At 41.2% G+C, this 144179-nt stretch overlaps 3 protein-coding genes across 4 annotated transcripts in view; 1 reads left to right on the forward strand and 2 right to left on the reverse strand.

The window, feature by feature from the left end:
• Window positions 1-4256: 4256 nt before the first annotated feature.
• SLX4IP (SLX4 interacting protein) lies at window positions 4257-68540 on the reverse strand. Its single transcript, XM_050315011.1, has 10 exons — window positions 68397-68540; window positions 67001-67157; window positions 64198-64246; window positions 45391-45435; window positions 36746-36835; window positions 34124-34247; window positions 20401-20478; window positions 18784-18872; window positions 7193-7302; window positions 4257-6045 (listed from the first exon to the last, which is right to left on the reverse strand). Exons 3-10 carry the CDS (start codon window positions 64222-64224, stop codon window positions 5232-5234), a joined length of 1377 nt encoding a protein of 458 aa, XP_050170968.1. The 5' UTR covers window positions 64225-64246; window positions 67001-67157; window positions 68397-68540; the 3' UTR covers window positions 4257-5231.
• Window positions 68541-71622: 3082 nt separating this feature from the next.
• On the forward strand, window positions 71623-79766 carry LOC126639799 (molecular chaperone MKKS-like). Its single transcript, XM_050315010.1, has 4 exons — window positions 71623-72852; window positions 73331-73506; window positions 77202-77312; window positions 77782-79766. Exons 1-4 carry the CDS (start codon window positions 71862-71864, stop codon window positions 78220-78222), a joined length of 1719 nt encoding a protein of 572 aa, XP_050170967.1. The 5' UTR covers window positions 71623-71861; the 3' UTR covers window positions 78223-79766.
• A 28298-nt stretch (window positions 79767-108064) lies between these two features.
• The window catches only part of SNAP25 (synaptosome associated protein 25), a 58693-nt gene continuing 22578 nt past the window's right edge, over window positions 108065-144179 (reverse strand). Inside the window, exons 2-8 of one of the 2 annotated variants that reach the window (XM_050315016.1) lie at window positions 135130-135264; window positions 134432-134473; window positions 126774-126822; window positions 119679-119796; window positions 115496-115621; window positions 113273-113417; window positions 108065-109411 (exon numbers count right to left, since the gene is read on the reverse strand). In XM_050315016.1, the coding sequence (XP_050170973.1) occupies window positions 109343-109411; window positions 113273-113417; window positions 115496-115621; window positions 119679-119796; window positions 126774-126822; window positions 134432-134473; window positions 135130-135201 (621 nt within the window). In that variant the 5' untranslated portion in view covers window positions 135202-135264 and the 3' untranslated portion in view covers window positions 108065-109342. Of the gene's footprint in view, window positions 109412-113272; window positions 113418-115495; window positions 115622-119422; window positions 119541-119678; window positions 119797-126773; window positions 126823-134431; window positions 134474-135129; window positions 135265-144179 lie in introns of both variants that reach the window. The other variant, XM_050315015.1, reaches the window with a different exon arrangement.

Genomic DNA, 144179 nt, shown 5'->3' on the forward strand with positions numbered 1-144179 from the left:
AGCCTCAAATGTGAACCAGTTTGGGCCCCAAACCCAAGCCCTGCACCTTGAAGCTGTATCGCTGATGGAACCGTTTTCCCTTCCACAGACACACCACCTGATTATGTTATTAATCAGCTCCCTGCCAAGCTAGAAAAGGTACAAGGTTATGTTCTTGGTGGCTCCTTCAAGATTCCTGATTCTGCTCCTTATCCCCAGCCCTCAGGCTGAATCCAGCCCTGCCTCCCCCGCTCTCCAGGCACTGCCCCTGCCATCTGTGGAGTCACAAGGCAGAGACTTCATGGTTTTGGGAGTGCATGCAAAGATGAGAAGTTCTGACAAGGGAAGTACCAAACTCAGCCTTTTCCGCCCCAAAAGATGGAAGTGATTGCGTAACCTCCCCCTCTCCTCCTAAAGGAAGCAAGAATATTTAAGTATATTTAAGATTTTTTTGGCTTCCTCTTTTTTTCAGTGGCCATCGTGATTAGCGTTTGCCAGTGCACACAGAGTTTGCTTTGAAAGGTCAGTGATTTCTCCCAAAAGAGGGGAAAACAGTAAAATAACCATGCAATGATTAATTCCAACTTGTGGGGGAGAGCAGGAGGAAAGGGGTGCAGGATCTGAATGGTTCAGCAGCTGCTTCTCCAGCACTGGGGCAGCAGCGGAGCTGTGTGGGATCAGACAGGGCGTCAGACCGGAGCTCCAGCCCAGATCTGCCAGTGAGCACCTTCCCTGTGATGTGCAAATTGTTTCAACCAGTTTCTCTGCAGGGTGGAGAAATAAATCTCTATTCTTTTTATTCTAGAGCTGTGAGATCATATTAATGTTAAAAAGAGGCATGCCCAGCTCTAGAATGAGAGCTTAAGACACTTTTCTTTAAAGACCTGATGCATAAATAAAAAAGATAATTATGGTGACAACAAGCAAAGCAGTTATGGAGCTCTAGAGCACCAATTCCTACCACTGTACTGAAGGATTTAACTTGGACAGAATGGGAAGAAATCACTGAAATCCTCATTCACACAAGATGCACTGTCAGCTCTCACAGGAACAGATCCCCAGCTCTGGCATGATTTATGTAGATAGTAAAGGAGGTAGGACAGTTGTGGTTAATTCCTTGGACAATTTCCAGGTTACAGCTGAAATGCCCTACAAGATTATGTCATTTCCACAACTCTTTTAGGATTTCTCAGCTTAAGCCAACACCAAACAAAGAGCCCCCATCTAAAAATGCCACCTTCTTGCCAGTGTGGAAAGGACAAGGCCACGCACTACCAGGTTCCATTTTAATTGTCCGGGGAAAAAAAGGTGGACAGAAACACTTGAATGAGTTGACTCAAGAATCTGCAATACAAGTTCCTTAACCAGCTGCCTTTACCTTGGAAAACTCCCCTCAGTGCTGCCCCAGCTGTCAGGGTAAGCACAAAGCAGGTTCAGCTGTTTTGATATCCCTCTGATGAAAGGCTCCTGGGCTGCTGCTCCCCCAGCCCACACCTTCTCCTTCACACAGAAGAGGGGAAGCCAGTTAGTGCTCATTAGAGAAGAAAAAAGCACAAAGCTGAGAAGTGAGGAGTGCCTTTTATTAAAGCTAATTTCTGAGGCCAACCCACACTTCCCACCGCTGGCAAAGAGACTCGGCTTTACAGCCTCTGTTTGCTGCAGCCTGTTTTAATACAGAACAAAACCTCTCACTGGGTACTGATACAGCCAGGAGATAGCTGCTCATAACATGCAATCTGGGAAAGTCTGTATTTTACATCTTTCTTATTCCCACTGCAAACAGAAAAATATTTCCTCCTCCATTTTTTTTTCTTTAGAAAGAATCCATTTTCCAGTCAAAAGCCAATGGGTGATATCAAAATGTCAATTAAATCTCAGCTCAGGCGAGAGAGAAGGAACTCGCTGACCAAATAAATGGCTCCTTAACACCTCTTGGTCAAAACCTTCTGCAGCAAGGAAAGTTTGGGTTCTCACCTGGCAGGTAACACCAGAACTAATACAAAGCTTAGTGGTCACAATAACTTTTGGGATGCTTTAAACCTTCCTACAGATCAACACTGGGCAAGGGAGATTTTACATCAGCTGCTTCCTCTTCATAAATGATTACGTAAAAGGCTGGTCTAGCTTTTGATGTGTGTTTAAACACAAAAGTTCACTAAACAAATATTTTTTAACTCCTTTGATGTAAAGAATAATGGAAACGATCATCTGCACACATAGAAAGTGTTTCGCTAGGAAAGGGCTGTTTCACTATCAGCAAAGAGCACAGACCAAATGAACCAGATGATTCATTGAAAATAAAAACCCACCGAAGCTGGCTGGTTTGAGATAAAAAACTGAACCAAAGATACTGTTTCTGTGCTTCAGTGGCAGTTTCAGAACAGGAACAGAGCCTTAAACATTCCTTACTTTTACCAGAAAGGTGTGCTCATGCTGCTCAGAAGCAAAACTGGTAACAGAAAGCCACAGCCAAGATTTGGAAGCAGCTCAGTTTCCAGCTTCTTTTCTTCCCCCTAAACCTGATTTAGGAAATCAGGTTTGTGGTTCAAGAGCGTGTCAGCCCACACCTCTGCCAGTCCTCTGGGTGCAGGTGATAAAGAAAAAGCAAAGCCTGAGAAGAGACCCTGGGCTTAAAATAGAGATACCAGACATGACAGGGACGCAGCCTGAGTGTCCCAGTAGCACCCAAGGCACACACCAGGTTTGCAAAAGGGAAGCTGTTACAAAAGCCCTGCTGCACAGGCAACAGAGACAACAGCTTTGAGCAGCAACACCACCTAAAATCCAGAAATGACCATGAATTCAAAGCTTTTCCTCTGAATAACTGCATTTCTGCACGACTTTTTAAGCTCTAAACACACAGCTCCCAAGAAACTCAAACCCAATGAGTCTGTAAGGGCAGCAGCAATGATGCAACTTGGCACTTGTGAGAAAATTTAATGTATCCAAGCCCCCTATAAATGTATGGCATTCCTTTGTAAGGGTGCAGGCAGCTATCTTACCCAGTTAAGATTATAAATAAACTGTAATTATAAGGTTAAACCACACTTAATAACATTATGGGATGATAAAAAAGCTATATGTGGTTGCCCTCTGGTTTCTGACACTTGAGTTATCTATGCTAAAACTTTAATATAAACTATCAAACTATTTTAAATTACTCTTATTTTTCTGATAAATACTTCATTAAATGTCCTTATGCCTCTCTCAAGTCCCTCAAAAAAGTGCTTTTTACTCCCTTCCTGGCCCAGTCCATAAAAAAGACAACAGTAAACATACCTCAAGCTCTTCTTCCTCCAAACCAGGTTTTTTGGCAGCCTTGGTTTTGCTGTTACTAGGAAAGACCTCTTAGCAGAGCCTGAAGCTGGGTAAGGGTTAGCAACCTGACTGCAAAGCACTGAGAAACATCACACAAACAGCTGAAAGAAAAAAGAGAACATGTCCTCTAGACAGATGCAGAATCTTTCTCTCTTTACAGCAAGAGCAGAAATTATTTCTTGCAGAAGGAAGCTGTACAATCAACAGCGCCTTGCTGTCAACTGCTGAGCTGCCAGCTCTCATCAGGACCAGTGTTACACCACCAGCCCTAATGCTCATGGATGTGAATCATCTTCTTAACCCCAATGAGGATATCCACAGTCCTAAGTAAATGTCAGTGAGATTTTTCTAAATTGCTTCAGATAAAATCACAGAATTGTAGAATATGCTGAGTGGGAAGGGATCCACAAGGATCATCAAAGACAGCCCCAAGAATCCCACTCTGTGCCTGAGAGCACTGTCCAAACACTTCTTGAACTCAGACAGGGCCCACGACCACTCCTCTGGGGAGCCTGTTCCAGCGCCCAACCACCCTCTGGGAGAAGAACCTTTTCTTAATACCCATCCTAAACCTCCCCTGATAAGAGTTCCATGCCATTCCCTCAGGTCCTGTCCCTCCCTGGTCCCCACAGAGCAGAGATCAGTGCCTGTCCCCCCACTTCCCCTCACGAGGAGGCTGTAACTGCACTGAGGTCTCCCCTCAGTGTCCTCCAGGTGAACACACCAAGGGCCCTCAGCCGCCCCTCACACGACTTCCCCTCGAGGCCCTTCACCGCCCTCCTTTGGGCACTCTCTAATAGCTTAATATCTTTTTATATTGTGGCACCTAAAACTGCCACAATATTCAAAGTGAGGCCACCCCAGTGCAGAGCAGAGAGGGACAATCCCCTTCCTCACCCAGTGATGCCCCCCAGGACACTGTTGCCCCTCCTGGCTGCCAGGGTACTGCTGACTCAGTGTCTGTTGTCACACTTGTTTGAAGAAAATTATGAAAGAAAATTGCTCATAAATTTATTTTACACATTTAAAAAAGACAGACATGAAGTAAAGTTACGTTCCCTTAGCTCATTAGCATATAAATTTGAAAAGCAGGATGAAAAAGTACCTCTGTCTTAAAGTAAGAACTAACACATAAAAACCTGCATGTTGTCCTTGCACACAAGCAGGGCCTGATTTTGGAAAAATAAATGCATGTCCGTGTGTTTGTGCCTGAACTTCACCCCAGAGTAATGTTTGCACATCCAGGTGTAAATATATAAATCTAAATATATAAACCCAACCTTCGTTTTTCCAAAGACTGAATGCATGATCACTTGTGCCCACAACGTGGGCCAGAAATAAATGTTCGTATCAAAACTGCACAAGCAGAAAACTGCAGTTATTTCGAAACCTCGTTGAAAAGGTGGGCCTCAAATTATCAGCTATTAATCCTGGTCAAACATTTATTTGAAATAAGCTCAATTTGCCTTATTGATGTAAAGATCATGTGAATAAACCATGAACTTTCTAGCACAGAGGATTAATTTTTAATAAAATAAACTATGTGTTCAGAAACAAGCAAAACACTGAGTAACTGCAGCTGCTAACAGATCAGGAAAGGGGTTTTACTTTGCTGTCATCAGCTGATATGACTTTTTAATAGCAGTGAAACATACCCAGATCTAAAATTTTGCTTTGTAAATATTGAGATTTTTCTTTCTATAAATATGACACTGGTTCATGCAATATTAATGTCTAATTCATAAAGACTTCAAAGGATTATCCTCATTACGGTTCCAAATGACTAACATACTTAGCTAACTCTAAAATTTCTTAAAATGTGTTCTCTAATTTTGCATTTTTATGATTTTTCCATAATTTTGAATCGCTTCCTACTTTTTGCTTACACACAGATTTGGGTGGCCACTCGTGCCATCGAGGTAATACTTCAGATTTTACGACTTCCTAAGCCTTCGAAGTTTTAACTTCCTGAGACCATTTTCAGGTTCTTTTTTTCTTTTTTGGGGAAGCTTCTCTGAAGACACAGCTTGCAGCTCTAGACTCGATGCTGGCACTGCAGGCAATCCTTCAGTGGCTGTGCTTGGCTCATTCTGGCTTGTCTGCACTCTACTGTTCCTCTCAGAAAGAGGCTGGGAGGGTTCTTTTGTCCAAGTTAATGATTGCTTGTCAGCCGCAGTCTTTGCCTTGTCTTGCTTAAAAAGAGTGGAATTAAAGGGGGTCTCCTCCTCCAGGAATGGACCCAAACAATCAGCATTGCACTTACTCATTTCTGTATCGACAGAAATTAAAGGAGTCCCTTCAGAGGACACTTTTTTGCACTGCTCTGACTTCTCCTCTGACCCACAGCTCTTCAGCTGAGCCTGTGTTTTGGTCACTCTTCGACTTTGCTTTGGGCCCAGCAGCGCTGACTCAGAGCCGCAAGGAGGGTTCTCACTTAGAAGACTCGACTCCAACCACTCCAGAGCGCGAGGTTTTTGCTGGCTGCTAACTTCATCTGCCTGTCTCTGATTAACATAATTTTCCAGCTCTAAAACAGGAAGCTCCAAGCTGCTCCCAGCTGTATTTGTGCAGTCCTTCAGCAGGCCTGGACTCCGACGTTTCACATCAGAGCGAGGACTGAGAGAAGTTTGACAGTCGTTCTTTCTGTTCTCTGTCTCTGAGTCCCCTGAGCCAAGATACACTTTCTTGGAGCCCTTGCTGATTTGAGGTTGGCTTGCACTACTCTTCCTTGTTTTCTTCCTTTTCACACTGCAATAAAAAGGAATTTTGTTTTTTAAATTAAAAAAAGAAGACTCTTTACTGCCTCGATTTGCCCTTCTTCCAAACCCTGGAACACCACTAGGGCCACCCTCTTTCTGAACATGGGAAAAATCCCTGTATGTCATCTTGACAAGCAGCAATGTTTGTCTAGTGTGCATAACATCAAGTGTTATCCATCTGATTTTCCACTGCACTAGGGGAGAACCCTATTTATTAATGACTAAGCCATGAAGGAGTGAGTTCACATTCTACTCCAAGAGGCAGAACTGGATTCATTACACATGTTAAAGGTCAACCCAGCAGAAGTATATTGAATTCCTTCCTGAACTGGCTTGATAAAATAGCATTTCATAAGTGCCTAAATGATTCCAAACCATTCCCATATATTCACATGCATAATGTATAGCTACAGCACAGAGGGGGCTGGCAGGGAGAGGCAGCAGAGAGTGTGTCTCTGTGTGAGAGCTTCTAATCTCTATTTTAGAATGTTCCTCTGGAATTTTTCCCAGGACATTTCAAAGCGTTGCTTTGGAGTTAACCACTACTCATCTCGTATCAAGCTCGCTCATCTGGGAAGGACTTAGTTAATGCAAGTAGATGATATTCTAAAACGAATTATACAGGAAAATGGGATCACAAGGGACCTGGTGGAGTGTCAGTACATAAGCACCCCTTGGCAGTGCGTTACCTACAAATCCACATTTCACATAGGCCATGAGATCAATTTTAAGCCCAAGTACTGAGGCTGCATTTTGAGTCTAAAAATGTCACTTGAACTGTGACCAAAGGTCCAGATCCTCAAAATGAACAAAACAATGTATTTGCAAAGTGTTTTTCACCAGATTCAAGCATCACATATTTATTTTGGCTCAGAGCTTCATTCAAGGAAAAAAACAGCCTGTTTTGATTCTGCCCAGTGCTATGTGAGATATCAAAGAGCTTTCTCCATGCTGTAAAAAACTGCAACAATCATTTTATGTGCTTATCCCCACTAGAGTAGCAGTCTCTTGGCAATTTAAAACAATCTTTTGTAGAACAATTTGTATTCTTTGAAATTTTGTTACATAGGCTAGATCCTACCAACCCAAATTCTACCCATTTTAAGTTCAAAAGCTTAGGAAGAATAGTGACATACATTCTTTTCAGGATGTCTTGCTTTATTTGTTCATTCAGACTGATCTTAAGCTTCTTGTTCTCAGCAGATTCAGTAAAATATTCAGATGTCCCACTGGAAAATTCTTCTTTCTGCTCCAAAAGAAAACACAGGTTTAAAACACGACACATCAAGCTATGATTATTCAACAGAAAACTCCACTTCTAAAACTGAGACTTACAGCTGTTCTTTATTATTTTGATCTGAGCAGTCTAAGAGAAACAATTATTTTTAATCTTTTAATATTTGGGAGTCTAGTCAGCTCCCTCCCCTTTCAGAGTCCCGACCAACATATTTCATATGCTAAAACACACCACAAACAAACAGGACTGCAATGTAAAGGATGGAGCTTTCCAAACCAGCCCGAGGAAACTGCTGGCAAATATTTGACATCTTTGTGGCTCAAACTGTGACAAATGCCAGGAATCTCTCTTGCAGACAGGAGCATGTTTGTCAGTCAGTTTTTTTTTCGGAAGAGACTGACTGGCGCAGTGGTCTCTACGCTTATTCTCAGAGGAATTCCCATAGCTTTCCATACTTAGGAAAAACATACAGAGTGGTATTTGCTCCCGGAAGAAGGCAAGGGTTAAAACTTTTAATTCTACCATTTAAACTCACAGATTGTAGTGGTTGGCTACTACAGGACAACAGGGGAATTCTTTCTGGTCTCAGCTAACAGCAACGCCATGGTTTTACATAATACGAGGTTGGGGCGAGCGGGAGGGAAGGAAAATGCTCTTTTTCTTCAAGCTGTGAGCATTTCCTTTCACAATGAAACAATCTCCATCAGAGAAGGGCCATTTGCTGACTTCACTATTAACTACCACATGCTCCAAAAAAGTATTCTCTCCGAGGCTATGGAGGAGAGGGGAAAAAAAGTGGTAAAGGCAAGAAGAGAAGAGGCTTTGTCCATCTCCTTGGCTTTGACAACAGTTTTCTCCATCAGCCTGAATGACGCAGCCTCTGACAGGGGCTCAACCAACACAGGGAGGGCTTATTTAGCCCATTCCTTGCTCTGTGCCATGAAGAGAACACCCTGGAACCAGGTGGTATGGGAGAACCTGTGGAAGCACAAAGCCAAAGCCTGTACACGACCCCTGACTGGAAAACCCCTCAGGAACCTGTCACTTAGGGAAGATTAAGCCCTGCCCATTTTTATCTCTCTTTTAAAGGAGATGGGGGGAAACCTCCATGCTCTTTCCCAAAGAAACAGCCAGTGAAAACAGCTTCCTGTTTTGTAAACAGGAGGGCAGTCAGGCAAAGAAGTAAAGCCATTTTGGCACCTAAAACTACAGCTGTTCCGAGCAAATCACGAAAATGTGTGTGTGTGTATTGAGAGATCCACCCAGTGCTGTCCACTAATGGTGCGAGGAGTGTGTTTACAGCAGGTAGAAAACACATGGGACTTACCTGCAATGTGATTTCAACCCCAGAAATCAAGCTTAACTAGTTTAATCGGAGGGATTAATTGCTGCTTCTATTCTTGTTACAGGTAGATTCCCCTAATTTGACTAAATACGTTTTTGTACTTTGTAAGCTATTAAAGACTGGAATATTATTAAGATACTCAAGAGTTTTGCTAATTTTAAGAGAAGACAGACTGCAAAGCCTGGAGAAAATATTCTGATTTCCAGTAACAGTCACACAACTTGGAGTGAAGGCTCTTGCACAATGCTCCTGCATCAAAGCAGCTGGAGAGCACTCACACTCGCCCAGGGAGTGGGAGCCCAAGCAGATGAAGAATTGGAGTTTCTGCTGTAAGGTGAATTCTCTTAAACCTTCTTCAGTGCTCAACACAGCCAACTGTACCAGGACCCCCAGCCCACTAAGGGAATTCTTGTACATGTGGAAAGCAGAACTTGCTACAAAATCCAGGGGAGAACTGGGGGCAGTTCCTGTCCACACTCACTCCTGCAGATGAGCACCAAACTTCAGTTCTAACTTGTACCTGATCCGAAGCAGGGTGTGAAGGGCAGACCCTGGAGACAGGCAAAGATGGCCAAGTCATGTCACTTGTGAGTTAAGTCAGGCTGGAGTTTAATACTCCAGAGGTGAAGGACTAACACATTCCCTCACCACGCTATCATCAACCTTTTGTTTTGCTTTCAAATAACTTATCGCACGAAGCGGTGACAGAAAAGGGTTAAGGCATCAAAAAAAAAAATTAAAAATCAAAATGATTTATATGTGAAACACTTCTGAACATGCCCTCTAAGTACAGTAGATTTTCCCCTCGGAACCACACCCTGTAAGTGCTGTATTTTGAGAGCTGAACAATTAACATAAGGCATATGAGTCAGTCTTTGAAAGACTCTGTGGGAACCAGAGAGCCTTTTGCTATTAGGAGTGATGTAAACTCCCTAAGGCTGGAATAAGTCCACAATAGAAGGCAGAGAGAGTCATAAATAACAACAATGGGCACTCCATATACTACTAAGACACTCAGCCATTATTGGTGATACTTCCTTTATTTTCTTTATTAGACTTAATAATTTTAGTTAATTAAAAAAAAAATAAAAATGGCTCTCTGTTTTGGGAATCCTATTTATTTCCTATGGGAACTTCAGGACTTGTTAAAGAAACAACAAAAAAAGCTAATCTGCTCTCATCCTGTCTAGTAATCCCAAATTCCTTTTAGGCAGTGAAATAATTAAAGAAAAATATTCCAGGCATAAAAGGGAGGACAGCAGAAGCAGACATCATATAAACAATGACACCACGACAGAGAAAAACGTCAAAGCACCGCCAGACTTGCGACTCGACTCTGAAAGAGCTGCAGGGAGTGGGATCGCTGCTAACAAATTAAAACCACATTTCTTGGCAAATCGTTCAAGACAGACATATTTACATTTGTATAGAGACTGGGTGGGCACAAAAGATTAAAATGCTTCTCTAGCCCTTGAACTGCCAAGTTCTATTAGAAATATGTGCTCTTAAAATCCCGGGGTAAGCTCACTCTCCTTTCTGTCACTGAAACTCGGCAGAGAAGGGCCTGCAGAAGTGAAGCTGCCCAAGCCTCACCAGCCAACCTGCTCATAATACTGCCCTCCCCAAACCTGAATTCTAAAATCCTTAGCACTTATCCAAAGAGAAGTCTGGGAGGAAAAGACCTGTATTAAGACCTAGAGAGAAACATGTCTGTTCAGCACACAAGATACTTCCTTTAGGGTTTATCAAATTGAAAATTCTTTTTTTTTTTTTTTTGGCTATCTCACTCAACTTACTGCTCAGAGTGAAAAAGAAATTCTCAGAAATGTAAAAGAGGTCACTGCCATCTCCAGCTCTCTCCAGGGCAGCTGAATTCAGCTGTAAATAGCTGTTAAAGAACTCCTCATGGATGGGCACTTGTGAGGAACCCTTACAACTCATTACCCTGAAGAAGAGTGAAGGGTTTTGGCCTTTTCAGCCTGACAATAAACTCATACAAATACTGATTTATTTTTTTTTTCCCAGTCTAACGCTGGGTTGAAAGAAAACCTTCTAAACTGAACAATGCTGCCCCCCTTTCTTGCCTTCTTTTTTGGTGTCATACTTTCTAGTTGTCTCTTACTCTTCTCAGTGGCACACATTTATGCACCAATAAAGTAACACTAAAGGAGAAATAAATTTAATGTCTGGTTAACCAAAAAAAAAAAAACAAACAAACTCCACGATAAAAATGATACTGTTTTAAAAATGCATTTATGAATGTGGTTCATCAAAAATACTTAGAAGAAAACATCAATGGGTTCGAGATATCAAATTTTGTATCACAGTGGCAAATGGGAGGGGACTATAAATATAATAACGTAGACAAAGCTATGAACTGAAGTATTATCCCAGGCACACACAACAGAAGTAAAATTAGTGAAATTATTAAGACAGAAACATTTATTTGGGGGAGCTTTATGTAAGCTGGCAATTGCATGATTGCTTTAATGTCACTCTCAGCCATATCAAGAGCTCACCCATCCGAGATAACCTTTAGGTTTCAGAGGTGTCCTAACAGATGACTGGCAGATCAGAGAGGTCAGACAGGACTCCTTCCAATCTGATAAGCAAAAAAGGGCTCCTAAAGCAAGTGAGGAGGCTTGTGAGTGAAGGATGAATCAGATACTCTAATCTAACTGATAAAAAAGTGACAGAGACAGGACTTTGGGTCTCGTCTCCTGCCCTCTCCCATCCCACACGAAGGAAAAGCTTCCCACAGTTTCACAATGCAAATTTTTTGCATTTCCAATGGAGTGATGCATCTGTCCTGGCAGATGAACTCCAACCACATCATAAAACATTCACAGAAGTTTTCCAAGCACAGAAATGGATCCCATTTTGAACCTGAAACACAGCTCTTTGATCGGACTTGCGGAATATTGCTCTACATTTTAAAGTTGACTGTCCTGCTCTAAATGTCAGTAAGCTCCAATAAAAAACATGAAGGATCATTCCAGGTTACACACTGGAGTACTGGTTTTTTCCTTTGAAATAGGTACTTTTAAGGAATGCTGGTGGTTTTCAAATATTCTCCAGTTTCCATCTGGAAAAGAATGTAAGACCCAGAGCAAACTGCATCTCTCTGGAGGAGCAGAACTATTCAACTTACCCATGGCCCAGCACAGAAGGCAAAAATCAAACCCCTGGATCAGTGCAGTCCTCATTATCTACCACCAAATTTCATTTTAATTAAGTTTTTGCCTGTCAAGAGGCCCTGTGGTCTGCAGTATTTAGTCCAAGAGTTGGCCCCATCCGTTACAAGCCCCTGTGATACACATTCCACTTTCTCAACCTACAAGGTGTGAACCCAAGTTTCTCACTCGATACACACAAGTCCTGGCGATTCCAAACATTCCAAAGGTCCCCAAAGCATCATCAGATTAGCTCAAAGCATATGACTTCCATGAGCAAAATGCCTCCTTCCCTTTGAAGTATTTGGTTCAGATTTTAATCAGGAATTCCACACTATCCTGAATGCAAGAAATTCAGAGTTCTCTAGATTTGCATTTGAACAGTTGCTAGAGAATAGAAAACAGAAAAATTCCTGCTGTAAATGGCATAGAACAAATAAAATGTGATACTCCACAAAACCTAAAGCTACAGGGGGGGCTTTTAAAAAATGCAGACCTATCTGTATCCCAGAGAGCAAATACACCCATCACACTTTCTAAAGGCACAGAAGGTGCTCCCGAAACAACCAATTTATTTACATACCAAGGAGCACGTGACACGTGCTGTGTGCATTTGCTTGAAGGCAAGAAGTGTTAAAATTAATGTTAAGTAATTGAGCTATTAATCATTCTGATTTTATAGACTGATGCTACAAGACTCAGATTCTATCTTCAGAGAAAGTGTCCACTGATAAGAAAGGGAGGAACAGACAACAGCTTTTCAACCAAAAGAACTTCTCCCAATGACACTGAAGAAAAATCAAAACCATATTAATGGAGAAATTTTACTTTTTTAAAAGAAAACCAATGTCTCATAAGCAGGCAACTTCAGTTTGCCTTTCCTATCAGTTTTTAAGGTTGTCTCCTGCAGTTATGAAAGAGGACATGCATGCAAGATACACAGGGTTTATGATTTAAAGAGTTTTTTATAAAATGAGAAGACAGGGGTTGAGCTCCACATAAAATTCCTTTCTCCGACTTACAATCCATGAGGGAAGGAATCTACTATTCCGTTGTCACATGAGGCACTGCTGTAATCCTGCACTACAGCTTTTCCCAGCCTGGCATGAGGATCCTTCATGTGCCTCCCAAATCTAAACGTGTATCAGAGTCAGCCAGTGCAGATGTCCAGCAGTGTCACCCATCAGCAACGCTGAACTAAACTTTGCATTTACCCTTCCAGGTATAGCAAGGATAAGAGAATACTGCTTAGGGTATATGATGTATACAGGAACATGACTCATATACTTCAAACTTCATTACTTACAGAAAAACAAATCTGGAAAAAAATATAAATTTTAAAAACAAATGTTCTTTTTATGCAGTGACAGTGTGCAGTAAAACAGGTCTTGGAATAAATAACGAAAGCTCTTGATCTTGCTGGTTATACAGAAGCAAAATCGAGAGAACAGGCAGAACTGCACAGCTCAGGAGACAATTACTGTTCAATAATTTCATGTTTTAATCGTTTCCAAAACTGACACCACTACCACTGCCACCCCCAAGACCGTGAAGATTTCTGAGCTCACACCGGAGATCTGTCCCTCCAAATAACTTCAACTCATTACAAATTGTTCAAAAATCCTGCCATAAACCTTTACCATCACATATTTCAGCTTCCTGGTCAGTCAAGTTATGACCTTCCTCTTACTTCTAAGTGATTCCTGCTGAAGGCTGTGGAACGGACTGCTCTTTAAAACATTTTTTAAAAAATTCTGTCAAATATTCTTTGTTCAGCAGGAATATAACGAATTATTCGCAAAGCCTGAAGTATTTTAAACCTTTTCAAGTCCTACAGCCACCAAAACCTTGCAGATGCACTAGAGCTAAATAAACCCCTTAGCTCCCTGCAGCTTTAAACCCCATCCCTGCCAGCCTTGCCCCTGCCCCTCTGTCCTCTCCAAGCGTGCAGGGGAAGGAGCATCACTCAGTGCAAAGCACAGAACCAGCTCAAATCCACGGGAACCCCCAGCTTAAGCTGTGACAGCAAGAGACTGAGAGGGGAGAGGAAAATGAGGGAGGTTGGAAGGATGATGACAGATGATAATATCTTCAATAACCGCAAGGCTTTGACAAATGAGGTCTTGTGAACACAGCTAAGTAGCTGCATTTAAATCAACTGGAGCGCTCATATAAGAAGCAACTACCAAAATCAGGCAAAGATTACTCAATTTGTCCCTGCTTTTTGAAGATTGCTTCATATGGAAATCATTTTATGTGCTTAACCTTTTATACTGCAGCTCCAGGACCATCTGTATTCCTGCTCTCCTTCACCTGGATTTTGCATAATGAGGTACATACATAATCTTTTATTGAAGATGTATTCCACTTACTTGTTGGCTTTAAGACAGTGGATATTACTTTTTATTTTGTTCCATATATACTCTAATATTCTGTCTGGTTTTCTAATAAATAATGCTACAGAACAAAGATTTTCAAATCAATTCCTTGCAGCAATATCTTGGCCTTTTTCCCCGTGATCACACAGTTAATTCACTCAGCAGTTGCATGAGCACTGCAATTGCTCTTCTCAGCAAAAATACTGTGCATTTATCAACAGATGATTTTCATTTACAGCCCTAATGCCCCTCTACCCAGCTCTGGGAGGTTTCTCTGAAATTCTCCACAGCCTTCTCCAGCCTTGACTAATTGAAATAATTGTGTCAGGTTTCATTTCATCATTTGTCCACTTCTCTGGATCGTTAGCACAGCAACCAGCAGAACAGCCCTTAGACTTCTGCCATGCAGAAAATAAATCCGTTTGGAAGCTCTAAGAAGAAACTCAGGCAAGTTCAGACAAATCTCACTGAGGCAACTCACGGCATCACCACTCTCAGGTCTCCTCCCTCCCCTTTTGCAGGAGGTTCCTGCCCCGCTGCACAGTTGGCAGAGAGAGCACACACATGCCCCAGCTGCTCCCACCTGAAGTCAGTGCACCAGCTTAAAATCCAGGGAAGTTTTGGTGTGCATGAATCCACAAGACTGTGATGCACAGCAGGACGAGATGCAGGCACACAGCCCTGTTGGCAAAGCCTGCTGTAGGTGCGGTGATCTCCAAGGAGAGGCAGCTGGGACAAAAGGGAATATTGTACAGCTGCTGGAGCGTCTTTATGAGCGAGTGGAAGAGTTCAGGATTATTGCTGTGAGATGCAGTTTCTCAGAGAGAGCAGCCTGGTGATTCCAGACAACTTAAGGCTACACTGCCAGGGAAAGGGAAGTGTCACCCTTCTCCAGCCCGTGGTCCTGCCGAGGAGCGAACCCTGTTTATAGTTACCAAACTACAGCTTAATATTGTTTTCCTCTTGTTATGTTTCCTATGACTGAAAAGAATTCAGCATATTATACGAAATCACAAGGAAACAAGATTTTATAAAAATTAAAAGGATAATGACATAAAAAAACCCCCAGCAACAAGACAAATATTACAACAAGTGTAACATTAATGTGCGTTGTGGGTGCTACTTCCAAACCAGGGTAACTATCAGCTGCTACCTAAAGGGATGGTCCTGCTCCCCTCATCCAAAAATCCTCCCTGTGTGCTCCTCCAACATTTTTTTGCATCACAATTGGCAGCTGTGTGGGTACAGGATGAGTTGGTTCAGTGAACTGACAAGATGGAAAACTAATCCTCCAATAAAAACCAGAGGAACTGCACAAATAAATAATTTACTGCTAGATCCAGTCAATGAACTAATTCATTCTCCAGTGAAGAATCACTTGGTCCATTGTAAGCAGAAAGAAGAGGAATATGTAGCTGGAAGTAGAGGGGATGTGGACTGACCTTTCCAGTGGTAGCCCACCATTACAGCAGCCTCACTGTGATATTTTAGAGACACACACACAGAGTTCCATGCCAACATTAGTACTTCCAGTGTGAATTGTGCAATTCTATTGCACAGCATTTCCTTCTTCCCCTACCCAATCTGGTATCACTTCACAATAAGTCTTTAAAGTATTTAGGATAACTAAATTCCACATGAAGTCTTGCACTGATCTTTAGAAATTGCTGCTGTCTGAAAAGAGCTTTCATTCCACCTTCCAACAGCCACACTATTCCAGCATTCTATACTCCAATATTACCAGTCTCCTGCTAATTATAGTTAAGAGTTCATGTTTTCATGAAAGAACCAGAAGCCTCTTCCCAGCAGAATCAAAACCCAAAAAAATCCTGTCACTTCTGCTCTTAAAAGTTTTAAGAAAGAGAATTTTCTAATGCTCCTGAAGTACATTACAATGACACAGTTTATAAAATCAGACATGTATGAAGAACATTTTCTCCTTTATTTTTCTTTTATTTCTCTGCTGGGGATTGAAAAAGCATTGTGCACATCTTTAGCAATTTTCTTTTCCTTGTGTACCAATGTGGGGTTTTTTGTTTGGTTTGGGTTTTTTAAGAGCAATATTCTGTTGGAAAAGAATCTTTATTTTTGTATAATATTCTCTGCCACTTCACAAGGCTCAGTGGAAACACGGAGATCTCTTTAATAAAGACAGGATCTCCTACTCTTGTTTCTTTTCTGATTTCCCATGAATGGTAATTTCAAATTTCCATTTAATCTCATCTTTAGCTTAACCTCCTTCATGCTTTCCCTTTAGTGCTTCCTCTCACAGACTCTGCTATAAAGCCAATGTGTTATCAATGAATACTCCATTGTTAGCACATTTTCAAATGCTCATAAGCCATTCCACCCATTTCCATTCCCACTGTTTCTCCAGATAACCCATTTCCAATTTTCCATTTCAGCTCTCTACATAATAATCCCCGAGAAAATGTTGTCATTGACAAAGATGACTAAACTCTCCAGAGCTCTTACATATTTCCCTGGGCTTCCTCTTTTGCCATGTTCCCAAAACTGTCTTCTCTCTCAAGATAAAACTTTTTAAGATTACAAGCCCAGGTAACAATGGGTTTATGTTTAAACCCAGCATTAAATCAGCCAGGCTATTCTTCCATCTTTTCCTTGAGACTTCCAATTTGCTTATGTAATTTCAATAACTTGCCATATTGTTTCTTCAACAGAGATTTCCCACCTTCCAAAGTGCTTATTACTGCCTACAGTCTGATTTTTTAAATATAACCACAGACACGCCCATTTATAAATAGATTCTGGGAAATTACATATCAATAGATTTTCTTCGACTTCATTTCAGCTCTGCTCCTTAGAAGTGCTCTCAAATATTTTATCAGTTTAGGCTTAAAGCTAATTTGACAGAGACTGTCTAATCTACCTTAACCTTAGTTCTTACAGGAGGCGTCACAGAAGGATTCAAATTGCTTCTCTCAGCAACTGGTGCTGAGGTTTGTGCTTGTGAATATCTCAAAAGCAATCTCATTATGATCTTTCCTATGGTGCAGGACATAAAAATTTCATTTCGCAGCTGGCTACATCCCCTGAAACTTATGGTTTAAGCACAGCCTGTTTCAGAGAATAGCCTAAAAAGCAGTGAAAAAGCAAAGACTAGAGGGCTGAAGACAAGTGAAGGAAGACAGTTGTGGTGAGTGTCTCAGGCTGACGTAAAACTGCTTTCAAGTATTGGGAAAGTGGAGCATTGAGCTCAACTTAACACAGCTCAGGAATGAAAGCTTGACCCACATCATAGAACAGCATAAAAGCAGTCTAAAAATATAAATAATTGTTAAGTCTTGAGTAAGTCACTTGCACTGACATTCAGCAACACAAAAAAAAGTGACCAAGTCCCCATTAATGTACAGTTAACTGCTTTTATAGAAAAGAATTAGCCTTCGAAACCGAGGGTGTGAGCTGGTTAAACATTTAAAAGAACTTGGAGTTTTTCATAGCTTGAGATTGAATTTTGAAATAGTAAAGCTAAAGCACATAATATTTTTCATTCTCCTTCCTATACAAAAATCACATGAAAGAAATTAAAGCAAACTCCTCGGCTTTTATGTTATGGAAAGATTAAAAATACCAAGTGGAGGATTGGATATCTCATAGGAGATACTTGAGCAAGGAAAAAAACCCCATAATTATTTCCCAGTCAAAATGCAGAGACTGAATTTTCTACTTCAAGCATTAAGTAGTTTTCAAGACAACACTGAAAAAGTAATACTTTTCAAAATAGCAAAGTACTTCTAAAGCAAGTAGATCTAAAGCAAGTAGATTATCTTCTGAGAGTGTGAAAAACACTTGATTCTTTGACATGGAAGGATCTGTACCAATCTAGGAATCAAGACAATAAAATCTGCATTTAGTGTTAGAAATACCAACACCCTGCTTGGTGTTAGAAAAAAAATGAAGTTGAATGAGTAGAATAAACCCCTTTTTTTTTATTTTTTCCAAGGGTCAACTATACCTTAATAGATGTCAGATAAAACTCCTACACCACACCCAGAGCTCAGGGTGTAATTGTGACCCTCAGTGTGAGCCACAAGAGCAGCACCTGGGTCCGTGTGAGCACTCTGACCCTGACAAAGCCTTCAGGATGAAATATTTAAGTAGAATTGTTTATGGTATTTAACCACACACCAGTGCCTTTTCCTCCATAAATGTTTGGGGATTTTTGCTCCCAGCAGGGCCAGCACTGATCCGCTTGAGTTGCTCTCCAGAACAAGTGCTAAGAAAACACACAAGAAACCCACGGACATGACAAACCCCTTCCTTATAATTCTGGAAAGTAAAGGTGTTAATATTATACCTAAATCATTTAGCTTTCTAAATACATGGGGGTTTTTTTCTTATAAAAAAAAAATAAATCTTTCTAAGCTAAAGCTTTCAAAAATTCCAATTTTTCTCTGCCTTAGGCTCACTTCAGATTGTCCTTTCGAATAATTTGGGCCAAGTGTTAATGTGGCTTTCTGGTTCCAAGATGACAGTCACAAATAGGGGAATAAATGCATACATATATACATATATAATCATCTTATCCCTATTTAAAAAACCCAGAAAATTTACAGACTGATTTTGTACGTACCAATACACCATTTTCACCTGTCCAAGCACTTGGATCAAAGTCAAGTTTACTGACACAAACTACAAATTTCTCTGGAAACACACGCAGCTCTACACAAAAAGAATGGAAAAGAAGATTACAGAAATGATAAACATGTTCAAAACCACACACAGTGACATCATATAGACATGTTCCTTCAGTAAAAAAAACTATATTTTTAAATTACACATTAACTCTTTGCATTCACCCCTTTAGCTTTTTAGCTGCTCTCTTCAACATGCCAACCCCCCTTTTATTTTGTTTTTGTTTTTTTTTAAAACAATTTAAAAAAAAATCAATAAGAAAAGCAAATTGAGTTCCCAAGAGGACAGTCATGGCTGCAAATTAGTCCACCTGCACCTCTGAACAGAAACAACGGGGAGAACCAACAGACAAACCACTTCATGATGATTTTCTTTCTGTTCTGGTGACAAGTGTTTTCATCACAGCATCTTCATCTTTTATATTTTCAGCTCTGCATTTCTTCGGTTGCTGGGTTTGGTTTTGATTTTATACAAAGAGAGTTAATAATTTTGAAAGTCTGTTATACTGCAAACCCAAGCCATACCACCCTATTTTGTGGGACGAGAAAGAGGCAAGGCTTGCATTAAAAACCCATGAGGCTGATCTCATAGATTTTTTTTTTGGTAGAATTGAAGAGTAGGGCAAGTTCATTCCAGTTGGACATTTTAGTTGTTGCATTTTATAACAATCTCACCTGCTGGCTAACAAAATGAAAGTATCTTTGGGTATGCACTGATGCTTTAAAACAGTTCAAATTTAATACACAGCAAACAATGTAGACACTCTGCTATTCTATTCCAACAAGAGAATGAGTTTGATGAATTATTTAAAGCCAACACTACAATCTTTTCAAACATTATGGACTTAGAAAACAACTAGTTGAAGACAGATTTAAACATTTATGAATATAATGAATTCCTATAAAAACCAAGAAATTCTTTACAAATATCCATTCGAGTACTCAATATTTTTAAGGAAACCTAATTTATTTTGCCTTTTTTTTTTAACACAAAAAGGTCAACACAAAGGTTATAGCTCCTCTGCTTTGCTGTTGGCAGGGCAGGACTGATATCATTTCCTTACAGAGCATCCTGGCTTGAGAAAACATGCAAACAAGATCTGGTCCAATGACATCACCTACGTCAAGATTTTATAGCTCTGAGGTGAACGAGAGCCTTTCTTGCATCCACTTGCACTGCACCACTGATGTCACAGGACACTGCAGTGATAATGAAGTGATTCATGCTGCAGCCTCTGCTTGATTCACCCTGCAGAGCCTCACTAAAATGCTGATTCTCATCATACCTACAGAATTTGGTGTGGTTGAGCTGACTACCCTGGGGCAAGGCATACACACATTCAAAATTAAATTAAAAAAAAAAATAATCCAACTTATCTTAAGAAACACTTCTCTTTTTTGTTGTTTTTGTTGTTTTTAGCAAACACTCTCTGGAAAAAAAAACCCTGAATTTTGATTAAGTAGCGCAAAATATCATAAAGTATTAGTTTATGTTCTCTTTCTTCCTCCCAGGAATCCAAAATTCTGAGTAACTCTGTAAGAAGCTGAGTTCTTACCACGATAACGTTTCCCCAGAGCACAGCGGAGATGAACCCATCTCTTCATGAAGTAGGCAGTGATGTGCAGGCTCTTGGCTGCAACATAAAGCAAAGGGATAATATTAAGTGTAAGGGTATCTTGGGGATTTTCTGGTCTCAAAGTGTGGCACATCTGCTAAGACAGGAATGGGAGAAAGCAGAAGCTCAAGAATATAAAGGAAAACATAACTTTAATGGAATAATTTTATAAAAACTGCTGAATTCTCATACTAGAGTCTCAAGAACATATAATACCTGATAAGGTAAAAATCGACAGAAATTACTAACTACCAAGTTCTGGAATCCAACCACATAAATAAATTTAAATCAACTAATTCATTAGAGTTTTGATCTGTTTAATAGGATGGTGTCATGGCCACTATCCTGTTTTCACACATATTCTATAAGAGTATTACAGATGCCCCTTTACTCAACTGCCTTCTGGAGGAAGGTGACAAAGTGAGGAACCCAAACATGGAAGGGCTTAATTATCTGCAGTTCCACTGAATTACGAGAGACTGTCAGACTGCGGCTGAGGAAATTCAGCTTTTACTTTTGCTCTACTTAAATTCCCAAATGACCCTGGGTAAATCAGTTTAGCACTTGATTCATCGAGGTATTTTGCAACCTGACTCCTGCTGAAAGTGCAAAAAACTGGCAACTGGGACTCGTCCTCCCCAGTCTCTGTGCACCTCACTGAAAGGAAAGTGCAAGAGAGGGTTAGTGGTGGTTCCCTTAACTTGGATGGGATTTGCAAGACTTAAATTATTGCTGCTTCTAAGGCAGGCAGCTGCCCTTGGTGCAAATACCCCAGAAAAGGTAGAATATTAAATGCTACTGCTGTTCTTCTAATCTAACCATTTACAAAGAAAGAAAGATTGTTCCAGCCTCATTCTCTACTGAGCAAGTGCCAAGCAGGTCTTAATTCTAAGTATAAGCCCCAAAATGCACATCCTGTCCTGCAGGGTCTGCACCATCCTCTGGAGCTCTCCATGGAACGCTGTTTGCAGCATCCCCTCTTGTTAAGAACCACAGTTATTGATCACAATCAACCCCTTTGAAATTTATCAGCCATCTTTTTTTTTTCCTTCCCCTCAGGAAGATACCCAAAATTTGACTTCCCTTTAGAGATCAAGTCAAGATGTGACAAGTTGAACCATCCCTCGAAAATGATGAGCACTAGAGAAAGATTTGGATGGAATCCACCAGCTTTATTAGCTGTATATTTATGAGAACAATTAAGGAAAATTACTTTTAGCTATTTCCAGTTTGGCATCTACAATTCTTTAACGCTGCTAAGCCAAATCAAAGAATTTGCCCTGTATATAAATAAGTTATTAGTGTGATAACAGCATCCTCCACTGTGGCCTTGGAATGCTGAAAAAGAAACAATCCTTAAAGTACAACTTGGAAAACAAATCTTCAAACAGAGGGTAAATATTAAAAGTTTTTCTTCCCACCTCCACTTGTCTGTGATATTCCAAATGTATTTTTCCTGAAAGGAAGCTGAAAAGATGTGAATCTTTGCTTTTCACAGGGAAAAGCAGGATACTTCATTCTTGCAATTCTTTTCTGAATCACTGACATGTATATCCGTTTATTTTTCTTGCTATCCTGGTATTCTCCAGAGGTTAAGGGTTTAATCATATCTGATGGACTGAGCAAAAGTTTCAAATTCCTCTTCAAGGCCCTTGATTGAGCCAGCCACTGTTCTGTGGAAGATCACCCACCTCAGATCTGACAAATAAATAATTACCTAAGAAATCAAGACACCCATACACACCCTTTTTGCAGCATCAGCTCAAGTCTGAAAGTCTTACAAAGCCTTCCCAGGCAGTTGCACCTGAGCTAATAAGCTCAGCCCAGAGGGACTAACACTAGAAAATCATTTTAGTTTGCATGAATATTTACTACTTGGCTGAAAAGGCCCGAACAGATGATTTGCTGTTACTTGTTGCTAACCATGAGAAAATATTAAGATGCATTTTATTCAAGATAACTCTATTTTGAAAGTATCACAGAGCTACGCTCATCAAATGTTTTGAAACCCTCTTGTATGGGACACCTGATCCAATCCATGGTCAGCTGGAGTTTACAAAACCTAGTTTTAAAGTTGTCAGAGTTACTGCAGAACGATAAGAATGGTGATATCCTCTTTCAGCTTCCTTTAGGAGAAATATATTATCCAATTAAGCACTCTGCTCCATGAAATAAGAAATAAAAAATAAACCCTGCAAGAACAACCCTGTGCCACCTGCAGCTTTTTAAAGCTTCTGCACAGTCACTCAGCATGAGTTTAAGTCTGTTCTCAGTTCCTGACTGGTCCACCATCACTCCTAACCTTGGCTTTGAGCAAGCAGTGGATTATGCTCCAGGGCCAGTGTGATCTCAGCAAGGACCAAAACCTGCTGTCCATGATATCATGGAAGGAGGGACCAACTGACACACACCAAATGATCCATCACTAACTCCTTTTAAGCACCACCACAGAAGTTTGAACCTCAAGCTGCAGACAGTTCTGCTTCCAGTAGCATAGAAAGTTCACACATCTTGGGCTCAGCAAACCCAGCTGGCTCAATCTTTAATTTCATCCTCACCATGCAACATAGACAAATCTCCGTTTGTGGATTACCAGAAAAGGAAATAAAATTGTATTTAGTGATGTGGAGGGTTGTTTTCTTTCTTACTTCAAAACTGTGCAACTAAATGATCAGACTCAGGTCCAAAAACAAAGGAAAACAAAAACAGCAACACAACAAAACAACCAAAAAACCCCAAACCCTACAAAATAAACAGACCCTGAAATCCAAAATACGACCAGATAGAAGAGGTTCTAGAGAAGCCCCAGCTGAGTTCCAGCTGCAGCAGGTGCTGGTGAGTGCTGCCCTGTAGGGGAACAAGAATTTGCCCTGTTTGTTGTGTTTTACAGTCCCACCACACCGAGAGGAAATCTCAGACACCGACTCTTTGTCCAGCAACACTTGTTTTCCAAAGGAGTCCCAGCCAAGTTGACTGGAGCTCCCAGGAGCTGCCCAGGGGCTGCAGTGGTGCAGGGAGGAGCGGTGGGAAGCCCTCTCCCACGGCTGGGACAGACCATTCCTCTGGGAGCCTGGGAAAACGCCTCCGAGCTGCTGAGTTATCTGGAGCGGCCTGGCAGGGGTTCCCTCCCCACCACGGTCTGGCACCTGCCTGGCTCTGGAGTAAGGCTGAGGAGGATGGCTGACCCCCCAAGCATTCCCGTAGCTGACAGACACCTATTTCTCATTGCACAGGATTTTTACACCCTCTTTAAAAATACAGTGATTTTCCCTCCCAGCCCAGACATTTCACATTTCTGACAGGTTGTGGTGGATTAGGACTGGCTCTCCATTTGGAAAGTAACAAGGGAGTCAACCATTGCAACCCACATATTAAAAATATAAAAGGATAACTTTCTTATGTTACCATGTGAAAGTAAATACACGGGTGTATTAGGCTTTCTGAAACACTATATTGTACATTTAAAAAAAAAAATCTACACTTAGCTCATGCTAGATTAATTTTTCCACACAGATTAGGCTACACTGGTAATGATGTTTACAGTATATAGAGCTTTTCATCTTCAAAGTGCTCCACAGACGTATTATTACACTGTTTTTTAGCACTCATATTTCTCCACTTAAAATTATTCACCACAAAATCAAAAGTCCTGATCGTTTGTAAACAAAACAAAACCCAAACATTTCACTCTAAACCTACTGTTGACCCTGCAGCTTTTCTTCCCCAGAACAAAACGTGCACGTGCTCCAGAGGAGGTTGCCATTTCTATTTTAGAAGAGATTCAAAAGCAAATGTTGGCCCATAAGTTTAAGGCCAAGTTTAGGATAGACCAAGGACAGCAGATACAAAAAGCAAATGAGACTTCCTGAGCCTTTTCTGGGATCCGCTTCATATTTAATAACAAGAAGCATCTTCACCCAGTTCATAGTTTTATACACCAAAGAGTGGGTTTCAAAACACCTGAAACATCTCAGGATGGCATCCATTCTTTCCATCCAGTCTGCCTTCAGTTCAAAGGAAGTGATCAGCACAAGTATACAGGGAAATGCCATAAAATAAAGCTCATAAACATTTTTATAAGAAGTTTAGTACCTAAGAAGAAACACTCAGCCCATCAAATTTATCTACATAAAGAATGGGCAAAAAGCAGTCCTTGGGTGTAGTACTCAGTGGGTATTGCTGCAGGGTCTGGCCTTGCAAACTCTTACACCTGCAAATAAATTCAGTGATGCAATTTGCCTCTTTTTCCAGGGTGCTTTCCAGTAGCTTAAACCAAGAGCAGACAAAAACAGAATACTGATTTTTTTTCACCTTACTCTTCCATAATTTTTTTAGTATCAGTGCTGCTGTTCTGTCTGTGAAATCTTCCCAACAAAGGCCAGTTGCCAACACAAATGGGTGAGAAATCCAGCCTACCAAGCACCTGGGGACAAGATTAAGTTCCTATCAGGGACCAGGGTCCCTGACAAGAAGACAAACCTTTCAAGGAGTCTGATCAGGAGAGGATGGGATGGGATAAGCCCAGCAGAGTCCTCTCTGCTGCTGGAGCCTTGGTAGCTGGACACAGCACACTGTCTAAACCACTGAGAATATGAGCCATTCAAAGTAAAACTGGACCGAGCCATTTCATGAAATCCAAGAGTAAGGTTGTAGGACTCTCCTCTAGCAGGAGAGGTGGGGAATTCACTGCAAAATCAGAACTGCACTGGCCAAACTGGATCCAGGCATTTCTTAGCCTGGCTGTCATCACTATTCTGGAGGAGAGAACGGAGAAGAAAAGCACGTCTGAGACCATCTGGCTGTAAGATGATAAATGCCCCTGATGGAGGTCCTGAGAACGCACCAGCTCTGGAGGAAAAACACCATCTTCATTAAGACTTGAGGATGGAGAGGCAGGCTGATCCAGCCCTGGAAAACACGGCCTGTCCACAGCCATTCAGAGTGTGTAGGCAGTAACAGCCAGCACCACCTGCTAGTGGTGCTGCAGCCAGGCAGACCAACGAGGAGCAGTAGATTTGATGGCCAGAGCACCTTTACCACAGACAACTGTTCTCTAACAGAGATCTGATTTCACCCTTTTGTTGATCTGAGACTCAATAACCACATTACTAATTGCACGTGACGGGTTTCAACACATGAACTCTGAAAGCTATTTGGAAATCCTCCCTGTTTTGAACATACAAACTGTATTCCAGAGAAAGAAAGCCACGTGCCTGGACTTCTTTAACCACCGGAATGAGCACAACAACCAAGAGAAAAGCCTGAGAAAGGCATCTGTTGTGTCCAGCCAAAAGGCAGAGAGAATGGGAAAACAAAGCCTGTGGTAAACACTGTCTGACAAGTCAGCAGCCCAGGAGAAGTCAAAGGCTCTTCAAAGTGTCTGTGCTGTGATGGAGCAGCTCGGCTAAACTGCCTGATGGCACAGTTGCACATCAAGCCAAGGATCTCCCAAAAACTGGCCAGACAAAGCTGTATCCAGTTGGACCAATCACTGAATTCCTCACAGTGATAAAAGGCAGATTCTACCTAAAATGAGGCACAGACACTGTGACAGTCCCAGAACATCCCCTTTCTCAGCATGAAATACCAAATTTAAGGTCTTTTATACAGAAGACCAAGCCCCACAATCCTGTCTCATGCCACAGAAGAGAATAGAGAGGCACTGCCCATACCCTATGACCCACATGTGTGTACATAAAAAACCCTTCAACAAACGAAATATCTCAATTAAAAGAATAAGAGAAAGATACTCAGTACACAAATACAAGATTGTCACCTTCTGTCCTCTCTAAAGCAAGTTTTCACATTTAGACATGGGTTTGTACAGTGAATATTTCCCAGGGGGAATGTTTGTACCTGAATACGTGTCATTTGCTCTGCATCAGAACACCTCTGATCTGTTTGAAGTTGATGGAAAACATCCATTTCTAAGCCCACAACACTCAGTCAAAACGGCATTGAACTCTTTTCCTCCTGTTTTCAAGGAAAAGTCTTTCTTATTTGCTACACTACTAATTTTTTTCATTTCATTATCTAATTTTTTAATAAATTAAGGCACGGCCCTGCAGAGCTTTGCTGTTTTAGTGTTGTTTGTGGTCTGCCACTCGGGCCTTTGTAGTCCATAGAAATTCCCAGTGTGTAACAACCACAACATACCCGGTGCCTTCAGTGGTGAATCAAACACCCAGAACTGCTCTCACTGAACTACTTACATGGAGAAAATATGCTTTTTATTTTTTTTTCAGGAGTTGGCCCTCTATCCCTATCTGGATAGATTTCTGTGAAGTCTTATACAAATTTCCCAAATATGAATAAACCCACAAAAATGTTTGCAATTTAAAAAGCTGTAATTTCTACCTTGGTCATATGATAATGAAAGGTGAGAACAAAAGAACAAAGGAGAGTATTATTGTGTACAATGGAAAGTTTAAAAGAAATTCCCATTCATATTTAACACTAAAATTACAGCCACAATTATTTCCAGTTAAAATGAAAATAGAAAGGACTTCAATGTTCAACACAGAGCTAAAACGATTTTTTTTTTGAAGTATCAGGATGATTTTTGTTTTCTTTTGCTGGTGATAGTTTGGGAAGTTTTACACTGAGACTTTTAAGGAATGCAAGGGTTAAAGATGTGTAAAACAGATTTTCTCACCGTTTAAGGAGAGCAAAACAACACATTTAGGAAGCCAGACAGCTACAAGGTCAAAACGTTACACTTCCAGGTCAAACTTCTGGTTGCAATTAAGTAAATTCTTCTAAGTATTTCTAGGGAAATCATATTTCTTTTAGGTTTTACTTCAAATCCCTATTCTTTTTTGCTTACATTTTAACCAAAACAATATTGTTCTCTTCAGAAACATTTAATAAAGAGCACTTTTTTTTTTCTTAAAGGAACTTGACATTTAAGTTTAAAACAAGAATCAATCCTTAGGCTTTTTTCCATCTATTTTGATGCATAGTTCAAGTAAAGGCAAAAGAATTTATTAAGCCTAGTTAATTTTAGAAAGTAGATACAGTTTTTCTTTTCTTTTCGATATCATATTTCCCTTTTCCCAAGGCTGCCACAGGTCAAGAAGTGTTTGGGATTTGGACTTGGACGATCCTTGTGTGTCCCTCTAAACTCAGAATATTCTGTGATAGACCTGGCACCCACCTAACAATGCAATCTGTTGTACTGATGTGTTATATGTGCAGTCCTTCTACCCAGGTTGAAAAAAACAAAACCCTAAAAGGTGAATTCAAACCCCAGTAAAATTGTAGCCAAACACAAAAGGTATGAGCAGATTGAGACATTATTCCCAAATGCTTTCCTTCAGCAGAATGCAGGTATGATGTTAAGCTGCCCTAACTGTTTATCTGTGGATGTTCCAGGCAGCAGAGTGTTCCAGACATCCCACACACGTATTTGTAAAGGTCAGGCAGCTGAGCAAAGTCAGGCAGTCAAACAAGGAATAGGAGGTGCTTAGGGACAGGTCTTCACATTCACTTCATATGCACTCCAAAGTTGCTGAATTCCCACCTGGGACAAGCATGCCAAGGGCTCTTTCAAGAGGTGTGTTCCCTGGCCTAGATGGGAATCACTTTGATATTCTCAGGTGAGTATCAAATCAGAAACTACAGGTGGGGTTCATCTTGCCTAACTTGCAGCACCTGAATCAAAGTAGTCCCCTAAACTTCATTTTTAACTGATAGAGATTAATTGCCTGTTAACTTTGAGCCAGCTTTGAGAAACTGAGGCATAATTCCCCTTTGTAAAGACACATGATTAATGGATGCTGATTTTTTTGCCTAACTATAGAAGGAAACCCCCAAAGATAAACTTTAAATTTGCATAAACATACGTGTCTTTGCATAAACTCTAGTACTGACAGCAAAATTCCTTTGCAGAAGTACTTGGATAACAAAGAAAGATCTGTATAGGTCATATAGATGTGTAAGATAGTAGCTGTTTGTGCATGTAAACAGAGGGTTTTTTGCACACACGTACTCAGGAGTAATTTTCATACTGTTTTTTCTTTTCATAAACTGAAAAAAACCACATGGAAGCAAGAGACAAAAGATGGCAACAAGATGGAAACAAGAAAAAGCAGCACAATGCATTAAGGCAGATAATAATTAAATGTTACAGGTCAAGGCTGTTTTCAAAACCAATATCAAATTGTTCCTTTTCACAGGAATACAACAAATTAAACAATTCTCCTGTTGTTTTCAATATAGTTCTTTTCAATACAGTAATAACTATATAAAAATACAGTACCTACTATCTAACACTCTTTATTAAGGGCATCTTTAAAACATACAATATTTCATTTCCTATCCAAGCCCATAAATAACTTCATGGGGGGAGCTGCCACCAGGGAAGAAGTAAAAGAAGGAGAAGACACTCGACCCACCTGGTGCTGCAGCTGCGAATGTCCCGTGTAAGACAGGGACAGATATTGCTAAAGCCTCTGCCACTATCCCTGGAATAACAGGAAGGGCCTTCCAAAGGTAGATCCTTCACTCTGGACAGGGCAGAACTTCCTCTGCCAGTGTTGGAGACACCAGAGCAAAGTTATTTCCCCAGTACTCCCCCAGGCTCCCTCTCCACTCGGGCCTTTAGTGACCCCAAGCAGGTTCGTGAATTCTGCATCCTCCCTGGAACAGCCTCCCGTGTCCCTGTGGACTCAGCACGAGCCTTTATCACACCCATTATTCTTTGGCAAAGAATTCCACAGTTCTGTAAACTACCCTGGCACTTCCAGCCCCCTGCTTTGATACTTTCTTGTTCTCCAGCTGGAAGAGAATGAGAGGAGAAATCATTCTGTGGATCTCTGTTGTGTTCCCCCTAATTTATATAATTTTCCAGGCTGAAGAGTCCCTGGACACTTAACTGTTCCCTGCATTGCATTTCCTCATCTTAGATCATCTCTGTTGTCCTTCTTGGAGTTTTCCCCAATTCTGTTGTATTACAATCTAAAGTAAGGAAAAAAAACACCTCATGAAAAACAAAACACCCAAACAGTGCATAAGTATGGGGGGATTTTTTTGGTCTTGCCAAATATCCTCTACTTTAAGAAGAGAACAAAAAAAAGTCATAATTCAGATATATAACCTTGATCTAGAAGAGGAAGGCTTTGGTGGAAGAAGATGCCCTTATTCCCCATTAATTGTCTATTAAAAAAATAATCTAAAGCAAATACAGGAAATATTAAGTACAAGATACTAATCAAAACATTTTTCCTAAGTTATTGCATAAGTTACTGCATACTTCAGGGAGCTGTGAGGCTCTGTTGTCACAGACAGATGAATGTAAGTTTAAAGTTCACACAGATCTGCAGGACTTGGCCACAAATACTAAATGAGTCCACTGCAGAGAGGCTGCAGTAGAATTCTTCGGAGAGACAGAGAGTACAATGTGCAACTGCAAATATCAAAGTTCATTTAAGAGACTCCTCCTCAGTGCCCTGTGCTTATCTCTTCCCTCTACTTGCACCCATCAAATTGTTGTAGAGCTGCTCTTTAAGCAAGGCAAGTGAAAAGATGCTGGTTAAAACCAAACAAATTGCTGTTCACCCCCAGAGGAGTGAGAGTTACCAGTGGGGAGGGGGGGAATAAATCAGTTTTGCTGCTACAGAACTGAAATGTGGAACAAACCCTACAAATAACTGACATAATTCGTGTCCTACAGTAACAGTGAACTCCTAAAGCAAACTGGGGCAGCCTGAAAAGGGTGTTTCCCTTAAAAACATCATAATGTTCAAATTAAAATGCAAGGCCAAAAGAGTTTGGAATATTTACCACCGTGATTTATTGTATATTTTTTGTGCGCTTGCAGGAGCCAAAAAAATCGTTTCATAAGCAAGAGAAATGTGTTTTCTTATGAAATTGCATCTTATGCATTTTTCTTTATACTAAATAAGACATGAACTTTGACTCCAGATCTTTGTAAGGCTGAGCTACTCACAATAGCTCTGTATTTCTGGCAGTTTTTCATTTCAGTAAGTTTGTCAGAAATTAATGTCTGAAAAATGAATGTCTGAAACTTCTACCTGTGAATAAAGTACAATCACTTTTGCAAAAAGCAACTTGGGGAAAAGATGGACAGAGAAAACTTGAACACAATAAGCTCCATTCCCTTGGAAATGAAAGTTAAAAATACAAATATCCAATATCCACAGTCCCAGGGAAAGCAGATAAAATCAAGCTGGGAGCTCCTTGTGCCCTCTGACAGCTCTCCAATTATTTTCACTGTAGAAGAGACTGTACAATAAAAAGATCTGAAATCAGAGCAAAAATGTTCCACCTCCAAGCCAAGAAAAACAACAGGGATGCTCGGGGAGGAATGAGAATAGATCTGAAAATTACTTGTATGATAAACACAGTTAACTTTTCCCTCCCTCAAGAGGAGGAGGAAGGTCAGTTTACAATATACCTTCTTCCTTCCTTCCTTCCATTTCTAACCTTAACATTTGCACCAGCCATATTTTCTTTCCACTTCTCCTTTCTGTTTCCTCTGTGCCCATGTAAACCTTGCTTTCTTCCTTGTTTTTCACAGCCCTCCCTTTGTCATTCTCCTTTATTTTAATATCTCCACTCAGGCCTCTTTCTGGTCTCCTCTAAATTCTCACTTCTTGCATGATTTTGGCCATGCAGGCAAAATCCAACCTGTGAAAATTCTCCCCATTTTAAATTTCTCTTAAAAAGAAAAAATAAACCGAAGTCAAACACGTTTGGACATTAATTAAACACAGGAAACAGAGAGTTTATACCAAAGTCTATGTCCAAAGACTAAATTAAAGCTTACTTTGGCAAATCGTTCATACTGGCCATTTGGGAGGGGTGGGGAAATTGTTCAGACAGAAGGAAGAATAGGAAGAACTTGCTTGTCTTGGCTACTTTCTCTCATTTTTCCATTCTTTCCTTCTTTCTTTCTTCTCTTGTGTGTAACACCCACAGATTTCCTAATGAGATGGTATGAGACCCACCACACACTGCAGTGTGGGTGTAACTTAAATGAAAAGGAAACCTAAATTAACAAGTAACTTGCATGGATATTTACATTAAGTGCCACAGAACCGAAAAGTGGGATTAAACAGCATTAATATTAAACATAATATGATAATACTACAGGCACTAATGGTAAAAATAAATTGTGATAGGTGAAAATTTTCTTTTCGAAACAGTTTACAAGCCTTCTCTGCTCAACAGATCTAGAAGGATAAGATCTGCTCATTGAAGTATGGTAGCTTGGCTTGTAGTTCTGAAATGAATCCTAATACATCATGCCTTGACATAAAAGGCAGTCTAAAATCTTATTAATACCGATCTAATAATTCTAATAAATTTTGAATACGTCCTGCAATGTGCACACTAAAATGGACCTGAAAGGATGTGACTTCAAATAGGAGTGGGATGCTGGCCTGGGATACTCAAAATAGTAAATAAGCAGTTAACAGGCATCCTAAGGTTCCTCCTCCAGCTACAAACTTCCTGACAATAGCAGGGGTTTTACAGCAGGGAAACTCGACACAGACTTGCATAACTCTGAGCAAAAAGAAACCACATTCAGCCTGAAGAGCTCCAAAAGTTTTAATACCCTCCAAATGCAGCAATAGCTGCAGCTTAAACATTTTCCCGGCAGCTCCGTCATCGTGTGCACCCAGCGAGCCACACGCCCGGCTCCGGCACTTCCCTGCATGCTGCAATACACCAGGAAAACGCTGGCCTGGTGTCTGGGACTTCACCTCTCTGTCAAAAACACAAATGCACCTCCTTGTCCTCTACAAACAGAACCTGTGAGCCCAGAGCGGAAGGCAGAACACCAGAGGTTTGGGGATGTTTGAGTGAAACAGTCCCTAGAGGGAGGTCCCGGTTGCTCCAGTGAACACCCACCTATTGTGTTATTTCCTTCTCAGGTAAGAACAGACTTGAGTGTAACTTGAATAAACTTGATTACTGGCCCTGAACAAAGCGCTCCTTTCTTACAAATTACAGCCCTGAGCAAAGCAGGCTGAGAGAAGAGGAAAGAGCTGGATTTGGAAATGAAGTTGAACACGACTGTTCGTTATCACAGCCTGTTTTCTTCCTTTGGTTCTTTATTGTTAATTAATGACGGGGAGATTAAGTGCAGAAAACTGATGGAACAGAAATCCTGCCTCATCCAAAGTAAATACCTTTGAATCTAAAACTGTCACTGATATTACTGATGGCTTCCTCAAATGCATATCCTTCAGTTTTTAATTTTCAGGAAACAAGGGGAAGAGTCAAGCAGAAGATCAGTTCACAACCCTGGGACAGCATACCAATATTTTTACTGAAAAGCTCATGGCATAAAAGAAAATATAAGACCCTAAATGTTCACAAACACCTACAAATTAGTATTGCATCTGTCTGCATATTTAAAAACAATTATTATGTCCGGTAGCTTTACCTTCCTATAAAACCACTGGTTTGGAAAACCTACTTTTTACCGAGGCAGGAAACTTTAAAAAACAAAGAATAAAAAACATCCCTCGATAAAAGGAAACACAGAAACACCTCAGCAAGTCTTAGAAATTCTGATCCCACCTTCTGTAACGTTCCTCTGCTTTCACTGCAAGAAAATTCTGTTTGTTCCCTCAAAACCAGAAGAGTACAGAGGTCTGAAAGTTCATGTGTTTTGACAAACATTAATAATATTTTAAAGGGATAAAATGTAGTTACAACTTGCAAGGAAAAAAGGGTTTAGAAATCCCTTAGGGATCAGAAACATCTTTTGCTTATGTAGTTTTGTGTGGGGTGGGAAAAAAGCCCTCCTGTGGTGCCACAACAATCTGGCTCCCATATATGCCTAAAATTTTGCAATACTAAGCCAACCATACAGTATGCAACCCACATTTTCTTCATTAAAACCACTCATTATTATTGACAATAGCATGTAAAGCTGCAACCACCAACTAGAATTCCATAGGAATATACCTTTTAAATAATGGAAAACATTTTGAGAAGCAAAGAATTTGTTCAGAATTAAAACTGTTACTGTAACATACATTGAATTCAAAATTTATGAGTATAGTGATCAGATATTGTAAGTTATACTTCAGTAGAGATCCATCTCAATATATTTAAGGAAATGTGACAAACCATGGCCAGCCCTTTTTTATGTGACAAGTTTATAACATGTTCCATGCTAGTAATAATAAAAAAGTCATTTTTTCCTAAGAACTATTTAAAAGTAAATTGCTTTTCTGATATAAGACCAACAGATAAGCCTATCAACTGTAAAATCTACCATTATGACGGCAATGAAATGATATTAAACAAAAATTGGCAAGTCATTTAGCCCCAAAGCTGATGTAACAGAGCACAAGCTCCAGTGATCATTATCTTTGGTGGATGTACTGAAATTGCACTTATTAAGTCTCACCACCCTCACACACACAAAAACATCAGTTGCATTTGGGTCAAAGTTCTTAACCCTGTTCTCTGCTGCACTCCCAAGGTCACTGGTACTGCAGTTCCACCGGTGAAGTGACAAAGGTCATTTACCACATCACAGCAACTCTTTAGGACTGGACAGGTGGCCAGCAGAGGGAGAAGCAAAGATATTATTTCTAAAATTAAAATCTTCCTGATGGCAAATTTCTCCTGGAAATTTCCAGTAATTTCCACTACACTTTATTTCACGCATTTCTTTTACCTGTGAGAAACAAAGGACCGGCTGATCCGTGTTGCATGGATTTCCACTGACCACGTTGTTTTCGTGCTTCCAAGTAGTGTTTGACTCTGGAAGCAACAACTTCTTCCAGCAGCCTGCAGACCTCCTGGAAGAGGAACCAGTGGCCTGCTTAGATCCAAATTTACAGAAAAGCCCACAGCAGAAATCAATACAAAATCACCCTCTTTCACATTAAAAGGAAAAACATCATCTGCAATTCAGTACTGAGGAGAGAAACACATAAATTAGGAAATAAATGGGAATGAGGAGGGAATGAAACCATTCTTCTACAAAACAAGAGAGGAAGTACATTATGAAATTCTCACTTGGCAGATGAAATGCATTATATTACAATACTATTATTTTTTTAATCAGAAATTAGTTTCATATGCAGCCAATGTAGGAAAAAATAGATGTTAAAGATGCATCACAACATTAGGTATTTAAACAAAATACTAGTAAAAATCCTCCCAGGAATTGTCAACACACTATTTCTCTACAAGAATCCTTACAATCAACAACAGATATTTTCCTTAAATTCAGTGTAATTTGGGGGGGGGGGAAGACTTGGAGCAAATTAGGTCACAGCAACTTAATTTCTCTAATTCATTTTGATTTTTCTGCTCCTAAACATAACTGTTCATATTTCTCATACTTTCTTCAAAAAAGCACAGTAAAACCACATACAACTCAGGGAGAACAAACTCTCCAGCCAGAATAACCGTAGGAAAAATAACTTGGAGTAAAAGCAAAAATTAATCTCTTGAATACCAGAATAAGTTTTCAGTTTGATGCTCAGTCGCATATTTGAGACTTTTCCCTCAGTATTCTCATTTTCCATTGTTCATAACTATGTGCTCGCAGAAATGATACTTTGTGGCACACAAAAATATAATTTTACCTTTTTTACTGTGTTTGGGTGCTGACAAAATTATATTAGTAGTATCTAAATTAAATACCTTAGCTTGACATTTCCTTTTGATTAATGTAGAAAGTATGCAGAGCAAGGAATTTTTAATGCATTGCTCTTAATGAAAGCAGGGCAATATATTGGACAACCACAGCCAGTATTTTCTCCTTACTGTAAGAAATACATTTTCCTTTCTGCTTGTGGAGTCTAATTATAAAGTACTGTATTTACTCATTCTTCTGTTTAAGTCATTAAAGTGCTCCCATTACACATTCCTGAACAGGACTCTGTGCTCAGGTCTGAGTGAAAAGGCCTAGAAAGCAGCAGAAACACGGCGTGTGTTTGGTTCCTTCTGCACCCATAAACGTCACCGTGCACTTCCTTCATTTACATGGAACATATTTGAGCTTTTATGCTCATGGAAATATTATTGAAATGGTTCTCCACAAAGAAGTACACAGACCTAAGAGTGCAAGGATGAAATTTGAATTTGCTATTCGAGGGGAGAAGAGATAGGACAGGCCAAAGAAATTTGAATTTCAGTTGCTGAAAATATGCAACCTTTGTGCGTCTCTCAAAACGTGAAATGCGATGAATGCTGCCCTGTCATGCCTCTTTATTAAATCAATCATGATCTAATTTCCTGAAATTCATATCTTTTGTCTTGGCAGCCTCACAAAATACGTTTTGAAAACGCTTAAAACTCAGAGAGTAAAACTGGTTATAAATAGAAGGCGTAATGAGCGTCCATTTAGTCAGGAAAGAAGTCTAAAAGATTTTCCCCTATTTCCTTGTTTCTTGTCTTAATAAAGCACAAATCTGATGAACCCACGTGCTGCTAAATATTCTGCTCCCTCAGGATATTAATGTATTGTTTCTTTTAATTTTATTTAAACTTAGAGAGGGCCAGGGACGCTCTGCAGTGACAGGTTAATTATGGCATTATTAGGAAAAGTATCTGCTGAAAATTACCGTAACGGAGACTTGCGGGAAAGTCCACAGGCATCCCAAACATGTCCTGCCCTCGCCTGCAATGGGGAACTTCTCAAGTTCCCACACAGGCTGACATGGGGGAAAACTCCTGCCAGTAACTCATCACAAGGCTGGAGCAGAAATCACACACAGTCTGATGAAAGTTACAGTCAGAATTGTGCCGGTCACTGATTTTCCACCCTTTCGTCAGGATATACAAATGATAGACTTAAAAAGTTTCTTGTCATGTGATGCAATGGTTCTACTATAGGTTATCATTCACACTTACTATGTTTTCTTGCACCCTCTACATGCAACACCATTCATACTTCTCAGAATGAGAAAAAGAAACAATTAATATACAGATATTTCACCAACAAAATGATACCCGTCACACTGTCACAATCTGCTTTATGTCACTCAGGATAATTTACCAACATTCATGAAAAATGTGGGTTTAAAACTAAAAGTCAGAAGAATCCAAACAGCACACACATGTATGTGTAGACCCACAGAATTTAAAAATTAAAAAGCAAATTAAAAGTGGTCACTAGTGACACAAAAAGCACATATGGCTGACTAAGGGGTCCCACAGCAATCGTTGATGGTAAGGTATAAGTAACAATATTCTCAAAGCCCTGGAAAATTCTGAACAGTTCAAGGCAATCCAAGTTTTTCCCTGCAGCCACATGCTTTTGAAGTAGAGCTGATATTTGTTGTACCTCTTTCTCATGATCTGAAAACCAGCTGGTGTCTTTACTGGAGCCTTGAGGCAAAATATGAACATCCACCAGGACAGCAAAGTTCCCACACTGAAAAAAAAAAAAAAAGGACAAAAAAAAAAGTTGAACTGGAGCTGCCAGGAAGCACATGTGGAGCAGACAAGGAGATAAACAAGCAGGTAAGCATATCCATCTGATTCTGAGATACAGCAGGCAGAACATTCAACTGGGCAAGTTTATGAGGAATTATGGAATTACAAATTTATCATTGTTTATGGACTTAATAAGAGACAAGAGCACCAGAGCTCACTGAAAAGTTTAAACAATAGCAATAAGCATAAGAACATGGAATTTTCTTCTGCTACCTAAAGGACATTTTTAAACATGAGTTCAAGCAAACTTTAATTTTTTAAATTTCTTTCACCAAACTCCCATCACTCTATTTTCTGAAAATTTGGTACCATATCAGTCATCTAGTTCGCATTTTAAATGTACTAATTCCTTAAAAATTCAGCCTCTTGGAGGTCTTCTCCTCTCTCCAAACTACCTGATGTAAAGAACAGCAACTCTGAAGGATTTATCAGTGACTATTAGGCAGTTACTACATCTGTCATAGTTTGAATGGTTACATAATAAGGCTCCCCCTCTATACACCACATGTAGTTGTTATATAGCTACATGTAGTTATATATGTAGTTGTTAGGATGATATAGGCAACAGCCCAAGGCACATCAGCTATTGCTGAAATTCCTTGATTAACTTTGATTGAGAGCAATGTGACACATGAGGTTTAATTATTTTCTTTCTTCAGTCCATCGGTCATTACAATGAACTAATCTAAGGAAGAGTGAATGGTATGAACACATCCCAGTTCCACTGGGCATTAACTCATCCCTGCCTCTTTCCCTGCACTGGGATATGGGGCATTTCAAACTAATGGATCCCTTTTTCCTATTGTAACTCAGCGCCAAATCTCACTCAGACACCCCCGAATTGAACAACAGGGAAGGGAAAAGCGAATTTCATCATTCTGGTTTGGCTGCTTGTGATGCAATAAACTCCCTCTTACAGAAGGCTGGACATGTGTGGTCATGGCAATTGCACATCCGGAATGTCTGATGGAACAGAAACAACATCCTGAGCCCAGACAAACCTCAGATGTGCCCGAACCATCCACAGGGAGATTGGGCTCCTTTCAAGTGGCCATTGCAGGGCTCCCTTCTTGTCCTCACTCAGTGTCTCCAGGTTTGCCCTTCACTGCCAAACATCTGCACACCCCAACCTCAGAATTCCAAGATTCAGCTCTAAAAATAGTGTGATGTATAGTTTTGGTTGTGTATCACCCACAGTCTGTAAGTCAGGTTTATGGTACAGCACAAGTACAGTTGTTGCTGTACAATTAGCACAAAGAACAAGATTTAGTGTCAATTTTATTAACCATGACAGCATATTTGGTAAATTAAAAACCTCTGGGTTTACAAAACACTTGGATCTGCAAAATATCCACAAACAAAACTATTAAAATAACGATTCAAATACAGTTAAAACCTAATTCATGACCAATATTGGATTGTAACTAGAATGCAAAAGTTTGGCAAATGAGACAGGAATTGGGAAATCATTCTGAGAAACTTCTAAGTTACTTATAGGTATCAGTCACTGAAAGAGCAGAATGCTTTGATCTATTGTATCAAAAGGCTTCTCTTTCCTCCAGAGAACCAAGAATTACCAGATGGCTGCAACAGCAAACCTTTCCAAGCTTTAAATGGATGACAAAATATCTCTCCAAAATCTCTGGTGAATCATTAGTCAGCTCCAGCAAACTTTAAGTTGACTACTGAACTTCAAAGTCAGCAGACGCTGCAGATTATAAAGTGAAAGCCAGTAAATTATTCATGGCTCAGCACTTAGAACAACCGACAAGTATTTGATACATCAAGAAAATTCAAATTATCAAATGCTACATGTTAACTGGCATCATTTTCTATTGACTGCAGAAACTTTATATAGATACAGATGCAAAGCACAGACCTGTTTTTCAAGAAGGGATAATGTTTGTAATTATTTTCCTCTGAATGGCAACGTTTGTCTCAGTTGCCAATCTTGAAACAAATGGAGAAAAGAAAATAATGAACCATATTTGAAATTACATAATGGAACAGTTAAAACTATCTTTAAAATATTACAAACACACCAAACACTTGTCATACTTCAAAGAACAGTACAGACTAAATGCCAGTACAAATAACTGACGGGAACAGAAGGAAGTGGAAGAAAAATGTACATTGTTTACATTAACAGATTTGATGATCTTATAGAAGTTTCTAAGCAATTTTTATTCTGATGACATCTCATTCCATGCAAATACAAGCTTTTATTTGAGAGGAAATGAAGTGTTTCTAGTCAGTGTAGCTGCAAGGAGCAACTGGTGATTCCTCAGTACCAATAACTGAAAGGCAAACAAAAAGAACAGCAACTTTTCACTTCATGCTTTCAAACATCCATCTCAAAATTTGCACTGAATATTGTTTTTCGAGGTGTGATTGTCAAAACCGAAACCTGAATGCCTGATTTGATGGGAAAAGACATTTGTGAAATATCAACAGGAAAACGTTTCACTGACAAATTAAAGACAGAGACAAATGCACCCATTTGATATCCCCCATAATTCTAGAATTCAAACCCTCTTCATTTTTACAAGCTCTTTTTAATGTCTGCATTCTTACTGAGACAGTCTGATGACATTCACTGTGTTACTAAACAAAGGGCTTGCAATGCTCTCAGAATGCTGTCAGTGTGTTGTTGTACAGTAATGGCATCTAATTCAGAACATGTTTTCAGAAATCACATTGTTTATACAAACACATCAAACACTTCATAGATTCTGCAAGTTGAAAAGATAACCAGCCATGTAACATAAACAGAATAAAAACCAACGCAGGGGTAAGTCATCTGCTCATAACCTGGTGAAACCTTGAAATAAGCACATATTAGATGGTGAACTATTATTGCAAATCACCCAAATAAGGACCTTTTCTTGCTATCCTGATTTTTACAATCAGTGGGCTCCTACATGATGCTCTCATTTCTTTAAGCTGCATCACTTCAAACAGCATAAAAACAGCCCTTTTAAACATAAAATACTTGGGATGCTGGGGAAAAACACGGTGAGTTTGTGTTCAGTGACACCACTCCCAACGTGCTGCATCACTAAAGCAGACTGGGCTGGAGAACCAGCCTCCCGTGACACAGATCCGTGTTTCCCACTTGTGGGATTCCTCTGCAGATGTGGGCTGTGGGGTCAGAATGAATTGTAGCTTAGCTGAAACAGAAACATCTGATGGTTTGGCTGGATTTTGGGATGGGCGGGAAGGAGCCGAGCTGGAACCGTCACCCCGCTTTTACTTCCCCTCGGGAAAGCTGCAAACACAGGTGACACCCCCAGGGGGACAGCAGGAGTTGGCTTCAAGTTTGCCACCTCTGCTTCATCTCAGAACGGTCTTTATAGTACCAAAAGCTGCGGGAGTTTGTTTATGAGCCTTGCTTTGTTTACAATCAGTTGGAATAAAGTCAATTTTGAACCACGTTTCCCAGTTCTAGTGGGAGAGAAGCGTGTCCTACACTGCACAACTTGAGTTCTCCAGGATAAACACGGGGGGACTGTTTATTTCTACTGTTTCCTCCTCCCCAAGAGGTCTGCTAGTGAATTAGTGGTAATTTTATTCCAGTCTCAGATGATGACAATAGTTTAAAAAAAAAAAAGATCCCAGTGACCACTCAAAAATGTCTTTGGAAGCCCTTTTTGGCATTGTGACATAACTGATAGGAGGCAGCATCAATCTATCCAGGTGGCAAAAGCACAGCCAAGAGATTTTTGGGAAAAAAAAAAAAAAACATATATAAGGACCTTATAAGAAATATCTTGTCTTAAAATAAAGAGAAAAATTTAAATATATTCCACCCTTTTAAAGTTCTTTCTGAAAATCAGTAAATGTCCTACACCGAATCAAGCAAGTTCAAACATCTACAGCATAAAGTATAATTATGTATTGTCAATGGCCTATACACTGTACCAACTATATTATGACAAAATTCACTTTTCCCAGGCTTTTTAGAATCAGAATTTTGTTCTCCTCCTTTATCTTTCTGACCCCAAAGACAATGATGTGTCTTCCTTCTGGCTGTATCTTTAGCACCAATGATTTTCGATATTCTGACTTCTCTTCTACAGCAATAATTGTTTCTTTTGTCATCACACAGTCAAGCTGCACAGAAATAGTGTTTCCCTGCTTACTGTTCAAAGCACGGTGTTGTTGCAACTCTCTGTTTCAAGGGTGTTTAGAAACCAACAGGTCACCAGTGAGTGGTTTTACCGTCACAAGATTAATAAGAAGGTCACCTAAGGAGAGGAATTGGTAATTGTAAAAGGGTTCCTCACTAGCTGATTCAGAAGTAGAGCACAACAGATCAGAGAGGAGGCTCCAGAAGGAGCCACAATTCCTCTAGGAATTTATGACACAAGTCCATTCTTCAGAACGCTCAAGAAATATGATGCAAATGTCAGGGAAAAAAAAGGTATATTCCACTTTTGACCTTTTCTCTCTTCTGGAGAAGAACTGCTTGGTTCTGGAAATTGTACAAGGCTTGTACTTTGTTAGAATTTAATTTATTAAAGTTGTAGAACAGTTTTGACAAATAAATCCTTCTTGTTAAAGGGTTTTAGCCATCAGCTACCATCACCTAGACCTTTTAAATTCCCTGCCTTCAAAGATCTATGGGGTCCCTCTGCAACAGTAAAGAAGGAGCAGCAAATCAAGGGCAATGGTATAATGGGGTCTAACTTGAAGATCTATCCTCAAAAATAACTGTGCTAAATTATACACAGATTCAGCAGGAATTGGACAACCTAAAATGCATTTAGACTTTTACAAAAGCAGGGAGGAAATTCCCCCTTTCATAACCTGTATACGGGTTATATCTAAATAATCTTTCACAAGTGGTTGGCTTGCCTTTTTTTTTAGGAGTATAGTTTATGAATGAGAAATTCCTAAAGGGAGGAGTGTTTAATTTTCTGGTGTCTTAGTGGAAGGTAAGCAGTAGTTATCTGGAAATTGAATCAATAAGCTATAGGCACATTAAGATCACACTGAAAGGTTCCCATGCCAAGCAAAGAGGTGTAAGCAGAGAACAAGCCTTTGGAGCAAAGCTTTGATAAATGTGCTCTGACAACACATGAAACTCGGATGCAACATCAAGGCAGCATTTTAGACTCTTAACAGATGCAGATGGACAGGATATTAAACTTAAGAAATGATGGGAAAAAGAAAACAAGAAATACTTGTGAGTGATTCAACCCTTAGGAAAACATAAAAAAAAAAATAAAAAAATCTAAGGAGTTTGAAATCTGATGGAGCTGTGTATGATACTGGAGACTTCCAAAGTAAGGACTAATATGCTGTTGTTAAAGCACATAATTGTGAGAGATCCACCCAAATCAACAGATTAAAATAAATTAATGAAGACAACTCCTTCAGAAAACCCTCAGTATGTGCCCAGGTAAAGGATCTGAATGTTTTTAGCAACGTCAGAATCCTGCGGTGCAAACAGAGCCCTTCAGTCAATCACCCACAGTCAGGCTAAGCAGTAATTACTTAATCTAAACATCTGAACTGGGCTTGGAGAACTGCTCTATCAGGTACAACGTTGAAAAAGAGGCCTAAATTGCAGGAGAGAATTAAGTTTAATTTGGGTTGTCAGCCTGTGCCGGTGTGATCCCAGATCCGTAGGAGGTTTTGTAGCCCACGTATTGAAAGGAGCCGTGGAGCTGCAGCTCAAACAATTGCAAAAAGCAAGTTTTTCCTTGGGGCAAAGTCTCCAAGTAACAGTGCAATCTCACCATTGTTTGGAAAGGATATACACCATGCCCCTGCCTGTGTCAGGACTGATCCAGAAAAATAGAAATAGCAGCCCAGTATTTGTTCAAGATAGTAAAAAAGATAATTTGAGATTCCAACAAGCTGCTTTCACCCTTTTGTTGTAAAATATTGTTGTAAAAAAGATGGTACTTTTTAAATCATAGCTAGGAAGCGATGATGAAACAGCCATCTCTGTAGCAACCTGCTTTTATGACACTTGGGGTTGGGAAGGGTGAGCAGCCATACTCAGTGGAGAGCTGAGCATATTTACAACCTACCTGAATGCAATTAATTTTTAATTGTAAATTCTAAGGACATTTCCTAGGGCTTAGACACAGGTTAACACATTATTGTGTATCACCAAGTTAAGATTATTACCTTTCCTAGCCCTTACCCTGAGCTATAAACAACAAAAGTTTGGGATTATGAGAGTGATTCATGAGGGGAAGAATTGCCTTGTCCTAAACTGGAACGTGGGACATTCTCTGTGGTTGCAGAAAGTCAGTGCTGGGATTTAATTTCTTGCCCTGGTGGAAAAACAAAGGAACTAGCACACAGCCAATGCAAAACACTCTGCATGTCTGGATTATTAATTTTGTAATTATCAAATGCTACTGTAATAGGTATCAAAACAATTAGAATGATTAGAGGTTCATAATACATCCAAGGGCTTGCTTGAGGCCTGCTAAGAAGGAGCAGTGATGACTAAAGCTTCCACAAATCTAAAGATCACCAACAGCAACATGGCCATATAATTTTCTGAAGAAATCACAGGTAATAACAAAAAAAAAGCTTGAGGGCTTTTTTCAGACCTGTAACTTGTTAAACGATTTTCACAGCTTTTCACATACATGCTGTACATGCTTCATTTTAATATGAATGAGCCAAACTTTAAAGTATCAACAAAAGGTCATCAAATACATGCCGGAAGCTAATGAGGGATATGTTCAGCATGAGAAGAACCACCACAAGAAGGGCTGAGGAGCTTAGCAATGCACCTCCTGATTTTATGTTTCTGCATATGCTAGGCATGACTGGAAAATTAAGTGAAATAAAAATCAAGGCAAAAAAGACACCACCCTCAACATCTCCTGATGAAGGGAGCAGCAGTTCTCCAGCACATGATGCACCAGGAAGATATTTCCCGAGTTCATTGTACAACAGCTGCAGGGATGGGCCCACTTCCCTCTCCCAAAAACAGAACGGGGAAGTGAGGGCAGGTCCCACACAGGAAACTGTTCCCTGTCCCCCAACTTTGCAATTATTTTGGATTCCTTTTAATTCTCAAAGACAAGGTCTCACCTTGCTCTGAAAGTCACTCCCTGCCCTCCCTCTCATGAAAACATTACCTACCACATGCAGCTACTGCAACTGAAAACCAAACCCAACATCTGCAGCCCATGTTTCAACATAAAATATTTGCAGATGCTAAATCTTTATGCCAAAATAATTGAAGAGATTGAAGATGCACTGATTACACATGCTCAGACTTTAAGACAAATACATAAAGCAAAAGTGGATTTTATTTGCAAAACCAAAAGTAGTATCAAGCCAAACTTCTTAATAGTGCTAAACTTGCTAAAGTGGTTGAAATGCTGCATTTTCCAAGTACATAAGAGAAGCACTTTTTAACTCTGAGTTTTAACTGATTTGTCTAAGCTAAGCCAGGAAAGTTTCAGGACTGCAAGAAAGCTTTTTTTCAGAAGTGACATGAGAAAAAAAGTGATTCACTGCTGAAAAAGGCATATTACAAAAGTGACACCCTTTGCACAAAACCCTTCTATTAAGTGGGAGTGTTTATGTCAACACAGGGCAGAGGGAGAGGAGAGTTCAACAAAATATTCAATGCTTTACCTACAAAAGTACAAGGGGAGAAATAGATGAGTCTTTCAAGTGAATAAGTAATGCTCTAAATCTTATTGCTGAAAGGGCAGAATCAGATGATGGAGAATACATCACATTTCGAAATGATCAGCACAAACCTCAAAGAATTAACAGCTGGCAAGCAAAGGAATATATTTATTTTTAATATCTATGGAAAAGAATTCTTTTCATCTGGTATTGAACAGAGTATATAATAAATAGACTTTGTGCATAAAGAAAAACGGATACAAAAGGAACAGGAGAAACAAGCCATTTATAAAACTAAGGAAAATATTAACACAGTTGAACACTGAAGAGAGGTGACAAGAAAGAACAAGTTGTGAAAAGTATCATTGATTCCTGGTGGTGTGTTTGTCACCAGAAAGGCTGCTTGGACTAAAACTTTACCTGCTAAGGAAGTTATTTTCCCATTTTCCTGTCCTTGCCCCAGTCTGCCTCCATCTTACTTCTTCCAGAACTGAACAGGTATAACTGTCCCCCACCCAAACCACTTTTGATTGAACATCTGTTTTAAAATGCATTCTAAAAACTACTGAGTCTGACAGAAACGAAGAGGAAGATCTATTCATGGATCTCTGCTGGCAAACACAAAGGGTAACTTCTGGGAGAACAGGGCAATGAAAAGCAGGTGGGGATGACAAGACCTTAACTGAAATCAGATGCAACTGGAAAAGTGCACCTGACTCTGTTCCAACAGCAGCCCTTCAGGAGGCACCAGGAACCCATCCCTGAGCTGCAGGGAAGGCAGGTGTGACATTAATCAGTATTTACATGCACCCAAAAAGCACATCCAAAACTTGGAACACAGTGATTTCTTCCGCAAATGTTCCTTTTCCCACAACTCACCTTCTCAGGTTGAGGGGGGAGGTTGAAGTGCCAACCATTTTGCTCCTAAAGATTTATCAAAAATAGATCACTGACTCCAGCCTCTTCCAACAGAGGAAAAGAGGATTCAAACTAATTGTGATTGTTTCTAACATGAAACAAATATTCAAAGAAACAAACTCGGTGTTTTACATAAGTACAGCTTAACCTACAACTGGTTTTGTGGGTTTCTCTAATTCTTTTTCACACTGATAGGTATCATATTCACATGTGGGCAATCACATAATGAAAACCCAAGGAAAAACACTTGTGAAAAACACAATGTAGAGACACTATTGCTCATTTTCATCTATAATGAAGAATAATAGAAACAACAGGCTCCCAAGTTTTCGGAGAAGTTTTACATTTCAAAGCCCTTTTTTTTTGGTTTCAAATTTCCAGTGGATTATGTTACTAATTGGGAATATGTGGGAAATATTTCCCACAATAATGTTTATAAAAATTCCACTGATAATTAGCTGCAATCCTAAGACACGTGGAAAACATTAAAATCACTGAAAATTATAAATAGTGTTGATGTTATGCAATAAAATGCAGACATTAAACATATAAAAAGGTACATTCGGTCAATCCAAAGATCCATAATGACCCTTATGCTCTGACAGTAACAGGTAGTACAAGTCTACTCACCTCCAGCTTTCTCTCCTCCAAGCCTAAAAGTGTTAAGTTGCTCCTTATACTGAAGAAGTTCCCCACTAATTCTCTGAATTCCACTATGGGGAACTATCAGCAAATGTGTTTGAAAAGAAGTTGTGCCCTCCATTTGTACCATGGCACAGTGATGGTTTTACTCGTGTTTGCTTCACTCAGTTCCTAATTCCCCAAATTGATTTTGACTTTTTTTTTTTAATGCTGCTGTGAATGGAGCTGACGCTTCCAGAAAATAGTAGGAACTTTAGGAAGTCGTTCCTGGGTGCTGGTCCTGTGCTCAGTGTCTGCCCCCGAGTTCCCTGGTCAACTGCAGCATTGCCTCCACCCTCGTCCACCCTTCAGCCAGGCAATCTGTGTGAGGACATTGCTTTCCAGCTCATTTAAAGAGCCTTTGGTGGAGCACCTTGTCAGTGCTTGTGGGGAATCCAAATGGGTTAGAGCAGTCAGAGCTGCCTGTTCCTCACACTCACTCATTCCTGTAAGGACATCAGAAGGCCATGGTGCATGACTTCTCCTTACAATGGGTATTTTGACTTTCCCCCCCTGTACTTATTACCCAAAGCCAGATATCCATTCACTGCACCCCAGTGGAGTTTGTGTTATTTGCCCAGTACAGATGTTAGACACGGATCTGACAATTTTCTTACTCCTACCACAGGAGGCACTCGCACGTGCACAGAACTAGGGCAGTTTAATAAGAGTAAAATCAGCCAAAGTTTATTAGTCTCACATATGTTAAAATCTGGCTGTGTTCTTCCTCCAGTGCAGAGTACAGACTAACCCAAACAAACAACTACATTAACACCTATTGTTTCTTTTGCAGTTAAGAACACTAGGAAACTGGGAAATTAGTTTCCAGAGTTAATGCATCTGTTTCAAAAATTTCAGCTTTTTAACACATTAGTAAATAGCAAAACTCTACAAGTGCATCTTGGCACCCTCTCCCATTGTGTACAATACAGAGAATCTTGTTCAAGCCAGTGCCTTCTCCCTTAGGTAACTTATTCTACTTCACTTGTCTCCCAAATTCCCCCCATACTCAACCAAACTCTTGGGGAAAAAACCCACCTTCTGTACATAAGCTGATAACTGTATAAAACAGTCCCTTAAAATTATTTTATTTTTAGAGTTTTCTATCCAAAATTACATATATTTCGGTATTTACCATTCATTTTCTCCTTGCTCTATCGGTAAATCTATCTGCAAAAAAAAAAAAAAAAAAGCCACAGGTCTCCTAATTCTTCATGGCATTTTTCCTGAATTTAAATTCATCATTCAAGACTTTCTCCACACCTGCCAAGGTCACAAATTCCTCCTTAATGCATCTTCTAAGCAGGCAAGTGCTGTCAGTTTTACTGACAGCAGAAAGCAGCTCAATAACTTAAGCTCTGCCATCTATTATAGGGCATCTAAGATGTCACCTGGCTGAATTCAATCTTGCTTAATTGCAATGTTTGTGTCTACCCAGCAAGATGTTAAAAAGGAAAATTAAAACTGAATTACTTAACATGTCTGCAGTAAAATCTAATTTTCCATAACCTGTATCCACCTGCTTAGCTCTGTAAGGGGGAAAGAAATGAAGTTTACAGACAACAACACCCCCACCTGCTGCACCGTGATTGAACACCCATAATCAATAAAAACAAGGGAACCTTCACTGCCAACTGCCTTCATATCTCACAAGGAGTAAATCATTTCCATCAGTTCCATCATTTTAATTTGATTCTCTGAAAAATGAAATGTTGAGACTGAGGCAGCATTTTGCATTAATCAAAACAGTATATTTTTCTCTTAAAAAAAAAAAAAAAAGGCCAAAAACCAGTTGCTAGAGATGTAAAAACTAGGCCCAGATTACGCTCCATGCCAACAAAAACAACTCTTCCTTAACTTGCTAGTCCTTTTAACTTCTGGCCATAACTCCTATTTGTAATCACCAAGAAAAATAATTATTGGTGCATCAGCCTAAGAGGAGACTTTTCCCCCTGCTAGTCCAAGTTCTGGTCTGTGTCACTCTCAGTTCCCAAGCCTCTTTCCACCTCTCCTTATCTCAGCCTTCATTTTCCCACTGTCAGAGCCTGTTTTTCCAGGAAGGAAAGTTATGGTAAAGATGAAGAATATTGCTCAGCACCTCTTTGCCCTTTGGCACCGCTATCAAACACTGGGATTTTATCTGCCACATTAGCAGAGATCTTACAAAGAACACATTCCTTTTTGTATAATGTACATGGTGGTCACTCAAACAATAACCAGTAACAGATGTCTGAAGTGAGGAGAATGGACTATTTAAGTAGAACTTTATAAATTCTGATGATACTTTCCCAGATTTGAAACCTTGACACTTCATTTATAACTATCAGGATGGCCCTATACTTTCTTTTGTGTGTTTATTTCTAGTTCCAACTCGGTGAGGATACTTTGTCCATCATGCTTTGGGTTTCTCTGTGACCTTGCAGATAATCTTACCCTCAACTTGCCTTCATTTAACAGTGTAAAGATAAAAATGAAAAAGCCTCTGCAAAGAAGCCAGTATCCAAATAAGGAATTCTGACAGGGCTATGAACTCACATGAAATTACTGGTCCCATTCAGTGCCCTGCCATGACCATCTGGGAAAGTTTTTCTTTCAAAGGAAACACAAAAGTACGAAAGAAATGTAACCTGCCAGAGCCCGTTGAAGTTTGAATGTTACAAGATTTGTATTTAGGTCTGCTTTCCAAGGGTTTTTAAAAAGCCCTCTCCCTCCATATGCATGGGAAATTAAATAATAACTGCTTTAAATATCCTTACAGTTCAATATTGCAAGAAAGTGTTGGAATTTTAGAAGAGAATTCTCCAGGAATCCAGAGCTGGAAACCATATGTGCCTATAGTACCTTTACTCACACAGAAAGTAGAACTAAAGATCAATTTGGCATGATACAGAAGCAGTTTTTTAAGACTGCAGTCTTTATAATAATGCATTATGTTTAATTACCTTGTCACAATCCCTTTTAAAAAAGAAAGATTCCTGGTTACAACTGCCTAAGAAGAAATTGTATTTTTAAAATGTCATTTAAAATGTCCATCTCAGTTGCAGAATTTAAGGATAACACCAGTAGGAGTAGCAATGGAAAAGAATATATTTTAAAAGACAAGGTCAAATTCTGAGCAGATAAACAGATCTATGAACCATCCTCCCAGCAGACAGATCATACTGCAGGGCAGAAAGTTTCTTTTCTCCCTGTTACAATACTCACCTGTGCCCAACCTGTTGGAAATCCGCAGAGTTCAAAAAGACAAGTTGACAAGATGGAAAGGGAAGAACATTTCTGATAGAACCTAAGCAATGCCTACAGAAGCCAGACATTTTATACGAAAATACATGACAACAGGTGCTACTGATTTAATGTGATCCCATTGATTAAAAACCCAGCACTGTCACACAATTAAGTGTGAAATCAGAGGAGCAGAAACAAAGGATGAACCCTCACATGCTGCAAGAATCACCTGCCAAAGACGGGACTGTGCCAGCTAAGGAACTTTGACAGTATCTGCAGAGCTAGAACAGCTAGGGCTGACTTTTCACTTCCTACAAGCCTGCATCTTTTTAAAGAGCCACACAGGAAGGACTACACTCTATAAATTAAGTTAAAAAGTACTTTTTCTTCCATGGATTTCAACAGCAAAAAAAACCCACTCCACATCTACTTTACAGATGGAGAGGGAATTACCCTTTTACAGACTGAGAGGGAATTACCCTTTGGAAAGCAACAGCTCATTTTTTAATTAAAAAATGGATAGCATGATAGCTGCCCAAGTGTCTGCTAAAAGGAACAGAGATGGCAGCACATGACAGATCACAGCCCCTGGACACCAGGAACCACAGAGACAGGAACAAGTGAAGTTCATTTAATCTGATTCACATTACTAAGAGCGAGAAAAAAAAAACAACTTGGCTTTAACATACCCAAGAACACTGTTAAGCGTCATTATACTTACCCATGGCTGTGTATTTGTATCTTTATATTATATTTTGCTTGAATTTAGTAATAAAAGTTTCACTCAGAGCTTTTTAAAAATACATAAAACCAGCATTTCCATATAAAAAATACAGCAAAAATACATATTATTCATCAACTACTAACACCTACTGTGTTGCTAAGGGACACAGGTAAATGAAGAGGAAATATTTCCTTACTTGTCTGATATGAAGAATGAACTTGTGATCTACTGAAAAGTAATTAACATCAAAGAGAGCACTGGAGATCAGGGTGTGTAAACATTTTAATTCATTAATATTAATTACTATAACATGATAAGAATACTTGATGCTCCAAATTTTGCTGGCTTTAGAGTCTTTCAATATGGCCTTCAACCTCCCTTCATTAGGTTTTCAAGGAAAAACCAAAAAATAAAAACCTGCCAAAAAATCTTTGATTTTTATCAACCAAATATTTCTGAAAATTTCAGGTGTTTGAAAGCCCTTACGAGAAACACACCTTTTTCATATAAAATATTTTATATAACAGTATAAAAATGCACAGAGTGAAGCAGTGATATCACAAAACACCACAAAAAGGCTTCAGAAAAGGCCATGGACTCCACACACGCTCCTTGAAACTGCAGGAACATTTGGGAAGTTGAGCAGTTTCTGAACACGACCTTGGTAAGGGCAGGTGGAAAACTGATTAAGGACAATCTCCCATATGGTGACACGTTGACTCCCACAGGGAAATCAGCTGGATGGGAAGCGCCACAGACATCTGCCCCCACTGAATCAATACAATTAACCTGCAGTAAACCATCATCCTTTCTTTGGATTAGCACCGGGGAAGGATAAAACATTTTGTGTCTCTGTGTCACCTCGGGGGCTGTGGGTTCTCCTCCCAGGGTGCAAAGGGGAACACGAAACATAAAGCAGATAATTGTCTTCAACATCCCCCAAAATTTATGCTTCCCAGCATCTGGATATTCCTAATCACTTCCCTATTTCAAGCTGCCAAAAACAGTTTATCTTGCCACTCAAGATTTCCCATCAGTTTGAATAGAATTTACTACTCCTAATCCTCATCTCATTATCAAGCCATTGGTAATTCCTGTTTACTCCTGCTGCTCCATACCTTGGGAAAAAAAAGGGCAAGCGGGAGACTATTGTCCTGTTCCCAACCCTCTCCACATCAACTTTCAGTTCAGCTCTGACACCCCCTGCACACCCCTGCTCCAGCACTGACATCCCTCAGGAATTCTCTCCTCATTCCTGCTCCACTGCTCTCCTACCAGTCTCCATTCCTTGCCCAAACTACTGAATCCCTGGAGCCCATTCTCACCCCAGCCACCCCCAGTGTCTGCCCCATAATTAACAGGGACCTTCAGCAGTTTCTGGTTGGTTTGGTGTCGTTGTTGGGGTTTTTTGTTAAATCATCCCATCCTTTCTTTCTTTACGTTCGAATGGACAGGCTCTCTCCTCCCCCTTCTCACCTCCAGTGCAGCAGGGCCCACTCAGTTCACTGGAGATTCCCTCTCAGTAGAGGGTTTTCCTAATTAAAAATTGAATCTACTGAATAAATGTAAACTGATTTTTCCAGATGTGTATAACTTAGTGGGGAGATCTCTAAGCCAAGGGCAAAGGGCTCAGCACAAAACTCAAATTACAATTGCTGTTGCTTCCTAAAGCCTGGGATTTGTTACTATTCAAAAGACTTGGACATGCAGCTGGTTGGTATGCCCAAAATAAAACCTTTGAAGGGGAAAAAAAAAAAAAAGTAAAAAAAATCTGTTTCAATTACTCTATTAAACCAATCCTTTGCACAAAATTCACAATGTAAGCTCAATGTTTAACATCTTGGAAAACTGGTATCAAGAATTTAGTTTTAACTAACTGATAAAGACCACTTGCTGCCTCACTTAAATTTATATTTATCACTATTCCATTAAAGGAAATGAGGCTGGGCCAGACAGCGGAGCAGGAATGATGAAATACATCCATTCTCTTTGTTCACATGGTTTTTGGGAGAACAGTGTGTTTGGGTTTTATTGGGCAAAAGATTCATTCAAATTTTAGCAAAACATCTGGTTTGAGTGGTCTTCAGTAACACCAACAGAATTTAGGCAGCAAAAAGCATTTAAGTCTTAAATATTAAAAGATAATGATCTCCAAATTGAAAGGTTTCCTAATCTCCCATACTAATAGGGACACATTTATTAAACACTTTATAATAAGACAGCAACTTCAGAGTTGTACAAAATTGTAAGAAAATCTCAGGTGAAATATTTTACCCAGTGCCCCTGAGATCATGGAATTAATTAATGGCAACCTTCTCAGGAGCAGTGGCAAGTTTTAGTGATTTTACAACCTGCTTCTAAATAAAGTCCTTAACAAAGTTCTGCAGATTTGTCTAATAAGTTTGGGAGTTTCAGGGGTTTTTTGTTACCTGTAAGATCTCAAAGATACCCTGAAACTAAATTCATAAATATATTATAAAGACTTTGAGAACAGAGATAAAAGAAACCCAAACAGTTATTAATTTGAACAGACTTGACGTCCATGAAAATGCTTCTGTGCCATCTTACTCTTATTAGCTATAACCAAATTACAACTTGAAATCCTCCCAGTTCTTTGTGCTGAAAATTCTATGGGGCTCAGATAATACTGCACATGACCACAAGCACCTGCAGCTCCTGATGTTAATAACAATGCTGAAAACATGCACTGATTACACCAAAATAAAGAAAACAAAGATTCCCAGCTATGTTGAGGCCGTGCCAGGTCTCAAGAGAACTCAAGAAAGGGATGCCTGTTCCTGTCTCTAGAGCTAAATTCGTGTGCAACAGTAGTTATAGAAGGTTATTTCATGTATTGTACCTGTGCCTAAGAATATCTAACAGGTATAAGAACAATATTTATCAAAATTTTTGCTCCATGGCCCTTTGAAGAGCCCAAAGCCAGCTGGGAAAAAAAAAACAACTTTGTTTTACTAAAATCTCAGTGATGATGCAAAATAACTCTTTGATCTATTATATATTTGAAAGCACTAAGCTAAATGCAGACAGTAATTGCTGACAAATCCCAGTAGTAAACAAACCAGTCTCACATTTTACATATTATCAAGAGGCTACAGAATTAATGGTTACAGCCAAAGAAATGTTGACACAGTTGCAGATTGAGCCTTAACATGCTGATCATGTTAAAATACTGCACAAGAAATATTTTTCCACTTTGTAAAAAGCCAGACTGTTTACATGTGTAAGTGGCTGGAGATCTTGTTGTCTGTGTGTGGTCTTAACATTTCAGTATCATAACCATGAATTTAAAGAGAAGCAGCATGAAACAACCCATTATACTTACAATCAATGCCAGACTGCAAATATTAGAAGCACTGAGATTTAAGTTTCTGAAAATGAGCATTACAACATACTTATACCTACGCCTTTGCTTCCTTTTCTAAAAGTAATTAATGAAGGAGTTGAAACAAAGCTTTTCCAAAACTAAACAGAGGACTTGTGTTGCAAAAAGTTAATTTTTCTTCCCTTTATATTGTTTAGAAAGGAGAAAAAAAAAAATTCCAGAAATTAAAAATAACAAACGTCATCGCTAAAAGCCAAGACATTCTGAAACTGGGATAATTTCACTTGTGTTCTTTAATCACATCAAGGTATTAAATTACTCTAATTTTGATGCAAGTGTAACTATTATATCACAGCTCTGGTACATAAATGTCTTAAATCTCTAACTTGCTGGCTCTTAGCTAATTTTTGCTGCAAATTGATGTTGCTGATCTACTTAGAAACCACTGGGAAAATCTCCTGTAACTACTTTTTTTTTTTCCTCTTCTTTTAACAAATAACAAAGGTTTCCTGCTCTCATGCTTTACTGAGGAGAGAGCACTGTGAAATCATTGGGGAAAAGAAGATGCAGCTATTTTAACAGAGAGAGATCAATTAGTAGCTTTACCACTGACATACTTACAGCTAAAGATTGCCATAGGTAAAGAAGATCAAGCTGTCCCATGTGGCTTCCCATTCCCTGTCTAGCAATAAAACACTTTTAAAAGGCAAGTGTGCAGCATAAAGAAAAGTATTTTTCAATTGCTTAATACAAGAACTCTCAATATTTTCACACTAATTGAGACTTCCTGCCACAGCCAGCAATAAAAGGCAGAGGCCACCACCCTTTCAGCATCTATCTGTGAATGCCACTACCCACGGCTGAAATTCCTAAGGTTTCAGTGAAAAAAAATACAAATTGGAAGTCCAAGGTTGTTGTCAAGGTGTAGAAAGGTTAGAGACAGATTCCTGGTCCTATTTGCCTTCTCCTTCCCCCAGTTATTAATTTGCACGTGTGAGAAGGCGAAGGGGGAAGGAGAAACTGCCTATTAAGTTTTTCATGTGTTTATATCCTGTTGATATTTTTAATGTGTGCACAGAAAACAAAGTCCTCAAAACAGTTTCTTCTCTAAAATTACAGGATTAAAATTAGAAGGGAAAAATTAAGGAACACAATGGAGGAACTGAATTAACACAGTGGGACCATTCTAATTCCACTTGGGAAACACTTGCCCTCCTGAGGCTGCATTTCTGTTCCATAGGCATTTAGGAAAAATAAACATGTCACCAAAAGCCTTTAAAAGTACCCTTCCCAAATTAGGGAAATGACCAAGGAGCCAACAGAAAAGAAATATGTATGAAGGGTAATTCACTACAAAAACAAACATTAAATGACCCTTGAAAGGGGTCCTTCTGAGTTTCCTGGAGGAAGCAGGAGGGCTCTGTAAGCAGGCAGAATTTCAGTGCACTAACAGCACTTTCCATCTCTTCCTTGGAAGAGGGAGCTCTTTAGATAAAGTGTCCCAGAGAGGCACGTCCCAAGCAGCATCACTGGATATCCATGGCTCTACCAGCCTGGCAGGCTGGCAATTGGAGCCTGGCTGCTGGAGCCTGTTTATTTTTTTTAGCCAAATAAAGCATTATGCTATACATTTCTTCAGCGGGGAATTATTTGTAAACATTCAGCTTTTGCTCTAGTCCAGAAACATTCAGGGATTGGTTGGAGATAGCTGCAAACAACAAAGAAAGCTGAGAATTTATTTTGTGCAGTGTCAGACTGTAAAACCTTCCTGTGGAAATCACAGAGGGGAACTCCAGAGTACACAAGTATTCAGTGGCAGGTTGCCTCTCTCTTTAGGTAGCAGCATAATCATTCCAATCCCATTACCTGTTCTTGTGCAATCTGTTCCTCAGATAATAAATGGTACATTTTTTGCATTTTCATCCTTGTAATCTGCATTTAGCTGCAATTTAAAAAGTTAAACATATTCCCCCTGCTATTCAATAACAGTCATACCAGTAAGAGCTTATGCCAAAGTTTGTATTTCCTCCTTCTATGCTAGTTTTGAATTTGTGGTCCACAATGAAGATCAAACTTTCTATTATGTTTTGAGAATCTGTGCTCACCAGTGCTATTCATAACCCTTTGTAACAAATGGCCTGGCCTACTTACAAATCTAAAATTGTATTTTGCCACCTGAATTTTCTCTGCCTGGAGTGTGAATGCTGCCTCATAATGGTCCATGAATAACCTACCTCACCTTCTGGCTACCAACAACAGAGCTATAAGTGATTTTCTAGGTGTTCAGCTTAAAATACTATGAGATTCCTTGATGCTTGCAAAAGATCCCAAAGAGGCAGGTTCTAAATATCTGAGTATCATTTCACTTCTGAACTACCAGTATTTTTACTGTATTCTTCTTCACCGGATTTTTCTTCCTAAAATCTGTATCATGGTTCAAATAGGAGTTTAGAAAACCAGGTTAAATCCCAACAGTTCCAGCATGCTCAATAATGTCGACCTCTCCAAAACAGCAACAACAAATGAACCATCTCTAATAGCCCTACAGAAAATGGCTTCAAATTAGCAAAGAGTTTTCTGAACTATGCAGAATATGCTGAGCATCTGTAATTAAATCTGTTTCCAGTTCATAATCAGCAAGTACCCCAGTTGTACCCTCCAAATATTCCACAAATCAAAATTCCTGCCAATTACCAGGGTGAAGGGATATAGACAAAGACACATTTTCCTTAATACTTTTTTGTCTTTTGAGGTCATCTCTAAACACCACTTTGTTTTCACCACACAAATTTAATATTCTACTCAATTTACTGAAACATGCATAAACTGACAAACATTTAAAACTAATGACAAGTTCTATCAATTTGCTGAAGAAATCTGTAAACCAGTGTTGGTCTTTTATTCCATCCATGGCAGCCAACAATGATTTAATCACCACTCACTGCTACTCAGCTATTTAATGTCATACTACAAGCACTCAGTACTCACTGGTAGAGATGAGACTACGTTGTAGTTTGATTGCCTTTTTAAATTATGGGTTTCATTTTCAACTTCTGATGTGTCAGGCTTACTCCAATCACGCAAGATGTTTGTGCATTCCCTGAGCACAATCCCATGGATTGTGACTGTGTCAGATTAACACCCAGCCAAATGAGAACCAGAGACTTGCAGACAATAGCACAAAGGAAGTAACTCTGAGTTTGTTTTCCACTGCTGAACTGGAAGACTTACCTTATTATGGAAGGACAACACGCTCTGTTAAAGCTACTTAAATTACTCTCCTTATTTTTTTTTTTGCTACAGGAATGTAAAAAGAAAGGAAGGAAAGTTATATTCTACATGACCCTACCAACTGTCAGATCCTAGGATCTTGGCATTGAACAGATCCTCTTTAATGGCTGAAGACTCAGCTCTTTCCCACCTCTTTAGTTCAGCAAATATTTTCTGTTCAGAGCTATATGTTGCTTTTCTATCAGTCTTTATCTGTATGATACAAAGCAGGATAAACCACAACCATGTATATTTGGTCCATTATGAGTGTTATTAAATCACTGGTATATTCAAGGAACAAAGGCAACCCTCTGAGTTTAAAACAGGAGAAGATTGCTTGAGCTTGAAAGGCTGTATTTAACTATATCTTACATAAAGTATTATTTCACCAGCTGAGTGGTGTCAGATATGCCAGGCACCTTACTTACTAATTCCTGGAAACTAAGCAGGACCTGGCAAAGACAGCCTTGTACATGAGACAGAGCTTAGTTTAGCCTAGTTATTGCACAACCTTTTAGAGTAAAATGAGGATAAAAGTCTTGAAGTAACTTTACAAACCTCAGTCACCAATGATACGAAAACGCTGAGAAAACGTTCCGTGGGTGTGACACATTTTCTTGTGTGGAAACCACTGTGTCATTCTTCCTTATCTCTGTTCTTTTCCTCCCTCTCCCTCGAGACTGACAACTGACTTCTGTCCAGCCAGCTTTTGATGCAACACTTTTACAGTGATTCTCCACCTGAATGCTATTTCATATGTACATGCAAGTTACACAGAGCAAGGAATAAAATCTGCTTTGCTGAAGCTTGGAGATTGAGGATCTGTCTGGGAAACACACCACCAGCAGCAATAGCAAAGAACCCTCAGTGAAGCTTCAAACCCAAGACAGATGACGCTTGCCCTTAAGGCTTCACAAATGGGCTGTACCTCCCCAGCAAAGCGTTTAACAGGCAACAGGAAAAGATCACCTTGAAACACTCAAATTAGTGACGTGAAGGCTTTGGTTCCACAACATCTGCACATGATCAAGACCACAAACTGTTCTTTTCCCACTTTCCCAAGTGAAACGCTCCTACAAAATAGTTTTGTAGCAAGAAGGAAGAGTTGTCTCCCTTGCAGGCCTCATTCAGAGTTCTCTTTTGTCAATTAAGATACAAGCCACAATAGGGATTGAAGAGGTATTTCAAAGCATTTTCAAACATTATTACTTCATTTCTTTATTAAATCTGCAACACTTTTGCCTTTTCATTACGACATTGCTTGTGGTAATAAAAATGGTGGAGAGGTATTCAGGGAAAAAAACATCACCCTACAAACAAGCCATGACTTTTCCATATGTAATTTGTTGACAAAGTTTGGATGACTGATATGACAACATTTAGGAACTCTATCTTGTTTCTACTTTTTTTTCTTAATATCTGAAGTTAATTTTCAATTCTGATGACACCATTATTTTTCAAACTAGACAAGTCCAAGTATTTGGCACAGAATAAATACATAATGTTTATCATTTAAGTTTAAAATGAGTCAGTTGGAAAATAAATGGGAAAAAAAACAAATAGAAGATGTAACTAAAAAATTGCATGCTAAATTTTAAAGCATGAATTTAGTCAACACCTGCTTAAAAAGAAAGTAGTATTTTTTATATTTCTCATTATATATTTCTCATTATCCATTCTAGAAAAAGTTCCAATCATTCACAATTTAAATACATTAATATGTTGACTTTCTTAAACATTGTGACTTAGAAACATTTCCACTGAAAAAAGGGAAACCGGTGCAAGACAAAAATCATGAGTCGAACTCCTGATCATTTAAGAGTGAATGGCCCATCCTGCACTACCTTGCATTCAATTATTTGCTGAGAACCTTTTTTTCCTTTATAACATAAAATCATGCACATCTGAAGTCTAGTGAAATGTTTTTTTCATAGTTCTATTTTCCATCTTTAATCCATCCTTTCACAGTCCCTGGACAATCACAAGTAAGCAACACGTGGGATTTAATTTTACTCTTTTCATACTGGAATTACAATTGATTCATATTTTATTATGTGGCTGTATCACTCTTCCATATTTTTCCAACCCAACTCCTTTAAACATTACAGACAAGCATTAAAAACACAGATAAACTGATCTAAGGATAAATTAGTATGTCCTTAGTTAAGCTACAGTGCTACCAATATACTCCTACAGGCTCTGATCCAAAGCCTGTTGACATCAGTGAGGTTTGGGTCAGATCCACTGTAAAAAGAACTTGAATTAGGAGCAGTAAATGAAATCTAAAATATATAATTTGATTAGAAACCACTCCAAGTAACACTGTGAAGAAAGTTAGTGACTCCTTCACAGCTCAGACAGATTTTAGTTCCTTAAACTATTATTTTAAAAAGTCTGGAATTCATAGTTTTTGCCAACCACACTGTCACAGCTTAATTGAGCAGCTGTCAACTGTTAGAAAATAACTGCATCATCATCATCTCTTTTAGAAGAACTGGTGTGGGAAGTGAAACACTTCCATGGGAGCTAAACTTTCTGGAGTCATGGTAATGAATGTGTTTTCATCAGGTGACCATGAGTCATCATTTTATCAGCAGTTTAGAGGGTTTTCACAATAGCTGAGCGTCATCAGGGCTCACGCTCAGCCCTGACTGCAGCACAAGAACGAAACATTATTTTCTGCCATGTCTTGTGGTGCCATTTATTGAAGGAAAAGTTTGGCCACTGACTCAAGAAAAATAGTGCAAAGTCATGGTTGAATAAGTGCTGCAGGGAGCACAAAGTGTCCTGAAAATGGAACACAAAATGTCCAGAAACGAAGCTTTTATTTGAGAATTGAAACTAAGTGATAATTTTGCTTTTAAAAATAGATGCCTTTTAAGGAAGTTGTGAACTATGTGGATGAAACATCAGGAAAGAATAAAAATGTGTTGTCTGTCATTCTCCCTTTCATAATCCTGTCAGAACACAGTTAGACATCAAATACTCAGATAACTTCCACATATGAGAATCCACCTACATGGCCCAAAGTGGAGAGAGGCCACATAAAAACAGTGCTAAAAAAAATTTATACTAAATTTTCACGATCATAACGTCGAAAGCAAAAACTGTGTCATTAAACTGCTTGTCCCAGGTAGTACACAAAATGTGGATCCCTTTACCTCCCCGCCTACTAACCTCCCTCTGAACCCACTGGAAAGAATTGAAGAATTTCACCTACAGCATCAGCTGAAGCCTCTCCCAGGACCTAAAGACACTTGGTGACCCCACACAGCATCTTTGCTAAGCCCTGATGTTTTGCTGGACTCAGAGAGATTCAAGTCTCCTTCTAAGTTTCCCATCCCTTCCTGCTGCAGGGCTGGACTCTGGGGTCAAGCAGGCTGTACCACCGAGATCTCCACGCAGCACAACAGCAGAGGTGTAAACTCTGCTAAGTGCTGGTCAGAAATGAGGCACATGGCAAATATCATGGAAGTAAGTACATTTAAATTTTGTATTACTTAGTATGGGGTGTATTTAGAATCCCATATCACTGCCACAGTGGTGTAGTGCTCAGAATTAGCAAAAACCTAATTTTCAGGCACAAGTGATCCTTTCAAAACTAATCAGATTTGAATTAGCAAAAGAAGTAATGCAAGTTGAACCATCCTTTTATTCCTTATTTGAAGTGATCCCCATGAAAGCAGCGTTTTCACTATTGATGTTTATCCCTCTGGCTTCCTACTTCTTTCTCCTTCAGCTAACACTTTAATCTCTCAACTCTTCATCCACTCATCATTACCCTAGGCTTGAAAATTAATCCTCTGAGGTCAGTGAGGAAACTTCCATCGACTCCAGGAGATTTAGAATTAGACTGTACACTTAACTTTCCTCCCCCCTCTACCTCCCAACTTCCTCTTTTGTTTCTTCTGGAACTTATTTACTCATCACTTGAGCCATTCCATATCTGGTCCCATGAAATTGGGAATTAAGTGGAGCATTAAGAAAGAGAACTAAATAGATGTCCCTCCATCCATTATTATTGTTTGTACTTCCTATTTTCAATCATATCCCCCCCCGCCTCTTTTTCATCATCTCCCTTAAGACTTTTAAGCCCTTTTAGACAAGTATTATACTTCATGCACTCACACAGAAACAAACCTGACAGCTGAGTGAAGTGTGTGATGCTCCTTGACAGTAACAATTCCAATCACCTGTATTTCCAGCTGTTCTGAGCAGTGCTGCTTTAGGAAAACTCCTCCAGAAAAATCACTATTTAACGGTTAATATAGCTATTTATTCGTTTTTAAAGACACACAGTACCTATAAAATTCAGCAATCTTTAATCAGTTTGGAGAACCTGTACCTTAGTTTTAAGATTTAAAATATTTCTACAAATTCTATCTAATCACAGAAACCTAATCTTAGCCTGTTTCCTTTGAAATCCTTGTCAGTACTCCAACCACAGGAATTTCACATACAAATGTCTTGGTTTTGAATGGGGACAAGAAATGAACATCAGAAAACACTGTATTTATTAGTTAATTTAAGTAAGCACTCTCAAAAAAACCCCAAACCCTAGCTCTCAAACCAGCAATCAGAAAGCCAGCAAGTTCACAGCTCTGTGTGTAAAACAAGCAGCTGTACTACCAGTCTAGTAACAGAGCAGTCACAACATACAACAAAATTATCTTAAATACAAACAGCATTCCTTATTCTGCACTTGAGAGCACTGCAGTCATCTGCCTATGGACTTAATATAAGCAGTAAACACATCTATTGTCCCTCATCACTAATTATATGGGATCAGAGATAAATTAAAAAATCAGGTAAGAAAACCTACTCATCTCCCTCGTTTCTTACTCTCCAAACGACTCCCAAGAAGAAGCAAACACATCACTTTCTGAAAAAATATTTGTTGTGGTTTAACCACAAATATTTACAGAAATATTGATCAGCTGAACCAATGGACACACTTCACAGAAATGAGAACTTTAATCTGTCAAGCCCACTTAGACACCACCTAAGAATCATCCAGACAGGCAGAGCTGATCATGCTGTCACAGTATTACATTTCAACCAGTAGCTAAAAAAAGAAAGCATTTGAAATATCAAAATAAACTTCAAAATAAACTGCTCATTTTCATACTCCAGACCCAAGACCATCTACAGGTCTGTGAGAAGGCCCTAAAATGACTTGGACAGCACTAAGCCCATCCTGAAGTGTTGCCTGACAGGACATTTCCTTCTCCCTAATGTTAGGGCCTATAATCAACATTCTTGCTACACATTTTCTTTTATGGAGCACTTCTAACATATCCAAAGACAGATATTAAGATGCCTTTGGTTATAAGTCAGTATCTTAACAATTACATTAAGATACATCAACATAAAATAAAGAACACGACACACACACACATAAGCAGAACAAAGGAGAAAACCGATGCCATTACAGTCCCACTGTCATTCTGCTGCCCAATCATTTCCATCTTTTGTTCCCAATATAAACCAGAAAACTGTGCTTGTGTTTCAAATCAACTTGCCATTTAAAGCAACCAAAAAGTTTGAAGGATCAAAAAAGTTACATATATATGTCCAGCATGCAATAATTAGATTGATAACAAGGAGCAACACTGCTGAAAAATCAACTGCAGAGTGAGCTGTATGACCAGAGGGAACACTGAAACTATAATTACCTTAATCTGTGTGCTTGCAAGAGCCTACAAATCTGAGAAAGAACAGAGCTCTACATTTCTCAAAGCAGGAAACAGTAGAATAAAAAAAGCTTCCCTTTGAGTTGAGTTATTAAAATGTAGTAACAACTTAAAGTCTTCTGTGTTTGGCATATGAACAAATTGCAGAAAACAGTAAATGACATTTTTCTATTGCAGCCATAAAAATTACTATATTTAGTTCTGCAGCTTGGCATGAATAAAGTCCATTTACACAATTCTGGAAGAGCAACTCTTTCTACTTTGTCCAAAGGTTTAAACAGGGCCCTAGTGATATTATTTTTGAAATCCATATAGAGTTCATGATTTTGCTTTAAGCCTAACCAATTAAAGTTAAGATTTATTTCCCAGAACAGCAGTAAAATATTTTAGCAACACACAGAGAAAGCTTAATTAAATTCATATGCTGGGGGTATTTTACCATGCAATGCTTTATGAAGTATCAATATTTCCTAAAATTGACAACTGCTGATCAAATTAATTTGCATAAAATATTACCTATTGCAAATCCCAACACTGCAGCATCCAGACACCTGGCAGGTGAAGATGAAGACACTGTGTTTAGGACTCAACTGTAGTTTTTGTACTAAGGTTTAAAGGTATTTTAGTGCATCAATTAGTTCATTTCAATCCCTCTTAATTGCCCATAAAGCCAAGCTTGGGATCGCCTCTCAAAAACAGGCCAACTGCTCCCTCTACTGGAAATAATGGACCATCACATCGCGGTACGGAGATTTCCCAGATAAAAATTGGTAGGAAAAGACCTTAAAGATCATCTCATTCCAACCCCTGTGCCATGGGCAAGGACACCTTCAAATAGGCCAGGTTGCTCAGAGCCCCATCAAAATCAAAGATATTTCTCCTAGCTCCTGTATCAGCTTGGCAGCACTAAATTAGACATGATACTGTCAACTAAAGGTTTACCATCCTGTTAAGCAGTAAAAAAATTAAAGCAAACATCATCCCACTAAATGCCAGCAGTTTTCATTGGAAAAGAACACACAGCACACAAAAATTAAGCGCTTGGTCTAAGTGTTGAACAGGTTGGTTACCCACAAAAGCAGGCTTCAACAGCTTCCACAGCTCAGCACTCAGAAAGGATTTTGTAGCTGCCCTCCAAAAAAACCCAAGCTTATCCACTAGGGAGAAAGCCTCCTCTGTTCAGAAAATTCCTTGACAAAACATTTCCAAGAGAATAATATATTGTGCTAATCCCAATTAGTGTTATTTATTGATAAACTGATATAGTTACAGGAGAGGAATTATGAAGTGCTATGTTTATAACAGAATGTTTTGAAAAGCATTAGGCTTCAGATACGTAATCAAGAGTCTGGGACTGTTTGCAAAATAAACTTCAATGGCATTTTACTGGATGTGAAACAACTAATCCCTGAAAATGGGAAAAGAGGAAAAAAAAAAGAGGCAAATAAAGTGTCAAGCGTGATAAACAGTTTCAGAACATGGCTACACCTTAAAATCAGGAACTTAAATTACCTGGGAAGGACACAAATAACAACACTACAGTGAGAAAAGAATTTTATTTCAGGTAGCAAGCACTGTTTTACTGAGAATTCATGCAGTTTCTAATTTTAACTACACAACTAATCACTTTTAGCTACATGATTTTAATCTTCAGCTGACCTCAGACACACTCTGCCGTGACACAGAAATGATTCAAAGTTTGCTTCCAGAGAGTATGTTACTATGACCAGAAGCCTGAAGGATGCACATCTTCATCATTAACTTTAAAAATCAGCATATACATTCTAAGGAATATTATAGATTTTTTTTTAAAGCTATGACATTCTACTTACCTTAATGACAAATTTGTTGGATGCCATGACAGGTCAGTGTAAGCTGGTCCTACAAAAATATCAATTAACACAATCAGCACCCGAGAAACAGATCTCTACACCAACCAAGAAGGATTTTTACATCTATTACTCATTTTTTTCAGCACTGCTGTTCTTCAAATCCTACACTCTGCTTTAAGAAATCCAAAGAAAATTTTTATTTAAAGGAGAATTACTTAGTACCTGTGTTGATTTCTTTTAGTGAACTTCATAACTGTTCGGGCACTTCACATCTAACATATGAAATACAAAGTTAGAACTCTCAAGTAACAAACTACAGCTTTTGGTGCACATAGGATGCATACATATATATATATATAATTATATAAACATATACACATGTATATTTAAAATTTTAGACTACAACACACTTAAAGTAACACAACCTGAGCCTTATTGTAATTGCACAAAAGTAAAGTGAACTTCAGACATGTTCTCTTGCTTATCCCAAATAGGATCTAGATGGTTTAATTTGGGATCCTGAGTGAAGTGCATTCAGCAGCACAGGCCCTGACCATTCCAAGGAACTCAGGAAGCATTAATTCATGCTGGAAATTAAACACACACTCCCTTGGGCTCAAGAAGAAACCTTCATTTAATTGCCAAGATTTTTTCTTCCAAACTGACAACAATCCATGTCAAAGCACTGAAGCTACTTGGGAAGCTCATCATCCTCCACATAAAGAGCAGCTAAACGTTCACTTGTCAAGAGTAGAAAATTAGGTTTAACTCATGGAAGTCTTTCCTGCCAACCCCTAGCGCTACAACTTAAATGTTCCAAAATGCAGTCATTATGCCTATTTAGCTTCAAATAAGTGCAAAACAAGACAAACACCCAATTTACAGCTACACAGCATAGCACAGGTAATCTTGATCTTAAGATTCAACAGTAATCCTGTTGAACTCAATAAACAACAGGGCTTCCATTCCAAATATTCAAATGCTGAGACCAAAGGTTTCAAAATAACTATGAGAAAATGTGAAAGTAGTGAGGGCACAATTCCATGTCCTGGCTGAAGGAAAACTCCCAATTACTTACATGATTTTTTTTCTAAATGTCATATCAATATTCAAGCAGTAAGATACAAAAACAGTAAAAGGACGGCAAACAGTGAGAAGTGAAATAGCTGTTACAGTAACCAAGTTAAAATGAGTTTGAACTGAGAAGCACTCTCCAAGTAACTACTGAAAATAAACTTTATTATAGTTAATAAAATGTTTCAACTCTGTCCTGAAAAAAGGTCAGAGTTAGAGCTTTTATCAGCTGTACAGTAACAGTAAGCAGAAAGATACATAAAGCAAATTTAATTTTAAAATCACAGAAAAAAGCTGGAATACCATCACAGCTTGTGCCACAGCACTGTCATTCTCTCTCTTGCACAAAACAGTCCTGGAAGCTTTTCAGGCTTATCAGAGTAAATCCTGATAACTTTACTGATTTTGAGAAGCACAATGCAAGGGACAGTGCTCTGCACCACCTGAGACATCCCATTTCAGTTCAGCCAGGTAGTAAGTGCTGCTCTATAGAAGCAAACATAGAAGAAAAACTGTAAGAAGAACCCCAGCAGGAGATGAAACTCAGAAATTACTGAAACAGCAGCTGCCAGAACTAGTTCAGAAGAGATGCTGAAGGGAAACGGCAGCCATCAAGTGAAAACCATCTGAGCTTCTCAGCTCCTTATAACATTGCTCCTCAAGAACAATACCTGGACCAGTAACATCTTCTCATTAATCTTTACAGTAGGAATAATACAAAGAAGAGTTGCAACAAAATGTGCCAGAGCATCATCTCTTAACAAAATGCTCGTGTTCTCCTTGAGAATAGACAAAGCACATGAATGAATCGGCTCAACTCACCCTGCCAGCATCTTTTTGTAACAATTTACCTTCCAGAATAATATTGTTGCAACAATACTGTTGTGAGAAGAACTGCTGGCAGGCTGAAATCCCCTCCAAATCCAATTTACAAAATAACACAGGAGAAACATTAAAAAGAAAAAGATGGCCAAAAAAAAAAAAAGGTAACTTTGGTTCAATTTGCTCTTCCTGGAGTTTGCCAACTACCCCATTCTTTGCATTGACCACATAGATAAGGGAAAGGAAATACAGCAGATAGAATAAATGTAAGCAAACCCTCAGAAAACAAAAAAAATACACCTCACGTGTGAGCCATCAGGAAGGTCGCTGGAGTGACACAGATGAAAAAATACCCAATAGTGAGACATCAGAAAATGAGTAAAAGCATTTGTACAGGAAAAATAGCAATTGTACAAGAAAAAGCCAACTAGCCCCAAAATACTTTGCCATTTTCTATGTTGAAAAAAACCCACCAAAATCACAGATCTTATTACATTTGTTACTGTTTGACAACAAGGCTTTTTCATGGAATAATGTTCCTGCTGCAAACCTCTAAAGGAAACTCTACATAAGGAAAGGTAAAGATAAGAAAATAAGGCAGGAAAACTCCTCTCAGAAACTATATCCATTAAAAAAAAATATATGTTCTTAAGTCTTGATGTGGTATTTGCAGTATTTCAACATTTCAAGTTTTCACAGTGTGTATAAGAAAACATAATTTACAATTAAACACATAGGTTGCTTGTAGCTAGAGCGAGACACATTGAAAACATAACATGGTAGGATATCTTTCTTTCCTAAATTTGATGCCAAGTGGAAGGGTAGACACTCGGGAGAAGGCAGTGTCTCGTGGCCTCCCAGAGAGCAAGTGGAAGTGTTCTCTGGCAGCTGAGGAACAGCATCTTACCTTAGCAAAGAAGTAGCTTCCCGTGGCGAGGGAATTTGGAGCTCAGAGGGAATGAGGAACTGAAAACTCATACCAGATGCTTGTTGATATGGTAGCAAACTGTTGACACACTGCCCATCTCTGGGTGCCTCTGCCTTGAGCGGGGACAGGTGGACACCTGAAAAAAACGGCACAAACACACACAAATGCTGATTAAAAAAGTAATCTGGTATTAACTATTTTTGTAGTTAATTTTTGTAGTTCAAGATGAACTATCGCAACATAATAGAGGAGTTTCCTGAGCTTTTCCTTAGTCCTTAGGTCTTGGGGTCAAACACTGCCCAGCACTCATCAGTTTTAGGAGCAGGTCCTAAGCTTGGGATGAGCAGTGGAATACTCAGTTACTCACATATCTAGTAAAGCATTTGAAGTCCCGAAAAGACATATCACAATTTTCAAAATTTTGCCATTTCAGGATTTTTGTGCCACCTGTTGCCAATTGCTCCACGTAACCCTTGGAAACTACTCTTCCAACAAGTCAGTGTCCTTGCCCCTCATTGTTATCCACTCCTTCATTCATGAACTGCCCATTCACCTCTGAAGTTCAACAATTCAATTTCAAATATATCACCCACACATAACTAGAGGAAACACAGATTCTGAGGAACTGTGAGGGCTGTCACGGACAGGTGCTGGCTATTACCTTTTTGCACTGATAAACACCTTTTTTTTTTTTTTTAACTTTTGTGAGCTGAATGAACAATGGACAACGAAAAAAATTATCATAAAATGAAAAAAATCATAATGCTCCTTTTTGTGTGGAGATCAGGCATTAAATACTTGCCTTTTGGCTACAGTTATAAACTCTGCAACTATAAACGAAACTGAAAAGAAACTCATCCATTAGCATGCGAATGTAAAACGAGATATTCTTGACAGCTGTGAGTATGGCGAGGGGAAGAGTGAATATAGGAAAACTATTGCTGCAGCCACAGGAGTGAATACAAGAAAAGTGAAGTAGAAGAGTGAAGTAGAAGAGCTAAGGAAACAGTGAGGTCAGGGAACGAAGTACTTTTGATCCTGTTTCAGCCAGGGCACCTTCGCCCGCCCACAGGAAAGATCAGACAGGTACGTGCTCGTGTTACGCGGAGTGACTGCAAGAGGAGGTAAGCAAGGAAGAAAGTTTTGAGAGATATATACATATTTTTAAGAGCGGCCGGGCTGGGAAGAGGCGTGGGGGGCGGCGCAGGAGCGACCCCGCCGAGGCGGCGCCTGAGGGAGGCACGGCGGGAGCCAAAAGGCACAACACCGACTCTCCCCAGGCATCCCCTCATACGTTTAACTAAGGAGGAAAGAGAGCTTGGAGCCCGAGCCGCTGCCACTCCTGCAGGAGCCGGGAGGCTCAAGGCGGCCGTACCTCTCCCCTCACCGCGCCCGCCTCCCGCCGCTCTCCTGCCCTACCCAAAATGGCCGCGCCCGTCACTGCCGCCCGCCCCGCGCTGCCCGCACGCAAAATGGCCGCCAGGGGCTGAGGCGGGCCCAGGCCGCGAGTGACGCAGCGCTCGGCTAATGGCGGGCAGGGGGATGCGCGGGGAGAGCGGAACGTCCGGGTCGTGCTTCTTCTCCTCCTTCTTCTTCCTGTGAGGGCGCGTTTGAACGCGCCGGGGGCGGGTGAGTTTTCGCCTCCCCGGGAGGGCTCCTGCGCAGCGCCTTTCTTGTTCTGAGGGAGAGAAGCCTCAGGTGCTCCGTGCCCGCGTTGTCTGTCCCGAGGGAGCCGCCGCCCCTCAGCCGCCCGCGCTTCAAGGTCGCTGGGACGCGAGGAAGAGGGAGGAGGGGATTGTGAGGGCTCCCCATCGTCACGAAGGGGTGGTTAGTAGGGCTTTTACACCTGCCAGCTGGATGGAGCTGGGGAGGAGTAGGGGCACCCTGAGTTGTAGCTTTATAGCTGTTCAACCTAGTGAGATATGCTGGTATAAAACCTGAGTGTAGCTGCGCTTTCTTCTTGAAATAGGTAGTTCTTAATGGAGAGTAGTGTTTTCCACCTTCTTATGATATAAGGGTTAAATTATTCTGTTTGTGCTGGTGCTGTTGTAGCTTCCGGATACCACAAGGTGGTCAGGCAGAGCCGCCACTCTGGGCAGAGTAAAGTGGGGTCAGAAGCATCACAGCTTGCTTTCCCTGCAAGTTAGAAGTTCTATATTTGTTCTTTTATTAGCTCAGTTAGTCATTCAGTTGTATTAACTGCAGGGGGAGGGGAAAAAAATGTGTATTTTAAAACTGCTTTAAAGCTTCAAATATTTACCATCTGAGCAGCAAAGTTTGTAATTAGATAAAGCTTTGTTGCTTTGTTGTGTTTAAGATTTAGTAGACCAAAGCTCGAAGCAAGTGTAGCAATTAACATTTCAAAATGCCTGAATTGAGGTTATTTTTGCACCTTTTTTTTTTTAAGTTCACAAAGTGAGACTCTCCTGTGTTGTTTTGTGTTTTAGTCATCTGCTGCACTGTAATTAAAGGTATTAGCATTCAGCTTCATCTGTTCAGTGCTATTATTATAGGGTAAAAAAAAAAAGAAAAGGATTTCTAGAATATATTTAAAATAATAAATTATCTTTACCTAGGTAGATGCCAGTTTGCAATGGGTCTTAAAACCATCTGGAAGGACTACAAAGTTCTGATTGTTATGGGAACTGGCCTTGGGCTGGTACACTGGGGCTGGTTTTACATCAAGTCCAGTCCTATTTTCCAAATGAAGACAGAGGACTATGTTCCAGAACCTGGGATTGTGACATACATGATGCGAAGCGATCAAAAAAATAAAGAAAAATAGCATTAGTACTTTGTATTGTAGGTAAGTTGCCTAATTAGTTGTATCTGTGTCTTAGAGGGAGGAGATGAGTCAGTTAAATGAGAATTTTCTGACAGATGCAGCCTTGCTGCTCTAACCTGAGTCTTCCAGAGTTTTATTCTTCCTTGCAACTGAGTTAATTTTGTAGCCACATGGCCCCAGAAAGTGCATGATAAAACTCACAAAACTACTGCTAAATCCCATGTGATGGGATCAACTGAGTGATGATGTTATGTGTCTTTAAAAACCAATTCTAGTAACTTCAAGGCAGTACTTGTGACTGGGAGTGTAACAGTGTCCTTTCAGTCTCAAAACTGCCCAGAAACAATTATGACTTTACCTGGGAATGTATTCTGTAGGGATAGTAATTACAGTGGAAAACTAAACAAAAATAAGTATGAGGGAAGTTTTAAGTGCTGTGGAGATTGCATAGAAATGTAAATAAATATCCCTTTAAGTTTGAAAGTGTTTTAAGAACTGAAAAAAATTTCCTGTTAAGCATTTTGAAGTAAGAATTTTTTCTTTGAGTCGGGTTTCTCAAGTTGTTGGAACATCGTTTGTTTCTGAAGCGGTTGCCTGGCAAGCAGTGCTGAGTAGTTCTCAGTTCTTTTGTTTTTGAGTAAAAACAAATAAACATCAGTGTTTTTACTATCACTGTAAACCATCACACAAAACTATCACTGTATTTTTGACACTTTAGTGAGTGAAGTTTGTGGTGGCCTGTTACTTATAGACCTTCAGGTAAAACAGTAGAGATTGGTGGTCAGAATTAAAGTTATTAACAATATAATATTCGTATAACTGGTGTGCTGGTTTTTTCTCTTTTTTTTTACTGGATGCTTGTAGTAATGATCAGATTAATAGATTTTCTCGATTAAAAAGCATTCAGGTGCCCAGGTGGGCAAGGCCAATGGCACCTGGCTTGTACCAGGAATAGTGTAGGCAGCGGGGCCAGGGAAGTGAATGTCCCTCTGTGCTTGGCACTGGTGAAGGTACACATCAAATTATGGGTTCAGTTCTGGGCCCCTCCCACTTCAGAAAAGACATTGAGGTGCTGGAGATTGTCCAGAGAATGGCAACAGCGCTGGTGAAGGCTCTGGAGCACAAGTCTGATGAGGAGTGACTGAGGGAGTTGGGGATGATTATCCTGGACAAAAGGAGGCTTGAGGCAACCTCATCACTCTCCACAACCACCTGAAAGAAGGTTTTAGCGAGGTGGGAGTCAGTCTCTTAAGTAACAAGTGATAGGACAAGAGGAAATGTCCTCAAGTTGTACCAGGGGAGTTTTAGTTTGGATATTAGGAAAGCTGTCTTCACAGAAGGGCTCATCAAGCACAGGAACAGGCTGCCCAGGGAAATGGCTGAGTCACCATCCCTGGAGGTATTTAATAGGTGTTTAGATGTGGCACTTGGGGATGTGGTTCAGTGGTGGGCTTGGCAGTGCTGGAGGAACAGTTAGACTTGATCTTAAAGGTCTTTTCCAACCAAAGTGATTCTGTGGTGCAGTATTTGTCCTTATATGACTTTGTGAAAAATGAAATAGCAGTTCAAGCTATAAGATTGTCCTAATGTCTTTCTGGTTTTAATTGTAGGTATAACTAATCTTGAAGCTTTTCGTCTGTGACTGTTGCCAGAAAAGATGAAGAAAACTACCTGGAATAGAAAGAACTTGCTGCTTGTAGTAGGACTCTCAGTTATAGGTGTCCATTTGGGAAGCATGCTGGTAAACTTTGTTGCAAAAAAATCTGCTCAGTCACATTCAGAAGTGAAAAGAGATCGTCATGAGTGAAAATAGCTTCCCGCTGTCATTATGCATCAATGTTGCAACATGATTTAGGCCTCATTTTAAGAAAGACACAATGACCAGTCACAGGAATGTTATTGTACCTTATGTACCATTTCACAGTGAAAATAATAATAATCCTTAGCTGCAAAGAGTTAAAATGTGTTACTTTTAAATTTTAAAAGTGCTATGAATTATAGATCCAAGTGCAAATGAATTGTTCTGTTGGCCAGAATTAAAATCTTACTTTGAAAATGTCTCGTCTTGAAGCTAAAACGCCTCCGTTATTTACTAGCGAACCTTTAACAAAAGACGTGGCGCGTCAGTCGCTGCTTCTGCTTAGCAGAATATTTAAATCTTCCTATGGTCCCGCTGGTCGACTCAAACAGCTCCACAACGGCGTGGGAGGCTGTGTTTGTACAACTTCCCAGTCCTCGGCTCTGCTGAGGCACCTTTCCGTCAGCAGTCCCGTGCTCCGTGTTCTGACGGCCTCTGTGCAGAACCACAGCTCGCGCTTCAGCGACTGCGGCTTATTTACTGCCATTCTCTGCTGTGGCCTGATCGAAAGCTTCAGGAGCCTGAACGTTGCATCTTGCACGGTCACTAAAATAACCAGGCACCTCCTGGGTTTGTGCATGGACTACCTGAAATCTGAGGCTTGTGGGTGCCGAGTGTCTGTGGATTTTAGCAGCGTTGAGACCCTGGCTTGTTTGGTACGTAGCGTTTTAACAAGCAAACCTGCTTGCATGCTTAATAAAGCGGAAGTTGAGCATCTCACCACGCTGGTTTTGAGGGCTTTTTTATTTACTGTTCCATGTCATGTTGAGACTAATGCTGTTTTAGGAAAGTGTGTAATAGTACCTGTGAAAGGTAGAAGAGTTATGGATTCTGCAGTTCTTCCCGGACTACTGATAGAAACACCAGAAATTCAGCTGGGAAAACCACTTGCTGTCAAAAGGACTGGTTCAAACAGGATCAAGATTGCAGTTTTCTGTGTGTCCATGTCAGGAGATGGCTTCAGCCCTGAGGAAGGAACTTTGGTGGTCCATCACGGAATTTCTCTAGAAATGTCAGAGCTGAATCAATTGCTTAATGTAGGGAAGCAGCTGGTTAATGATGAGGTTGGCCTTGTAGTGTGCCAGAAAGTGATCCATCCATCCTTGAAACAGTTCCTGAAGGAGAACCGTGTCATGGCTGTGGACAGAGCTGGGCTGTCTCTGATGGAACCCCTGAGCCAGATGACAGGTAACAGGCGAGTTTCTTTTACTGAGCAATTGTCCCCAAGTTTCCGTCAGGAGATCAGCACTGTCTGGGGCGGTGTCATTGCAGAGTAAGGGTTCTTATTTCTGTCTGGATCCTGCCTCAGCAGCTGAGCAGGAGTTGGTTTTTTTCCAGTCTGAAAACCATTTCTTAAGGTGAGATTGATCTTTTGCAAGTTCTAGCAGTGACAAACCACACCTGTGATTACTGCTTGCTGCATAAGGGATATCCAGTTATAGTAAATGAGACAATTACTTTCTTATTTTTAATCTCAAACTATCACCAAGTCTTGCACTTTGAACATGGCGGTTTCTTTTGTGATTTCCTGTGTAGGTTGAAATGTCAGGTATACTGAACAATATATATATATAATTTACAAAGCCAAGGGGGAAAAGGGTTGTGTTTTATGAAATGCAGCAGATAACTCTTCTGATGATGGTGCTCTGCTTCTCATGGCTGGCAGGTTCAAAGCCTATAGCTTCCATACACCTGTTGTCTCCTGGTTGTTACGGCAGTTTGAAAGACGTCAGCATTGAGACGGTTGCTTCAAAACATTTCGTGCATCTAATTCCCGAGGACACAGTTATCTGCAGCTTGATACTCTGTAACAGAAGTGAAACAGCTTGGGATGAGTTGAAGGTAGGTAAATTTTCTGGAAAACTGTCCTCGGAAAGTCAAGCTTTTAATGGAAAAATTAATGAGAAATAGAAATACAATGAGTTTAGAAAATAAATTAAGTTTACTTGTTTCCAGAATTTCAAAATCCTTGAAGTGCTCACGTTCATTTATCACCTCATTTTTAATCCAGGAAGTTTACACGCAGGAACATTTTTCACCTGTTCTTGAGGCCAGTGCTGGATAAATATTTTCATTCTCATTCCTTGGTCTATGAGAGCATAAAAATAAAAACTGCCAGCAAAAGATCAGCAGCAACACTTGCAATGGTAGTCAAGCAGAGTTTTGCATTGAGTAGTTGCTCTAGAAATGTCATTGATACCGATTGATTTTTTATATAGTACCCTATTTTGCAAAAAGAAGGAATAAAATGCACTTTTCCATAGTGTGGACAAATAAAAACAATTTCTCATTAAGTGAATATGGTTTTGAAAATCACTCAGCAGCTTTACATCCACATGGAATTCAAGTTTCTGGAATCTGCACTAAAAACTAGTGAAAACTTTAGTCCAGTATTGTTTTTCTGTTGGGGCAAATCCTGTCATGTTGAACACGCTAAGAACGTGTGACTGTCACACGTGTGCTTAGCGTGACCTTGCTGTGTCGTGTCAAACACGTGTGTTCCACACCACACACGTGCCGTCGCGTGTTCCTAGCGTGTTCGACAGCACACGCGTGGCGTAGCATGTTCTTAGCGTGTTTGACAACATGTGTGATGTCACGTGTTCTTGGCGTGTTCTATACCACATGTGTGACGTCGCGTGTTCCTGGCGTGTTCGACAACACGCGTGATGTCACGTGTTCTTGGTGTGTTTGACAGCACACACGTGACATCGCGTGTTCTTGGTGTGTTCGACAACACGTGTTATGTCGCGTTTTCTTGGCGTGTTGAGCAACACGCGTGAGGTCACTTGTTCTGGGCGTGTTCGACAACACGCGTGATGTCGCGTGTTCTTAGTGTGTCCCACGCCACACGCGTGAGGTCACGTATTCTTGGCGTGTTCCACACCACACGCGTGACATCCTGTGTTCTTGGCGTGTTGGACAACACACGTGACGTCGCGTGTGCTTTGCGTGTTCAACAACACGCATGACGTCACGTGTTCTTATCATGTACCACACCACACGCGTGATGTCGTGTATTTTTAGCGTGTTCCACACCACACGCGTGACGTCATGTGTTCTTGGCGTGTTCAACAACTCATGTGTTCTTGGCGTGTTTAACAACTCGCGTGTTCTTGGCATGTTCCATGCCACACGCGTGATGTCGCGTGTTGTTAGCATGTTATACAGCACACTTGTGACATCACGTGTTCTTGGCGTGTTTGACAACACGCGTGATGTAGCGTGTTGGTGTGTTTGACATCACACGCGTGATGTCGCGTGTCCTTGACGTGTTCCAGAACACGTGTGACGTCGCGTGTCCTTGGCGTGTTCAACAACACGTGTGATGCCGCGTGTTTTTGCGTGTTCTATACCACACGTGTGACGTCGAATGTTCTTGGCGTGTTCAACAACACAAGCCTGATGTCACGTGTTCTTAGTGTGTTATATAGCACACGCGGGTCGTAGCATGTTCTTGGTGTGTCCCACGCCACACGCGTGACGTCCCGTGTTCTTGGCGTGTTCAACAATGCGTGACGTCGCGTGTTCTTAGCGTGTTCCACACCACACGTTTGACATCGCATTTTCTTGGCGTGTTCCACACCACACGCGTGATGTCGCATGTTCTTGGCGTGTTCGACAACAGGCATGACGTCTTGTGTTTTTAGCATGTTGGACAGCACACGCTTGACATCGTGTGTCCTTGGCGTGTTCGACAACACACGTGATGTTGCGTTTTCTTAGCATGACATTGCTTGTTCTTGGCGTGTTCGACAACACGCGTGACATCGCGTGTTCTTGGTGTGTTGCACGCCACATGCGTGACGTCGCGTGTTCTTGGCGTGTTTGACAGCACACGCGTGACGTTGCGTGTCCTTGGTGTGTTTGACAACACGCGTGACATTGTGTGTTCTTAGTGTGTTCCACACCACAAGCGCGACGTTGCGTGTTCTTGGCGTGTTCCTCACCAGACGTGTGACATTGCATTCTCTTAGCGTGTTGGACAACACGCGTGACATTGTGTGTTCTTGGCGTGTTCCAGAACACGCGTGACGTTGCGTATTCTTGGCGTGTTCGACAACACGCGTGACGTCGCGTGTTCTTAGCGTGTTCCACACCACACGCCTGATGTCGCGTGTTTTTAGCGTGTTCGACAATACGTGTGACGTCGCGTGTTCTTGGCGTGTTCCACAACACGCGTGACGTCGCATGTTCTTTGCGTGTTGGACGACACGCGTGACGTCGTGTGTTCTTGGCGTGTCCCACGCCGCACGTGTGACGTTGCATGTTCTTGGCGCGTTCCACAACACGCGTCACGTTGCGTGTTCTTGGCATGTTAGACAACACGCGTGACGTCGTGTGTTCTTGGCGTGTTCTACGCCTCACGTGTGACGTTGCATGTTCTTGGCGTGTTCAACAACACGCATGATGTCGCGTGTTCTTGGCGTGTTTGACAGCACACACGTGACGTCGCGTGTTCCTGGAGTGTTCCACAACACGCGTGATATCGCGTGTTCTTACCGTGTTCGACAACACGCGTGACGTCGTGTGTTCTTAGCATGTTTCACAGCACCTGCATGACTTTGCGTGTTCTTAGCGTGTTATACAGCACACGCGTCACATCGCGTGTTCTTGGTGTGTTCAACAACACGCGTGATGTCGCGTGTTCTTGGCATGTTCGACAACACGTGTGATGTCGTGTGTTTTTAGCGTGTTGGACAGCACACGCTTGACATCGTGTGTCCTTGGCGTGTTCGACAACACACGTGATGTTGCATTTTCTTAGCGTGTTCTACACCACACGCGTGACGTTGCTTGTTCTTGGCGTGTTCGAGAACACACGCGTGACATCGCGTGTTCTTAGTGTGTTGCACGCCACATGCGTGACGTCGCGTGTTCTTGGTGTGTTTGACAACACACGTGATGTTGCGTGTTCTTGGCGTGTTCGACAACACGCGTGATGTCATGTGTTTTTAGTGTGTTCCACACCACACGTGTGACGTCGCTTGTTCTTAGCGTGTTCGATATGTGCTTGGCGTGACCATGTTGTGTCAAACAAGCTTAGAACACGCAACTGTCACGCTTGTGCTTGGTGTGTTGTGTCAAACACGCTAAGAACATGGTACCATCACACGTGTGCTTGGTGTGTGCTGTCGAACACGCTAAGAACACCCGATTTTCACGCGTGTGCTTGGTGTCACCTTGTCGTGTCCAACACACTTGGCGTGTGGTGTCGAACACGCTAAGCACACGCCAAGGTCACGCTAAAAACAAACGACCGTCACGCGTTTGCTTAGCGTGACCTTGGCGTGTGGTGTCGAACATGCAAAAAGAAGGAATAAAATGCACTTTTCCATAATGTCGGCAAATAACGACAATTTCTCATTAAGTGAATACGGTTTTGGAAATCACTCCATAGCTTTACATCCACGTGTGATTCGAGGTTCTGGAATCTGTACTAGAAACTACTGCAAACTTTATTCCAGTATTTTTTTCTGTTGAGGCGAATCCTGTTAATCATGGCACGTCTAACCGGAATTTTCCATGGTTTTCAGCGTGTCTGTGAAACTGCAGAACGTGTGTTACAGTTAACCGTGAAGGAACCCGTGGCATTATTAGGAGGGGGCTGTACAGAAACTCACCTGGCTTCATACGTAAGACACAAGGTATGTAAGACAAGGGTTTTTAAAGCTGCTTAATAAAATTAAGAATTTATGTAGAATAACTGCTACAGTTAAAACACTTATCTCTTCTATGTTAATGTGGGATTTTTGCTGCCTAACTGTTGCTACAAAACAAAAGGGTCTATTTGTAGCACTAGGTGTTAATTACGTCTTTCAGACTTGTTAATGCTGTTATTTGTACTTGTTAGTTTTTAGGTATCTATTGTAAGTGCGTGTTTTTAAGTGTTAAAAATGCGTAGAGTTTTTATATTGAAAGATGATAGTGCAGAACTCCACTTTGACTTGTCTAGAAATCTTCCCTATTGTGGGAATAATCATGACACGAACAGTTTTTTAGTTAGAACTGAACCGTCTGGTTTGGGGAAAAAAAAAAAACGCAACAGCACGATCCACGTTTAAAATCACTTCTGTAAAACAGCGTTCTAACTTCCGGTTTTGCTTTGTTTTTTAGAGTTCTAGTCTGTCCAGCAGCACTTTCGAAGACCTAGGTTGTTCTCAGACACAATACCGGTTGGTTGCTGATGGGTTTTGCCGTTCCCTGGAGTCTGTAGCTTGCTCTCTGAATCGCGATGGTGGAGAAATCCTTACGGACGTGGTTTATGGACACTGTTGGTTTGTTCCATCAGGTTTTCCCTCTGTCTCAAACTGGTCAGATGTGGTTTCAAAATGTGGCTGTGGGATTAATGGTAACACGGGGGACCTGAGCTGGAGGATTTTGGAAGGCCGGTCTTGCTCTCCTGTTATCCAGGGCTGCCCTAAAGAGCCCTCAGTAAAAGTTCCTGACCTTCTGACACTGGATTGTTTCACTGCAAAATGCAATGGCCTGCAAGTAGCTCTGGAGACAGCCAACCTGATCCTGGATCTCTCATATGTAATTGAAGAGCAGAATTAACTCTGATTTGATGGGAATTGTGGTGCACAGCAAGATACTAAATTGAAAGCAGGGCAATATGTAATGTGTTAAGGCACTTCATTTGGTTAGAAATGGACAACAAATTTTAAATGGAACAGTTGGCCGTTAATACTCCTCTCGTTGTTGTTCTGCTGTGCTCTCGAGCGTTTTCAAATGTTTCACCTTTTCCCTCTGCATAAAGGAAAGTTTTGGATGTTTGTTATCTCTGTGGCATCTTCAAAGGAATGGGAAAAGTGGATCCCCTTGCTGAGTAAACATGTTATGGATTAGAATTTATGTAGTCTCGGGAAAAGCCTTACACATTCAAACAGCCTTTTGTAATGCAGCAGAACTTTATCACTGGCATTTTTAATTTTGCAGGTAAAAGAGGTTTTCCTGAGCAGTTACCTTGAGCCACTTGTTTTTAAATGTTGTTCTGAAGTTCTTGTCACCGTATACCGTGTGCAGGTGGAAGATTTTAATTCATATCTGTATTTAGCAAGTTACAAAAACTCATCCTGGAGCTCCTGAGGTAGGTAACAGAAGATTTGAAAAGAAATGGCAGACTGGGTGGAAAAAAACTTCTGTGAATTGGTCCTTGATTGTCTTCTGTGGAACACAGGACAGTCTGTAGTGAAGTTTCTATCATTTAAGCAAAGCTGCAAGCAAAAATGTCCCACTTACCATTCAATTAACTCTTTGACTGTGCATGGCTTCTTTTAATGAAGTGAGGCTTTAAGCTGCTCAGGCTTGTTTTGATCTTTAAATAAGACTGTAGACTGAAAGATCAAAACTTTTTCTCATTCTCAGCTTGCGTGCAAGAACAAAAAGGGGTGTTACAGTTTTTTGCTTAAACTCATTTTCTTTGCCACTTTTCTTCCCCCCCTCTTTGTTTTCAGTCCCAAGGGACAAATTGTTCATGGTGTGCTTCTCCAGAAAACATCCAACTCAGTTATAGTCTAGTCTGCTTATTTGTTTCCTTCTCTCTTTAAGTTTTTAATACATTTACTGGGTCGAAGCAGTAGAATTGTTTTGTATAACTCAGTTTTGAAATATGTAATTAAAACCAGATCTTTCCAGACCTTTTGTACAGAGCCCTTTTAATTTTAAGAGCATAAATAATGATTTTCTCACTGGGAAAAAAAAATTGGAAAGTTATTTAAAGTTCTTTATCTTTTTATGACCTGAAATGATTGTTTCAGTGCTACAAGGCCTCCTTTGGGAACTTGTGGAAGAATGTTACAAGGGTTGAGAATGGAGGCTGTTCAAAGCTGATTAATAAAAAGGCTGCTTTCATATCTTGATCCTCCCATATACCATGAACCATATGAAAACATCAGGAATAATGAAGCCAAATGATGGTGTGTGTCTTCAGGCACAGAAGAATCTTGGTAACACTTCATCTAATTATGAGTCTCTAACTCGGAGTGCTGAATTAAGAGTATTTTACTTCCTATAATAGCAGCTTGTTACGCGTGGAAAAATGTTGAGTTTAGTGACTACAGCTGTGAAGTGAAAATTAAAACAGTATTTGAGGAGAAGTATTTGTGAGTGTTCTTTTGTCTTGGTATCCGAAGGTCAGTTCACAGCTCTTGAATCAGAGCTGACAGCGGTTTTTATTCTCCCACAAGGAAAATCACAGACTAGAAAACTATGAAAAAATTAAATTTGAGTTTTGGTAAATCAGATTTTAGCTGAAAATTAATTTGTACTCGAAGTAAAGATTGTTTCATATGCAGATAGTTTTAATAACAATGAGTTTTTGTCTCCCACTGACTGAAAAGGATAAATAAGCAGCTGACTCTGTTGCTTATGGACAGTTCAGGTTCAGTCCTCAGTTATGCCACTTGAACCTTTAGTTAGTGGTTTGTGTTGCCTCATCTTTAATGGGTAACATGAGTAATACAACTTCAGATACTGTTTGAAATGCAAGTAAATAGAATTTTGACTCTCCATTCGACAGCAACTGTTGAACTTTGATATTTGAAAGGGTTTCCCCCTGTGTTTTGAAGCTGACAAAATGAAATATCCCCAGTTGCAAGGCCTCTGAGAAGCCACTGTGGTTTTATTGCTGTTCCCCTTGGCATTTAAAATTCCTTCAGTGGGAAAAATTAACATTATACAAGTATTATTAAGAGACAAGCGTTTTCTGATCATGACCCCAGTCGTGTCTGATTTCCACAGATTGCTCAGAGGCTATTAATTTCAACTTTAATAATTCTACTGATAATGCACAAGAAGTAAGAAAATTCATCTCCAGCCTTCGCAGTTGTGTTAAATGCTCCAGACCTAGCAGGAGAAAAAAAGAAGTGCTGATATTATAATCACTTAGGTCAGCATATTTAGGTAAGGTGCCAGTTTAATATAGTTGCTCCTCAGTTCATTGTTTGTTTGGTATTTCAGTTCCCATTTGGTATTTAACACTGCAAAGTGAAGAGCTGAAAATGCTGATTAATCTAGGGTTCTTTATTTCTATTATCGTGTCCTATTTCCAGCAGGCATACCATTAAACATTACTATTTTGGCATTGGCTAAGAATGCAGAATACCTGCTTTTCACTGATTCTGCTACTGATCTGTGAATTTGTACAGTCACTGAGCCATATCTGAGGTCTTTTTTTGTCTGTTTTTTAAAATGGCAACAAAGGTTTGTGGGTGAAGAGTTTGAAGATCCAGATGTAAAGTGAAGAACTACTTGCTATACAGGAACAAAGAAATATTTAGGAAAAAGCCTGAAATCCTTGCTAAATTATTAGTGTAATTTCATGAAGGGAACTTTGGCCAGGATTGATGTAGACTCCTTAAACTAGTCTGCTTGGTAAAACACCCCTGTTCTCCTTGTCTACTGAATGCCTTTTCTTTTTCTCTGAAGTTTCAGCTACAGTATGTCACTGTTTCTAACAGTAATCTGATTTATTGCTTTGCATCTTCAGTACACACACACACACAGAGAAATGTGACCTTAACACTCTGTGCAGCAATGGTTGAAATTCAAGATGAGCATTGTCAGACACATCAGCAATCTTTATATATAATCATGTATGTCTTCAGAGTCTGTGCTCTGCATGTTGGAGCAGATGTTCATATGCTGCTAATCCTGGTAAAAACAGATTTGTGTGTTTGAGAAACCTAACCTTACTACACTGGAAGCATAACACGGCCTTGTTGTTTTTTAATCTTTTTTGAGTGTTTGGGGATTTTTAGGCTGACCAGCTAACACTGTTACAGCTTTAGATCTGTCCTGGTAAGTAAAGAGTATTTATTACTGTCAAAGCTTGTAAGAAAAATAGGACCCAGAGTTATCACAAGCACAGTAGAGCATGTACAAAACAACTCACCTTACCCAAAACCTGACATTCTGAATTTAACTTGTGCCCTTATTTTGCTGTATTGAGTAGCAAAATACAGTATTTATCACATTTTCAGCAGTGCCATGTGAACTGAGTCATGTAAGTAATACATTCTTTAATCTCAGAAAAATCAATATCTGTGAGTCAGTCAATGTCATAGGAAGAACTTCAACTCTATTTGCATTTACTGCTGTTCTGAAGATGCAGAAAGAGTGTGGTTTTATTGCAAAGGGACCACCTCCAGGTGCTTATAATCTGCACAGACAGGCTTTTTGACAAGTCACATTGCGTTGTTTATTTTTAGAATATTAGTAGCTTTTATCTGTTATTGTAAATACAAGTTATTTCTGTTTGCCAGCAGAGACAAGTTTCACAGTACTAATAAATAACTTTTTGATCAGTAACACTGTCATCTTAAATTCTCAGTTAAGAAGTACCTTTACTTTTTGTCTGTATGCATTGCATGGTATAAATTAGTCATGCATGTACAAATTTATTCTTTGTGCTGGAAGGAGAAATGTAGTCACAGCAGATGTAGGTAGAGCCACCATGTCATTAGTCCAGACACCAATAAAATTAATTGCAGAATAGGTTTCAGGATTGGGCTGGACACTTCATATCTTTAACTGTGCTGACTTCCATTGTTCTTGACCTAACCATTAAACACAGATACAGATCTTGTAGGCATACCTCCTGCAGGGTTTTATTTTCATACCTTACTGCAAACATCTTTGTAAACTTGAACCTCCCAATCTGCTTGCACATGAAAAGCTTTTACTCAGGCTTTCATCATGTGCCTGGAAGGCCCCAGCTGTGTGTGCCTGCTTTCTGCAAGCTGATTACTGGTGTCCTTGTTATTTTCTGTCCTGAAAACATCAGCTGTATTCAGGTACATATTAAATGCACATGAAATACTAGCTGATTATTATGGTAACACTCTTAAATGTTGTCTGCTAAGCATTTGTGTGGCAGCACCACCATGTCAACAGCTATTCCTTATTGGTACCTTTTATTTTTTATAAACCATTAAGTCCAGTCTCTTCTCTCTTAAGGTTTTAGGTTATTGGTAGTCTGATGTGTTATGCCTGGTAGAAAAAAAAAAAAAAAGAGGTTTGGGGAAAAATGAGTTCCCTACTCTGTGTTGATGACTTAGAAAGACTTAGAGTCACTGCTTGTGTGTGGGCTGTGCAGCCTCCTCTGCTGATGGATGGTGCTTGCAGGGGTGATGGCTGAGTGATTTTTCTTTTCAGGGAACTGTAGGTACTGTAGTACTTCCAGTTCTTGGAAGACTTTGTGACTTTGAGAGGCAGAAAAAAAACCTATTTCACCCCTGTTTATTACTCCTGGTAATAATATTTCTCCTGCTGGATGCCTGCCCAGCTGCTCGCTCCCCCCTCACCTCAACAGAGGGAGAAAATAGGGTGGAAAAACCTCCTGTCTCAAGTAAAACCTCCTCGTGCCGTCTTTCCCACATTTTTCCCTTATATTCCTCGCTGCCAAGGGGCATTTTGGCCTTTTAAAAATGTATTTTAAGCAGAGTTGCCACAGGCGTAGGGCTGAGAGCTGGGCTGGGCCCAGTGGGTGCAGCTGCCGGAAGCGGCCACTCCCCACAGAGGCCCCTCAGGCACCTCACAGGGAGCCATTTTGTGAGCCCTCCTAAAGCTGCCGAGCGATGTGGAAAAAATCGCTGATTTTAAAGAAAATTGGACCCAAGGAAGGGCACTAGAGATGTCAGCAAAGCCAATCCTGAGGGAGGCACTGGGAAAAGGAGGTTTTTGCTCGTGCAGTGAGCACTTCAGGAGGGATATGTGCTACACCTGGAGATGATGTCAGCCGGAGGGCTGACCTCAGAAACCAGGGCAAAGAAAAAGCCAGCTTCTGGGGAATGTGGATGGTGTAAAGGTGTAGCTGCTAAACAGGCTGCCCTGCTTCCCCCAGACACAGATCCAGGGTAGTTAAGCACTACCTGTGGATAATCAAGGTTCAAAGGTGTGATTAAGGACTAGGGAGCTTCCTGAAATGGGCCCTTTCTGGGAAGGCTGAGATTGGTTCCCAGTATCTTTGAGATGGCCCAGCATCACCTCATGAAGGAGTTCAGATGGGAAGACCACCTATTCACACCCATAAAAAACTCTAATTTAGAGTGGTCTGAGGATAGAAGTGTGTATGTGATAACAGACAGAGGATTCACCCAAAGCCCTCCATCGTCACCTGAATGTTGCAGTTCATGAGGTGACTCCAAAAAGTGAGTTTTTGTATATTTACTTTGTATCAGCATGTTGCCTTCTAAACAGATGTATTTATTTGTGTGTGTGTGGCATGGCTGTCCCAGCCTTTTTTCTTTTTTTTTTTTTGTTTTTATTGCTTCATTTTTAAGCAGTCAAGAAAATATTTCTTCTATAACTAACAAAGGTACAACAAAGTCTTCACTTGCTGTTTTTTTTCGCTGGGGTTGCCAGCCAAGGTGAGGAAAGGAAAATTAGTCCTTTAGTTTATACCTGAATTCTTTTTGAGTGTTTAAAATCATGATCTGAGAAAGCATCTCCTGAAACTGTCTGTCCTGTATCACTGAAGTGTCATGTGGCTGTGATCAGCATTGCACTGAATTCCATGTTTTGTGTTTGGCCCAGATATTCTTTGCTGAATGATGTTTTGAACTGTCCTGTTATGATACTTTACTTGTAAACATGAATCTGCCCATAAGTTTATGTTTTTTCAGGCACTGAAGTGTTTGGTCTGGCCACTCAAATGTGTGAGTGTTCCCTATCTAGGAACATTTCTAATTGAAAGTTGTTCTCAGCTGAAACATGGTCAATCAGGCAGTAGCTGAGGCAATTGGAGATGTCCTTGCTGTCTCTTACCTTTGAAATTAACTGTTTTATATGTGTTGGTAATTAGAAGAATATGATACAAAATGCTAAGAAAGTGGAATTCTTGAACTCTGCATTGAATAATCCAGTCTTCTGGTTTTTTACATTTTTTTTTTTATTGGTATACAAAATGCTAAGAAAGTAGGATACTTAAACACTGTGTTGAATAATTAAAAAAGCAAAAACAAAAAACCAAACCAACAAACAAAAACCCAAACAAAAATAAACCAAACAAAACAAAACAAAAACAAAACCCAAAACAAACAAACAAACAAACAAAAAAACAAAGCTGGAGGCACTTGATGTCTTTGTGAATATAAAATCCCTTCAAGGAGTCCTTTGTATCCATGTTCCACAGAAAAGCCACATTCTGAGAGGAGCAAAGTGAGTGCACGTGCCCTGTTTTTAGGTGTTAAGAAGATCTGTTGCACTTGTTCAATCAAAATGGCTGCTAGATGAAAAATCTTCTTCCTAAAACTGCCTGTGAAACAGCAGATGTCACTCCAGTTTTTACGTTGGCCAGGGAAGAATTTTGCTTCGGTACAGGAATAACTCATGAGTGACATTACTGCTTATGTTTAATATAGTGTGCTAAGGAGTAGATGGAATACAGCACAGAATTCCCGAGGTTAACTGTGGATTGCTGTTTTAAGCACTGGAGAAACACTTGTTTCTGGTTTTCATTTGGACCTGTGCACGTTGGCGTGGGGTGGAACCAATTTATGAAGGGATGGAGGCACTGAGTAGCAGCACATACCTAATGCATGGCTTATGTTTAAGGCAGTGGGGTTATCTGTGAGCTGAGAAAAATCTACAGTTGCGTGGCTGAATTTTTCTGAGCAATTACTTTAAGGCTGCATTATGGTTAAGCTCATTTTAAGCGAACAGAAAATGGAATGAGTGGTTCGTTTCAGTGTTCGCAGCTTGGTCACAACAATTGCTAAATTTATGCTACATTTTGCATGTGTAAGAGCCCAGAATGAAAGTCTACAATTTCTTGAAGTGGTGCTGATTCAAGTAGGCACATCTTCTATGACTTCATGTGCAGTGCACGCTGCAAAATACAGGCCAGAAATCTCATGGCAAGGTGGCAAAATGCGTTTCCTGCGTCACAAAGAGAATCATGAGCACCCACAGGCGCCACAGTAGATGCTGTGAATTCCCAGTGTTATCTCAGGAAGGTGGTTGGGGTTGGATTTGCACACTGGGAGGGGATTTAAAACCTGCCTTGCTATTGGCCCTAAAGACAGGAGCAGAAAAAAGGATATTTCTTTATTGTAGGTTACTTTTATTTGCTTAAAACTCGTACTTACGGGCATAAAGAACTACATCTGAATTTAGTGCCTGTAGGGAAAGGAAGATAACATTGGTTTTACACAGGGGGAAGAAGAGAAAAAAGTTTTATGGTATCAAAATGCATTTGATGGGGAAAAAAGTGCAGTGTTTTGTTTTTTAAATAAAATAACAGTATAGCTCCATGTCATTCTGTTTTAATTTAGACTTAACAAGCCTGTGTTGTTACAGAAGACAAAAGCTTGGGAATTATAGATATTTTTGGCACTGCATAGAAGAGTAAATCTTTTGTTTACCTGTAAATTCAATCCTCAACTCTTAATTTCTCTCCTGAGCTTTGGATCTTAGTAATATTAAAAGTTCTCCTTTTTTAAAATCTTCGCAAGGACACACAGCCTGTGCTCCAGTAAGTGCACCATCTGAATTTTATTACTAGCTCTTGATACTTTAAATAGCAGAGGTGAGTTCACATTTTGCTGACAGACATTTTGCTCGAAGCTTTGGATAGTGAAAGGTGTTGCAGACAGTTATCTCGGTAACAGATGAATGTGAAACGTCTCTTGGATGTGCCTCCCAGCCCTAGAAGGATGACTTGCAATACTGGGGAAGAGGGATTTATTTTCCGTGATGCTTTGGGCAGTTGTTGCAAGGTACCAGGCAGGGGATATTAAAGAATTCAAAATAAAATACTTATCTGTATTTATAGCTTCAGATAGAGAATATTTGCCAGCCTGAGTGATGACTGGGCACAGTGACAGGCAAAGGCAGAAGAAATTGTAAGACACAAGATCAGTTCCAGAGCTGTAACAAATACAGTTTTAAAAACAGCCACGAAACACAGAGGAGAGTAGATTTGGAGCCACAGGCCAAGAGATTATTTCTGTAGAAGGGGGAAAGAAAACACTCAGTTTTATCATAATTATGTAGAAAGGCTCCCTGAATAGAGAGTTAGATTAATGTTTTCAGGTAATAAAAATGCAGACTAGTTTGGCAAGTACACTGTGGTATTAGCTGTGTGTTTAGTGGAAAGAATACCTGAACAAAGAAAATCAATGTATTATACACATAAGCTTGAACTTTGTTGGGTACAGATGGGCAAACTCTGTCCCATACGTTTGTCACTTGTGTCCAGTCATATTTAATCAACAATTCACCTAAATTCCTACACAGATTCCCAATAGCTGTCACGGGAACAACAATTGGTCCTACCCGTGGATCTGTCTAGGAGCAGAAGTGCAGCTGAACACAGTGGTTATCTTTGTCAGGGGTAAGTCACTTAGATGAGAACCTTTGGCCATGAGGAGACATCCAGAAGCAGAAACACCGTCCTTCAGGCTCTTCCTGGCAGGATCCTCAGGGACGTGTTGGTAATGAATAGAGCTGAGGAAATTATCTCAGCACAGGGTTCTGGGTGTGATGAATTTGGAGAAGGGCTGCGTGGTTCTGGTTATTGTCAGAGCAAGGCAGGCTGTGCCTCTGCCTCTAGACCTGGAGTGGAGAACCTGGAGGCTTTGTGTGGAAAGGGAATGTCTTCCAAAGAGTTTCAGCCAGCTGTGGGAACTGCTGCGTTCCCAGAGCTCACACAAACACTTAACAGGTTCCTTTTGGCCTTGAACAGTGTGCCAGGGCGTTGCTGTCATAATGGTGAATACTTGCAGGAGCTGGAGTTGATGAAATTCTGGCCTTTTCAAAGACTAATGTGTTTATTTTTATTTTAGTTGTCTGTGTTAAGCTTTTTTTGCCCTTTTTTTTTTTTAAGAGGGGGATTAGAGTGACTTATAAAAAACCTGAGAATCTGTTTGTATTCCAGTTTTTAAAAATGGGAATAGTCAAAATTTGGGCCAGATCCTGAGAATGGCAAGGACATTTTTGTCTCCTCTTTGTCCTGTGAGATGAAAATGTAGTTTTCCCACCACCAAGTTGGGAATTTGGTGTGTTCCTTGGCACTGTTTAAGTACAGAAAGCACAAAATAAGATACAGAGACTCTCCCTGCCCTCAAAAGGGATGATGACACATAGTAAGCACACTCTCAGATGAGATCCAATTATCTTCTTTCTCTGCAGTGGCCTTTAAGTGCTGAGGGAAGAACAGCAAGAAGTCTCCTGAACTGCTCTTTTAGCTTTTGGCAATCAGCAATTTAAGGACTTCTGGGTCAGGCTGCATCTGGATTGTCAGTTTTAATGGACACTCTTAGGACTATTTCCCAGTTATGCCAAAATGTGAGTTTCTTTAGGTTTGTCTGGTTTGGGAGCGACTGTTTAAAAATCTGGCTTAATGAGAAAGCAGGAGACAAAGGAAACAAGGGCTGAACTGAGATTTCATGAAGGAGCATGTCCAGGACTGAGCCTTTCTTGGGTTACTTCTAAAAGCAGTGCTATGCTGAAAATGCTGAATTGGCAGGATGAGATCCAAAAGTGTTTATATGGACTCTCTCTGAGGCCCTGGGTCAAAAATCTCCCTTTGGTGAGAGATTTTTCAGGCTGTGTTTTGGTCATAAGAATCATGAGATCACAGAGGTCACTTTTAGCTGTGTCAGGGCCGGAGCAGGAGGGCTGAGCTAAAGAGCCAAAGAGATTTATTGTGTGACAGCAGGGAAAGGAATACAGAGGATGTGCATGGCCCCACCTTGAGTTCTCTTGCTAGAGCTCTTCTAGAGCTCACAGGATCAGATGATAACTCATAATACAAAGGATTTAAGAATAAAAAAAAAAAAAGATTTACAGGTGAAGATGCCCAGGGAACTTAGTTCCTGTTGAATGTACTCCAGACTGGTGTTATTCCATAACAGGAAATATTTAAGGTTGTTTAGGTTCCTGATGTGTAAGTGGTCACATTGCTGTGAGTCAACCAATGCAGTGAGCTGTGTACCAGCATGTGAAACACAGAATAACAAAATACAGCTGGGAAGCTGGACAAACCACCAGTGCTGGAACACTACCCTCTGCAGCAGGAGCAGCCTGCAATTATTCATAATGGAAGTGCCACAAGGTGAATTTAATATATCTTTTGTCCTAAAAATAAGCCTTTTTTTTTTTTTTTTTTTTTTTTTTTTAATGAGTGCTGAAGGAAGTTGGGAGAGACCCACTTGTGTGTGGCTGATATTCCCCTGCTTAGGGGAGAAAATCCTTGTGCTGTGTGGCAACATCCCACAGCCCGGGGGAGAGCCCTGACTGCCAAGCAGAGTCTGACCAGAGGAAAGCCCACAGGTGTATTTCCTGGTTTTATTTTAAAAAACAAACACAAATCTTCTTCAGTCCGAACTCTCTGCGTATAAAACAAACCAAACCAGTGGCCCAGTCAGGCTCACTAAGACAATCCTTACAACAGAGCAAGTGCAGGGAGATGTGGCTTCCTGGTAGATTAGAAGATTTCTGATCTTTCTAATTTCGGATGCTGTAGGTCACCCTTAGGTGGGAAGAGGTGGTATTTGATCTTTTGTCTCCTGAGTCCTCAACTCGTGTCTTGCCTGCAAGGGGCCTAAAATTTTCTCCTTTACATCCACGTGCTTATGAATTAAAGAGTAAGTGTTGGTTTGATCCGGGCACTTGGGATTTGGCAGCTCTGTACACGCTTCTCCTGTACCTGTGTGGGAAGTTAATACTGGAGATGATGTTGCATTAGAGGTTGAAACCTTTGATGTCAAGGATGAGAGACCTCATTCTTCTGGACTCAGCCTCTTTTGCAAATTGTCAGACTAAGGAAACCATAAGTGAGGAAATCTGTGCCTTTTGCTGAATCGATGCCTGGAGAAACTATGCAAATGAAGGAAAAGATTTGCTGCTCTGCTTTGCTTCCCTCTGCTATTTGTGTGCTTCAACACTTTTGTCATCTGCAGATGGGCTGTAAGTGAAGGACAGAGAAAGTGGCAGGTGTTCCATCCTTCCAAACCCTATCTCATTTTAGCAAAATTGGAAAAAAAAAAAAGGATTTAGTTGCTATGATAAAGCTAAGTCATCAATTACTCTGCAGTTTGCTGCAGTGCTGTCTGCAGACAGGCTGCTCTGGGAAGGCAAGCACCTCAGCCCCGGTCCTCTGGTTTAATTTGTACAAAATGCTTGTAAAATTTGGAATTATGGTAAGATTGGTTTGCAGATGTACAATTTACATTTCTCTTGGTGACGGACAGAGCAGCTCAGGCCTTAGCAGTGTTCCTCCTGATTCACCAGTGAAACACTTCAGTGTTGCTTACGCTGCTGATATTAAATTTACAGCACACGCTGTTGAACTTGGGTTCTCTAAATATTTTAGTTCTGGCTGGTGGGTTGGAATAGTGAGACCGAAGAGGTCAGAACCCCCCTGTGCTCTCATTGCTGAGCTCCAGCACTTTAACCCACAGCCTTTCAGTGCACTGAAACAATACTGTGCTGTAAACTGAGTACTCTAGTAGCTAATTTTCAGATGTTTCTCTCCATTGTACAGTAGGTGTGGGTTGAACAGATTCTTTAAGCCATTTGTCCATGACAGCAGTCAGTCTGTCCTTCCTCTTTCTACTTATCCCCTTTGGAATAATCAATTGTTTGTGGTTTGAGTGATTTTTGGTTTTGTTTTTTGTTGTTGTTTTGGGTTTGTTTTTTGTTTTTTCTGAAGGCTTTGGTTTATTTTTTTAGCAAGTGAAAAGGATTAAGTTAGACAAGAGGAGCCAACACGCTGCAATTAACACCGGGAGCGTGACATGATGGCCAAGGACTGCTTTTGGCAAGGGGGAGCTAGAGCAGTATAAAGTCAGTTCTAAGCAAACCATAATGATGCTCTGTAATAATCTGCATTAATCCTCAGCCATTGGCTGTGTGTGTGATACACAGTGCTCCAAGGAAGAGCTCGCCTGGATAAACAAAGGAGAGTTTTTCACACTGAAAGCTCTTTATTTGGATCTATATTTATGACTGTTTTCTTTAATAAATACCTCTGTTTAGGAGGTGCTGCTGTGCCATATGTTTCAACAAATCCTATATCAAGCAAGTCCAGATGGATGAGAAGCATTTTATGAAACGTCTTATATTTTCTTTTTTGTTTTGCCTGAAAAGGGGAAAAGTAATACATGAAGTCATGCACAGCGTATCCAGATGTTCTTCCAAGATCTACCTCAACCCCATGTTTTTTGCTGTGGTTTTAAAATCTGAGAAGCCAGAGATCCACTTTATTGGTCTGTCCAGTGTCAATGCAAGTAGCTCTTTCTATAATGACAGCGTGCTGCGAATTCCAGCTCTTTTTCTCATGAGGCCAAGCTGGTCCGTTGCTGTGTCTGAAAGTGTTCTCATCCAATTAACTTTATTTTCTAGTGTATTCGCTCGATTCACCTGTTGATCTGTCCTAATTTTTTCGGGGGTGGAGAGTGGGGAGAATGACTTTCTTTTCCATGAAATCAGCAGGAGCGATCTCCAGCAGCAAAAGCAGGGATATAGTGTGTGTGTACTTGGAGAAACTAAGACACTTCTTTCTTCAACGCCTGCCTGTTGGGACTTATTTGAATTGCACGGTCAGGAGTGTCGTGACATTCAGAGGACAGTTACGTGTCCCATCCCTGGAAATGCTCAAGGCCAGGCTGGATGCAGCTCTGAGCAAAGTCCTTGCCCATGGCAGGGGAGTTGGAATGAGATGAGCTTTAAAGTCCCTTCCAACCCAAACCATTCTGTGATTCCATGAGTGCTCGATGCTGCTGTCATGTGAAGGATAATCCTATAGCCTTGGAGCAGTGCCCCATAACATGCAGCAGCTCACTACTCCTGGATCAAGGAAATCATGGAATAGAAATATGGAACGGTTTGGATTGGAAGAGACTTAAAGATGATCTTGTTCCAATCCCACTGCCAAGGGCGGGGACACCTTCCACTAGATCAGGTTGCTCAGAACCCCATCCAGCCTGGCCTCGAACAGGGATGGGGGATCCTTCCAGGGATGGGGCATTTACAGCTTCTCTGGGCAAGCTGTTCCAGTGCCTCACCACAGATATCCTTCCTGATATCTGATCTAAACCCACTCTGTCAGTTTGAAGCCATTCCCCCTTGTCCTTATGACTCCGTGCCCTTGTCAAAAGTCCTTCCCCAGCCCTCTTGTAGGTCCCGTTTAGGTACTGAAAGGCTTCTCTAAGCTCTGTCTGGAACCTTCTTCAGCCTGGACAACAATGTAACCCATTGTTTGTTCTCTGGGTTAAAATGCATGTTTCCATACTAAAAAAGTCTGGGGTCACTTCAATAGGTATTTGTTACTGTGGTTCAACCCTTAAATTTGCATCTTTATCACAAAGGCAGTAGCTGATCATGAACTGTAAGTCCAATCAAGACTCATTTCACATCGAGTCATTTTGACCTCCTGTATTTCACAGGTGAAGCAACTGTGACTTCACAGTCACCTACCAAAGGGACCTTATCTCCAAGAACTGCCAAGCATTCCCTTTTTAAAAGAGATACTTGCACTAATCACCAGCTGGTTCATAGCGAGAATCACTAGTCACGTCTGACAATCGTCATCCTGTGGCAGCTTTGTGGTTTTCTAAGCACTCCACACCTACTCACAGCTCCTGGTGCTGTGACTCAACAGCAGGAGTGATGCTGTGCCTGCCCTGCAGCTGCAGCAGTCACTGTGGTTTTGTCAATTCACATCTTAGGCAGTCCTGGGCTGAATTTTTTCTCAGTTCTCTTATAGCTACCGGGGCCAGACAGCAGTTCCTTCTAGAAAAAAATAAGCCCTCTTATTCTCCAGTTTCTTGCATATTTTCCCTGTGTGCACTTCTCCCTGGCCAGCAGTGCCAGGGGTCTTATCACTGTAGCTGATCCAGTGCTTGGGTGTCTTTGGTGTCTTCTGTATCAGGGTATTGTGTCAGCAGAATTTCATTACAAAAAGAAGAAGAGAAGTGTCTTTATATTTTCCTTACGTATCTGGTTCCACCAGCTTGGTTAATTGAATATGGGAATCTTAAGGGCAGAATTGAGAGAAGTAAACTCTTCAACCAGCTCTCAGAATTCAATGCCGGAGTTAATAATCTGCTTGCTAAAAGATAGCGTTCTGGGGAATGAAACATATTTTTGTTCCTAAAGTGTTCTTGTAACAGAAACATGGGAGTTTTGCACAAGAAGGAAGGAAAAAGTAAAACAAAATACCTAAGTCCTTTTTGTTGCTGCTGTTTTAGTAGCACAGAGCAAATGAATGTTTAACATGAAAGGAAATATAGATAAGATTAAAGTAATCATTAACTAAGCCAGTTTCTCTGCAGGAACTTGATTGAATCCATTTGAGATTATTGCTTTGTGATATCTGCCTTTTCAGAGTGTGGTCTGGATTAAAATACAATGAAACACTACTTGATCACCCAAGGATATGAAGAAAATAGGATTATTGCAGACTTTTTGAGGAAAAGATCTGGTGCTCTGTAATTTGAGTGTTTAGACACTTTGAACAGGCTCATTAAATTAAAGATTGCTTAATTATGAGTGAGCATTAAGCGGCTGCCTAAAATTACTATATAGCAATTACAAGGATTTTAAAAAAAAATTATTCTATAGGTATATTTGAAGGTAATGGAAAATCTAGGTATAATTCTGTTTATAAGTGAACCAAGAAGCTTGTGCAGAAGAGACCTGGGAATAGAGGGAATAGTCAGAGACTGCAGGACACAGAATTGTTTTAGTGTTGCTTTTCTCAGGGCTCCTTCATGTGCTTGAGCAGCTGATCAAGAGGTTTCTTGACTTATTCAGCCAAAGCAAGGATGAGTTTGTTTGCTAGAGAGAATTCACCAAAATAACCTGTGCCACAGTCTGTACTATGGACCTGCATTGTGTTCTTCCATCTTAGAAAAGAAGACGACCAAGCACTCTCACAAATACAGAGCGAATTCTTTGGTCAGATTGTTATGCACAAAGACACATCCTCAGGAATACAAAAACTCCTGGGCAATCACAGAATAAATTACCAGGATTTCTGGCCCAGTGATTTGTTGGAGAAATGGCAGCTGAGCATTCCTCAGTCTTTATTTCTCACATTTCTACCTATATTGCTTCTGCTTTCTATCCTTTGCAAGTAAAACTTTACAAAATACTCCTCTTTGTGAATTTAGACACCCATTTTTAAATTCTGCAGTTTCTTCTCTAAAGTAACTAAGGTGTTTTGTCTGTATTTCAGGAATTTGGTAGTCTCCATCTTGAATCCAAAGTCAGTGCCCTCCCTTGTTTTTCCTCCTTTCTGACTGTGAAAGACATTCAGAAGTACAGAAAGCCTGAAAACATTGTTAGAGCTCTCTGCAGATCTGATTTACTTCATCCCTGTAGTGGGTTGCCTATTATTAGCCCAAGCCCTGTTGTACTGATCTTTGTGTCTCTTGATCTTTTTAGGGAACTGCTCCAAGTGATGTTCAGTCTCTCTGGATTCTCAGATGCCCTTTGTGTGCACATTTATTGTTGTTCCTGGGAAGGCCTCTGAACCGGTGTGGTGGCAAACACAGCAGAAAGGTCCTGCAGAAGTCTGATAGAAAGGGCAACAGTGGACAGGCAGCTTTTATTTTATACACAGCAACACTTGAGGCAGTAAATTACTTTCCATAACCATGACTGTAGATTATGGGCCACCAGAAGGCATCTGAACATTGCCCTGAGGGTTAGGATAAAGGATGATCATGGAGTCTCTGTATGGGATCTGTATCAGGAAGCTGGGAAATTTGCGAGTTCGGGTAAGATACTTTGCTATTCTTTAAGGAAGTTCCATTCTGGAATCAAACAACAACATAAAATCATAGTTGCTGTACTCTGAGGTAAAATTTAAAAAAAAAAAAAAAAAAAAAAAGCCTGATTGCTTAAATTAATATTAAAGACCCAAATCCTCCAAGAAGTAACAAGTGAATTAGCTTGGATTCTTTCCTCTCAGTCAGGAGGATTCCCTCTGTTCTGCTTGGACTACTTTCCTTTACCCTTGTTTGTCATCTTGTCCTGTCCGTTTTCACATCAGCTAAATCTATTTCTGGGGAGTCATCCACTGCAGTGGCCTTCCTCATTTTAATGTTTTAATCTGCCTTCATATATGTTCCTGTATATAAATATATATAAATATTTTTTTGCTTGGAGCTTTAGTCAGGAGAACTGGGGATCACAGGGTGTTAATCTCAACTGCAAATCATCTCTACAGAAGTACACTGAAAAATCAAATAAGTATTTGTTAATCTGCTCTAAATTGGAATATTTTGACATATTTGGATCATAAATAAAGCCTAGCTTTTCCTTTACGTGTGTGCATGTGCAGCTAATAGAATTATAGTGAGGATATTCTATGTGCAACAGAGGGCAAATACAGGCATTGTACAGCAAGAAACCTGTCCCTGATTCCTAGTTTTAGGATAATCTGGAACCTGAATTTCTGCTACTCTTGTATTCATGCCTCTTTACTGCTCTTGAGTGTCCTTTGGGGTTTTAGACCCACAAGCAGTTCCACCCTTTGATAGCAGGAGTTTTACTGTATCTTGTTAATTCCTTATAAATCATGGTGCAAGTGTCCATTCTTTTTGTCTAGGAAGCCTGGACTACTCCTCTTCTGCAGTGTTAAATAATCACATGTAATGATTTAACTTGGCACAAAATTTAAGATTTCTGTTTTGAAGCAGTGGAAATAGGCAAATACCTGCATTTCCTGCGAAACCTTCAGTGAGTTTGGCTTCTTGCTGCAGTTACAAACACCTGGAGTCCCGGTTTTCAGCTTAAAAATTAAAAGAAAAAAATCCATGTGTACTGATTGCAGTGCAGAGAAGCTTAAAAATATGAATCTGACAGTTCCCAAGCAGGCAAAAAACCTGTAACTCTAAAATCAGTCCTTTGGTCTACCTTGTTGTGAAGGAGGGGGCTTTGGAGGGGGCGTAAAGGTTTGGTGTGATTAATATTGGTTTAAAAGCGTGGGCTGGATTTGTGTGTGTGCTCAGGCACTCCAGTGGGGAGTCAGGATGAATTTTGTCCTGGAAAAGTACAAGGAGCACGTCTTCTTTCCCCACTGATGTGCACAGTGAGTATTCCCTCCTGGCACAGGGATGTCTGTTAGCTCCGTAACTGCTCTGGGGCTTTTGCTTGATTTCTTTTCTTTTCCACTCCCTTCACGCCTTCCAACTTTGCCATGTTCGTCCCAGCTTGAGGAATTGGACAAGCCACCTTTCTTCCTCCATGTGGGCAGTGAGTGCAATTGTTCCTGGAAGTGTGAGCCATAGGAAGCCAGAGGAACAGGCTGTTCTGCTGTGCTTGAGTGTTACATAAAGAACGAGCTCCTGAGACCTCTGCCATCTCTGCAGGGAGAGGGCCAGCTCTGACAGGCAGCCAAAGCACGATTTTGTACAGGGGCACAAGAGGACTCTGCTGTTTTGGAGAGGATGGCAAATGCCATTGTTATCCTGATGCTGATCTCTGTTTTTGTCAGGGCCTCACACATTGTCTTCGACTTCTTCCTCTGGCCATGAGGAGATTAAACACAGAATGAAGAAGGAAAACAACCAGATCCCTAACTACCCACTGTTAATCCTTGCTGCTTTTCCACTTCATCTGTGTGGCAAGGGAGAAAAGTAAACCACAGGTACTCAAATCTGCACTGGGGTTTAAATTTTATTTTTTTTTCCTGTTGCTGGTTGTCGGAGGCAAAAATGGGTCATGGAGCTGCTGCATCTTAAAAATAAAATCATTGGCAGACTTCCCTGCCTGCAACACAGTGCACTGAATTTCAATGAAAATCACCCAAATGTACAGAGCTCACAGGCAGCTCAGAATGCTGCAATAGAAAATGCTGCAGAGTACATTTCTAGGCAACTTCCGTGGCTTTTGATTTGCTTGTTCATAAATCTTTTCTCAATCAAAGTGCTATTATTTTTTTTTGCAGACAAATATCTATCTGGATTCTGAACTAAGCAGCATTCATAATGTTCTCCATTTCCCCTTTCATCCTCATGCAGAAGATGGTGGTTTCTTTGAAAATGTAAAATACATTCTTCTGAAAACAGTCAATTTGGAAGGCAAAAACCAGATCCAAACCCTGTGGTTTAGAAGGAGTAGAAAAATAGTTTATTGTCACAATTTATTTATACAGACAGCTACAAAGACTTTGTCTTGCTCAGACTGTTGAGCATTTTCTTTTCCTTTTGATCTTCTTCTCATTTTTAGAGTGCTTTGCCAAACTAGCACGGATGTGGGATAACAATATGGGATTATTGGATTATGACTGTTAACCAGGAGGCTGTTCAACAGCTGCTGTGTTGATGCTGGAATTGTTTTCCATGCTAGTTAGCCACTAGTTAATTACTATCATGTTCCACCCCTATCATAGGAGGTGCCAGATAACAGGTGTAAAATCAGTGCAAAGCACATGTGATCAAATCCTCATCAGCAGCTGGGCTGGGATGAAATCTCTAGAGCTTCTGATATCTCTGTTAGCACTTGTTTTTGATTCTCTATTCTCCTCACCAGCCTCAGATTTTTTGGCTGTTTTCCATCCACAACCTTTATCCAAAAGACTACCATTAGTAGTAAATTGTGTAATCCCAAGAAATAGAATGTGTGGATATGGCTGGCAGTGGAGTCTCAGTCTTACAATATTTGTAAGCCCTGGAAGAGCAGGCAGAGCTTTGATTCTGGTGTGGTCAGGCAGCAAATTTCCCAGTGGGGGCTGCACATCCTCGTCACGGGGAGGAATTTCTCCAGAGGGGCTAAAACCATTTCAGTACGTTCCCCTAAAGCCCTGCCACTTGTGTCTGACAAACACACAGCCAGTTCTCACTGTTCCTGCTGCTGGATGGTGCAGCAGCAGCACAGAAGGTGAGGGTGGGTGTCTGTCTTCTCCCCTCTGACAGTGCAGTAATGTATTTTCAGTCCTGTGCCTTAGCCTGAACCCAGACAGTGGCAGACCTGAAGTAGCAGCTTTACAAGACCTGCTGGCTGTGGTTTGGCAGGATCATTTAGGAGGCTGCTCAGGAATGGAAATCTTGGCAGAGGTCAGCAAGTGGGGAGGTCCCTGTGACCAGTCCCGCTACCAGAACTGGCAATAGAAGGGGAGGGCTCTTCTCTGAAAACTCAAATCATGTGTTTTTACCTGTCTGTACAGAGTATCTGTCTGCCTTGGCTGTTCTACTGAGTCACTGCAGACAAATTATTCGTGGTGTGTTTTTACATCAAGTTAGCACTTGCTCGTGTGAAGTTTGCCTCTGGTAAGGAATGACTGGTATCACTGGGCTCTGGGTCATATCCTCCAAAATTAGCATTTTCATGTGCAATATCTAAAGGGGATGTTGACCACATTTCAATCTAAATTAATCTCACTTATATTTGTTTTGAAAACATTAGATGTCCTGTCTTTCCTTCTTCCCAATGGTTAATTTTCCTATATTTATCCTTGCTGGCTGGTGAATGTCTCTCTGCTTGTTGTTTAATTGGCAGATGAGTTCATTTAAGTTGATAGAAAACTGAACTCTGAAGGGAAACATGTTATCAAAATGCACGGACTAATCCTATTAGGTGAAAGCATTTTTGCTTAAATGGAAAATGATTAGACTGTATCTTCAGTATCTCTTCAGGAGAGTCTGTGGCTGATTTTACTGTTCCTGGAGGCTCATATGGTATTCCCTGAGTCATGTAACTGTGAACAGAGAGGCAAAGGAAAATTGTTTCCCTTAATTGTACGTGGTGAACTCTATCTTGCTTCCCTGCTGAAATTACTGTTTTGTGTTATTTTCAAATACCATTGGAATAAGCAGTATGACACAGAGCATGTTGGGAAGTATATGAAATCCCCTCCTTTTTTTTTTTTTTTTTTTATCCTCCCCTAACTGAATCCACTCAGTTATATTCCTGGCTGTGCCTGCAGCTGAAGTCATGTGGTAGTACATCTGCTTTACACTAACAGCACCAGTTTATGTAATTCATTATGTGCAACCACAAAGTCAGCTGCTAATCCAGGCTAATCCAGCACTTTCCTGAGGAGCTGCACTAACAAATCTTGCTTCAGGGTTTTCAGCTCGTGGTCTGCTGGACAGTGCCCGGAGCTCGGCGGAGATCGGGCCGGGCTGTGCAGAGCCGCCGGTCTCTGTCCCTCCCCGATATCCACAGCTCTCCGGGGCAGGGCTGAGCGGGAAGCCCCGGGATGTGCGGCTGGATGTGCTCCTCATCCCTCCATCCGGGCAGCTGCAGCGGCACAAGCAGAGGAGGTGCCTGGGAGAGCCTGCCCTGCCAGCCGAGGGCTGATGTGCCAGGACACACCAGAGCCCCTGGTCTGCAGCAGTGACTGCTGAAGCAAATCGTGCCGAGCACACCTCTGGGGGAGTGCAGGCCATGTCCTTCATCCCTGCACAGCCAAATCCAAGCCCTACCCCGACATCCTCTTTGTTTCCCTGATTACAGTGATTTCTGCAAATTGGAAGCACATCGTTTGGGGTCCGTGTGAATATTGAGGGGATTTTTATTTGCTCTTTGGGGTTTTTTTTTTATAGTTGTGCTGTCAGGAGATGCCTCCTGGCATCTGGAAAAATGGACCTCTCCTAAATGGCAGTGGACACCTGGAAAAGGGGACCTCTCCTAAATGGCAGTGGACACCTGGACACCTGCTCCTGAAGCAGAGCCAGCAAGAGCTGAGGGCTCAGGCTCTACTCCCACAGAAATTGTTGAATTCCAGGCTACTGCTTCAGAGTCCCTTCTTTCACTATTACACATCTTAGCACCTCTTCCTTGAAAATGACAGATGTGAAACTGTTTTCTTTCTTAATTTACCCTTAAGTCCTTATTTCTGACTGAATTTTCCATTTCTACCTCTGCATTTATATGTCCTTATTTCCTGGCCCTGCCTGAAAAGACAGATAAAATTCATTACTTCTGGCTTTTCTTTTCTTTTTGGCAAATATAGATGCTTAGGTCTGATTTTTGTCTTGAGGCTGCTCTGATGGAGATGATGGCACTGTGAGGGGAGTGAGACACTGGAACAGGTTGCCCAGGGAAGCCATGGCTGCCCCATGCCTGGAATTTTTCAAGGCCGGGTTGGATGGGACATTGAGCAACCTGGTCTAGTGGGAGGTGCCCTTGCCCACATCAAGGGCCATTGGAACTGGATGATCTTTAAGGCCCCTTCCAACCCAAAGCTAGCTGTGATCTTATGTCTCCAGAGTCACAGAGATGGCTGTGCAGAAGCAATCCCTACCCTGCAGGATCTGCTGCCAGGAACAACTCCAGGTCAGTCTGTGCAGCTTTGAATAGCATTTGACCCAGAGCCATATGGATCTCCTGGAAGTGTTCCCTGCCGAGGCACTTTGTGCCTTGGAGCAAAACTAGATGGAATATCCCCGAGTTTTCTGAGTGTTGCTGTTAGTTATCTCTACATCCATGTGGCTGTGATCTGGGGATCAGCATCAGAAACCCATTGACAGCCAGAAAGTCTGTGCTGTGTTTAAACACTTAATACCATTAAAAATACACTGATTTTATTTGGGCTGCTTGAGAGGGGGAGAAACGTTCTTTCCTCTTCTGAAGTGTTTGTTCAAAGAACAGCAACAACAAACAGCCCCATCCACAAGCTGTGGGAGCATGACTTCATCTTCTCAGTTTTCTCCATGCTGTGCTGGGCAGAGGAGCAGGGAAGGCATTTGCAGATGCAAAAATACACTTCTGGGACTCCTCCCTGCGGGGAACTATTGCTTCACAGAGGAATGATTTAAACAGCTGTAGTTTGTCTTGACAGCATATTTTTCTTTACTCTGAGCTGCAAAATAACCTTTTTTGCTGGGAAAATCAGATGCTGCAGTCAATGCCTTTGCAGGTGTTGGGTGTTCCTTGAAAGACACAGAGGTGGTTGAAAAACAGAGGGAGACTTTGCAAAAAAAATACTCTTTTTGCTCAAAATCCCAAAATTTGAGTTTAAAAGAAAAAAAAATGTGTCGTTCATCTAGAAACCAAGATAAAATTTGCAGGGAAAAAAACCCCAAACAACCCACAGGAGTATTTGATCCAGAAATGCAGTTTTGTTCCGTGGAAGTTGCTGTCCAGGCTTTTTGGGCACTTTCTGGATTTGGGGTTTGCAGGCCTCTTGGTTTTGGAAGGATTTTGTTGGGTTGGTTTTGGTTTGTTTTTTGGTTTGTGCTTTCCCACACCCTCTTTCCCCACCTCTCCCTGAGGATAAGCTTTGTTTTATCCTGCAGTACTTCCTATTACTTATGTACACAGTGCTGTGTAAAATCCCCTGACAGCACTGAAATGCAGCTCAGAGAAAAGAACAAGAACCAGGGGTGGCACTTCTAAGTCTTGAAATCACTAGACTTTGTTTCAGGCTTGTCTAAATAAACTGTTGGGTTTGTTTGTTTATTTGCTCTAATAAAACAATGAAAATTCTTCATGGGGAAATACTTCTTACAAGAAGAAAAATGGCTCAAAGTACTTGATTTCTTCAGTGTTAAAATAGATCTAATTTGGCTGGTGATTCAAGTAAGTGGAAAGAGACTTTATGGAGAGTAGGTGGATATCTGCAAAGATATTCTGTAAGAGATGGGCCAAAACCAAAGACTGGTGCCAGACCCAAGAGATTTGGTGTTTTTGTGTTGTCACTTCAGTGTTCAGTCCAGGCTGGAGCTCTGGAGCCACTCTCAGTGAAAGGGTGGACAGGGCTTGTTTAGAGAGCTGTCCTTTTCTCACCTGGCTCTCTGCCTTTTTCATTTTCTGCCTTGCCTCAGCCATTCCCATTTTCCAGGTTTGTGTAACTCCCTGGCAGCACGTCGGTGTCCTTGTGTCTCCCACAACCATTTCCTTGTACATTGCCATCATATTTGATTCTTGTAACTTGCCTGATGCGTTGGCTTTGTGTGCTCTGTGAATCACTGCTGCAGAAAAAGCTGCTTGTACCACAGTGTTACACAACACAGAAAGTGGATTCCTAATCCTAGAGAATTTCATCACAACAGCAGCAGTTGTACAGGGTATTTTTGTTTGAGGAGATGCTGGTATGGACCTGCACCTTCTTTGCTGTTCAGATTAATTTTACTGTTATCTGTACACTTCACTGACTAAAAGTCACAGGTCCCAGTTAGTTTCCCTTAAAGCAAAATAAGAGTAATCCAATTTCAAGACTTAGTTTTGGAACTGGCCATTTTGCTGTGCCTGCTCAGGTTTGAACACTTGACTAGCAATCCCTGTCCAGAAATTGGGGAAATAAAGGAAAACAAATATTCTGCTTAGTCCTCTGTCACAATTTCATAAAAACCATAAAATCTCTAGTCCTGTCATCCTCATCTTACACTTTCTCTACATCCCAAAGATTTCTGTATTTCAAAGGATTTGTGGAAATAATTTTGAAATTCTGTTCAAGTGATTCCTACAGCTCATGTTGTTCACAGCTTCAGGAGTTTGTCCTAGGCAAGACCTACTGAACTGAAATATAAACCTTAAATATTTTAGGGTGGCTGAACCTCCACTTATCATTTCTCAGGTTTTCCATAGTATTTTATTGGACTGGAACTCTAAATGACTCATAACATGCTTAGTTGCTTTGGACAGTTAAATAAGGGATGAAAATCCAAGCTGGTGCACAGCAATGGTGTATTTTTAGGTGTGTCACTCCTTTCGTAATGAGCTCAATTCTCAGCAGCCATTCTCACTTCTGAAACTCTGCAGAAACATTCTCCCTGTGTTGGACCATAAATAGCAGGTGGGTTTTGATTAGTGTAGGATGACTGGTAGCATTGCAGAGCCTGTAGAGAGCTGTGAAAAAAGGAACTGAGTTCACTCAGACTTCTGCACTGTCAACACATTTGCCACCCAGACTCAACTAAGATGAACCTTTATCATTAGGAGATATTCCTGTGCCACTTCACTTTCTCCCTGTGACGTGGGGATACTGACTGGAGCAAACCTGCCTGCACACAGTTCCTTTGCTCTCAGGACAGCTTTGCCTGTCTTGTCTGCTTAGGCTGAAGCTTGCTGGGGCAGTGACAGGCTGTCCGTGCCTTTGGGAGAGGGAAGCTGAGCTCAGGAGCAGCCTTGAGGTGCTGCTGTGACACAGGCACTGCTGCTGCAGAGGATTTGATGGGCAGGGAGAACATCTGCATGGCACCTAACGCTGAACGAGGCAGGCCCCTCCCTGCAACAAACTGCTACTGACTGAAGTGGAACTAAAGCTTTTTAGCTCTCCTGATTAGTTTTAAACAGGAATATTTTAAGGGGAAATAGAAGTAAATATTTTGAGAAGGTTACCAAGATACTTGGGGAGAGTTTTCTCCCTCCTCCCAGGCTGCTTTTCTTGGTTTAGCTTTTACTATTAAGCATAATTAGAATTACAGAGTAATTTCATAATACAGTAATCTGCAGTCTCTAGGTTTCCAACTTAGCATCAACTGAGCCTCTGATCTTAATCAGGTCTTTGCTCCCTCAAAGAAACTGTCCATGGCCTTCGAGTGGAAGGTGTCCCTGTCCGTGGCAGGGAGTTTGGAACCAGATGATCTCTCAGGTCCCTTCCAACCCAAACCGTGCTCGGATTCGATGTTCACAGTGCTCTCTGCAGTCCAGTCCTTGCTGGCTGTTGTGTCTCTGTGCCTGTAAAGGAGGTCACTGCAGAGCAGAACGACATCACACAGCTGTGCCCTGAGTTCCCACCGTGTCCTCACATCCACCACAGCAGCTCCACTTCCCAGCGTGTGCCTTGTTGTGCCCATTTTCAGCTTTCATTTCTCATCCTCTGCACCCTCCTCCGGCCTCAGCCCTTTCCCCTTCTCCAGCTCTCTGGCTTACCAGTGCTTCTGGTGTGTGTTTAGGGGTTTAAAACCTAATTATACATTAGTTTGAAGGCAAACTAATCTCTCTCTCTTTTTTTTTTCCACTCTTTTTCACCTCAAGGCCCAGCAAGAGACAGTGAATATGGGTTGACTTCTGAGGGTAAGGCTCTAAGGATAGCCCAAAAGAAGCAGCAGTTCATTAAATTTTATGTTTCTGGTTAATTTCTCCTCATATTCTAATTTAATCCAAGAAACAGAAATGTGCAGTGGGCACTGAAAATCTGGTTTAAGATAAGGGCTTAAGGCTGAATGTCACAATTACAGCTGCTGTTTCTTCCAAATTAACTTTTCAGCATGTGTTTTCATGGAGTTTATAAACTGACTCTAGAGCCACCCAGGCTTTTGTGGTCCTGCAGAGCATCAAGAGCAGTGACTAAAATACTGTCATCAGCTGGAATTATTGTTGTTGATAGAGTAAATCTGGGAATCCTGTACAGTGAAGTCAAAATAGGTAGGATTTCTTCAAAAACATTTTGCTCAAGTTTGCTGCTGTTGGTTTTGATCCCCCAAGATACCCTTAGCACAGGGGAGTTTGTGCATATTCATGCTTTGGAGGTCTAATCAACCCCCCATGAATGTGGACAAGAACCATTTTGTTCCTTTTAAGGAACTTTTGATCAGAATTTAGATGGAAAAACCTACTGTGCTGTAAGTGGAGCTTACAGCTGCCTGTATTTAACTTAACATTTAGCAAATGAACTTAGGACTGCCTAGAGCAAATTTTACTAAACCATTTCTGATAAAGTATTTCATTTTAACTTTTCTTTTTCCTATGCCAACTTGAGCTGTTCTGGATTTAAGATTAAATAATCAAAAGTCTTGGTAGTTTAATGAATGAAATTCGTGGAAGAAGGGTAAGTGTGTTGTTTTGCCTCTGTTAGGGAAGATTTTCCAGCTGTCTCATGGAGAAGGCACTGTTAGTGCTGTGGACCAGAGACATGGAATTCAGCAGCTGAAGGGGCCCTCAGTTCCTGCCCTGCTGTGAAATACCTTCCCAGTGCTTGTCTGTCTGTCCTCAACTATCCAAACATCAGCCTATGCAGACTTTTTAGATCCCTCTGGACAGACTCAGCAAAGAATTAGTTGTCCCATTACATACAGATTTTGCACGGGAATAGATCCCGAATATGTGAGAAACAGCCTGGTCCCACATCATGATTTATTTTGATTTTCCTTCCCACCATCTTGTGGGGTTTGGTTGGTTGTTTGTTTTGGTTTGGTTTTTTTTTAATGTTTTCATTTTGGGGGGGAGTGTGTGTTTTTTAATTACAAAATAGCATTCAAAAACCGCTTGGTATGTTAGAACACAAACATAACATCTCTTAACACTGCTCCAGAGGGGATCCAACACTATTTGGCAGGTGCTTTGCAAAATAAATCTTCAAGAACCTGCCCCCCTCGCCCCCGTGCAACCAGCCCAAGGCCCTGACTTCTCAGCAGGCTTTCTCTCCCGTGTCTGCATTTCTTGGAGGTCTTTGCAGGTTTAAAAATACTCTGTGTTCCACTAACTTCCAAACAAACTGTCCTCTCGCTGGAAAGGCAACAAAATGGCTCAGCAGACAGCACTCACATCCTACACACCTACGCCCACGGGCACACACAGCAGCCCTGCATGTACTTAAGCTGTCTCTAACACACATAATTTTCCTTCTTTCCAAGTGCTCCTCTCTTCCCTTTGCCATGCCTTTAAAACAAAAGATTTATATGTTCATATGTACACACAGGAGAAGCAAGAGGGAGGCAAAAAATAAAGTGTGGGGATTGCTTTGTCTGCCTCTAAATCCCTCAAATAAACATCTGGAGGGGGTTTCTCCAGGTTCAGGTCCAAACCCAAAGCCTGTGGAGCTTACCAGTTAGCGTGACACACAGAATATTTTGGAGAATAATTATCACCTATATTTCTAGATTTAGAGCATATCTGTAATAAGCGTCACGTGGCACAGACAGCTCTGTGAGGGGTTGCTTTACAGCTTGCCATGCAAACTCTATTTAGTTTTCTCCAGAAATGAGGGAGGCATTGTATTTAATCCATATAAGCCAGGAAAATTTACATTTATCTTTAAAAAAATTAAACCCAAGCATCATTGTTTTTTAGTCTTAAGCTTTTGTTATATGCAGTAATATCAAAAATCTTCCAAGAAAACTAATCAAGTATCTTTTACCTTTGCATCAGATCCAGCTGCTCTTCATAAGAGGTGCTCCATCAAACCACAAGGTCCTTTGTATGATCTGTAGCTTCTTTTCTTGCATTTGTGTCAGTCCAGAAAGCTGGAACACGCTCTTCTGGGTCCTTGTGTGTTTGTGCTAAGGTTGGGAATCATTAGCATCCTAAATTTTCAAGGTTTCTTTGATTTTTTTAATTAGCTTTTCCAATTTTCTCTCTTAGTTTCTCACTGCTGAAATCAGGCCAGGTATTTAATGAAGGTGATTTTTTTTTCTCTTTTTTTTCCACGAGTTATTATATTACATATGAATTTTGTTCTGTTGAGGAATAACATTCAAATATCCTTCCTTGGGGTTATTTCTCTATTTCATTTCTAACCTGGACTAGGAGAAGAGGACAATGCCTGATATAAAAGAAGTCATTAACTGTGGATTTTTAGACAAACTCAACAGAAGTTTGTCTTTTAGTTTGACTTCAGTTTTTAAGCACAATTTGAAGTAATCCAGCTGGGTGGTTTATTCAGCTCTGGCACTTCAGAACATCAAAAAGCCTTTTCCCTTTGACCACCTCAAACCAGCACCAACTTGAGGATCTTCCCCTGTTGCAAACTGTTGGTGAAGCTGCATTCAAAGTCTAGAAATAAGTCATATTTATAAAACTTTGTGTGTTTGAGCACCCTCTTTTTTTTCCTCCCCTCTCAAACCTGGGTTTCCACAGGGACAAAAGAAAATTCTGATTGAAAAATTTAATGTGCTCAAAAGGAAATTCCTTCCCAGGAATAGGAAGCTTTGCCTTCAAAAAACGTGGTTGTTGTTTTTTGTTTCCATGATCAGTGTGGCCATTTTATCTTATGGGAACTGTCATTCCAGCTCCTTGCTTTGTCCCTTTCCTTCCAGTGAGCCTTGTCCCTCAAGGGGGAATTCTGCAGTGTATCAGGGAATCAGGAGCCAACCAGAGGGAAAAAGGGGGATAAAAAGGGAAAAGCCACGTTTGAGGCAACGTTCTGTTTAAAACTGAGTCAGCTGCTCCTTCGGGGATTTGGGGGGGGGCGACAAACTGAACAAACAGAAGTGGATTGTTCTAACGACAAACTGCACAAGGCTGAGCCTTCCCTTGAATTATTGCAAGGATAATTAACCCTAGAAAAGTCAATTTCCAAACACATCAGAGAAATGCAATATATTAATTAAACTTATGTACTGAGGTAATTTTCAGCCAGCTCCTAGGAGACCCTGCATGCAGTGGAGGAGGATGCAAAGACAGATGCAGTGAAACATTTCAGTATTTCTATCCTTTAAGCTTTCTATTTGGGAAAAAATTCCAATGGTTCGGGTTTTGATCTTTGTTCCAGACAAAAACAGATGTCAAAACACGTTCCTTCACAGCAGTAGCTGTATTTTTGATCAGCTTTAATGGAATTATGATCTTCATGAAGATAGGGGTGCATTCTTGTCAAACATGAAAATAATACCTCCATTAACATCTTCATTACTTTCTTATGTATTTCTTGCCCTTTGCAATTATCCTTGTGTTTTTATGTTCCCATTCTCTTGCACATTCCAGGATGATTATTGCCCTCCCTCAGTAGGCTTTGACATTGCAGAAGGGTTGTGCTGTCACAAATATTAGAATCCCCAAACGCACAGGATTGGGAATGGTCAGCAGATTAAAAATGCTTTGCTTGAAGTTTATTCTTTGGTTTGAAGTAGTGGGGGGAAATATTTGCATAAATGAATTTTTAATAGGTGCTAAAAATAAAAAGCTGCTAAAGAAAATGTAGCTTGTCTGCATTATCATGCAATTTTAATTATGAAAGCATTTATGTTCTTTGTGTATTTTGACTTACGGCCATGTGAGACACATGAGTGAACTGTCACTCATGCAGAATTAATTATAATTTGTCCATATAGGGGAAAAAACCCTGGGAAAATATGATAACACTTTTCATTGGCAGCAAACCCCAGTTGTTGTTAGTCATTTGAGAAAATTATTCTTAGCAGACGATAGGAATTCTGTGGTTCAAAGTGTTCCCTAAAAAAAGGTGTATTAGCACGTGGCTGCACCTACTACAGGAACAGACTTTAACAACCAAGGAGCTGTATCCTTCTGTACCATAACACTGATTTCATTTTCCTCTTCCCCTTGAACAAGAGAAAATATTTTGATTCAGTGTTTGGCAATCCAAGGCAGGTTATTTAAAATAATATTCACTTGGAAGGTAGCGACTGTAAAGTGCTGTTTTTAGAGTGGTTAATTCTCTACAGTATTGCAGACCAAAATCTTCAGTTTCCCACGTGTAACAGAACCAGTTTGTAAAGAGCCTTTAGGCTTTGTTCTTCTCCTTTTCCCAGGTGAGTGGAAAATAACTACTTGTCACTGACACACAGGGCAACAAATGGATAAAAGCAAGCATGGATTCTGAGATCTATAATTTTTAATAATTTTTAAACTAGCTACAAAATGTCAATCACTTCACAAACTGACAGGAGACATAAGGAATTTTTCATATTACATGCTGTAAATGATATTTATCTCACAGTTTATCTAGAGTTCATTCATTTAGGTTTTTTAATTAATTTTTTGTTGTTTTGTTTTAATTGTCAGCTACTAAACATCTCAGCGATTTGGTGTGCATAGCTCTAGGTAAGCAACAGAGAACTGTACTGAGAACAAACCACATGGGGATAGCGACTAGTAAGAGAGAGCCTTATAAAAATTACATTTCTTTGCACCATTTCATATGGTTGTTGTTTCCTCCAAAAGATAAGTCTTCAAAAGCAGCAGACAAACCCAATATATTACACTTATTTCTTTTTGTCTTTGACGTATTTTCAGCCAAGCTTTTATTTTGCTGGCAATGGCTAAATGGTGAGTGCCAAATCCCTCCTTTTTTATTTTTTTCCATAATTAAAAAAAAATGATCATGATTAATAACTATATATATATCAACAAGAAAAAAGTGGCACAACTGCAAACTTGCTGGTATAACATAGTCCCAAAAGAGTCCGAATACTGAGCATGCTTTTGTTGTCATTGTTGGTGTGCTACTGCCATGGGAAAACTCTTGTTTAAGTAGGAGTCTAAAAGTCTATTTATTCCTCATGCATAAATGCATAAATCACATCACTTTTTAGTGCAATGCTTGTTATAGTAATATAATTCCACATTGTCTAATCATGAAATCATAACAACAGATAATGGCAATGAAGAACTGAAGACAGCAGGTTTAAGTGCTTAAACATCATGATACCCAAAGACAGGAGCATGGCAGTAGCTCTGTGGAATGTCACAGTTTTACAAGAACAATACTGTATATTTAAAGGTTAACAGCACGTTTAGCATTCCAACAGTGTTGTCATTCAGCAAACATCATTAAAAAAAATAATGAAGAGAGAGGGGGAAAAAAAAAAAGGAAAGGAATCCAAAACAGAAACAAGGAAAGGAAAAACCCCAGAAAACATCATAGTGAGCTATAGCCATCAAATCAGCACTATGTACAACCTTTGGAAAGAAAGATATCTAGAAAAAAATAATTACAAGTATCATTTTTGGAAAGCTGACAAACTACACAGGACAACATTTACAATGGGGCTGATATGTGCATGTGTGCAAACCTAGTAGATAAATACCATGATAAAAGCATGAAGGTGCTGCCCTCTTGGGCAGCATTAAAAGGAAATGCACTTGGCTGCATTTAACCGCTGCCCAGCATCTTTGTTGCACGCTGGTTGGCTTCATCAATCCTGGTTTTGTTGGAATCAGCCTAGGGAAACACAAAGGAATGAAACAGATGAGTACAGGGAAGAAAGAGAAGAGATACTTCTGTAATTTTGGCTTGGTCAGAGCAAAAAAAAAAAAAAAAACCAAAAACCAAAGAAGCTTGAAAGTACCAGAGAGCTGCTTTTTACAGTGGTATTATGGACCCCAAAAGGAAATTACAGCTTTGTTGGGTTTGTGACACGTCATGTAGCCTTTGAGCAGAGCTTTTATGTCTGTATTCAGCTTCACTGAACTCTTGGGAACGCTGTGCCAGGTGTGTAGCTGAAGCTGTTGATAGCACTGCTGGTATTGATGGTGATGGATTCAGGAGAACTGGTGGTGTGTATGTGGACTTTGCTGGTGAAAAGCTTCAGGGCCCTCTAAGATTCAGTGCACCTGGGCTCTGTTCTAATTTATATCAGCATGCATGCAGTCAAAAGTAAAATTTGGGTCAGAGTAAAGAATCTCTGGAGCAGAGAAGGAAGATCATTTCATGTAGGCAATGCTGGCAAAGAGAAATTTCTTCGGAAAGATCAGCCTGGACGTCTTTGCTCTGCACGTGAAAGGAGGGGAATAGGTAGGAGCGATGCTGGTGCTCCAACAAAGTTCACCAGCACAGTTGCAAGACAGACTAACCTCTCTCATTGGGCAGCAGCATAAACAGGAATTAAGGAAAAGTGGGGATTCTACTGTTATTTGAAGCAATCAACTGGAATTTTTTGATGGTTGGACTGGATGATCTTAAAGGTCTCTTTATAGGTTTCAATATAAAACTCTGTTAATAAAATGGTACCACTTGGGAGGTTTGGGAGTTCTCCCTGAGTGGGAAGACACTTTGGCCATTTCTGTAGCTCTGCAGAAGTTGGTTTTGGAGACTGAAGATGTTGTTTGAGCTGTCAAAAACTGGCAGAACTCCATCCCAAGCCCACGTTGCCATGCCTACTTACTCTAGCAGAGGGACTAGATAGAAAATGGTTTCAATTTTTAAAAATCAGACCTGTGGGAAAGGTGAGAGTTGTGTTGCTGCTTTAAAAGCATGAGCTCAAATAGCAAACCCTTTTCTGTGGTTTGATGGCTGCATTTTGTTAGTTTTGATGATTGTTCCCACATCTCTGGGGTGTATCCAAATTGCACAGGTTTATTTTAAATCTCCAATTTGAAACAGCAGAACGGTGAAGCAATGCTCCCAGATGCATTTAAAAATCCTTTAAAAATGTTTATATCGATGTGCAATAAATCAGTCTGAAACATCTTGGGGTTTTCTCCATAATTGTTTTGTAGAATGCTATATGGATGTGTATTTATAGTGCAGTGGCATGTGCCAGATCCTCAACAAGTGTAAATCAGCAGAACTGCTCATTACAAGCCCCACTCCTTCATTTTAGCCACGAGTTTGACCTTGTTTACCACAGGACAATTTTGTGTACTTGTGCCTAAAGGCTTCCTAAAAAGTTAATGGTTTTGGAAGCAGCTACATTTGTGATGAAATGCATGTTTATTGAATATTGATGAAACATCATGTTCCTAATGATATTTAGACCTTAGTACCTGGTGGATGAAGTTGCATGGAAAAGAGTGGGAGTCTTTGTGCAGACCTTCCCACCTAGATCAAGACAGAGTGTTTTAGGCCCTTCCTACTTTCCTCCCAGCCTCCTATTTATGGCTTGTTTTAGGGCCAGGCTCTTTTGGTGGTGATGTCTCCGAGATTGCTCTGGTTTGGATGCAGGCATCCAGTTTAATATAAATCCTTCAGGAGCATTTGGGTTAGCTTTGTGATGCACCCTAAAGTACCAGCCAAGGGTCTTTCTAATGGTCCTAATTGATCCAAAACACAGTGCTCCAGCAGGTCAGGAAAAGAGAACAACCCTCTCACCACCAGCCAGGGATGATGGTCTGTTGGCATATTTCATTGCATTTCTGGTTTCAGCTCACCATCAGTTCTGTCTTTTAGAGAGGTTTTTCCTAATATATTGTGTTTCTTTTTCTAGTCTCTCATTACTGTCTCCTTACTCTGACAAATCTGGCAGATTTTCACTAACACTGAAGACTTGTCTTGTTTCTGTGCCGCTCTCATGACGACTCCTCTGTGTACACCACAAATCCATCTTCCCCCAAATGTGCCACTGTTCCTCAGCCAAGGGCCCTGGGTGACGAGGCCCTCCTGAGGGGCTGCACTTAACGAATCCCATCAGCTGCCAATGTTATTTTGCTGTTGCCGTATGAAATGGGAAACTCTGTATGAAGAACACGCTGACGTGGAAGGCGGGTCCCTCAGTGAGCTGCCTGCTCTCAGCACGGACTGCCTGGAGGTTTGGCCCAGGTGCTTTATGTGCACAAAGGGCTTGGGCAGTGTTATTAAAATCCAGATGTTTGCAAGCCTGAGCTGGTAGGAGAACAGTGACTTGTTAGGCTTGCTGTAGTTTGGGATAGTATCCTGCAGGCATGGGTAGGACACCGCTGATTTCCATCCAGAGGGCATATCTCCTGCCACTGTGTTATGACAGGAGCAAGGATGATATGAATAACAGCAGTAAATCTTTCCCCCCGTGCTCCAAGTTTTCCCAGAAACATGAAATGGTGCAGAATGACATCCCAGTAATACTATGCATTTTGCAACTCAGTCAACCAACTGATGCAACTTTATAAAATAAAACTTTTGACTGATGCAAAGCCATGTGCTTTGTGGTGTCACGTGACTGTCTCTCTCTCAGGCATGAACTTCCAACCTTTAGGACAACTTATACTTTACCTAGTTTTCTCTGGAATCAAACTCTAATAAGGAGAGCTCTCAGAGTGAATCACTCAGTGTAATATTTTTAATTTTTTTCATTAAGCTCTGTTGTAGTTAATTGACATGAAAACCAGGCATGGGCATCCTGCTTGCATATGAGGATGCTTGCATATGTAAGGAGGCTCAAGAGTACAAGCTCTGAGCACCTAAGGTCAGAATTAACTCTAAGCACCCCTTGGGTTAGATCCTCAGGTTGTGTAAATCTCAGCAGAAGTCAAGTGTTGTGTTGATTTTACACCAGATGAAGATCGAGCCTCTTATGTCACTTCAGCCTGGCTGTGCCTGTGCCTGGAGCTCTGCCAGTAGGAATGCAGATGGCTTGCAGATCGTGGGATCTGAGGATGGCAGCCAGGTTTGGAGGGGGTTGCTCTCTGCTTCAGAAATCTGCAGTGCAGGTCTGGCACTGGAACGGTGCTCTCTGCCTTTAGAGCTGGTGATTTTGCAATAGTAATGCTGAGCTTTTGCATTTCAGTAGGGCCATGTGGGGCCCAATTATATATAAATACACAAACACACCCCCCGCAAGAGAGCAAATAGATCTCTGTCCTAATGTTGTTATAGGCAAGAAGCACAACAAAACTGGCTGCACTTTTACCATACAGCAAAACCTTGATTAAAAAATCCCCATCCTCTTTTGGGGCCTGATCCTCCAAGCAGGTGACCTAATCCTGAACTGCTCGTGGAGTTTCTGAGGAAGGAGAAGTCCAGGAAGGTTTAAAACATTCCAGAAAGGGTCAGGGCCTTCAGACCCAATGCTCACAGTTCTGCATAGCTCAGGGCACTTTTGTTTCCCAGAGCTGCTGCAGAAGAAGCCTTGATGTGTTAACATTGACTCTAAGGGGTCCCCTTGCAGTTGTTACCCAGCAAACTCAACAGATGGGTTCGACCCAGCCTGCGCTGGAGGCTCCTGAAGATCCACAGCAGCGAGCTCTGCTTTGGCCCAAGGATTTGGAGGGAGAAGAGAGGAGATTTAGCAGCTATTTCTGTCCCTTTTCCTCATCCAAGCTGAAAAAGGAACTGCAGAAGGGAAAACACAGCCCCTCTTGGGGTCATGTTAGGAATGCCAGCTCTTACCTTCTCCATGATCCTGTCAATCTGGCGGTTCTGTGTGTCGATCTCGTTGCCCATGTCCAAGGCCATGTGACGTAAGTTGCCAATGATGCCGCTGACCTGCTCGAGGTTCTCATCCATTTCATTTTCCCGGGCATCGTTTGTTACCCTGGCAGCAAAACACCAATTCTTTAAAGCAGAGACAGGAGATTCCCCCTGAAACTGTGATTCACCCCAAACCTCCCCTGCATCGTCCATCTCTTGTCACCTGAGGAGCAGCTGCTGTGCCCAGCTTTGAGGAAAAGGGATTAATAAGCAGCTTGGCTGAAAAACATGACATGCTTATTTTTTGGATGTTGGGATCAACTGTCTGGGTTCATCACTGCTCCATTTATACTGCTCTTACTAGGAGTGCTGCTGTCTGAGCTTGCCTGTACCACAAACTGCATCTCTCTGCAGTGATCATCCTTCTCGAGCAGAGAATGAAAGGACGCCCTGTTTGGATCTGCGTGTGGTTAGAGTTCATGGGAAGTGCTGGAGGGTGGTGGAATTACAGCTATTCCAGGTCCTCTCCTTGAAGTGCTCAGAGCTAATGGGAACTGGCCAGTCCTCTTATGCTTGGGGCTCACAGACATGTTGAGGAAGAGCTGCTTCAGCTGTGAAAATCCTGACCTGAGATCCTGTTCAAGTAACTGCAGTTCTGGTAAATGACAGAAGCAGCTTCTCTCAGTAAAGATCTTCTGTCTGTCATTCTTAGCACTGTCTTGTGCACTTGCTTGCTTTTTGGAACAAAAAACTTGTACTTGAGCCAAGGCCCAGTTCAACTCTCCAGTGACTCAAGAGGCACAGGGTGACTGGCACTGGGAAAAGCAAGGTCCATGTGTCCCACTCAGAGAATCCCTACTTTGTGCCTCTCATACAATTTCTGTTCATGTAGGTGAATAGCACCAAAGGGTGCTATTTGCAGGACAATAATTATTATATAGCATAACTTCCTTCACTGCTATTTTGTGATCATGTCCCAGCCTTCATTTCGGTGGGGCTGCCATCCAGAAATTAAAAACAAGTGAATGGCAGACCCAGCAAACTTAAATGGCAACTCCAGCCCACGCTCCAGATTGCATGACAGCATTGTTTCTATCACACTGGTTTCCCTTTATCACAGCAGCCAAAAAAATAAGTGGATAATAGTTTTTGGAAAGATAATTACTTATTAATCCAGTGTCCTTAATCTTCAGAGATCAAAGCTTTGCCTACTGGAATGCCATTATCCATTCAGCTGATAACACTGCCATCTAAATGATGCTCCATAAGCACTGGAATCAGTAGGTGCTGGGTCCCTGTGTCCTGGGGGAAGTTTGCAGTGTGGTTGCCATTGGTAGAGCTGTGTGTTTCCAACCAGCTTTCATTGGAGTGCTCAGGAGTTCCCACTATGCCAGGGCTTCAAAGCAGCTGAGGAATGGGGCACCATTCCCTGTTCAGCGAGCTTCCCTGGATACTTATGAGCAGGGAAGGGGCTCACCTCTAGTTAAAAGTGTACTTCAAATTCTGCGCCTGGCTCGGGGCTTTGGTAGGAAACCTGAGGCTTTTTGTTCTCCTTGAAAAGAAAGGAGGGGCTGCTGGATGCTTTAGTACCTCTTCTGGCAAGGGTGGATAACGGGCACTATGTGCCTTGGGACACAATGGCAATAAACTTGTATTTATCTGACACTTCGTTTCTAAGGCGTTTGACGACTGTCATTAATGAGACCCATAATGAAGCCCCCAGGAAAAGTGTTGATGCAGGGAGTTGGAGTGCAGAGGACAGTGCTGACTGACCGTGACTGTCTGCACCCTCACAGTGCTGCTGGGAAACAAATGAACAGATCTTATTTCTATTTTATTATTGCCCAAATCTAGGCACTCTCAAGGAGGAGGTTTAGGGTTTCCTTTTCAAGCATTTTCTGGTTCTCTGGGCCAAGACTCTCACTTCCAGGAGTTCCAGCAAGGTAGCCATCCTTTGCACCAACTCAGGGGACCTACAGGGCCAGGGGAAGTCACTGGACACAGTAAGCATTTAGTACCTGTGTTACTCACCGACCACCTGAATCCCAGCAGCCACCACTTGGTGGAAAACTGTCCCCATCTTATTACCCAGCACCACGGCAGGAGTTAACGAGCATCCCAGAACTCATGACCATATGGAAGAAATCTAAATATATCAGTGGCAAGGAGAAGAGAGAGGGAACAGTGGATCCAAAGGCTCACCTGCGGATAAAGCCACCACTGATGGCCATCTGCTCCCGCTCATCTACGACACGTGCAGGCTGGCTGGCTACAACACCATCCTGATTATTGCCCCAGGCCTTTTTGTAGGCATCACTTGATTTGAGCCTATGTGAAAAACACGATGAGTAACAAAGCATCGAGTGGACAAGGACAAATGCAAAACTCTTTACCTCTCCAAGCTAAAAGCTGAATCAAGCAAATGAGTTTTCAGATAGAGGGCCATTGGCTGTATACCGATATATCATAACCCTGAACAAAAGGAGGGGGTTGGGTTTTGGTTTTGGTTTGGGTTTTTTTTTTTTTTTACTTTACTGCCACAACAACAGTGATGGTCAGAGGTTTAGTTTCCAATAGGGTGAATTGCAATTGTCAAGTCTTACAACACTGCACACAGGTTTTTGGATGTTGACTTAGTTTCCAGAAAGAAGGAAAATTAAAAAAAAAAAAAAAGGAAAAGTAAAAAAGAAGAAGAGAAGAAATACAGATAAGTAGAAAACATTGTTTCATTTCAGTGACACATATGTTTTGACATCAAACACAGAGAACGTACTGGCAGACAGACATAAAAACAGAACTGCCAAGTATAGTGTGTACATCACATCACAGCAACACACCCTCTTAGAGAAAAACAGATTTGGCTGGAATTTAACATTTTACCATGCAGAATATTGGGCTTCTGTCGATATTTTTTTAATACGTATGTGGCATTGTAGGCATTTGAAGCCACTGACCTTTCCCAAGGTGATTTGGGGATGATTTTATCATAGGGTTCATTGGATATTTCAAATAATATATCGGTACTTGAGAGTAGTAATCATACATCGGCAGTTGATGTACAAACCTTTGTCCACAGAGACAAAAAGTAAAATAGGCAGAAATGAAATGAGTGCAGGAGAAAATAAAAGATACGAGCAATCTAGCATCAGAAAGGGAAGTTTCTCTACATTTTATTTCATGCACCAGCTACAGGCATGAATAAGAAGTAAAGCATTCTCACTAAGCACAGTTGCCCCAATAGTTCATCATACCCTTAATGCATCAGCAGTTAACAGCCTTCACAATAAGCAAGACACAGGCAAAAAATGGATCATCACTTCCTTCAGGAGTTTTAAAACACAGGACTTTAAATATAGCCTAGCAACTTGTTATATTTGTTCTTCCTGAGAGTTACATTAACTTTAGGGGAACCACTTTTGACTGAGCTGCCGTGGATGGAAAATTAAAATCCAGGCACACCTAGAGTGGCAGATTGACATGTGCAGCTTATTTAGGGTCATCAGATGAGACTGAACACTTTAACAGGAGAGTGTGAGTGTTTGGGGTCCACAGGTATAAGTTCTTGGTTTTTGTTTTGTTTTTGGTTTTGGTGGTTTTTTTTGTGGAAATGGAGCAGTTTCCAAAAAAACTGTTGGGAACTGCAAGTCTCTGTGGTTTCCCTGTGCTTTGGTCATCTCCAATCCATCATATAAACAGCCATGTGGCTTGGATTTTGGGGAAGGAACTGAACGTGCTTCTGGCGGATTTGGGAAAGAACATGACAAACCTATCTCTGGTGTTATGTTCTCTCCCTGCCCCCCCCGAAGCAGCTCAGTTTTAAATGAGCCTGAAGATGTGTTGTATGCTCCCATATAGAATTAAAATGTAGATTAAAAGAGGATCTTTCATCTGCTTTGTTGCTTATTTCCTCTCAAAGTTTGTGAGGACTTAAAAGGTGATGGTTGGCTTGTTTAATCTTATCTGTCTAAAACTACACATCAGCTTTGGCATTACTAGAAATGAGTAAATGAGTCATTCTCTTGCTGCAGATACCTTTACAGGGTTTTGCCTGTTCTTTAGATCTGTGCAGCTTTCAGAGTGAAACACCTTTGTGTTTGAGGTAAGTGATCTTACACACCCAGAATCTGATCTCCATTTTCTCATGGACTTTTCTAAGAAAAGTCAACAGGTGGAGCCTGAGTCTGCTCATGGTCAATAGTAGTTGTCCTTTCGAATGCAACCTGGTCAAAAGTTTCATACCATGGGCATTTTGAGTCCCCTCAGGGTGTAGGATCAAGCCTTATGTACTGGTAAGGCTCATGGAGTTGGACTTTCAGGGTGTAGTCATGTGTGAAATGGTTAATCTTTTCTAAATACCTGCCATTCATCTCCCACCTGCCACAAGAGCACTAGTGGATCGTGGTGCTTCTGATGCCCAGAACTGTGTGGATTTCTCTCCCTCCTACACTCCACTCCTCAGAACATCATCTCATTTGTACCAGTTGAGTCCTGGCATGGAGACTCAAGGAACAGTCTCTAAAAGCCCTGTTCATCCACACTCTTTTTCTGAACACTGACTGGCAATGCTGCTTTATGAAATCTGGCTGCAGACTGCCAAGGTCAGAACACTGCCTTGGAGAAGGGAAGGGACACCCTTACAGATCAATGTCCCCCTCATGGCACGCACACAGCATCTCTCTGTTCTTGCAGCCTGGCACTGCAGCTGTAGTGAAGTGGCAAATGTTTGAAGACCACGTGTCAGGTGCTAATCCCATCCCTGTCACATGTCTGGCTGTCAGTTCTGAGCTTTTACAGCTCGTACAGTGTGGGAGATGTAAAGTTTCTGCTGTGTTTGTACCTGCAGCTCTTCAGCTTCAGGTTCTCTGGCTAAAGCCTGTGTCAGATAAAAACCTGATACCCATTACAGGCAGTCCTGCTGACTAAGGCTCTGTGTGTTGTGTGTGTCTTTTCCCATTCCTCCTGCCCTCTCTCCCATTGTGCACACAAAGGCAATAGTACACGTATTTTGGGCAAAAGTATTTACCCCAAAAAAGTATTCAGGGCAGAACTGATTTTTTTTTTTTTAAAGTATCTGCACTGTGTCCCAAGGGAATTAACTTCAAAATAAATATGATTGATAAGGCAAAACCCCAGTCTTGCTGTTCTGATTTTGGGCAACTCTGTGACAGCTTTCTTTGCTTCAGTCTTGATAATCATGGTAGGATCAGACTGTGGCTGTGAACAAACTATCCCGCAGACAGGGAGTTCAGTGCTCAGAACTGCTCTCTGCTTTGTTTCCTGCACACTCCCTGGCCAACCATTTCTGGCAGTTTTCAGTGTACCCTGGTTGCATGCCCACCCACTGCATGCTGGATTTGCCATTCCTCAAGGGCTTGGGGTTGGTCCACTTTGTCCCCGCTTTCCTCCACCCGCATAACCGCGCATCACATTTCCATTTGGCATTTAAAACAAGCTTTGCATTACTTGGAGGACGGTTTCGTTCAAGTGTGATGGCATGCAAGCAAATTCGATGCATTTCAACATTTCTGCTTAGTGTACGTGCTACCCAAACCAGAGAAATTTGGCATATTCAGGTTTTCTCAATTTTTTTTTTTTTTTTTTTTGCCTGTGGCAGGATGAAAACCAGTTCAAGTTGGATTCCAATTATGAAACATCTCTTTCGAGAGCTCATCAAAGGCTATTTCTGTTGAACAATGAAAAAAAGGTGTGATTTTCATCCATAATTTTGAGCAATGTTTAGTACAACCTCTTCTGCAGTTTTTCAGCTCTTTTGGTTATTAGACTTGTGAAAATATGCTTCACAATTTAAGGTGTCCAGGAATAAGGTAGCCCCAGTGTTTTTTGTTCGCTGCAAAATGGAACCACTGAGTACACTTGGTGTAAAATGTTGAAACTTTTACCATTAAAAGGTGTCGACAGTGAAGCTCTCACTGCAGTATGCCTGCTTTTAATGCATCTACAGTAACTCCCAGTCAATTGTCTGTGCTATGAGATGGATGCATTTGAACCAGAGTCGTTCTTTCTGCATGCCACATGCTCATCCTGTCCATGTGCCTAGCAAGGATGAGCTTCACAAGGCCTTTGGGATCAGCCTTAAGTGCTCAAAGAGATGAGGCAGGCAGCACCTACTTGTTACATGGACAGACACAAAGACCACAGAATTTTCCTAGGTCCGTCAAATTCTTTTCTGCTTCTTTCATGTCCTTATTGATTTGGTCCATTCCCTCTTCGATGCGTTCCAGTTGTTCTGATTAAACACAAGTATTTTATCCCCACAGAATGAAGCAGATGGAAAAGGACAAAGAAAAAAAAGACAAAAACTTCAGACATTCACTGTGACAAAAAAACTGGACACCACATAGCAGAGCCGGTACCCAGTACCTACTTGTTACAAGGACATATGAAAAGGCCACAGCATTTCCCTAAATCTTTTAAATTTTTCTCGGCCTCCTTCATGTCTTGGTTGATATGGTTCATGCCTTCTTCAACACGATCGAGTTGTTCTGGTCAGGACAAAGGGATGACAGTGTGGAATGAATTGTATTTTTGCTTGTTTGCTTTTGTCTTCAACAGAACATGAAAAATGACCATGTAGAACCGAGTTAATAATGACATTACAATGCATTAATCTGAGCTGATGCATTGCTGAAGGCACGTGGGCCGCACCGGACGCCGAAGATAATGTTTTTTTTTTTAACTAGTATGGGAAGAGTAAAACAAAGGAGGAATTAATTTGAAATATATTAATAGAAACAAGATGTAATGATGTAGAAAGGAAAGGTTATAAAGTTCAAGGTCCAGAAACATCATACAATACATCCACTTACTAAGACACAGTGACATCCAGGAGAGAGAAAGATTAGTGTTATTATTTTGCATTTATGTATGTTAATATAAGAGAAAAGACGTCCCTCCATGGAAAATACTTGTTACTTACGCTTACAAATGCCTTGGAATTAGGTGATTTTGGGCAGCACAGTTGCTGTGATTAGTGAGTGAGAGAGCTGGTAACAGAAGTACCAAAAACAGAGTGAGCTGTTAAAAGCTTGTATCCATGTACCCCTTCTTCCAGAGGCAGAGTAAACTGAGACCTGCCATTTGACTGGCATTGGATATTCACCTCTAATCTGAGTATGGTCTCGGGGCTGGTTTTCTTTCTGGTGTAGAGGCTGCAAATCAGGAGTAACCCCAGTGAACACAGAGCAATTGAAACCTCTCCACGAGCTTGAGAAGAGAAACCTCTCCTGCTCAGTGGTAGAGAACGCCGGCTGTGACATTCCCTGTCCCTGTCCCCAAGGGACCTTTGAACACACACATGGGGTGCAGACTCGTGTTTTCAGTGGGGTCACTTCTGCTTTGCTCCAGGGCAAGATAAGCAGCACCAAGCCCAGTAACCAGCCCCACAGAGACAACAGAATTTGGAGTATTCCCACCTAAGGCTGGCAATGGTGTTGGGTTTTCTTGGTGACTCAGTGGCTCAGAAAAACTTAATATGTTAATGTCTTCACTATTAAACCTGGGAAAGGTGTCCTAGAGGAACAGAATGCCACAATGTAAAAGTTTAGGAAGGGATTCTCTGCTGATGTAAACATGCGGATCCAGTGGGATCGGGGGCTTATGTGGAGTCTGTGATAGCAACAGCATTTTACGTGGGTGGAAAGGCTCACCATTTCATGAAGGATAAATTCTAATACTACCCAGGATCAGAGAGTTACTTGGGAGTGACATTTCAATCCATTAAAAGCTGTAACTGTAGCTAAAGAGGCAAAGTCAAGGAATCCCAGTAAAACACAAATACATCCCTATTCACCCTATGGAATAGTAAAACACAGAATTAGACTGTAGAGGAAGGAACTAAGAGCACTGGTTATGGAAGGAATTTAGTGTCATCCCTGATGTTAATTGAGTCCTATCCAGAAAAAAAAAAAAAAAAAAAAGGCATTTTAGAAGGAAAATCATATGCATATTGACGTCAGTACAAAGCTCCTCTTGACTTCTCTGGGAACATGAATAGGCCTAATTTCTTACTTAGGTTTCTAATAACAATTGAGGTTTTGATTTTCAAAGCTTTCTGGGGGATTTGGATACCCAGTTCCTGTTAAATTTAATTTTATTTAATTAATTTTAATGGGAAACAGGCACCTCACCCCTTGAGGGCCTAGCAAATCCTGACCTAAATTATTCAAGCTGAAATAATTCGAATATTGAACTTGTGCTCTTTGTTTAATTCTTGCATGAGACAGGGCTTGGAGAAGGAGAGGTGCCGTGTCAGGATGGTGAGATGCATCTGCTTTTCAGATGTCAGTTCTCATTCTCCTCATCTCGATGGGCCAGTCTCCTGACAGTTATTGATCCCAAATCCAAGGATGTATTTAGAGGATCGGAGCTACCTGGCACTGTCCTCTAAAAGGGGCACATATCGTGTAAGCAAAGGATTGGGAAACTAAGAAGGAAACCTGAGAGATGGACTGCACAGGTTCTGCCTGATAAACTGCTGAGCTGAGAACCAGAAATGCAAGGTTGGATTGCTGCAGTGCACACTGTAATTTGGGCTTTAGCAGAAGCTTTGGTTCGTGTTTGGAGGTGCAGATGGTCAGTCTCATCAGAAATGTGAGTCAGTGGTGGAAGGGGGTGCTCCTCCCAGTGCTCCTGCTCCTGCCTAACTTGGAGTCCTGCCTGCTCTTGCACAGTTGGGCAACTCTTGCTCTAGGAAGCAGCTGTGGGGGTGTGAGCTGGCTTTTATCCTGGTTCATGCAACAGGATGGGAATTGCTGCCTTTCTGTGGCAGACTCCCACCTCCTGCTTGCGAGAGCTGTGCTCGCAGAGCCCGTTCTCAGGGCTCACTTCAAAGGCAGCTGTGCCCACGTGTGCATTTTGACACTGGGCAGGACAAGAGGTACTGACCTTACTGCCACTGATTTTCCTTCTAGTCCTCCTCTAACCTTGTCTGCCCAGTAGAAAATGCTGGGTAAGTCTGCAGGGATCAGTCCCAGAGCTGGTACCACAGTGGCTTTCAGTCTGAGCTCGTTTCCTTGCCCAGATACTCGTTCTCTGAAGCCACGTGTGTAGTAGGGCCGTTTGAACTTTCTTTCCCTGTTTCTTTTTCTGCCTGAATAAATGAGTCCTAATTGAAGAGTAGATTTGACATGACTCAAAGACTTTCATTTAAATTACAGCTCTCTCTAGAAACCTGACTTAATTCATCCTGCTTCAGGATTTGTGTGTGATGCTTATGCTATTTCTGAATAGAAACGGGACCCACAACTAATTTATCTTCCATTAAAGGAAACCTCATCAGTGTAAAAACCCATGTCATATTTGTAGCCCAGAAGTCTAGACAGCTGGCTGCTGGTCCTAAAACCATTTGCTGGTTGTTGATGTCACTGGCTGGATTGTTAACTGGTTAAAATCAGCATAGTTATGCTGGCTTTGTGGAGCAACACCAATTTATACTTGTCAAAGTCCTGGTCCACTGGCAAGGAAATAGATTCATAAATTTAACCACAGTTATTGAGGCATAAATATTATAGTGGAATTAACTTAATGGGGTCACACTGGATTTGTTTTGGTACAACTGCTATTAAAATCTGGCCCAGAATGAATCACTGCTGGTAGGAAATCAGATGGCTATCAAAAGGTTAATTTAATGTCTGTTTTCATAGATCTTCCCTATTCCAATGTTCTATATTGTGTTAAAGGTTTTAGGGAAGACAGTCTGCTGGCATATACTGCCATGAACCTACACAAATTCACGCCTACAAAGGATCATGTCCTTTGTCTCCCATTTACAGAATCACTTCAAGGTCAGAGCTTGACATTTTTTTGACAGTTTGTTGCAATATTCTTTGAAAATATTACATCTATCCCTATGTTTATGTGGCATTTATAAGACAATTGGTGCTGTCTGGCAGCAGAACACAGAGCTAGGTTTCATTGTGATTTCCTTCAATTTTATTTTTCTCCAGTAAACTCTGCTAATTATTAGCATTGGATGCAGGACCAGAACAGGGCAAGTGAGGTGCTGCTCCACCTTTGCATCCCCAGCTGTAATTTACAACAAATATTCCTTGACTGATGTCCAGGATCTGCGGGCTGTGCTTGAATGTCAGTTATTAAATGCCTGTGGAGATAGGAACTCGCTCCTTTGCTCTGAGTATTGTGCAGTGAAGCAATTTCCACAAGCACAATTTTAATTGGAGGGAAAAAAAAAAAAAGAGAAAAAGAAAAAGGACATCTTAAGAACACATTGTCATCATAATTGCATACAAAAGGGCTGAATTTGGAAGAGAGGCAGCAGATTAACTGCTTCCAATGCTACACCGTCATCCCATTTTCCATAAAGGAGAATCCTGTCGGAGCGTAGTACATTTCTAGGACAGCCTTTTCAGAAATCCTGAGTCTTGACCTATCTGTGCTCTGAAAGGCACTGCAGAGCACAGGTAGGACTGGCAGAGAGCTGGCAGGGAGTGCTGTGAGCCCACGTGTAGCTCTGCTAAAAGTAACAGGAGACAAGGCACAACCTGTTTGGGGGGGGTTTGTTTGCCTTTTGTTCTGCACTGCAGTTTCAACATAATTAATACCATTTTCCCTGTAGAATCTGGAATAGTCATTAGTTACTCTCTATTTCCCTAATTACCCTTAACTCACACAAAACTGCCAAACTCACAGCTCCTGCTAGAGAGGTCAGCTAGTGTGGGTACCATCACGTGGGGCCAGTGCTTTTGCTTGGGAGGTTGCCAAGTTATTTTGAAGTTTTATCTCCTTTATCAAATTGATCTGGAGTTAAGATCTTCTGGGTACATTAATCTGCTTCCCGTGTTCACTGGTTGTGCATTTGCTGTTGCTGGCGCACAGAGAAAATTTCAATTTTCAATGAAATGACGTTTTCTTTGTTGCTTATCAAAGTATTCCCCTATCTTGTCTTGGATGAGAAATGGCTGTGCTGCCGCTGTTGTTATTGGAGAAGTTTCTCCCCTCCACCTCCTTTGGAATACAAACCCCAAATTCTTTTGTAACAAACTGCATGGGGACATCATCACACACAAATGTCCTTGAAGGTCCAAATCTCTGTCCCTGCTGATACTCCCAGGTGATGGGAGGTTCCCTTGGATGAAGAGAGCTACCACTCTGGGACCCTTTCTATGTTAACAATTCAGGTTTCTCTTCATATTCCCACTTCGTATCTCAGTTTCATTTCTACACTCTACTTTTAACTTATATGCATCTAAATATTACCACTTTTCTAAGTTAGCATGTTTTAAAGACACATTTAATGAAGCAGAGCAATTGCCGCGGCTCAATAATCCTTTGCAGCACGAAGGTGTTAGTGTAAAATGAAAGCACTTTAAAGAGTTATATACAAATTTATATTTAAATCATTAACTAAGGAAGCTCGACTGAAGGCCTCAAAGAGCACTGGAGGAGGAATTGGCTCAGAGAAGTTTTCCTTGTAAGGTCTGTTTAACTTCCAAACAAGCAATTTTGTGAGGAAACCTAGAAACAGAGCTGCAAGCAACTGCAGAGATTAGACATTCTGCCTGCCGCCCACTGCAAAGATCAGTGTCATGTTTTCTGTATATTTAACACCTAATAATCTTAAGTGACTTGTGCAGTCAGCTGCAAAGAGATCACATGGCAGTGTTAGCAAATTATTTCCTTAATCTGATAATCTGCTGAGACATCCGTGAGCTGCACACACTGCGCTAATTACAGAGGGTTCAAAGTCATCATTAGCGTGTTTTGCCCAGTAGTATAAGTCCTTTATTGCTAAAATAAATTAAAAAAAATAATCAGGAATTATTACACCTACATATTGCTAAAATGGAGAAAACTTAATTAGACATTTAGCATAGGACAGTGGTTACAATATTTTCAGGGTTTGTAGCATTACTTGGCTGTTTGTCTTTAGAAACCCACACTGTATAGTCATCAGCTAAATTTACTGAACCACTTAAGGCATGACCAGAACCAATTTAAAGAGGCTTTGAAATGTCTGATTCTTTGCTGCAGATATTGACTCAGTGCATCTCTGACTGTACAATACACATTTCAGGTTTCACTGTCAATAAGAGTTTAACACTGAGTTCCCTGGACTCCCAAAGAGGTGAAGAGGTCCAGTCTTCAGCTCTTTGGCTCATCCAGATTGTCCTTCCTGCCATGACTACGGAGTAAATCAGTCAGACAAGTTTTGCACACAGGGCTTTAGCAACAAGAGAATTTCAAAGTAATAAAACCAAAATTCAGGGTGAAAATCAAAATAATCCTCCCTAGCAATCTGTGGAAAAACAGCAGTTAAAGAACAGAAACAAGTTTTCCCAGGAACCACTAAAGTTTCTGCTGCTCTGCCCGTGGATTACATTGCATGACACATCTGGATATTTACACTTTCTTTGACAGTATTTGTGATTTATTACAACTGTATAATTCACTTCAGAAACAAAACACATTATTTAGACAGGTGCCATATCTGTTTCAACATAAGTAATTTCTGGTTTTCTGTATTCAGTGATAGTTCTTGTACTGCCATTATTTTTTTGAAGACAACAAAATATTCCCTCTAATATTTTTCTCGTCGAGACAAATCGATGTGACAAATTTGCTTGGGTTAAATTCTTTTCCCTAAGGGGAGAGTGGGGGCGGGGGGGAAGAAACACTTCCTAATACAGTTTGGTGTCATGACATATAGTAAATAATAAGAATGGCCTTTGGGGGGGCTGGTCTGATAGAGGGTAGCAGGAATTTATACTCTGTTGATTTATCGGAGACACCCTTTTGCTGTGGGTCCACACCAAATGAGGAGTTATTAGTTTTACTGAAGGGAGGGGGGAAGGTACCTACTTCTTTGTCATATTATGAAGGGTAAAAATGTAATTTCCTGGAATGCATTGAATATATCAGGCTCTGGCTTTGTCATTGTCACCCACAGACAGGGAGTCATCTAAGCCTGAAACCTCCTATATGGTCAGTTGTAATGAGCTATGATGGTGCCACAGCTTTTAATGTTCAAACTCTGTCATCCTCGCTGCCATGGCTATACAAAAAGCAACTGAATTTTACACAAAGTAAACCTGTATTACCTCTTCTTGGCATGCATTTATTGCATGCCTTTCACCTGTGACTTAAACTAGTAGGAAAATTACATAGCACCTGCATAAATAATGCTGGATTTTACACTCATGGAGGCAAATCTTCTCATCCCGTAGCTGGGTCTCGGCCCAAAGCTCGCTGGAATAAAGTGGTGATTTGGATGAGTTCAGCCTGCAGCTCTCTTTGACATTCATGGGAATCAGATCTAAAGAAGTACAGATTCTTGGGCAGTTGATGGTTCTCTGTCAGACAACAGTGCTAAAGGCAAAGAGGTTTTTTTGGGTTCTCATGCACAACCACACGTATTTTGTGGCCCTTATTTCCAGGGCTGCACACAGTTAGTACAGAACTTTGAGAAGGGTTATACTTCCTTACTGAAGCAATCTGAACTTACCTCCTTGCTCATCCAACATAACCAAAGTCCTGATACCAGCATCTTTACTCTACATCCCAATAGTGGTAGCAAGGGAAGGAGAGAGAAGGGAGGAGAAAAGAGAGAGAGAGAGAAAGAGAGATCAGTGAGGGAACACCCAGCCCTTGGTACGGGACACAGGAGGACAAAGGAAAAACAGTGAAAAGAATGACAAGGTCATAGGGGGCTGGTGGCACAGTCCAAAGACTTTATGTGCCTGGACAATCAGGTAGTCTCAATTGTGCCATCAGTCCTTCTGGATTACCTGGGATACCGAACTTCAGCAGAAAGCACAGAATCATGGACCTTGCAATTAAAATAATCACTTTATGCAACAGTAATTTCTAAAAAGAGAGGGTTCATCTCCAAGTTCACTGAAGCAGAAGAAGGGAGGATGAGGCTGTTGGTATTGCAGGTGTGTGTTAATCCCACAAAAGAAATTCCCAGGGAAAACAGATGTGACACAAACCTGTTTGGGAAGGAGACACAGTGGTTTGTCCACAGCCCTTGGTGCTGTCAGAAGTCAGAAAGCTTACCTACTTAGGAAATCCATTTTAAAGTAGGCTAATATTTAATAGGATTAAGCCATATTTTTTGGCTCAGGGATCTAATAGATATGGGTTTGAGCCAAGTTTTAATTCAGTCAACAGACACCTTTAGCATTAATGGACTTTGAATTGAGCTTGAAGGTAGAATTTTTAAAACACCTACACACTGAAACTGTCTCTGCTCCCACAGCTGAGTGGGAATCTTATCAGTGCCTTTGCTGGATACAGGGTTTGAGCAAAGCTGAGCCACTCAGAGCTCCCACTTGCCTAAACCAGCAGGAGGGCACCTTTCACAAGTACAATTTTTGCATTTGTTATCCTCACTCTGGGACGTGATCGGGTGTCTCGAGTTTCTGGGTGCTGTGATACCGAGCTGTATCCCAGATCAGATTAGCTCCTTTTTAGTCACCAAGGGGAAACCAGCTCCATTCTGCTTGGAGCAGTGATAACATCTGGGAATAATTAATAGCCTGTTGCATGTCAATAGCAGATGAAGTAAGTCCTTGGACACGAGCAGCAGTAATTTGCCTGCTTCTATGAACATAAAGCTGTCCATGCTCCTGTGGAACAGATAAAGGTGGTGGTGTCCATTTAGCAGGGGGCAGAGAAGATGCTCACAGTTGCAGGGAATAGAAACCTAAAGTCCTGATGGTCCCTTTGCTTTTGAAGCCACCCCACTCCTTAGAGGCAAATTAAAGACTTTGTATTATCCTTCCTCCCAGCTGCTCTGCTCTCTGTCATGGCCCATCTCTTTTCCTGGGAGCAGGGAATTGTCCCTGGCCCTCAGCTGCCCATTCTGTGCTCCCAGGCAGGACAGAGCCCATGCTGGCTCAGCCACAAGCCTGACTCTGCCACGCTCGAGGGCTGTTTGCCTGGTGCAGCTGGTGCTTCTCTGCTGGGCTTCAAAAGGATCTGCTCAGCTCAAGAGGGATGAGAGATGCCTCTTGTCTGCCTCTCTCTGCGCTGCCTTTCTTGTCTTTAATGTCCATGTCGCTGGAGAAACTGGCAAAAACATCAGAAGTGTGCAGGCTGGCTTGCTCCCTCTTTTGAAAAAATCCCTGTGTGAGTTGCCAGATGGGGAGAAAAGGGCTCCTGCCTCTCCTCACAGTCTGCTGCACCCTGCTGCCCTCAGGTCAGCCACCTCCCAGCTACCCACTGCTGCTCTCTCTCCCTCCAGGCTCATACTGCATTTCCTTGAATCCCAGCCAGCTTTTATTTTTGAAACCTGCACAAACTTAGGGTCCAAGGATTATCTTAGACTGGCCTATTTAGAATAGGGAAACCAATTCCAATTATCTTACATTAGCTGTGGGATGGGTCTGCTGAGCACTGGATGTGCACTGGCTTTTTACTGGGCTTTTTCTATGCTCTGAGTATCCAGGGAGGTCTTACCTTAAACGAGTTATTATTGATTGATTCATTTATTATTGGATTTTAACAAACATACATCATGCAAACATAAGAAGGCTGCCTGGGTCCTGAGTCATCTTGTGTTTCAGTAAACATATTTTACTGAGTCTGACATAGGATTCTTCTAAATACTGGACTCAGAAACCTGCAATTGGTGCTGTGATAGTTGTTGGCTTTCAGAGAATCAAACACAGTCAGGCTGAGAAATATTTGCTGCTCCTTAACCCTCTTACCTTGGTTTCCTGCTGTATTTATCATCTGAGCAAACTCCCTTTATGCAGCTAAGGTGTCCAGTGACCTGAATAAGGCGTGTGCTGAGAGATGAACTCAGCAATTAGACCTTACGGTTTGTCTTTCATATCAAATCCTTACAGGGAGTGAAAGAGGTGAAATTTTCTAAATTTTCTTTTATTTACCTGATCATCAGTGCCACGACATTAATACTAAATATACAAAATATTAAAAAAATATTAAAGGGTGTGCAGTGAATATACTTGTCTGCATCTGCGGTCTAATCAAAAGCATATTGAAGCTAATAAAGAGATGGTGGCTGGCAAAGATGGGAGATGATTCAGACATCAAGTGACAATCTCCTGCTGTTCCAAGTTTGTATTAAGCATCAATTTTCAGCTTTTCCACAAAAAATTAAATGTGTAAAGAAAATTTTAAAATATAGTCACATTTGTGCATTTAAAACAGATCCGGACTTTTAGAAAAACTCAGTATTTTCACTGTAACTACTCCTTTAGATAGTTCAAAACTAAACCTATCTGTAAGACAGAACTGCTCTAAAAATGTGTTCATCATCCAGATGTCTGAGCAGGAGAAAATCACTCGGTACCTGACCTTCAGTGACAACAGACTGAGGCGTCTCTGGGAACTAAAAAAACCTCTTCAGTTAAAGGTTTCTGCACTAGAAATATCACAGAAAATCCTCTTGGTCTCAGTGGGACCAGGTGTCAACAGATGCACTAGAACTGGGTGCTTGGAGAGTGTAACAGAAGGTGCCAAAAGCTGTGTCTGCAAAGTGCCAGCCCAGAAGAACCTGTTTGACAACCACTGATCCTAAACCCTTGACAACAGGCTCCCATCACCACGGGCCCGGTGACTGTGCTTTGATTGCTCTGATCCTGAGGGCTCAGGAAGGATTCAGCCCACATTCCATTTTCATCCAGCTCTCAAATCTGCAAGAGCCTTCTGTCTCCAGAGTTACTTCTGACTCTCCCTGTCTTCTCGTTGCGCTCGAGAGGAGAATTTGGACTGCTGGATTTTGCCGTGGCACAGCAAACATCTCACACTCTTTTCCTTGAGAAGAAAATGGCACAGCATTTCTTATGTTGAGGCATTACACTGGCAGCTCTGGAGTTCCTCTGTTTATCCCTTGCAGATGGACAAATATATAACATATATAATAATTTTGCCCATGAGATGACCCTTCAGAGCAGGAGGCCATCACTTTCAAGTTAGGGGAATATTAGGGGAAACAGAGCCTATGAAGTTTTTGGAAGTTGATGTCCTTGAACCTGTCACCAGCACTAAGCTCTAGTGTTTAGCTAAAAGCAAACCAACAAGCAGTGCTGGTTTGGGTATCCTTTATATGAAGCACATGCTCAGGTTTTCCACTGGCTAAGCGGATAATCAGAAAGGCAGAATATATGATTTTAAACCTCTGGGCTTAATTCAACTCTTAGATACTTAAGTCTATCAGTGCTTCAGTGAAGCCAGTTTAACAGCATAACTGGGAACCCTTCTGCAGGCTTTAATATACGTTATCCTCGATCTTCTGTAACAGCTTCTTCAAAATTTTTGGAGTTTTTTTTGTGAGTGTTTCACTCAGAGCAAGTCAGCAACAAAACATTCACTGAAATTCCTCCCCAGCACTTTGGAGAGGAAATGCATTGCTATATCATTTCTTATTACTGCTGTTACATAACTTAATTTCCCAAGGTGGGAATAAAAGTGGGGAGAGAATTGGAATGACTTCTCAAAGGGCTCATCAGTTCCTCCAGGAACACAGTGTGTTGTGTCCTATCCATGCCTGCTACAAAAGGCAGCTACTCAAAGTTTGGTTTAGCCTGAGGGGTGATTTTCCTAACAGTGTAAGGGAATGATGTATTGGATAGAGAATCCAAATTCTAGAAATCGCTTTCTCTGCATTTCAGGAGATACCCTGAAAAGCAGATATGCACTTTCAGTTCTGTGAAAAACACATGAACTTCCACTTCGATGAAGAATTTTGCTTTAATAAGTACGGATTATAGAGGTTTTTTTGAATAAATTAATAGAGACAATTATGTTCCAGGACAGGCTGACATTGCTAGCAGTTCCCACAGACACTAAAGAGAACTGTCAACACCCTGAAGACAAAAAATGTGGCCAAAGTAACATTTTTTTAGTCATCCGTGGTAATGCATTTGCTCAGCTCCCGCTCTGAGTTCCCTGTCGCCCTGTTAATGCTCCAGTGTCTCTCTGTGCCTGATTAAAGAGACCAGAATTCTGGATCACATTCCCTTGTGCCAGATATGTATTTCTGTGGAATTAACACTGGTTACAAAACTTTTCTGAGTAGAACTGTTCCAATGATTCAATAGTTCCAATGGTTCTTATGATGGCAAATGGATTTTTCAAATTAGCTGTGACAAGATCTGGGCCAAACTCTAAATTAACATAATACTTCTATTTTTCAGATTAGGGAATATTTGACTGGGATAATAATGTCAGGGGAAACCCACAGCTAGTAAAATGGCATCCTGTGTGTTCAGTGTCCTGTGTATGGCAGCATCATGAGCTTATCAAACTTTTATAGCTTAACATTTCAGCTTTGATACTTCGGTAAGCTTCACTCCAACCTCGGAGCACATGAGAGGAGAAAATAGTCCTGTCTGGATTTAAATGGACAAAACAGCCCTTTTGCCTGGACATGTTCCTAAATGCTTTCTTTTGGGCTTTCAGTAGTACTGATCTTGTTGATATTAAACTCATGGCTTTTCCCCTGGCACGTGATATTCTGCATTGCATAATGTGGCCTCAGAGGTAAAAGGCTTGAACAAGAAAATAAGAAGGTCAGCTACGAACTGCGTATTTACTCCCACTTGTTCTTCCTCAGTTCATTTTTATTTTGGCCCAAACATTGCACAACATCATCATAAAATACAGGTATTTATAGCAGTGAGTGGCTCAAATGAGCACTGGTCAGTGTGGATTAGCTGTGCTGCCTGGGTACACTGGCTTTTGGAATCTGCCATTCCAGTAAGGAGCTGCCTTGGGGCAAAGCTGTGGCTGCTTTTGTAACAGCCACTCACCACTTCTTGCTTCCTCTGTTGTGTCAGGACTGGAAAAATCAGCTTCTTGCAAAGCTGGGTTATAAAACCAAGAAGCAGTTCCATGTTTGGTTGTCCTTGCCGATGTTCCCTGGGAACATCAGGGCTTAGTCTCCAGACTCAGACTGGTCATCCTGGGCAAGGAAGGCATGATCCTTTGGGACATGTCCCCCAGACAAGGACCTACAATTCAGTGTGAAGCAAACCTTCTACTGCTGCAGGGCTTCCCTGGGGGCACAACATTTTTATGTCTCAGGGTAGAGTCAAGTCAGTCTGTTTATTCTCTGTTTTCCTGGGATGTAACAGAGTGGAGCCAACCATGAGGGGAATCCATACATATGTATATAGCAATAATGCATAGACATGGGGGCGTCCTTTTCCTAAGAAAGGAATAAACATATTTTCTGTATCAAGAGAATAAAGTAAGAAGCACTCTCACTGAGAAAGAATATTTTCTATCTCTACCCACTAGACAGGTTCTCCTAAGTAAGGGAGTCTAATTGGATTTTGGGGGTCTATTAAATCATAGCAGTGCGAGTTCGATTTCAAAGACTTCTCATCATTTGTCTTTTCAGTATAAAATCTCTCACTCCCTAAATGCTTCATTCTTTTAAAAGTACCTAGGAGATGGGATCAGAATAACCAATCAGCTGTTTAGACCACAGAAGGATTTTAAAGGTCTTTTGTAGTCACATTAGTGAAAATAATATGCAGCTCATTTTAGAAGAACTCCCTTGACTGCTCAGTGCTGGTTTTAGCAACTTCTCTGTTTGGACAGGGAGATACTGTAGCATCTGAATAAACGCCAGGTCCAGAGAGATGCTGAGCTCTTCCAAGTCCTCCATAATTTCACTGGCAAACTCAGCAGTCCCAGTTCTCCTCCCACTTTGCCATTTGCCGTGATTTAATGCTGAAATCCCAGTGGCATTCGCAATATGCTGGTTCAATATGTTGGGAAGACTCAAGCGGTGCACAGGTCACACAAACACGGCTCAGGAGAGACAGGGCTGATATTTACTGATGGCTTGGCCCTGAGCAAATCACTTCCCTTTCCTGTGCCTCTCCTTCTTCCCACTCATCATCTGCCTTGTCTATTTAGATCACAGGCATTTTGGGGCAGCTGGCTCGCCTGCCTTGTGTTGGGGGGGGTACCCATACGAGACTCTCTTCCATGTCACTGAATTGATTTCAACAGGAGCTGCATCCAGCCCAGAGTTGACCTGAAGTGATGGTTAGAAATGGTCTGTCCAGGGAATTGTGCAGATAAAAGGGACAGACTGCTCAGGAGACAAGAGCATGTTTTGGCTGCAAGGGGCCCAGATCTGAAGTGTTTGGGGAGGAGAAGTGATGCTGACTATGCTCAATGACCCGTCTGTCTGTCTGTCTGTACATGGAAATTTAATTTTGTCTCCACTGGACTCCATTGATCTTCACTGTTGTGATTGATTCCAAGGCTCCTCAGCCTACGGCTGGGACTGTGCTTGTTCCTGAATGCGGGACCTGATGTAATTTTCTTCCCGTTGTCTCCTCTGGAGACTCCTCTGCTTGTCAGGAGTGCTGGGACTGTCAGTGCTGATGACCCTGATTAAAAATGTCACCAACTGCAGCGCCAGGGCTCCCATGGCATCTGAAAATAATATGTCCTGTCAGGTGGCAGCAAAGTTTTCCACCACCTGATGGCTGAACACTTAAAGCTAAACTGAGTTTGAGATTTTCCAACTTTTAAACCCCTTTGTTGTGAAGAGGGTGAAACACAGACTGACTGAATTGTTTTTTCCCTCCTGGGAGTGACCCCTCCAGGCAAGGAGAAGCTGTAGTGGGTGTCAGGACTGAGCTGAGATCCCCTTCCTTAGCACCATAGAAAATCAGAGAACTCCCTGTTCCAAAGCAGTCAATCTAGGACATCTCATGAGCCTTGAAATCCTGATAAATATTTCAGAGATACATAAAGAAGTGGCATTTAAATACTGTGACTGATGTTCTATAAAAACAGCTCGGAGTGTTTATGGAGAGGGAAATATTTAGAGACAACAGGGCAAATGCACTGAGGGCCTTTCTCAGGCAAGGACAAGAGACAGGTGCCAGCTCGAGGCTCATGGAGCTCTGCAGCACCTGAGCCACTTGTCCCTGACTTCAGGTCACCTTCAGAGGCTGTGTCCTTCATTTCTCTCCAGTATCCTGTCTCAATGGATACTCAGGTATAGACAAACCGGTGCCTCGGCTGCTGGCCTGCCAGGGACACTTGGCACATAAAGCCGAGGACGTGCCTTAGCCACGAGAGTTATTGAAAAAGCACTTCCAGTGTCAGACTCTCCATCACCTTTGTCCACAGCAGAAGTGCAAATGAACTGCAAGCCCTTACCTCTTCAACAAGCTGCAGCATTCGACGGGTGCTCTCCAGGGACTGGAATAAAACAGAGGAAAAAATGTTTAGATTTGGCAAGTTACACTTTCCAACTCTAATGTGCAGGTTTATGCTGACACCGTGTTTTTCCTGCACTCTTTGCCTTCCCCGCCAAATCAGGCCATCAGCAGGGCACTGGTGCTTTCTCCATCTCCAGCTCTCCATTAGGACTCGCTAATGCAGCAATTCCCGCTGCATCCTGAGGCAGCTGCAGTCTCCCAGGCTTGTGGTCCCTTTGCTCACACACTGCAGCGGTGCTGCTTGGAACAGCTGGTGTTCCACTTTAAAAATAGTCTGTGGTTTTCAGCTACGACTTTTCAGAGACCTAATTGGTGACTTTTAACATTTAATAGGTTTGACAAATTGAAGGGATCCTCAGAAAATATTAAATTGCTGCTTTTTGCTCTGAGGCCGCTCAAATTGATGCACAATCTAATTCCTAAACCAAACTCACGATCAATAAATGCCTTAATCTTGACTAAACACGACATTAAATTCCACCCCAGCTCATTTCATTTCCAAGTCTGTGTTCAGCGCAAAGCTGACGGAAAAGAGAATCAGCCCTAGAAATCCTTTTGCCGGATGAGCTCCTATTCCTGGATGTGTCTTTCACAGCAGCCCCAGCCCCGGGTTCCCAGTTTAGCTGCTGGTCTCACCTCATCAGCGAGCTGGTCCGCACGCCGCTGCATTTCTTCCAACTCATTGCGCATATCCGCGTCCTCCGCCATTTTAGCTGGGGGGGTGTTTGTGGACGCCGCAGATCAGGGATTTGTGCTCAGCTGCTCAGGAGCCTGGAAGACACAAAGGAGAAGAAACAGTGTGGCTGGGCTCCCTGGCTCACCGAGTCGTGCTTAAATGTCAGTCCCACAAAAGTGCTTTAATTGCATGAGCGCCCTCACCCAAACTCTCCAGTTCCGGATGGCAGTTCCTACGTAGTGGAGAGCACACGGGGTTGCTCCAGGTGCTGCTTTATTCCTGTATTATTAATCACTCTTGAAGAACGAGGATGTACCCTCGTCATGTTCTCCGAGGAAAATCCTTCCTTTTTCCTTAACCTTTCAAATGCTATTCCTAACAAAGCTGGAGGCTTAGGAGATGTTATTTGCTGCCAGAAACAGTCCTGAAACCCATTAATTCTTCTCTAGAATTAAAAGGCTGAATGTGAAGGAGGTCAAGGTTGAGTCTACGCCCCCCCATGTCCTGTGTTTCAGCTGCATCGCTCAGAGGGCTGGATGCTCAGCTAATACATTTGCAATGAAATGAAAGACAATGAAACTTTGAAGATTTTTACAAGCTAATGACTCGCCCACCACACTGTAGGTTAGGCTATGAAATCATATTTACAGCCAGACTAGGAAAAGTTATCTACCTGGGAGGATCCTTCATTTCGGGGGAAGTGGGTGAGATTCTGCTCTCGGTTATCCCTCTTGATACAGAACACCACCACCGAGTGCATCCTAACGGGGTCATTATGCAGCCCATTAGTCCTCATTTGGGTAGGGTTTCTTTTTTGTTACAAACTCGAGCTAGCTCTGATTACTGAGCATGCCTTGATTAAGAAAGGCGGGTCCTCCTACCATCTGTCAGATCTTTGTAACAACAACACTGGTTTATTTCTTTACTCGATTCAAGCATGGCATGTTGCAAATTACTGCTCACGGAATGTTCATTGCAGGAAAACCTAATCCCAGGTGCAGAGGAGCTGGGGAAGTTGTGGGGGCGGCAAATAAACACCCATAAAGCAGGTGCCATCAGGCTCAGTTACAGAAAGAGGACAAAAGCAGCCCCTTTCAGCAAAGCTGCTCCAAGAAGGCAAAATCCCAGGGGCTGTTTTCTGCCCTGTCCACGCGATATGTGCACCCTTTATGAAACAAGATAAATCAGGGCAGAGCTTGGCTCTACAATTTTAACAGTAACAACTGTGTTTAAATGAAAGTTGCTACATATGGGAGATGAATCCATCCCTCACTTCGACTGTGCTCTCCATCAGGACCTCAGGAGCATGGGCTGAGCAGGTACAGCCGGGGGGGCAGCAGTATTTCCTGGGTCACGCTCTGTTTGCTTAGAACTGCGTGAGGAAAGCAGACAGCTCCTCGCATTTCCTCTGAAGCTTCAGCAGTAGATCTGCTGCTTTTCTTATCTAAGAGGGAATATATGACCTTCATACTTTCACATTAGCTGTGCCCTCAATCGTGGTTGCTTTTCCTCTTCGAAGCTACAGCAGGAAGAAATCCATCTCGCAGAGTCAGCCCTGCAGCTACTGGCACAGCATCCTACTTTCATCACTGAGCACATCGCCACGTTCTTGTCAGAGGGAGCCTGGCATTTTGTGATGGGTCACACAATGTTTAGGAGCCCAAATGTCTGCTGGAGAAGCCACCTGGCTCTGCCAGCTGCGTGGTCACAGCAGTGAGAAGGACCAAGCTTAAGCAACTCATCTGCAGCTCAGGCCGATGCAAAGCCAGAGCTTAATTTCATGGCTAATACTCAGGTTGGTGTCGGACACTTCAAGGAGGCTCACAAAATAAGCTTTACAGGCAATGGTGCTCTCGGATGTTTAGGAGGAAAAGAGTAAGCAGGAACTGGTCTCTCCCTGAAGGGCATGTGAAGGTGTGGGGATGCTCTTTAGGCCACCCCACGGCAGCTGCTGCACTCGTGGTGCCCTTTTGTGGCACATCCCGCAGCTCCAGGAAGACGCTGCTCCTGGTCAGGAATGGAGCGTGCTCAGCTGGGATAAAAAGAAGTTATTTCTGTAAAGAGCCATGCTCCAAACTCCTGTCCCACTTGGCACAGGCTGGCACCAGCACTGGTCACTGCTGCACAGATTGTGGGGTTTTTTCCCAGATTGAGGCAAAGCCCAGCATTGAATTATTTCTGGCGCAGCCTCCGTGACGGAGTATCAGGATTAAGTCTGTGGACCTAATTTTTGAGCATCTAGTTAAAATATTCTCCTCTGCCTGGATCCTTGCTAAACCTGTGCTGGCAGAATAGCAGCACTGAGCTTTAGCAAAAACCAGGACAATTTGGACAGGACTTGGAGACTGATCTAATTGGTAAATACAAATAGCTGTGAGGGGCAGGAAACTGGTTCTGTGCTATGTCTGCCTGGTAGCATCTCATGAGCTGTAAAGTGGGAGGTGATGCATCAGTGAGAGGGTGGGATGACAACAGGGAATTTGGTTCAGTCTCTAAGCATATCCAGTGTGAGCTGAATGATTACAGACATGGAAGTGAGATGAGTGTTTCTACTGACAGTAATGAATAATAACAGTCTGTTGGTCAGTCACTGCAGATAATAAAAACTGCACAGAAAATTCCGTTCTCATGTAGATTTTGATCATTTCCCTAGGTTTTTTTTGATCATGAGACAGCAGTGGTGATGGGTGGTGCAGAAAAGAAACAAAGTGGAAAAACTGTCATATAATCATCGGATGGTTTGGGTTAGAAAGGACCTTAAAGACCATCTATTTCCAACCCCCCTGCCATGGGCAGGGACACCTTTCACTAAACCAGCTTGCTCAGACACGTCCAGGGATGGGGCAGCCACAGCTTCTCTGGGCAACCTGTGCCAGTGCCTCATCCCCCTCCTGGTAAAGAATTTCATCCTAACATTAATCTGAACCTACTCTCCGTCAGTTTGAAGGTGTTGTCCCTGTCCTGTCACTCCATTCTCTTGTGGGGTTGGTTTTTTTTTAAGAGTTCCCCTTCTTGGTTAGTTAGAACCATCAGCTGGCATCTTAGTGACAGACACCTCTTATTTTGCATCCAGCTAAAAAAAAAAAATGTCAGAGCTTGTAAGCAGAGTGATGCCGTGCAGCGAGTGATCGAACCTGACAGGTTTATTGAGATTGTTTGGTGTTTGTAAAGCACTTAGAATGGGTTGAGACATAGCAAAAAGAATTCTTCCAGACAAGTCATTTTACATCAAGTTTTAGTCATAAACACAGAAGTGCCCTGCAGCTGTGCTGATTCAACTTTATTTAATAGGAAACCATGCACAAGAATCAATAAAGGTTACTGATTTGCACACAGCATGATAAACTGCATATATTTTGTAGATGGCAGGGAAGAGGTTTAAATTTCTTTGCAGATTTTGCAATTTATAATGTGGACTAGGACTTATTAGAGATAAGGTTTTCCCTGAAAAGTCCTATTTAGGCTGAAACTCCTTTCCAGTGCCATGAATTTCCAAAAGCAAATGCTGCTATCAATAAAAAACCCATAGAGAGATGATTTATGCTTTAAAATTTCTGTAAAGTACAAATTAACAGGTGTTTCTTAGGAACACCCACATATATATAAAAAACATTAAAACTGAGTGATCTCAGGAATGGCCAAGAAAAGGTGAGCCATAATGGATTTGCCCTCACTAATACTGGGGAAAGCTTCAAAAGCATAAGGTATCAGTCTGGCTTGGGCCCACCATAACCCACTCTCATTGCAGTAGAACAGAAACAGGCCTAAAATACTATTCGGGACTTTTAGTAATAAATTCCCTGTGGAATTTATATTTTTGATCCTAGGTGACATTTTTCATTCTTTTCTCATTTAAGTTTATCTGAACTAAGTATTAAACCCCTATAATTGCCTTAGGAATTTAATATAACTGGAATAAACTCTCTAAAATGTACTCTGTACTTTTAACTTCACCTACATTTTATTTTGTCTGCAGTCCCTGCAGAGATGACAGATCAGAAAACCAGACTAGGGATATAATATATTAAGCAATATAGAACTAAAACTTTGATTTAAAAAAAAAAAAAAAGAGGTGCTACAGAAGTCACATCTCTACATTCAATTTGTGTTTCCAGTTGCAGTAATTGCCTGCACAAATGCCCTCTACACAGTGCAATTAACTCCAGGCACTTGGGTGACTTACATCAAATTCTCTGGGAGGTGGTCTCGTGTGTTACACCAGTGCTTGCCCAGAAGCACAAATGGTAAAGAAAAATACAAAGAGAGACCAGCTAATGGAAAGGCATTGCCTATTATACTTTGAATTCTGCAGTTCTTACAGCAAGAACATTATATAATCCCTATGGAGTTTTACTGAAGGCTAAGAGAGACCTGCATCTGTGCCCAGAGGAAGGGAGATACAATGGGTGACCTTTGAAAGCAAATATTTGCTTCACAGTGATATAAACACTCCAGTGCAATAAATACAGGAAAATGAAAATGCTGCAGTTTACTGTGGTGAAGGCAACAGAGCAATAAAATGTTCTTTTTTTAAGCACTCTCCCTGTTATTAAAGGACACATCTACTCTTTCCGTGGATATTTGCAGCCAGAGGATGACTGCATTGGCATATTTTACTAAAAAAGTCAGAGCCAGTCAATACCAGCACATTGGCCATGTCTTTCCCCACCTTCACCAACCTTCCCTAGAGGGGCTCTTGGTGGCTGGATTATAGGAAATGCACTGGCATTAACCCCAAAGCTCAGTGTAGAGCAGGAACTGCCTGCTAACACCAGCAGGAAATGAAATCACACTGCAGGTGAGACCCTGCTGCAAAATGGGGCTTAGAAACCAATACCTGGGTGTGTTGTTGACACCAGCAGGTTCTGCCTGAAATTGTGTGGTTGAAGGCAGATCCCAACAGAAAGCTAGGAAAGGCTGCCCACAGTCAGTGTGACAGGCAGCAGCTGGTGAGAAATGAAGGGACTTGGAAGCATAATTTTATGGATCATGGGCTCGGAGCAGTGCCCCTCACAAGCTCTAACTTTTCTGACTTCTGTCATCTCCATCTTCTTTCACCCAGAGCTTACCACAATTAGTGCTGTCTGTAACTAAACATGTCCTGCTTCTGCACTTACTGCATTTTAATTGATCTGAAAGCACTTGGAGAAGAAATCAGGAAATTTGGTAATGAAAAACTCTATTTAAAGATTTTAATATGGCATAAAATATAACAAAGAAAAATTACTACGAACTGTTACTTACATTTAAATTCTAAATAGCTTTGAAGTGAAATCTTGAGGAAAGTCTGCTTTTTATATCACTTCTGCAGCACGTCCTATTGCCTGGATGTAGTTTATTCACAAGATAAGTTCTCATTTCTGTGGACCTAATTCTTGAGCAAAGTTCTCATTTCCAAAGAAACCCCTTTGTAATGTTTGTGTTACTGATTAAGCCAAGAAGCTCCTCTGTGTTTCCATAGGATATGTTATTTTTAACCTGCGGCACAGACACCTCATCTGTCTCCTGCTGTTGTCCCACAGTGTGTTGCTTCAGACCTTTAGGCCCAGCTCCACAGCCCAGGCTGGCAGAGCACAGTGATAACCAACTGCACTTGGAATTTTTACTTGATAGTCAGTAAAGAATAATTCCTACTGGTGAGGGCCTGTCAGGGAGTGACTTCAGAAAAGACAGGCACTGGGATCTTGCAAATCTGAGTACAGGAGAAGCAGATAATTCCTAGTTTGTTACTGTCTTCCTGCATCGCCTCAGGCACCTTATTTTACTCTCAGGGCTTGCTTGCTTTGCCTGCAGACAGGTCTCTGGAGCTGTGGGAGATGCTGGAGGTATTTGGTTTGCTGCTGCTGGCTCTATCTGTCAGCATCGTGCAGATGTCTTGGATACCCTCTGATGGGAATGCTTGTCCGTGTTTAACAACTCAATCTGTCTCCCATCTACACAACACAGATAAAATCCTTCTCTTCCTTCCTATTGTGCCCCTTTTTTTTTGTCCTACTTAAATTTCAGGGCACGGACTGGCACTTGGTTTGGGGTCCAGGACAACTGGGACTTTTGGATAAATGCTAGTGAGCATGACATCACATTCTCTGTGTCAGAACCTATACCTATGATCAAGAACTTTCCAGTTCGAGGCCAAAATGAAGATTCTGAAGTATAATTAGACAAAATTATGACTCCTGACTATTTGCTGAATGTGTTGTAAAAGATAGTTGGAAAACAGTCTTCCTATGGGCTCGTGTTGCTGTAATGACCAAAAAACTCAATCACATGATTTCTGACTGTGAATGCAATTAGGCAGCATAGAAGTGCTACTGGGGGAATTACTTGTGGTAGACGTGGGCACCTCTGTCCCTGGTGTCCCCTGATCTCGAGTGGCTAAAGGAGTGGGACTGTGGGTATCCGCAGCGGCCGCGCAGCACACAAGGTGTGTGGGCACAACTGCTCCGTGCCTCCAGCATCTGCAAACAGGCAGGTTATGAGCAACACATCCCACAGCTCCCCCCAGGGGCAATGGCAGCTGGGAAGAGTTGCCGCTGAGATCTCGGAGAAGAACAATCCGCCATAAACGAAATGCCTGGAGCCAGCCCATCCCAATCCCAATCCCACACAAATCACTGCTGTCCTGTCAGCTGTCGGACACACGGCTGCTCCATGAGGCTCCAACACGTGCCAGGGGCTTTACAAGGCTCCTGCACCAAAAAACCACAAAGCACAGAGCAGGCAGTTTGTAACAATTTCACCTCAGAGTAATAACAACTTGACTTTCTGTCCATTTTGCTGCTAAAAGAAAATAAACCTCTCACTGTGTTACCCCTTTGCAGTCGTTTTTACACCTATGTACCCACACGTTTTTCCTTTTTTTTTTTTATTTTCCAACAGCAACAGAAAAACACTGAAGGCAAAATGTTGTTTCTGTTCATCTGGGAAAGCAACCAGCCAGAGTAGTGGAGGGAGAAGAAAGAACCCTTCTTACCAGGAGTGATCAGAGACCTGGACTGAACTGGCTGCTGTAAGTTTAATTCCCTGTTATTACAACTACCTGCCTCATACAGCTTCGTTTATAATTTAGCAAGCTATATCCTATGATTCCCTGAGTTCATTGTGTTCCCAAATAGTTCTGAATCCAGACCCTCACTTCTCCAGTATCCCGAAAATATTTCACTTCTAGCACAAATTAAATCACAGCCAGAAAACAGCAGCTTGTTCCTATGCTGGTGCTGTCCCATGGCTTCAATAGTTTCTCTCCTTCCCTGCTCTCTCTCTTTCTCTGAGGTTTCAGCATTTCTTATGACGTGAGAGCTCAGACTCCATCAGTCCTTCCCTGGTAGGTGGGCTGTTTGCCACCCTGATCATGCCACCAGCTGTTGGCTGTGCTGGTTTCATTTGAATTAGTCTCCTCTGGAAAAGGCTGGCTGGCATTTCACGAGGTATTTCAGATAAGGATGTGGGCTTTGCTCAAAGGGCTTAGTGCTTCCCTGTCCTTCCAGGAGATACCTGCTCCAAAATATCCTACAACCTCACTTGCCATGTGCATAGCTGGATCTTGGTGGCTCAGGACAACAAATCCAGGTATTAGTAGAGAGGATTAAACAAAATGTCTTGACTTGTGACAAAGCTATTTGCATTCTGTGGCCAGAATCTTGGAGAAAAACCAAAGGCATCTGCTTAGCTGGAGGATGAGATTTCTGTGTCATGATTTTCACTAAAACTCACACCCTGAATCTGTTCCAGTCTTCCAAGTATTCGCTCACCATCACAGCAGCAATGACGAGCAGTCAGCCTTTCTTTGATTATGTTCAACCTGGGTTTCTTTACACTGCTCCTAAGCCACCAAATCTGATTAATGGCCAGTTTTAGAAACCAGTGGTGAAAGTCACGCCCCATTTCCAATGGGAGGAAGTTTCCCCACTGCCATTAGTGGGGTCAGACTTGCAGGTGGAGCTGCAAGTGCTGGGAAATGCTGGTAGTGTGTGAAAGGGGGGTGTGTGGTGTGTAACCATCTAACAGGAGTGCTTGGTGTCTGAAATGCTTTTCTGCCAAATTTTCCTGGGGCTCTACCTTGCTCCCCTCTGTTTCTCTTCGCTTAATAAATGCATAGATAGATAGGAAATATAAAATGGAATTACTGCCAGACTTTTTTTGAGGGATTCAGGAGAGAGCAGGGAATAAGAAAACCTCATGGCAAATTTTTCTGGGGAGTGTAAAGGTCATTCCTAACAGGCTGCACGAGGACTGTTGCATTTGCTGTTCCTGGGTTTGTAAAAAGAAACTCTTCCCTCTGCACAGTCTTATCAAGAGTGCCCAGAGCTCCTGGTGCAGCCCCTGCCTCCATCACACAGCCAACCCTCTTGCCCATCTCTGTGTCACATACAGCTCAAATCAATGGCAGAAAATGCAAACCAGTAGAGCTCATCCTCAAATTTCCTATAGCAATCCAAGAAAGCAGAGTGACAACTGAAGAAAGACATTTTTAGGCTAAATGGATGATGAAAAGGAAACCCACAAATTGGAGAAAGTTTTGGAGTTTTTTTTTTTAGGCTAAATGGATGATAAAAAGGAAACTCACAAACTAGAGAAAGATATTTTTTTTTAGGCTAAATGGATGATGAAAAGGAAACCCACAAACTGAAGAAAAAGGTATTTTTAGGCTAAGTGGATGATAGAAAGGAAACCCACGAGTATTACATTTGCATTGGCCTGTCACAAAGCAGAGCTAATTTCTGCTGCGTTTTGTGCAAGTCTGGAAGTCGAGGGGAAATTTTGTTGTGAACTTTATTTAATTTGAGAGTGATCTTTTACAATGAACTGGTGGGAGCATCGAATAACTCTGCCATTAAAACAGACGGGAAATTCTTCATTTGTGTGGTAAAAATTGGTGCTATCCTGTCTTTGCTAGTCCTGATGCTTTTAGGACCAGGCGAGACGAGCCACGAGTCTAACCAGCACTTTGGCAAGCTTAGCATGGAACGGTTGAGGATTTTGATAGACGGGAAAACATGGAAAAGAATTT

The sequence above is a fragment of the Myiozetetes cayanensis genome, unplaced genomic scaffold (genome assembly GCF_022539395.1).
Source record: "Myiozetetes cayanensis isolate MyiCay16 unplaced genomic scaffold, myiCay2020 scf2-11, whole genome shotgun sequence".
Classification (NCBI taxonomy): Eukaryota; Metazoa; Chordata; class Aves; order Passeriformes; family Tyrannidae; genus Myiozetetes; species Myiozetetes cayanensis.

Coding starts and splice junctions, on each gene's coding strand:
- LOC126639799 (XM_050315010.1), top strand. CDS start 71,862: ATGTCTCGTCTTGAAGCTAAAACGCCTCCGTTATTTACTAGCGAACCT. Junction 73,507..77,201: donor CAGCTTGGGATGAGTTGAAG/GTAGGTAAATTT, acceptor CATGGTTTTCAG/CGTGTCTGTGAAACTGCAGA. Junction 77,313..77,781: donor CTTCATACGTAAGACACAAG/GTATGTAAGACA, acceptor TTTGTTTTTTAG/AGTTCTAGTCTGTCCAGCAG.
- SLX4IP (XM_050315011.1), bottom strand. CDS start 64,224: ATGGCATCCAACAAATTTGTCATTAAG. Junction 20,479..34,123: donor CGGTCCTTTGTTTCTCACAG/GTAAAAGAAATG, acceptor TTTATGTTGCAG/CCAAGAGCCTGCACATCACT. Junction 6,046..7,192: donor CAAGACATCCTGAAAAGAAT/GTATGTCACTAT, acceptor TTTTTATTGCAG/TGTGAAAAGGAAGAAAACAA.